The following is a 143,877-nucleotide window of genomic DNA, read 5'->3' as shown; positions in this document are numbered from 1 at the left end:
CTTCTGCGAGAGACTGTATGGCTACGAGACGAATCTGCGCGCCCACGTGCGGCAACGTCACCAGGTAGGGTTGCCATCCGTCCTCTTTTCCCCGGGATACTATCCTCTTTTTTAGGGCGTCCGGGGACGTCCGGGAGGATTTTTTGAAAGCGTCCGGGATCCTATCTCGCTTATAATCCGGGATAGGATTACAAGCGTCCGGGATTTCAAGAAATCTTCTAAATATTTTGTTTTGATTTCTCTCGCATTATTCCTCTGCATTACCGAATAGCACAGATATCACATAAAAGAATTAAAATTTTTTAATTTTAATACCTAATAAAACTTAAACTAAACCTATAATAAAACTTTTTATTTTAAATCAAAATAGTCTGTATTTATTTAATATTCAGTTCAAATTTCTCTTTGCTCCGAATGCTAATAAACAATTAGATGTGAAATAATGATTCATTTACTGTTCTGATCAATTTTATTAATTTAAGCATATTTTTGTCCGGGGTTGCAAATGTCCGAGGTTTTTGGCTTGTAAGTCCTAGTTTTGAAAATTTTAATATGGTAACCCTATCACCAGGGCATCAGGGTGCCGTGTCCGTTTTGCTCGCGAACGTTCACCAGGAACAACACCGTCAGGCGGCACATCGCGCGGGAGCACAAGACCGAGACGAGCCTGAAGGCCTTCCATGAGCAGTCCAACCATTCGGTTTCGGACACCGTGTCCCAGTAACAACGTCTTCGGCGTCGCTGTCGTCCTCGCCGTCGCCACCGCGGTCGCCGTCGCGGCCCGCGCGCAGTGGTACCGGAAGCAACGATCCCGGTGACCATTTCGCCAGAGCCGGCCGCGAGACCGAGCCGCGGTTAGAGCATACGAGACGAGAGGAGAGGCTGCAGTTAGGTACCTTCGTTTACCCTTCGTCGTCGTCAGCGAACGCCGTCCCGGTTCCTTGTCGCGCGAGGGCGATATCGCAACGCGTGCGCGCGCGCCTGGAATCGTCGAGAAATCGTAAGCACGAGGGGCACGACCATGAAGATTCGTACGGTGGAAGAGACATGGAAGATGACACAGAAGAGGCACGGAACACAACGATGCGCATGGCGCCTCGGGCCACGCTCGCGAAAACGCTGCGAATCACAAAGCTAGTCAATGAAAGTGCAACGGTCAAGTAAGAATTATTAACTAGGAGCTTTTTAAACGAGGCGAGAGATGTAGCGAGAACTCTGAGCGGCGAATGGCGCATAAACACGCGTACACGCAGTTGTAGCGCAAGCGACTGCGAGACGAGAGAACCAATGCAAACTCAGGTAAACACAAACCAATCGCGGCAAACACACACACACACACACACACACACACACACACACAGGGCGCCAAGAGAAGAACACTCTGCCTTTTGATAGTTCAACATTACCATTAAATCGGATTACTCGCCGTCGCATTTTAATCGTTAAACGCCGTTAACCGGTTTACCTATTTCTGGTACTACTTATCGCTATTGAGAAGTCGAGCCTACAGGACGCTCCGACGGGCGATATCCATCCAAAACGTTACATTACGCGCGCACCAGTGCCAAAGACAAGACGCTTTTCTACTCTGGAGTAATCACACACAGTCAATTTTCAGTTTCGCCTTTTTTCGTACACCCGCGCGTACACAACACGCACTCCACTATTTTATAATAATGATAAGAATAATAATAGTAATAATAATCGCGGTGGGACAGACACCATACATACACATACATACACATATCTGAAATCGCGCCGAGACGACACCCGACAAAGTACACATCTTTTATACAGTTACGATTTTATATAACGTTTACGAGATTATATTGCGATTCTACGGCGGATGACTGTCGTGCGATTTTGGCCGCGGAAGAGCTCGCAGCTTGCCCGCGCGCAAAAATACTTCTTGGCGAATGCGCGCACATAGAGAGAACAAGTAGAACAAGTCGACCGAGCAATAATCACGTTTATACACATCGTAAACGTCGACGGTCGATCTTTCCGAGAGGAAGAGAGAGAAGCGAGCGCATTCGCCACGGAAGTTCGACGCGGCGGCACGGCGGCGGCGTCACGCGGCGAAACTGAATCACTACCACTTTGTTACCTGTTTACAATGTTTAAAATGCGGACTTTTGTCCGGAGCAATAGTCGCGTACCGTGAATATATAGTATAGCCGTCGATCACACACGTGAGAAACAGTCGTGCGCGTGGATTTACGCGCGAAATAGTTGCTATCCCGGTTGTATGAGATGTGATCAATGCAATAGATTTATATTACACATTACCTATATGTATAGATATATAGAGATATACTCCTAGTCAGGATGGCACCCACGATATTACTTGTTACAGTATTTACACTTTGTACAGATTAATCTGCCTTATTTTTTTCCGTTTTTTTTTTTCTTTTTTATTTGTTCTCCCTTTCGTTTTTTTTTCGTTTTTTTTTTTTTTTTTTTTTTTTTTTGCAGAAAGTTTTAAACGGTTATTCTCACAACGATACCCGCCTACCGTAAGTTATCAGAGACAATAGAGACGATATAGAGAAATATTTAGTATTTAAAGCGCGTCGTGCGCGAGCACGGGATACAATAGTACACGGGATAGAGGCTGAGGGGGAATCCATTTCTTTTTTCTTTTCATTTTTCCTTTTGCTTTCCTTTCCTTCCTTTTTTTCGTTTTTCTTATCCTTAATACCATTTTAATACCGTCAACCAATGCCAAATACGTGAGCACTCGTCGCGCACGCGCGCGCATTAACTCTGCCAAAAGTATGACAGTACTACCTCATCGTTTTGCAATGCATTACACACACAGGGAACACAATTGCGATATATTATACAGTATAATAAAACCTGTACATTCCGTACAGCCGCTACTACTACTATTACTACTACTACTACTACTATTACTACTATTACTACTACTTTGTCCGGTTAATGTCGGAGCAGTACTCCTGCCATTGCAACCCTGTCGCAGGGTGACGCAAAAATCGTGGATCTCGGAGCTCGTAGAAACATTATCATTCAAAATTTTTTGTTATCGCTTCGTTCACATCGTAAATCCACACTAGTCCAGCATTCGAGAAATCCAGTATTTTTCCGCCGTAATCATTCCCGTTTGATCGGACGGGAGTTTATTCCCACGGGTGAGAAGCTCCGGGATTCTCGATTCACGCACGTGATGTCTATCTGTACGTAAAATAGATCCGTTTTTTTTTTCCGTTTTTTTCTGTCGCGAGGGCGCATTATTAAAATAGCAACATGTATGTACAACTATGAAGCCGTAAGTGAGTGAGCAAAGCGAGAGCGAGCGAGTGGCGTGCACATTTGCGTAAATAGCCGTAAATGCGTGTGCAAAGCGATTCGCGAGAGGGAGGAAGAACAATTATGCGTCGTGGTCCGTTGTCGAAATTGCGACGTAAAATCGTCCGGCGGTGTCTCGGACACGCCGCCGGGCGATCGCGATTGGTCGCACCGTTTTCGTCCCGGGGATGAAGTGAGAAAGAGAGAGAGAGAGAGAGAGAGAGAGAGAGAGAGAGAGAGAGAGAGTGATGAGAAAAAAAAGCGTATATAGATCGCTGAAGAAATCGGCGAGATCAGCGCCGATGCGCTGACGAACGCGGAAGAAAAAATTGTAGTGGAGGAGAGCGAAAATTATTTAGACGTAAGTGACATCGATTGTCTCGAGGGAGTGCAAAGAGAAATTAATTGGGGATGGGATTGATGATGCTGGACGACGGAGATTACATAGTCATAGGGAAGTTAATTCCCGGGGGAAAAGCCGCGGGAAAAGGATATTCAAAGATGTTATGTGTCGTTTACGTATGTGATGATAGGAACATACACACACGCGCACACACGTACATACATGTACACACAAAGGGAAGGGAAGAGAGAGGGGGAGAGTTATCGGAAAGACACGTACACACACGTGTACAGCACACAGACACTTGCTCGTGTAAATAGATACGATCGCGTATGCCAAGTTATATAATGTGAATCTTTTACTTAATATATATACAAAATATATATATTGTTTTCGGCTGTTCTGCTAAGCAGAGGCAAAGGCGGGAGGGGGGGAAAGGATACCTTTAAGTGGTACAATGAATTAGCGTTAAGTTTAAGTAGAGGGATCGAGTTATCGGAGCGGTGAAATTTGAAGGATTAGGAGTTAATAACGTCAGGCGGTGGAATTTCCGGGGGGAGGCGGTTAAACCCAGGGTTTAATTGTTTTGTCATACGTAAAGATTAGGAGTGCATACGTAGTAAAAGTATTTCACACCCAACACTCACATGAAACACACACGTACACACGTAGCAGATCGGAAGAGCGAGAGACAATGTCGATCGGAGCGAATTGCAAGAAAAAAGAAAAGAGAAACACAGAAAAAAGATAAAACACGTACCTTAAAGATAAACGACGTAGAATTTAAATGAAAATTTAGAATTAATTAATATCGTATATTATGGTGACGTCGGTCACGCGCGTAAGTGTATTCGGAACTGCCGGAAATCGGTAATTTGACTCAAATCGATTTTAAATCGTTGTTGGTTTCGTCGTATCGCTTTGCTCAAAAAAGTAATCGAACGATCTTCGAACGCGCTTTCGAACGAAATTACGATATTCTTACCGTTTTTACTCTCGATTCTCGCCGGTTTTGTTCTCGCCAGCCCCGAGAGTCTCCTTACTCAGGGGTGATACTCTAGATTCGCTGTTACGATCGATTTTCGTCAAGGTACGCGCAAAAGATCCGCGATTGGAAGTCGAAAGAGCGAAGCGATTACGCGCGCTTTCGTCCTCCAATTTCTGCGATCGTCGGATCCGCCGATATATCCGTAAGAATTATATTTGGTCTATATTATATATATATATATATATATGTACACGCCGTACACATACACACACACACACACACACACACACACACACACACACACAGCAGACAAAAGTACATAAACTACACACGTACACGACACTCGCGCGACGCGCGTACGCATTGCGCGCGTGCCACGCGCGCAAACGTACGCGTATGTATGTACCATTATTGTATCACGACGTAGGATAAAATGTTGCATGTTGTTTCTATAATATGTGTTTTACGGATTGAGAATCCTTTAATAGATGTCGTGTGTGACACAAGGCTTGACACGAGAGGCGTGGGAGATTCACACCGTGGCTCGCTCGTGCGCGCACGCTTTCGAGGGGCAAACGCGATCGCGCAAGAAAACTCACGCGCGATAAATCGGAAAACAAGAAATTCGGATATATTACATTTTTCAGAACGCTCGCTTCTAAATTCCAACCAATACCGACCAATCGACCAATACCTTCAAAATTGAGAAAAATGCGAAAAAATCCTATGATGGAAATCACGACTTTTGGCAAGCAATTTGGTGATGTTAAGAGTTGCATTGGTCTGCGTTAAATTAACAATATTATGCTAGAATGATTCGGCTGTAATGTAATTTCGAAGCTGCACGTTTCGAGCACGTCGAGGCGGACGATTGTCACGGTGTGAACGAGCTTTCCGCAATGGGATACCTTCGTTATCATTCACATCGCGCGGGCAGCGAGATACGGAATAGACGGAGGAAAAGGAAAATCGCGCGGCTGCCCGCGGGAGGGGAATGAGAGAACAAAATTGATGTCATCACTGCACCAACACCGCGCGCAGAGAATGCACTGGCAACTACTGTACCGTTTGCTCGTATAGTATATAATGGTATACTATACCGTAGTCGATAATTGATTACATAGTACATGTATCACGCACGCATAAGCATATTTAAAAGTCGAGTACGGAGCAAAGAAAGAAAAAAAAAAAAGAAAAAAAAGCAAGAAGAAGATACGGCAGAGGAAGACGGGTGGAGAAGATTTAAAGAAGATGAAGAAGACGGACGGAAGAAAACAGACGCACGGCGTAGCGATGTCGCAGAGCGGGACCTCGAACGTCCGGGGGACGAGCGGCTCGCGTTTTTCCGGCCGCGACTTATAGTACAAAGTAAACGTAATGTTTAAGGGTTAAACAAACAGGACAGGCAGAATGTGTGAATTTTGTAAACTTACTATACACTGTAAAAAAAAAAAAGAAAATCGTATAGGTACATATACATAGGGGAAGAAGAGAGAGCGAAAACCAAGCGTGCCGCGCGGCCGAACGCGTTGGTCACGAGGGCTCGTCGTCGAGGACCGTTCCGTACGATCGGCCACCGCTCACGGAGCCCAATCACGCGATCACGATGACGATTTTGCCGATATGATCCTTGTATAGCCCTCATCGACATGGGCCCGTCCGTAACGTCACGGTCGAGCTGAACGCACGTCTCGCCGCGACTCCGGAGAACCCCCCGTGTCACCACTCCCGAGGCGCGTCGCTCGCGCACGCCTCCCCTATCTCGCGCATCCCGTTCCTTATCTTATCAATAATAAGACTGATCTCTCATCGTGGCGAGAACACTGCCACAGGGGCCGGACCGGGACCTCCGCGAGCCTCGTCGCCGATCGCGTTCGAATAACTGCCCGCGGCCGCCGCAATAACGGATCACAATACTTCGTCACATACATAGTACAAATGCTACCTCACACACGACATACAGGGTGCGCACAGAATGAAGCTTACGAAAAAAAAAAAAAAAATATCTCTGTGTATAACACGATAGTTTGCAAGATCGGATAGGACCGTCGCGTCGCGCTGCGTCGCTGTCGCCGCCTTCGGTTCGTTTCCATTCGAGAGAAGAAGAAAAAAATAAAGAAAAGATAAGACAAGAGAGGCTGTTGATAATCGAAGCCATCTTCCTCTTCTGAAAAAAAAAAAAAAAAAAAAAAAAACGAGTCGAGGCGGTGCGCGGCGCGGCACGTCGCGAGTCCTTTTCTCTCAGGAATATGAAAACCAAGTACAAACTACAAAGTATAATAGTCGATAAGGTTCTTAATAAACATAAATCAATGAATCAAGCGATGCAATAGTCGGGTGTATAGTAGGGACTGTGTCGGGGTGTTCGTTCGTTAAAGACCTCTTCTCTCCGAGATTCTCGATCGCTCGCCACCGGAAATCACCATCGGGACACTTGCCGCCGATTTCTCTCTCGCGATTTTCCCGCACGACCGCCCATAATGAACATGAATCAACACATATATAGCGAGTCCACGCGCTTCTTTCGAGTTTTCTTTACGCGAATCCTCATCTCGCTATTATCCAATATATATTATCCAGTGATTACAAATTTTATTTTCCTTTCGTAGCAGCGGCACGTTGCCAATCGATCGTTTTGTTTGCCGGTTTCCTGTTTTGCCGGTACAATACAGCATATCGCTCATATCCCACCGAGTTTATGACGATTTTTTTTCCCTTTAATATATACGTAGGACATAATGCGGTTACTTTAAAAAAAATAATGTTAATAAAAGAGAATTCCGTTCAACATAGACGCAAATTAGGACTTTTACTTTCCGTTTTGCCTCGATTGACACGAGGGCATATCGCCTGTTGATGATGTCAGTAGAATTCTCTCCTTCTCTTACGTTTTTTTTTCCTGTCCATTTTCTTATTTTCACCGGTCGATGCCATATCGGCGGAAAAATGCGAGTTTTTGGTTGTTGGACGCAAGTTTATCTAGTACTCGGAAAATACAGATAGATCAGATTTCACCAACGCTCACATACACGCACACATAATGATACAACATATTAATAAGTATACGAAACCGCTTCTACCTCACAGACTCCGTATCTATATTTATATATATATATATATATATATATATATATAGATAGTTACGCGTTTACCTACGGTTCCTCCGGTTTCTCTGTTTCCGCGAAGTATTATTTTCGTTCTTCGTTTTCTCTATCACCGCCGCATATTTACGCCGAGATGAAGTAGGTATGCCGGCATCGCAGACGAATGAGATTTATACGTAAATATACACACACACACACATACATATATATATATATATATATAATATATATATATATATATATATACATACATATATATTTAAAGAGATAGAGAGAGAAAAAGAAAAAGAAATAGAGAAAGGAATATATATAATATATATCCATCGGACCTTCCACAATATCACATACCCTCCCCCTCCTTTATCCGAGTATATGTAAATACATCCATTTATATTTATTTATTTATGTTTCTATGCGCTGGACGCGTCTATGTTACACGCAATTACAAATTAATCGATAATCTATCTCTAGATTGATACGAGAGAGAGAAAGAGAGAGAGAGTACACTCATTTTTCAATATAAATATATATGAAAAAATATATATATAAATACATATAAATAGATAGTTATATCTAATATTAAGGAATACTTGTTTAGATCTTAAGCGATCCCCGTCGTGGTCCCGCGATGCGACTAACATTACTCTTCGAAAGCTAAAGCCAACTCTATCTATAGTAAAGCAAAAACGAAAATAAAAAAAGAAGACAAAGAGAAGAAGAAGAAAAAGAAGATGTAGCGTTAACGCATCCGATGGCGCGGTGCACGTTTGGCGAGCTTCTTTCGCGCGCCGGAAATGCCACGAAGGCCCGAAAAGTCACACGACTTCAGCACACTTCTCGGCGATGTTTCTCGCTGATCTGAGCTGACATAGTCGCGATCGAGCGCTGCCTTCCGGAGCCACGGAATCTCGCATTGAGCCGAGAGAGCGTAATCGGATTCACCGATTAAGTTACATTTAAAACCAAACCAGATCAACGTGAATCACCCCCGACTTCTCTCGACGCTCCTGGAACGCGTCGATAATGATCGTCGCTCGATCTACAGATTCTTTTCTCGTTCGGCCATGCGCCGAGTTGCTTCTGTTCGTATCACTTTTTATCCCCTCGCGCGGGGGGAAAAGTGTCGAGAAAGTTTCTTTTTTTCCGGGGCGGGCGGGAGGCTCGCGCGGTGTGCGCTGCGAATACGTGGTTACCAATTTTTTGTTTTAAGTTGAGAGATTAAGTTTACGTTACGTAATTATTGCTGTAAAATGGGGTGAAAGAGGGGAGGGGGGAGGGAGGGAATGCGAAGCGTCGAAATCGGGCACGAGCGAAGGGCGCATGGGCATAGTTGCGTTTACGAGAATACGAGACGACACTTCGCGGGTTATTACGAACTATTTTATTTATAAGAGGCGACACAAGTACGCGCGTGCGTGTAAGTGTGCGAGAATGTCTGCGAGGAAGGGAACAAATTAGAGATGAGAAAAGTGATCAACGTGAGGAGAAATAAATATGAATTTGTATGAGACGAGACAAAAAGGAAAATCGATAAAAAAAAAAAGAACACGAAGAAAAGAACGTATGTATACGTGCGTGCGTGTGTGCGTGCGTGCGTGTGTGTATGTGTGTGTTTGCGGATGCGTGAAAGAGAGGCAAGACGCGGAAGTGGAAGGAATGGGAAGAATGCCGAAACTCTGCCATCGCAAAATGATCCCGGACGGGAACTGGGGTGAAAGAAATTCTTCGAAGAGGGAGCGTGTAAAAAAAAAAATATAAGTTTCTTTTTTTTTTCTTCTTTATACTCCGAGCGCGGACAGGGTGGCAGGGATTCGTGGCTATGCCGTTGAGTGTAACTCACCCTTTTTGTTTGTATAAAAATTAATCGAAATTTAATTAGATTATTAATAACTGTTCAATTACTGTAAAACAAAAGAAAACTTTACCATTAATTATAAATTACAAAAAACTTGGAGCACCATGGATTTTTTTTTTTCATTTCCGAACTCTTCTTCTTTCCTATAGATAATTATAAACAAACCGTAAAATAATTATTCTTTTTAATCATATTTATTTATGTTACATGCAATAAATTAATCGTATCTTAATTAAACGCTCGATTTAAAATTATATCGGACGCACGTTCAGCCATCGCGATAAGAATCGAGTTCGGCGTGCCAGAAATTGGAGACGGCACTACGCTGGCATCCATTATTCTCAATCCACTCACGCCTTTTACCCTTTTTAGACAATGAAGTTGTTACAATTACTCTACTCAACCCCACGAAATATTCTATAATATAATATAAACTAAATTCTATAATATAATATAAACTAAATTCTATAATATAAACTAAATTACTCCACCGTTTACCTTAATTCTTCATTCACAACCGCGTCGTCATCCGTGCTTATCTTGCATGTGCCACATGGATGATGGCTCGTGAGTCCTGCCATTCTCATGACGCACTCCGAATAATCGACATCCCGATAATCCTGTCGCAAATGACGACACTCCTCGAAATCGGGAACGTGAACTTTCGCGCCGTATTCGCGAAAGAGTTTCGTGTTAAGAGTCTCCAGCGCCAAGTTTATAGCTTTACGGAAAACAAAATCGTTAAAAAATTAATTATTATTTTTAATTATTTATTCTCTCAATGAAAGTTTCTTCGGCATATGGAATCATCACGTTTACCTCGATGAGTGCACGTGACGTCATCGGGATCCTGGAGATACGCGGGGTTAATTTTTGGCGGGTCGTAGATGTTGCTCGATCTTAACGTTACGCTTCCACGACTCTTGGGTTGCAGACACGACACGAGATAGATAAATCCCTCGTGCATGCTGTCGTTATACGACGGAAATAGCGACCTATACGTCTAACGAATGAATATTAATTCTTCTGAATCGAATCATAATGATCATTGAATAATCATCGCTACGAACATTATAATGACGCGGGAAAAGCAACGCGGCTACGATACGTTATTTTAGTTAGAGTCCAAATATATAACTGCTGGCTGGTTCATTCACCTCGGTCTCGAAATTTGAGATGACCTTCAGCAATTTTTCCTCCGCGGACGCCACTCCGAAGAGGAGGAGGCCACTGTTATTAGCACGCCCCAATCCCATTACGCCGTTAGTGGCCAACCATCCTTTGACATGCAATGAAGAGAAAAAGGTATACAACAAGATTACAACGCCGATCGCACGAAATGTGTATACAGACATGGCAAATAAAGGAAGATTGCGTTGTCATCGTTATCGCATTTACCGGTTCCAAAGGCAAAATAATTGAACACCTCGGGTACAGTTTGCAGCTTCACAAGCGTGATACTGACTCGCTCTCGTAGATTCACGTAAATAGGTATGTTCATGTGATCGAACAGATTCCGGCCTACCCCCGGAAGATCTTGCACCATTGGTATCTATAGATCAAATCTTATCATTTTACTCAAAACTCGAAAAGTTTGACGGTGACATTTTAATTTACCACCTTGTGTTTCTTTAATTCGTTGGCGGGACCTATGCCGGAAATCAAAAGTAATTGCGGGGTATTGAAAGTGCCCACACAAAGGATCACCTCCTTCCTTACACCGATTCTCCCGACAGAGCCGTTTTTATATATCACTTTAACACCGTCGACTTTGCTATTTTTAAAAAGTATCTACAAAATATTGAAAATCAAAAATACAAAAATTATCTACATCTAGTCATATATCTATATGAACCAATTAAGGAATTAAAAATTATAAACATTATAAACATTATTTTTTAACGTAAATTTTCCAATATACGTTCAACGATTACTTCTTAATATAAAATGAGCGAAGTCTATTTTTGAAAAAAAAAACATGGTTTTTCGAAAAGTGATATATAAAATATAATAAAAATTATGAAGACCTTGGCGACAAGCGTATCCATCAGGATATGTAAATTCTTGCGATTCCAAGCTTTCCGCAAATACGCATGATAAGTACTCCATCTGGTTCCTTTTTTCGCGGTGTACATCGCTTTCCGCAAGGACACGTTATCCAGCTTTAATGATTCCTCAGCCAGGACGAAGGCCTTTGTTAAATACTCTTCCTCCGGCATCGGGATAACGTTCATAATATCGGACACTTTTTGAAAATAGGGAAGCAAGTCGGCGTGTGACCAACCTTTCGGCCATCTCTTGTAATCCTCGGGCCTCCCAAAGGAGTGAACAAGATAATTAATCTGTCCACTTCCTCCAAGTCCTTTTCCTCTTGGCACTTTTTGTCTCTAAATAAACGCGACTAATGAAAAGATTTACCAAAAATACGCCATGACAAAATACATTGGGAATATTCAAAGTGTTCGTTTTATTACATGAAAAAAAATAATAATAATAATAATGAGACGTGGCGATAATTTTTTTAGATTAACAAATTATAATTAATTCATCAATCATCGCGTAAAATTTTCGTGCCACATTTTTATACTTTTTATATTTTACGCAGAAAATTTTTACGGAAACCGTTCCCGCGTTCCTTCGCGCGGAACGAAGATTTTTTCGTCGAAAGATAGAGCTTTAATTACATAGCCGTGTAGCCCTCGGGACGAGAAGACTTGCGGTTCCGTTTGATAGGCCCAATCGACCTCGGTGCCTTGCATCATCGGTGCTAAGAGCGGCACAGTCGATAGCCATCCGAAGTATCCACCGGCCTCCACGAGCAAAACGGTCACGTTCGACATTTCCGAGAGCCGTGATGCAATCACGCATCCAGACGTACCAGCGCCGACTTGAACCCAGGAAACGAGAAACGCCATTTTTATTTTAGCTCACGTGTGCAAAACTCGTAAAACAGTTTTCTTTTTTTCACAATCATCCATGGATTAAGAAAGATGTTAACGATATTACGGTTTATTTTAAATTAAATTTTGCAGGTTTGCACTTTTAATTCAGAAATAGAAAACAAGCATTTCTAGAAGGTAAACGCAATTGGCAATTTTATATCTCAAGTTTTGTTTATAAAGAATACCCTCAAAAAATGGTTCGTTGGTCGTTAGAATTTTAAATGTCAACAGTTAAAATGTATTGCTATTTTTTGTAAAATTGCTGCCAGAAAATTGTCGCATGTAGAATTTATAGCAGCAACATCTAAGATGACAATATAGAAAATTTAGATCTCATAAATAAATCACACAGTCAGTTTTACAAGAAGTGTGAGTGAGGCTATTGTTTGATTGGGCACAGAGAGATTTTCTTGCTAAATTGACAAATTATTCAAATATAAATTCTATCTTCATCACCTATTTTGATTAGATACAAAACATATGTGATCACAGTACTTGCTAATTACTTATTTATTTTAACTAATTTTTCATATGTAAATAATTTCACTATGGTTGCAAAATCATTTTTCTCACATAGAAGAGAGACATATCGTAATTTTGACATTTTACACATATCGTAATTTTGATATTTTATTCTGATCAAACTAGGACGATTTATTCTGAAGTATCTAACATCTAGAAATCTAGTGCAATGTGATTTGCGCCAATCCGCTTTGATTAAAAATCGATGCTGCGTATCACGGAGCACTCAAAGCGGAGGAGGAAACGACGAAACGAAAGTGGCGGCGATCTGACACTCGCGAACTCAGGAAGCGAACTCACCGACGACATAGTCGTAATGCGTCTCGGGGTAAGTGATAACACTTGCCGGCTCGCTGAAGTGATAATGATAGAGCAACGACGCCAGTAGGATCACGATCGAGATCGATACGTGGGCCCACATGCCTCCTCTCGAAAATCGCGGGAGAAATCACGGGACGTCCAGCTGTTGGGACGTCGCACAATAACACTGAGACAACGTGCCAAGACAACGCGGAACTGCAGCGACTAGCGCGTTCGATCTCGATATTAAATTAGTAGCTCTTCGTTTGTAATCGATACTAGTCTATAAGTCGCACCGACGAAGCGACAACGACAACGACTGGTAGCGCGGCGTCAGGAATACATAATTGTTATATCGGCTAAAACGCGTTGACATATCGTTGGATTGATATATTTAAATATTGCTCCTGTGTAATTTATAATTTTAATTGTCTTATTAATATTCTTTTAGTAAATCAGTTCATACCGCGCGCGCGGGGCAAAACTTTTTAATAGCCTACGAGACAGTAACATTAGCGATCTATATTAAATTTGCGTTAGTACTTTGTTAGAAACGTAATTGATATGTTTATTTTATTTCAAGCTACTTATTTGTTCAATCTTTCTAACTATCTTCCTTATTAACTTAACTTATTAATATCCGATTTCATCAACGTAGATTAACTTTAATCTCGGTTCAACTTATTCTTCATCTTTTTCTAGTTCTAAAAATTAGAAAAAGATGAAAAGCAAGTTAAATCGAGATTTAAGTAAATCTACGTTGATGGAATCGGGCATAAATATAAAAAAAAAGATACAAACTTTTTTAACTCATTAAATATATAAATGCAATTTATTTTAAAAGACTTGTGTTTTATGATGGTAACAAATGTCTGCAATTAGTATTTTATTTTTAGAATTTTTATATAATACGCAGAGATCTAGTTCTACTAAGAATTACATTTCAAAAGAACTTCTAGCGAATATTGAATATGAAAAAAGGGAAGATCTGTAAATCTCTAGATGTCACTTTATACAAAATATATATAATGATTATTTATTTGGAATTAGAAAATTAGAAAATTTGTAATCCATGGAAAAAAAATGGAATTATTATTTCATTTTTTTTTTTTAAATTGTAGAGATGTATTCTACTTTACTTAAACTCTATAAATAAAAACAATATCTTTAAATCATTTTTATCATTTTTATCTTTTACTAATTTTTCTTTTACATATAAAATATGTGTATTATCTTTTTAGCAAAAATTTGGATAAAGTCTAATTAGTTTTCATTTCCTTCAATCATGTCTCCATTTCTTATTGTGGTGATCGTTATTATCAAATGCTGAAAACATTTGATTATCAAGGCAATATTTCTTTCTTTTTTTATACGTTTTTTATATGTTAATTATCTTAATCTAAATATTCGTAATACCCGTAACTTGATTTTAACTCTATTAACTCATGTGAAAATCCACGTATGAATTTATACACAATTTTATTTAGTCCATCGATAACGATCCTGTACCTCCATCTATTCGTTCATTCAAGAACATTGTGATAAACCACGTGCTCATCTTACGCATACCAAAATCTCTCCCAACTTCTCGCAACATGCGTATAGAGACGTGTTATTTCTGCTCGTCCCGGATATATCCGGGACATGGAATACAATTCGTGAGGAACGATTGTAAGGTAACAACAATACTTAATTTAATATTAAGAAATATAAATGATAAGTTCGTAGAATAAGTTTTTTTTATGTATGTATAGCATGTGTAGGGTAAAAGTAAGGTTATGTGTCTCATAACACTATGCCCAATATATATAAGCCCATATTCTGAATCCTCTTTTATCGTTAAAAATGCCTCTAAGAAAGGTTCATAGCCGATCGTAATGATTAAAAGCCATTTTTAGAAGTGTTTTTGTTGATAAAATAGGATTCAGAATCTGAGCCAAAGATTATAAACCATTTGTTATAATTAACCTCTTAGATTTCATAGAAAAATTAGATTCCTTTGAGCAAATTATCATTTTTTTATTTATTAAAATCACAAAGTTAATTATAATTTATGGCGATTATTTTTATTCATCGAAATAATGTATTGCACTTTGTAATCAATGTTATAGATATTCAAGTTTTGTCGATCAAAATGCCATGCTGCATTCAAAAAGAAAAAGAATCCCAGAAAAGTCAAGTGGACCAAAGTCTATAGAAAGACCGTTGGAAAAGAATTGGCAGTGGATCCATCGTTTGAGTTTGAAAAGACGAGAAATATACCTCTTAAATATAACAGAGAATTATGGGCGAAAACTATAGAAGCAATGAAGAAAGTAGAAGTTATCAAGCAAAAACGACAAAATCTACATATCATGCAGCGATTACGCAAGGGAAGAGAACTGGAACAGGAGAGAGATGTTAAGGAGGTGCAACGTGATTTGTCTCTAGTTCGCTTGCCTGCTGCTGGCCTCAAGGAAAGACAGAAACAAAAAGAGGCAGCCGAAGAGCACGAACAGATGCATGTGGATGAAAATTCCTCTCATGAACTTGAAGCCGAAGCATTGGAAGTTAATTAAATCATTGTATATATTTTTTTGTCACATCTAATTTTACTTTCGTATGTTGCAATTATTTTTTAATAAATTATTAGTTATAATATATATATATATAACGCTATAATTATTTAGATTATCTTACATAAATTCTCCTATTTATATAAATAAGAGGAAGAGAAAGATTTTCAAGATCCATACAAGAGTTGAATGTAAAAAAATAAAAAAATGTCTATATTTATTTAATTTGCTACATTTCAATGATAAATTAAATAAATTACAATGGTAAATTTAATAAAAAGTTATCTTTAATAATATATGCGTTTTCCGAATATTTTTTTTATCTGAAAATCCATGATTCGAAATTTCTAAGAGATTTCTATAGATGGAGTTACTAAGACTGATCATGGGCAGCAGACTGAAATCCAGCTGGTATGCAGGTTTCATGTGATTTATTTTTATCTTATGATCTTTATCTATCTATTAGATTTATTTTACATGCATTCATATATTTCGCAAAAGGTATGCTTGCTGTGCTACAATGTCATCGTCATAAACATTCTAATAAGAATAAATAATGTCCTATCATATCACACAATTGTACAATGAATAAGCGTTAAAACGGATCTGCGTCCCAAGCTTTCAATATCAATCGTTCAGCATTGTGTGCGAACATTGTATTTTTCTTCATATTTTACTACGTATTACATGCATAATTGTAAAACCGAGAATGTGATATCGCGTATCGCCTAAGTAACTCTGACAATAGGCAAGATTAATCGCGATAATAATGTAGATACCTTTTGTCAAATGAAAAAAAAAAAGAGAATTCATTGCGCAAAAATATTACAAGATGAATCATGAATTTTTAGGAATATTTTATCAAATAATAATATGAAATTTTTGAAATTTAAGAATGATTTTGATTCAAATTCCAATTAACTTAGTAAGTGATTAGCCATTACTATTTTAACAATATAGATGGAATTATTAATCTTTCGTTATTTGAGGAAAAAAAAGAAAAAGAAGAAAGATTCAAAAATAAATTATACAGCTAAAAAAAAATTTTACTTTTCAAAGCAATTTGCTTCGAGACGTGCCTCTTGACACGCCCACACATGCATTTTCTGTGTATATTAAAATCATTTTATCTTATCCATGTTAGGATAAAGTAAATGTGTCTAAGAGTTTCTCATAGAGAGGAAAGACGGAAAGTCTTCAAAATTTCTCAGCGGCTACATCACGGTCGCTTCTTACGTGACGGGCTTTCATAGGACCCGCACACCGCCGAAGTGTGACGGCGCCTCGATGACATTGTAAACACTCGCGAGGTGTTTCCAGCAATTACCAGGCAAACCACGGCGCGATGTTTGCCCGCGAGCGAAAAGCTTTGTAAGACGTACCCAAAAGGGAGCACCGCGACGGACTGGGAACCGCACTCGTGTTACGCGTACAAAAAAATATTTTCACGGGCGTGAGCTTGCAGATTCCGAGATGGATGGATGGATGGATCGCGTCGCGACCGATCCCTTCGACGAAATGATCCTTTTGAGCCTCGCCGACGACACGGACCCAACGTGAAATAACCGGATAACGCGACGCCGATGGGCTTCGGATCGATTGTAGATGACAAATATTTTTTCTTTTTTTTTTTTTTTACGTCGGAAATACGTGTGAATGTACGAGTGCGTGAAAAAAAAATGTCAGATTGTTCATCGAGATTACTCGTGCAAGGGAGATTTCGTTCTTTTAACAAATAAAAAAGTAAGATTTAATTGCACGATAAAATTAAATGTATAAAATATCAGAGAACTCTCGAAAATATCATAATAAAGAAATGTAAGGACAAAATAAACGTATGTATTTATTTCACATTAAAAGTGCATAATTGTTTGGTGTTTTTTTAATATGAATAAGTATGTAAAATTTTTGCGCAGACTCCTAGTTGCCATTCAATTTCTCTGTTGAAAAATTGAATGTTTAAAGATTAATCTCACCACGATGAAAGGAAGAACAGATCGCAATTTTTGGAATACGAAATACTTTTTACACAGTGGGTACGCTGTACGCGGGAATTAAACGCGTTACGTATGCACGGACCTTCAAGTGCACCTTTTCCGAGTGTCTCTCGAGGATCCCTCGATGGACCGCGCCGTGAGGATTTTACCGAGACGAAATTCGCGAGCGAAAAAAAGACGTGTATTCGGCCACACACGCGATGGTGCGCCGATGTTTGCTAACGAAACAGACAACACTGGAATACGTGAAACGCGTGTTACGAATGATACGTGATACGGCGGCTTGTGTGCGGTCAGGAAACAGAAAGAAAGGCTGTACGCGTCCATTGTAGCACCTACTTCAATCGATTGATCAATAGCCCTTCTTGCGAATAGTACATCTTGATAAAGCTATTCTCGTATCGAACAATAGCTTAGGAACGCTTTGTAGGAAAGGATCGCTTTATGCCACGTGAACAAGAGTTATTTCTCAGAGAGGAATATCCTTTTTAGTTAATTAGTGAAGCATCTTTCATCATCGCATCTTCTTGTAAAATATAATTTTTAACAAGCTTTTTTTATTTTCTAATATTGCAAGAAGTGGAAGGAATGTTCTATGAGAATTTTTTTTATTTTCGCGATAATGGATTTGTTATCACGGTGAGATTACTGCACAACTATCAATAATAATTACGAGATATATGTACCTTTTTATTGTGACTCCCTTGTCGTCTTGATGGCTGCGTCGCCCACGCAACTCCACATAGAAGGCACAAAAGAAGCGTTAAAGTCGGGTTGACAAAACCGACATTATCCAGGTCCTGCCAACGTTTATGTAATCATTGTATATCGTAGGAGAAGGTCCTTGTAATAACATCCTCCACCGAGGTCATGAAAGCAGTACAAATAAATAAGTCCGGCTGCGTTGCACGGCTCGGGAAATAGTTTGTCCGAATTCCCGCGTCTCCGGCATTCGGTTGAACAATATTATTTTATGGCGATCCCGAACGGTTTTCGGAATTTCTTTAGATTCCCATCGATACGCGGTCGTATTTACCGCGAGACTCGATTAATTAATACCCGGTGCAGCGCGCATTTACATGCTTAAGAGATAATAACGGAATGCCTTTTAACGGCAATATTTGTAGACGCAACATTTTTTTATCCGTCCATTAAGTCCGGTGTGAATCGCGTGGTTGCTTTTCCAGCGAACTGCATTGTTACCAAATCGTCTGGAATCATTAATCTTCCCTGTATGTTTTCTTAATGCGGATGTAGCTTCATTTTCTCGAGCTCGGTCGCGTGGAAAGCTATTAACGGTTTGAGCTCGTAAACATCACGGGCTAAAAGATACTAGGCTCTGTCGGACGGCGAGGCGCGTTTAATTAAATTTCGATGTTGCATCTTATCACAATGGGATTCAAAATGGAATGAATCTACCGATAAAGACCTAGCCTACGCCGCTTTCACTCATCGCTTTGATATTTCTCTTTCTTGTTCTTCTCCCTCCCCTCCCCCCTCTTTCTCTTTCTCTCTATCTCTCCATATATTTTACATAGAAATGATAAAAATCAGCCGATACATCGTAAAACTTAGGTTATTATTATTTGACCTACTTTGAAATATCGCGTTTGAGACTTAATGTTCTTTTGAAATTGAATTCCTTATGTGATTTTTGTAATCTTTAATCCACAATACGAATAGCTCTTCGTTCAATAAATATTATTCACTTTGTCGTGACTTTTTATCACAAAACACAGGACTTAATTTCCTTTACATTAAAGTGTCCCAAGTCCGAAGTTGCAGTTCCTCCCAAACTCCAAAGTAAATGCGAGAGATTCCGTTCACAGGCTCAGGAAGCCCACAATTAACCTGATCTCAGCGATACACTCGTGATTTGCGACAGGGGGAGTGGTTTGTCAGATAACAGTCGGCACGACGATTGTTATCTAACAAGCCAAACGGCTCGTCCGTTTCTCTTAATTTGGAACCGCGGCAAGCAGACAGACACATCATCTACTTCGAGATCAGTTGGTCCGATCAGGTCAGATAGCAGCAGCGCGATCACCTGGGCATTCACGACCGATAAAGGGGTAACATTTCGTTTCCGAAAGCAGCATACCTAATATTCTCTACCTACGGGAGAGAATACGACCTACCGGGAGATAGGTGAATGTTTGACATTCCTGTTGCAGCCTCTGTTGATGAAGCTTCTGGTTATTTAGACGATAGGGACGGATTAAAACGTAGACGAAAGAGCTAAATAATTGGCTGTAGTAACAGCAAGTATAAAAAGCAACATATATATTATATTACATTACGACAAATATATTTATTATATTTTTATTTATTTTTTGTTTAGAGTGTTATTTTATTTAGAGTGTTATTCTTATTTTTTACATCCTGCTTCGATATTAGAAGAGGCCACTTTTTTATACATCTCAATTGTCATTCCTTTCACGAGTGGAATTTTTATGTTTATTTTCTTAGTTATTTTGTCACAAAGCAGTTTTACATCGTAGGAGATTTAATGGATGTATTCTACCGTGTACGTGTGCGTTTTCGCTTGTATTCACCGGTGCATCGTCCTTTAATACGGCATCGCAACCGAGCGATGTCGCCGACGCTGTTTAACCGGATTAGATGGGATCTCCGGGACGATTGAGTTTCCTCGAACAAGCCAGCATGCGGATCGTCCGCGGTCAGCGAGCGTGGTGTCAAAGCGGATTCGCTTGTTTGCACATCGCCAACGTCGTTGTCTACCGTCTTGACGAACGCCAACGTCAGTTAATCAGTCATCTCAGATCCCGTACGAAATAAGACTCGCGATCTATACTGAACGCGATTGATTAAAAACTTTTGAACTTTTTTACCAAATAAATCTCGAAAGGAGATCAGATGTTCTTTAAACTCTCGATAAATCTTCACGTATTTGGTTTAAATAACTAATAGTAATTTTATAATGCTGTATCTAAAAATCTAAACAATTTTGAAAAAGTTGTATAATTGCTGTAGTTAGCCTAATTTCTGATCCGATTACTTGGATTTCATTTACCAAATTTTGTGAGCAATATTATATTTAATTCAGAATGCGAGAGAGAGAGAGAGAGAGAGAGAGAGAGAGAGAGAGAGAGAGAGAGAGAGAGAGAATGCGCGTGTTGATACATTAAACATGAAACATTGTTTTGACATCGCATACGTCGACGTAAGAGAGTGCACGCACTTCGGTGAATTGACGTTTTTATGTATCTCGCACGTGTGCTACCACAAAGAATGACTCCCGTCATTCTCAGATGTGATTCTCAGATCGGTGCATCGGGGTGCAGCTTTCTGTTGAACGCGTGTTTATGATGTGTGTGGGCCCACGCATCGTTCGTACGCGAGCCAAGCGCAGCGACCGAGTACATTTCCGAGTACATTTCGGCGAGTATTATTTCGGCGAATCCCCGAGAGACAAGGAGACTATCTGAGCGAATTTTTCGGTGATGTCGTAATAGAGTGACGTTGCCTTCATTGAGGAGCCGCGTTCATTTCATTGTTGCGTTGTATTAAATCTAGCGATTTTCACATTCGATAATCATTTCCTTGGGAAATAAATGCATGCATAAATTTTCCTTGCGAAGTCTCGATATTTATAGCATTGTTATAGCATTACGATCTATGTATTTGAGATAAGGTGTGATCTCATGACATCGTCGTCGTACAAGCGTGATGTATTAACAAATTGGCCAATCTTTATGTAGCTTAACACGCGGTATATGGCGACAACGTGTATTGCGCAAGCGGTCGTGAATTTGCATTATGTTTAATTTATGCAACTCGAGGTTAAAATGAAGGAAAAATGTGAAAGAAATTAGCCCATCTCTGATTTAATTATCGTCAAGCGACACAATTTATGGTACGGGAGAAGCCAGCTTTCTATACCTGCGTGAAAAGCTGCGGGATCAGCGGCTTAACCGAGCAAAGTAGAAACATGATGCATGTAGATACACGTACAGATATTTTATTTCGTTTTATGTAAAGACAGAGAGAGAAGGAGAGAGGGAGAGGGAGAAGCAAGTGATATCTAAAGTGGTCGTTAAACGTAGATATAATCTTACAAGACTCGCTACTAATTGCATCGTCGCCAAAATATATTGTCGTTATTAAGAGGATAATAATATGTAAGTCTACTATAATACGAGAATAAAAAGTAGCGGTACTACAAAAACCGCTCTCTAAATTCGTGCAATGGCGGCCCTGTCCATCTGATGGGGCAATCATTTTTTCATTTTAAGGTAAAAGTTCAGCCGAGAGGGAGATCTTAGCGTCTCGATAGATATTATATAATAATAGATTGTTGTCAGCCACACAGGGACTCGCTGTGAACCAACTGTTAACGCTGACGATACTCACGCCGGACGACGTACCTCGCGATGAACGTCAACGTAAGAGACCCTCGATCATGTTAAAGTCAAGAAACGCCGTACGTCGTCCTTCCTCCATCGAACGCAACGGCAACGAGCGACGTCTCAGCGTGATATTACACGGTCGTATTTCGTACATTCGTCCCGTTCCATTCTCACGAGTAGCCAGGGACACGGGATGGCCACGTGGCGATCGACGAGCGAAAGAAAAGCATACGTCGGAGCCGTGAAATTCACGGATTAAAAACTCGAGGAGGAAGCGTTTCAACGAAATTATAACGACGACAGACAAAACGTACAATTAAAATTTTTTTTCAAATATCAAGATAATAAATGACACTTCTCTTTGTGTCTAATAATTTCAAAAATAGGTTGTCTAAAAATTTTTTCGTTGAATTTATATTTTTGTAAATTCCGAACAATTGTTTATATCGCGAACGTATCGTTATTATTAATAAACTTCCAACGCAGCAGCTCAAAGCTATATTAATAATTCGATAATCAAATCTGAAAATCGATACACCCTTTCCCTCCCTTTACACAAGATTCTTGTTGCAAAAAATATTATACAGCCAGGAATCGAACCTGAGTCCCTCGCTAAAATTTTTTTATTAAACATACTCTAATTTCTCGTTCAGTATTAAAATTATCGTTTCCATATTGATACTTTGTAAACAAAGAAAAAAAAAAGTAACGTCAATAAAATACAAAGTTTCTATCGGCGAGTGGTCGTTCCCCTTCCTTCCTCATTACGCTTTTACGATCGGGACACGGTCGATGATGTACTAATGCGAGAACAGTAAAGTTTATAACGGCGGTAGCCGAGGCGAGATGGTCACCCCGTCACGATGTAGAATTATGTAAACTTATGTAGCCGCACGTAGCGACACGAACGTATTTAGCCGCGCGGCTCCCACGGGAGTCCGGGATTGGTAGCCGGCTCTCACGATTCATCCTTCGCACCTTTGTACCCCTCTCGAAGGGAAGGGAACACCTCGGTGAAAATCCACTTTGTCAAGACGCGAATCGTTTCGAGCCCGTGGTCGTCGAGAGAGAGAGAGAGAGAGAGAGAGAGAGAGAGAGAGAGAGAGAGAGAGGAGGCCTTTTTACAATCTGATACGTTATGGGGTACCGTGTACCATTAATTACCGGGACAAACAAACGCCGGCAAATTATACGTTCACGCGGCCACTTCACGGCATCTCTTATCCGGCATCTTATTGTGAACGCCGGTTTGTGAACGTGGTTTACAACGTCGTGGAAAGGGATATCGGGATGCTTTACGCATCCCCGGTCTTTTTTTTCTCGCTCCTTTTTCCTCGATCCCCGCGTAGATAGCTATCCGCGCTTCGTAAACACGTCGTCCGATATGATAGAAGACGGGTTTTAGCATAGGTGTAAACGATGCGTGACGTCATTTAAAAAGTTCCTCCGGGGAGGAGGAAAAAAATTTCTATTTGATAATGCGGATTATATGTTGTGCATATATCATAATTACCGATCTGGTCGTTCGCTATTAGTCACGCAAGCAGACATTTGCTCACGGGAGAGTGCTATAATTACACAGCGTTATAATATTATCTCGATGACAATCTTAATAGCGTAATTAGAGCGTTACTGTAACGATTACCGGCTCATACACGGCGGTATGTATCTTCGGCGGGGGTTAAAAAATTTCCTTTGAATCATCCGGCCTGACCACGATGGTTTTCCTCGACACCCACCCAGACGTTATTTTTCGCAACACTCTGAATCATCGGGGTGCTATGCGCACGAATGGCATGTTCTCAAGGAGTTCTCTTGCGGAATTCGTAAAGCGCGTTCGACGGCTTTTCGCGAAACGCCACGTCCTGGGGGCACCGCGTCATCGACACTCGTTAGAAAAAAATCTTGTTTTAAATGTCGGGCTCTCTTTCTCTACGAGACACGGTATTTCCGGTAATTAGATATCCGCGCATGACGATCTTTCGCACATATTTTTCTACAAACAACTCCCTAAATTTTTTTAAATCGCTCCCTGTGATTTGTTTTCTATTTCGTGCCCCGACCGCAATTTCCATTTAAATCAGGCTTTATCATCTGTAGCCGACGAACATCCGGTTGATCCGGAATATATGTACTCACAGTCTCTCTCTCTCTCTCTCTCTCTCTCTCTCTCTCTCTCTCTCTCGTTTTCTTTTTCTTTCTTTCTCACGCCACCGGGCGGAATCGTAAGTATGGAACGACCCGTTGTTGAGAACTTGGCGCTTGGCGAGAGGCTATCGGCCATCTCCGTGCAGAGAGAGACCCGACCGGTTACAGTTTCGTCCTAGGGGATACAGATGAGTAGGCGCGATGGATACACTGCACAGAACACGCTCGGTGCTAAACGCGTCCGCGTGTTCGGACTCGTATAAACAATTATTCATCCGGAGGTCCGACTCGCCTACTCCGTTTCTCGATTGGTCTGATATCCGCCAAAGTGGAAGGGGCCTGAGTCATTCCGCGTTGGTGTCCGACTTCCGGTCCTCCCAAGTCAAATGAGGAAGTATTTAGAGAGATACGCGCGCGCGTACTCGCTCTTCTTTTCGATGATTATAAATATTTATCGTGCTAAACATTCGAGAAAAGAATGTATTTGTGGTAACATCGAGCATGGGCGTATTCAGGATTTTTTTCGAAGAGGGAATTTTTATCAATTTTCGTTAACACATAAACAGCAATTTTTTGCATTAATAAATTGCTTTCTTGAACATTCTAATAAATGTCTTCTCGTTCCTGATTTTGAATGAGAAAAATATTAGGTCTTGTAAATCATATTTTAACTTTACTTTAACTTTTTTTTTAATTTCGTAGGGAAGATTTGATACTCTGATACGCCCATGATACCGAGCGTTCTGTTTCTCAAGACGAGGAAAGTAAATCTATTTAAAAGAACGGCGAAATGCGCTTTGGCGCTTTGGCACGTTGACAAATGGAGGATCGCCGAAAAGATTGATGGGTGACGGGCGTCGTATCGGCGCGGCATCGCACGTAGATCGTGTAGAACATACGCGAATGCGACAGGATACGTGGCGCGAATGCGATATTAAAAAGGATTTTTTACGGCGGTTTTATATCCGCGCATTGGGATTTCCGGCGCGCCACGAAGCAAATCTCGGTGATGTGAAAAGATTTTTTTCGGAGACGCGGCAAGATGTACGATCGACGTCGATATCGTACGAGTTGTGTGAAGCAAGACGCGACTACTCATGATTCCTCTAAATCAAAGCCGGGAAAATCGCCTGGGCGGTGGAGAGATGGGCAGAGGGCGGCGGTTCTCCCGTCTCTTATAATCCCTCTAATCTCCCCAATCGGGAGTTCAGTGTTACACGCGTGGCACGTACTACTAATTTATGTTCGTGCCTCGAAAGTGAATACGACGTCGAAACACGCCGCGGTCCCGGTCAACTTGTTGATGCCCTGAGAAAGGATAGATAATCGCTTGCCGATGCGTAGAAAAGCGCTCGACGAAATCACCTCAAGAAGGTAGTTATTCTGCTTTATAATTTCGAATCTTTGACCGCGGTATGCAGAATTGTTCTCTCCAAATCCAAAAAAGATTAAACGGAAACAATATTGATTTACATTCGCCATAAAGTTTGTCCGGCGTCTTTACCGTTTTTAGTTTGCATCAACTTTGTCGTTTGTTCGAAGTGGCGTCCGAAGAAAAATCGACGCCATTCAAGTCTGGCGCCGATCGTCTTCACCGTCTCGTATGTGAAAGAAGAGAAAGAAATTTTTTTTAATGTTGGTATTTGCATGTTTTTCTCGTTTTCCCAACAGCATCCAATCGAATCATAAGATGATTTCAATTCAACGCGGATTTTGAGCGTCGAAGTTATGCGCAACGCGTTGCGCCATATGGAAATGTCCAATCTCCACGTCGTGCGCTTCTTTTTTTCTACTTGGCAACCAGCCCTTTAACGGAAATCGCGAGATTATTGACCCCTCTTTTTCTCGTTCAGGCTGATCGTAATAAAAACGCGGAAGTTAATATGTATTGTAATGAGAGAGGATCGAGAGCTCGCTTAGGAGATGAAATGAAGCGTCAACGTAAAACTTGCATTCGCATAGGTAATCGCAATCAACCAACTGACCGTCACGGCGAAAGTGGATTCGAACGGAATTTTGAAAGTCGCAAATTGCGACAGGCATTATGCGAATTAGTCTTGCATCTCTAATTTTATTGTTGAAAATCAGATCGCCGGTCCGTTGACGCATCCAGCAAGGCGTCATGTCCACTCCGCAGACGGGTGCGGATATTCCGCTCCAGTACGCAGGCACACCCACGCGACGGGCGAATTATACGATTTACGAGCTGATAAAACGGAATGGATATATTTCAATACAATGCGAGAGAGAGAGAGAGAGAGAGAGAGAGAGAGAGAGAGAGACGGAGAGAGAAAAAAACTTCGTCCGTATCGTCACTAATCGACCGGATCGTAAAATTAACAACTACCGTTAACCTGCGCTGTCGGCGAAATATAGCGGTGTCCCTTTCGAGGATCGCCGAAGGTGAAGAAGAAGACGTTTCTCTTCGATTGCTCTTCGTAATTCACGATCAGCGCGACTTGAGAAAGAGGCAGTTAACCCGACGAGAGACCCGGCGGAAGAGAGAGGAAGCTTGTGACCGTGCGGCGATACAGATTTTTATGGGGCGTAAATCTCGGTGATGGCCGCAAGAAGCGACTTAGGAATCGTGAAAGGCGCGGCCAATTCCCTAATGATTCTGATTTATCGCCGACGGTCCGTTCCGGTGAGCCGTAACGTGTACCTGAACACTTACCGGGACCTCACAACGCGAAACAGAAATCGCAAACATGGTTTATGAGTTGAGACCTTCCGCTTCGTTTAGTTTCCTCAAGTGAAGAACCATACGAAATGATTTCAAATGAAACTTAAATCACGAAAAATCACGAGCACATTTCTACGCATTAATCATTATAATATATAATATATTATAATTTTTTCTAAAATTTAATAATTTTTTACCATTGAAAAATAAGGATTGTACTCGCATAAAAAATGTTTGATGTCAGCGACAAATGCTTAAAATATTCTGCAGCTGCATCGCGAGTTGGTATTCTATTTTATTACTAGACTTCCCTCTCGCGTTGTGAAAGTTTTTCGATTGGATAGCTGAATCCATCCTATAAATTCGGGCACACGGTGACGGTCCCACGAGGAGCGATCTCGTATCGGGTATCGGACGAGCGACAATGCGTCGGAGATGCTATCTGAAAGGTGCAGGTGTAAATCTTCAGTCGAGGCAACGGTGGTCCCGGGTTCTCGTTTTAACAGCGGCGGAGATCTGCATTAGCAGATGCTCCGGCTAATAATCTGTCACCGCCGCTCTTCGCTGACGGGCCATTAGGTGGGCGTTTAGTGGAGCCTTCACTACTTTCTACCGTATTATTGCCGAATAGCTCACAGTCGCTAATTTCCATCCCCTTCGTTCAGGGACTCCGGCCTGAACCGACCGATCGTGAGATTCAGTTTTACCAAATACCGCATTATATTTTATATTTTATTTTTAGAATCGTACAATACTTCGCGTACGACAAATTGGTTTTTAGATACCATTATGTATTTTTACAAAAATAAATCAATAATAAATTCGAGATTAATAGAGGAGATATCTCTCCCATGAAGTACCGAACAATGCCAAATTAAGCTTCCAAGTGGCGTGTCTCGCATGCTCGAGCGTGATGATTGCAACATCGTGAATTGAGTGTATCGTCTGCGATGCGAAGGATCAATCTGCATATTCGCCGGTATATGCGTCGGGACGCCACGAGACTAAATGAATTCACGCTGGCGACGATCGTTGTTTACCGCCGCCGCTAAATTTGCGGCATCCTTTCTATAACGCCGGCGCCACGCAAGTCGTCACGCGAACCGCCAGCTGAATTCCGTCTTCGTTCGCTCGCGATACGCCGCAGCTGAAGTTCGCCGTCTGCGAATGCGGAGCTCGACATTATTAACACAATTCCCTTGACTTCTATCTTTTCGGTGGCTCGGAGAAGAAAGGAAAGTAAGGAATTATGCGAATTTTTAATTAACGGAGGAACTGTCGAAAAAAAAGATTGCGGACATCGCGTTTAGCTAAAAATATAGGAATTGCAATACTTTCATATCAGTAATAAACAGAAAATTTTTTAATAACAGGATAATAGACGGCATTGCGGACAAAATCTTAGGTCTATCTTAATTTTTAATTGAATTTATGTCTATAAATTCGGAACAATTGTTTATATCGCGAATTATGTATTATCATTATTATTAACAAATTTTCAATGCAATAAAAGCTTAAAGTTATATTATAAATCAGTAATTAAATTTGAAACCTTTTTCCTATTTTTCAAAGAAAACTTTTAAAAGGTGAGATTTATATCGCAGCGGTCTTCTTGATTTTCATTTAAATTAAATCAGAAATATCGTTTATGCGATACTTTCTCCGTCATCGGAAAAAAAAAAAAAAAAAAGAAAGAACATTCGGATTATCTTTATTTATCATACGGAGACCAGCTAACGCGGCAAGGAGAACCGGGTATGGTGATGGGTGACGGGCAGGTCGCCCTCGGCGCCGTGGGCTGTTTAATTTTAGGGCATTACGCGCACAGGCGGCAGCCTGGCCGATGCTAAAGGGTTCCCCGGGTCGGTATTTGCCGAGATATTATCGCCGGGAGGAGATAGAGGAAAGGGGGGCGGCAGCCCCTCCGGGGTAACAAGGAGGGCGTGACTCTTTCTCGGAGCTTGGGAGAGAGAGGAAGAGAGGTAGAGAGATAGAGAGAGAAGCTCTATGATGCATCCGACACCGTTTCGCGAATTAGCCCCGGTGCTCTCATCATCGCCTCCATCGGAAGGCCAAGGAAATCGCTCGGCATCAGAGGCAATAATAAGTTGCTGTATCGCGTCCCGCGGAGAATACCGACCGCAAGATTGCAGTTGGAATAGGCAGGCGCCGCATGAGAGAACTACATACAATCGCGTGGCGATCGAACTCGAAACAACACGATAAGAACCTAAGCCTATAAGCGGAGAGAACAGTTGCTGGCGAATCTAAAAATTTGGCCAAATACAAATCTGAAAATAATTTTTTTAATAATTGTTTAAAATCTTTTAACAACCAACTTTATCATATATATATATATATAATAATTTTAAATAAAATTATTCTAAATTATTTAAATTTTTAATTTTTGTTAAATTATTCGTTTGCTATTTACGGGAAAATACAAAAATTTTTCACGACAATATTTGATAGCTAAATATTAAATAATAATTATAGTAAAATATAATCGTGTTAAGCAATAAAATTAAATTGACGAAGTTATATGTGGCATACTTTCAGGAATTATTTTCTCTTAAAAAAAAAAAGTTCCACATGCCTAAGGCTGATGGTATTTCAGCTGCCGTGGCAGTTAAAATCTTTAATTATGACGTCTGAAATATGCAACTGACATATATTTCTGTTCTGCCGCGAACGATCAGATTTCACGTTGTAAGCGTAACCTTTCATTGGCATATCAAAACGATCATCTCCGATTTTAATTTGCGCCTTGCGTGAATAGGGAGCAGGCAAGAGAGATCATCCACGCCAGTGAAGCCACAGTGAATTCCAGATGTATTAATATGCAACGAACGGCGCATTTTAATTTTTAGTACGACCAGCAATAATTAATGACATCGTCTTTTAGCTCGATATGTATACGAGCGCGTCTCTATTCGCTTATGAGCGAGAGAAATAGTCGTTTCCGTGAGAATTGCCGCGAGCGCAAAACTCAAGTCGATCACTCACCCTATATACGTAACCCATAAAAAAAAAGAGGAGGAATCTTATCGATGAAATTTCTTATGTTATAAATACGTTTCTTATCGTAGATAGAGCCTCGCGAATGCACTCACCTATCTGCAATGTGCGAGAGATATTTAATAATAATTGTAAATAATGTGGCGTGCGTGACGCGCGACGACGTACATCGATCGGCCGATTATTTCATCAGCACGTATTTGTTTACGTAAATTTTTATCCGAGACGCGATTCACGATCTCAGATTGGTTTATCGGCGTCCATCACGTGTGATGAATCGCTATCGGATTTTATCGCACCGCGAGAAGAGCGAACGAGATATTTCACGTTATCGTTCTCGCAAGTGTGTGTCTTGGCTAGGGAATAGAGCATCGTTATTTTTATCTAGTGCCTATTTAATATCGAAAAATAAATGAGATATCTAAACGTGGACAGCACCGCGAACAATAAACATCTCGAGTCCGGAGACGACGTGGCGCATGGGCATTGTCGTCGGCACGATGATTCGCTCTTCGCATGTGATGCACGAATGTTATATGCAGCCACCACGGTGTGTTTCGTGAATATTCATGATTTAAACGCTTTCGTGGACAACAGCGAAGGACCGAGAAACGAAAATTTCTACGCATGGTCACGTCAATATTCAACGTTAGGAGCGCGGTGCATATCAATGTGTGAGGACCAAACAACTCCACATAGTTGCTGACGTTTTTTCAAACTTTCATTGCAGATGCATGTGCATGAATAATGACTACTAATTTTGAATTTTTATATTAGTTCTCAATATTATATCTACAAATATTATTCGAATATATATTTTACATTCGATTCACCCTAAATTAAATAGTAAGCTGAATTAGAGTATAAAGTTGATAATTTTTTATCAAATTAGAATTAACGAAAAATTGATGCAATGTTCCATAAGTTGAGATCAATAGCTCAGGAGATGATTAGGGACTTAAAAACAATGCATTTTTGGATTTATGTTCATACCAACTTTATTCTTGTTTTTGGATCCCCAATCATCTCCCGAACAATTGACCTCCACTTTTGAAATACCCTGTATAAAAAAAGTGTCCGATATTAGCGCTTAGCTTCATGGATATATTGGAATTCATTTGAGATTTGGTCGCTTCATCTTCGATTCGCGCGTTTCGCAGACTGCGAGAGACTCAATTCGCGTACTTCGTTCAGTTTTACGTCAACGTGCGTGTTAAACGTTCGCGACTTCTCGTTGGCCGCGGTAGTTGGGCCAAGTAGTCGTGTACGTCATACATCGCGAAACATCCGGTGCTCTGGACGCGCCTCGCGAACTCAACGGCCCGTTGCGAACCCGGGACGCCGGAGTTCGCCGCCGTTTTCCGCCGAGAGGATGGAATATACACACGCCTCTCTCTCGCATGAGATATCCAATCACACCACGTTCGTGAGCAGTTGTGCCGGCCAGCGTATACTTATCGCGAGTCGCGCGGACTCACAGGTGTTAAGTGCATGCCTATCTACGCGGCTAAGTATACAGGCGGCACGCAAACCCTGCCAAATTAACACGCAAAAGTCACGAATCGCGGCTAGCCTCGCCTTCGATCCTCGAGCCGCTCTTTCGCACGAAGCGAGGAATAGATCCCTCGGTTTTGCCGAAGATTCCCGCGGGTTAAGCGCAGTAACGCAACTCTCATCGCACGCATTTAGATAGATAGTTACTCGATAATTGGAGGAAAGAAACTTATCTTTTGAACCGTCAATTTTTTTTTTTTTTTTATTATCGCGCTGAGAATTTATTGTCTTTTTTCCTTAAAATGAAACGGCGAATTTTTGTGATGTGATTGTGTGTGTGTGTGTCTTTGAGGCTCCGTTTGGGGCAAAAGCGCAGGAGTCAAATTGGCAGGATCCGTAAATTCCGCGGTGGACGTGCCCGTTCTTGGAACAAGAGCGTCGGTAATTGAAGCGGACGCAATCGGGAGAACTGAGGTGCCGAAACGGGTCTTAAACGGGTTCCAAAGATGAGATAAGGACCTCGTAATACCGGGCGAGATAGATCGCGCGCGAGCACACGTATAGGGAGGAAGCGCCTCGGGCCGTGTCATATTTTACGACTCATTTCGGTATGTCCTCTCTCGCACCATCGCGGCCTTAAATTCAAACGGATATATTTGGCGACGATGCTTTCAAAGATCGCTCAACATCATCCGCGCGTAACCTTTTGGTCCACGTTCACCCGCGGTAAAGAGCGTCATAATTCCGAAAGTAAGTGCGCGTAAATCAGTTTGTGCGTACCTCGGCGCGTCGTGTACTTTGACTTTCAACGAAAGTTTCTAACAACAAGTTTCGAGCGACGATGATAATTTTATAGATGCGCCAGCGAAGATTACGTCAATCTCCTACGGCCGTTCTACAGCAAAGTAGATAAGCGTGAATGAGCAACAACCAATCACTTTAATATCCTCGACATTTTACGAGTTACATGACTCTATTCATTTTGTAGACTTTGCCAATTTTAACATTTTTGTTTCATTGCCAATACCTGTATCGTTAAGCAAAGATAAAGACATATGCGAGAGAGAGTTCAATTACTTAACAATATCCTTTGACCACAGCCATTAAACGGCGCGTCCATGTTGTAGACAGACTTCTTGATAGTGAGCGGGTATCAGCTTTCGAGAGACGCGGACTAAACGTGGGTTGACTTTAACGAAAATTAAATCCCGCGTAATTTCGCCGCAATTAAGCGCAGACCGGTAATTTGCGTGCCTCTACGTAGCAATCTCTCGCGGTATTTTTAGTGCGAGAGCGCGAGCGAGCGAGCGAGCGAGCGAGATCTCGGTTTTAGGATCGAGATAAGCGGATCTCGTCGAGAAATAAGTAGTTTAAGACAGTTCGCGTGGCCGGAGATTGGTCTGACGCTGACGTCGTTCACCACCACGCCGAGAGTGGGGCGGTGTTTTATGCACGGGGCCCTGGGTGTTGTGCATCGCGGTACCCACAGGTGCATCCCGGCCGCTCGGTCGGAGCACATCGAACCTGACGGTTCCGCGCCGGATGGACATGAGAAAAATCGCGAGAGGTGTTGGAGTGCTGCTTGCGTGTGATTTACGTGTGACGAAATGTTATCGGCGCGATAAACGACGGATTCGAAGGCGCGAGGCGTGCCGATGTTATCGCGAATAATCGATGTGCGAAATTAATTCGGCGGCCCGGTGCGACGATCGACCGGTGTTTAAATTTACGGAATGAAAACGATGCGCGAAAATAAAGCTTCCCTGTTTGGAATCTTTCGGAACATTACATGAGACTTTCGGGAAGAAATCGCGGCGCGACTTTCTACAACGAGCACTCTCGACGTATCGGGTAGAAATAATAACGACGACGTGATCGCGTTAGCGAAGATTGACGATTGATGTACCTCGGAAATGTATTATCGTCGACAAGTGTACGTGTTTCACATTTCGCATTAATCGTGTGCTATTTGTATAAATGCTTTGAACGAGATGAAAAGATAGAGGAATATGATCTTACAGAAATTTATCGTTCCAATTCCGCTCGTCGATAAGTGATACTTCATGTAGACGCGCGAGCAGATAAAATATTCAGATTTCTATTTGTTTGAAAGTATTCGTAAGTCTGTAGTCTACAGACAGAAAAATATATAACGTCGTTTTAACACTTTACTTCACAACAAAGTGAACAAGATTTGCGATTTATCTAGAAATTCACATTTCATCGAATTATCATAACAAAAATTATGTAAAAAAATGTTACATAATCTATCGTTACATTTATTGAATTTCCGTAGTTATACAAATTATGAGTGATATTAACAATGTACGGCATGAATCCACGCCGTGCGGGAAGCCGCAGTTCGTTAATGAAGCGTCAGACTTCGGCGCGAGAAGCTGCTTCGGGACCGAAAGGGTAGACGCGGATCGCGGAGATCGGGCGAAAAAACTCGCTTGTTATTCGCGTGCCGGTGGGATCCCGTCGTCGGCACCGGGGATGTCGGGGCATCCCGACGCGATGGTGGGGCAGCACCTAGGTGCCAGTGGTGCGGGGAGAGCGGGAGCGGGCGACGTGCCGTGCTTTGGGGTTCCGTCTGGTGGTGGTACCGGCGATCCGTGAGAGGAACCGACCGATGCCGATGCGCTCGTGTCGCGCTGTGGCGAACCGGCGAGAGAAACACGGACAGAGCGCGCGCGGCCAGCGCACATCGCACTCGCAACGCGCGCAAGCCACAACACACTCGCTCAACGCTCACGCTCGCGCCGCGCCGCCAGTCAGCGTCGGTCGTCGCCGGTGCTTCCACGGCCGTCCCCGCCGTATGGCCATGCGTCACCCCGTCGACCTGGTCACGATCGCAGGAGTACACATCGTCGATCGCCGAGACGAGTCCACCCCGACGCGCGCGGGGACGTGCGACAAGCGCCGCGGCTCACCCCGAAGGGAACAGCGGGCGAGAACAGCACGCATCGCCGTACGTTGCGAGCGTAGCAATCGCGCCGGAGGATCGTCGCGTCGTGAGACCATCGGCGAACAGTCGCTTGCACGAGCCGCGAGATCACTCTCGCGACGAAGCTGATCGTATGCGTATTGGATTTTTTCTCGCTGGCTTTAAGGAAGATCTATCGCGCGTCTAAAAAACATCCCCGAGAGGACTACCTGCCCGAAGTAACTTTCACGCCCTACCGGCACTCGCATCCCCCGAAAGAAAGTCGTCGCTGCGCGCGGCACCCGCAGCGGGAGGACCTCGCCTATCGCCGCGTCGCTTCGGCTGAAGCGAGTCAGTGCTACTCCCGATTTCCGCGCGCGAGTGCCGCCACCGCCGCCGCTCTCGTTTCTCGCGTCGTCGAGGACGGGTTACAAACACGTATCGGTTTCCGATTTCACGACGTGTTAAATTCTGAATTGTTAATCCGCGCCGATTCGTCACTCCGAAGAAGCGCAGCAGTGATTTTCTGCCGAATGGGTTAAGAAAAAGAAAAAAAAAGATCCGTGAAAGTGATCGCGATTAAGTCAAGTGCCAAGGAAGGATAATCAAAGAGGTGTGGTGCGGAATCTCTCGCTTTCGGAATCTGTTCCGGGCGACGAATAACGTTCGTAAAATCTGTGAAGTGACACGCGTGTCGCGCGTATCGAGCTCCGTATGTCGCGATCGTTCGCGCTCGCGATACCAGCTTGACGCCTCGATCGCATGAGAGGAGACTCGATACCTCGAAACTACGACGACGAAGTCGTTTCCTGTGTGCATCGCGTTAACGCGTTCCGCTGCTACCGTTCGCTGCACATCGAATCGCGAGACCGCGCGAGGACGACACGCGGGTGCGAACGCTCCTTGGCACGGTTACGTAAACAGGCGCCGACGATCGTTGCGCGCCGGACTGACCAGGAGGTGGTTTTCTCGCGGGAGGAAGTGAGCAGAAACGCGCGCGGCCGGGGGTAAAAAGGGAAACACGCGAGAGAGCGCCGCGAGACACGTGTCCATTATCGGCAATTGCGCCGATCGAGAAAATCCTGTCCTGTCTCCGAAACGACGATCTCTCCGACGAGCTGCCTTCTCCGCGAGCGATCGACGGAACTACCGCGGGGAACGCTTTCGACACGACGATGATGACAACGATGACCGATGGAATATCATCGATCATCTCTCGGAGCGGTGTTCCGCCAATGATACGCCGGGCGTCAACGTAGCGTCGTCGCGCCATCGACAATCGCTATTTTATCGCCGAGAGCGCTCGAGATAGCTCGAGAGAACGCAACGGCGGTGCGATCACGATTCGTCATTCCCGCCGAGGGAAGGAATAATTACGGGAGGAGAGAGAACGCACTCGGGAGTCTCCGTTGTCGGGATCGGGGAACAGCAGCATCGAGACGCGATCGAGGAAGGAAATAACGTATAGCCCTCCTCTTGATCGGGATCATCGTATATCTCGTGGTGGTAAATGCGCGGAAATTATGCATCTCGCGTTTCTCCACGCAAAGAAACGGAAACTGCAGGCAGGAGCGAGCGAGAAACGCGTTTACATGCCGAGCTAATACGCCCGTTGCGCTTCCTTCTCATCTACGATCTTCGTCCCGCCTCTCGTTACCGCGGTGAGGAACCGTGTGCTTCGTGACGTCGATGCGGATTTTCAAAATCGCTCCGGTGTCCGAAAAGTGTTAACGTGTCTATTCACGAGACAAAGGTGTCCGTACCGTGTCGCCCGTGTTTGCGTAATACGTTACACGCGTTCTCGCGTGTGTTACAAGAGTGCCACTCCGCCGCGCCTCGTCTTTGAAAATTCGCTCGGGGGGAGGGGGCCCCCACCGGTCCTTCGTGACCCATGCGATTCGGGGAAGCTCGCGGACGACCATCTGTGATTTTCTCGGAAGCTCGGGAAGAACAGCCATGCGATAATTATGCGTTCCGACAAAGGATAACGTGTCGATGCAACGATGTGAGATAGAGAGAGAGAGAGAGAGAGAGAGACGCTTCGGACCTGACTTACGTCAAGAGTGAATGGAAGCCGTGCGAGATTTGAAAACGGCGAAAGTCATTCGGGGATTCAAGGCGAACGAATTTTTCGATCACGCTCGTCTGACGTAACGACGAGGAAGAGGATCGAGTGACACATCTCTCGGCGGAACACGCGAAACGTCCGGTACCGTTATTCGAGCTCGTACGCTCGAGAATCCATTTGCTTAGATCTCGAGAGCAAACCCACCGACAATAATATCTCGAGGAGTGTACACGTCGAGTAACTTGCGCGACGGCTCGCTCTTTTTTACTTCACACGAGCCGCTCGCAAATACCCTTAATCGTTGCGCCCGACCGGATCTTCCTTCAAGATCTTCGTCCGAGGATTCTGAAAAGAAAAATCATAGGACTCTCCGTGAGGATTCGTTAGACACCGTCGAGAAGAACACGTCCGTAGTGCCTGACGCCGCAGAAACTGGAAACCTCGATTGGTGGACTTAGAGCTACTGCTACGCAGAAATCCCTAAGTTGCCTCGTCCTGGTAAGTGTTCTTAAGAAATTACGCGTTTAAACGATTTAACGTTTCAAGCCCTACGACGTAAAACGTCGCAAACGTTTGCATATTTACTTTGAATACGTGACACATATCTGAACTCTATGTGAACTCAAAAGACGTAATATATTTCTCGTAATTGTCGTATAAATTACACGAACCGGAGTATCAACGTTGATCTGGATCTATTCTCACGGCTGAGTGAAAATATTTCGCATTAATTATTCACTCGCCGGATTTGTGGAATCGTTGACAGGATGATTTGTTGATTGACCGCCGTCGCCGACCACCGAGTCGCGCTGTTAATTTTTCGCGCCGCGTGTCGAAATTAACATAATCAAGTATTCGAGGTTAGGAACGAGGCACCGAGCTAACGAGTCTTGGATAGATAAGAAAAAAAGGGAGGCAAAAACGCGGGAAACGCGATATCCTTGCGGACGCGTGCGTGCGTGCGTACGTGCGTGCGTGAGAGGCTTTATCTTGACGTCATCGGCCGCATGCAACGCAAACAATTTGAGGGAGACGTTCAACCTTCTGAACGCGTGCGCATTTCGACGACGATTATCCATGTAATACCATTGCGAGAAATAATAAATGCGCGCATCGAACGAAAATGAAAGAGGCGCGAGACTGAGAGAGAAAATTCCAAAAGGTACGAGAGAGAAAGGGAAAAAGGGGGAGGAAGATACATAGCGATATACGAGGTGTATCCGGCATTTCTGCTCGATGATAGATCGTTAATAAAATTTTAAAAATAAATATTACTTCTCTGCCGGATAACTGGATCGTGGAATTTGTCATTTTTTCTCAAACGCTTACCGTTCTAATTTTTATATGATATTTTTTTAACGTTAGAAAAATGCGATTGGGTAAAGTCACTCTGTACAAACGACGCGAGCGTGAAACGTGAGATCGTAAATCGTGGTTGCACCGTTTCACGGGATACGCCCCGTTAACTCGCGGGTTAAACGGCGCAATCCGCCCATCTTTCGGGGTGAGCTCGGAGAGCTCTTCTTGTTTGCTCGTTACTTCTCTCCTCCCCCCCCTCTCCCCCCTCGGAATCGGTACGCAGAATCGGGGGAGGAGATCTTGCTTGACCTCTCGTCGATTTCCGATCGGGTTAAGCAAACATCGGTCGGTTCTCACCTCTATCTCTGTAATGGCTGTAATTTCGGCAGCTTCCCGGTCCTCCCCCTCCCCCTTTCTCCTCCGTGCCTCCTTTTTTCTTCTCGATTTCACGTACGCGTACGCGCAGATTGCAGAGGCCGATCGCGGCGGGTTTGATTGCACGGCGTGCGACCGTCGATTTATTAACGCTCTGAGCGCTTCGCTATCCCTCTCTTCCTGCCTGCACATCGATCTCACCAAGTGAAGTAAAATCACCTACCCTGAGGTGTAACATTCTTACGTCCTCTCTCGCGAAATATAGTCAACAAGGTACGCCACACGTTACTTCATGCCGCCACATTTCTTCGTATCGAGTCTTTTCAAGATCTTTTAGGGTGGATTTATCTTTCGACAAATCTTCACTTACTCTCATTCTTCCGCGTTCTTCTTTTTAGTCACAGCTAATTAAATTTACCGGAAAGTGGTCCTTAATCAAACGAAGTGTCCATATCGAATCCTGTAACTTAGCAAAGCGACGATGTATCAGCTACTCATCGACTTCTATGTTTCGCGAGGCCGGGATAGGACGATAGGGAGAGAGGGGAATTTATTAATCGCCGCTGTCTGTGATACAAATGACTAGCCATTAAATCGCATTTTATTATTGGTTTTGCGCGACGCCAGTCGTCTGCACGTGTTGCACGCGTGTCGATTAATCCCCCTTCTATATGCAAACACCTTGGGCGCGATGCCAGCGAGAGGAGACGGAGCGAATGGAGTTGCATGGAGGTGCAGCGAGGTGCACATCCGACATGCGCGCGAGCGCGCGTCTGAACGTCGACTTCGGTGAACATCATCCAGCGAGACTCATGATGAACGACGCATTTTCCGCGCAACATGTTATCACGTGTCAATAGCGGCTTTCAGGGATTTTTATCTGCTCGCGCGCGCGAGCAGTGACACGTCTCGCTCGTTCTCACTTTGGAACCGGTATTACCCCATTATATAAAGTAGATGCCGCGCGTACGCAGAACATGTAAGTTACATTGAAACGAGTCTAAGCGAATAAGTCACCGAGCTTCGCGAGCCGATTTACTCTCAGGTCTATCCGCTAATCCGTCGCTATTAATTACAATCGTTTAACGACGACACGACGACCATCCTCGATATCGGCGTAAAAGAGTGTTATCGGAGAGCGATCGCGTTTAAGTGCGAGAAAAGAGTGAAACTATATGTCTTAAGCTCAGGTTTATCTAAGCACTCGACAGATATACATATATATATACACACATATATATATCGCATTCACACAAATTTTTGAAGTAGCTCGCTCGGAATTGCGCGATATTGCCTCTAAACGCGAACGACATACATCTCCTCGCGGAGGAGAGGCACTTTCCAAGATAGGCGCGAAAAGTGTATATAAATATAATTGCACGTACGAAAAGATAACGAAGTCATCCGAGGCAATCAGCGCGCTTCGCGTTGCGCGAATTTCCACTCGATCACGCGTGATTAATAATCGACGTCTCGAGGTGCACGTCGCGCACTTTTTTATTTCTTCTCTTTCTTCTCTCTCTCTCTCTCTTTTTTTTTTTTAAACAACAAAGATTTTATTGTTGCAAGTCACAGAACGCCCCGGACGGGGCGTTATCCTGAACCGATGGCCTTCGTTAAGTGTGACAACGCAGATTCCGCGACGTTTTTTCGTCTCGGTGAAATTAATTATGATTTTTCCTTCGCCCTTGTGTCTCATCCTGCGATGAGGCGCAAAATTCGTCGACGTCAATCGGATCCCGCGAGGGATTCGAGGGAAGCACGGTACGGTTTGTTTAGCCACGTCCGTCCGCACGGCCGAAAACATGCAAGCGTATTAAACTCGCGGGATCCATCGCGAGGGTGGGGATTAGCTGTGAATGAAACTAACCACTACGCTCTGGCTGAATGGGCAACCGCCGCGGGGAGAGTGGAGTATATTTCCGTTCGTGTTTATAGGCGCGGATGTGGCCGGAGGTACCGTCGGGACATTTGAAATGTAGCAGATCCGCCGTGGCGGGTCTAAGGGTGGCTAGGGTAGTACGGCGTAAAACGCGAGAAAGAGGGTATCCTGCCCACCGACTGTCGTCGTACAAATAACGACGACTATTTTCAGCCACACTGTTCGCGACCGCGTTTTCGACTGCGATTCCTTCGCGAGGAAGGGGGGAGGGAGTGAGGGGGATCGTATCGTAGCGTGAAATTTATGTGCGACTGGACGACGCCAGGTTATTATCCGCTAAGTAGCCGATGGAAATTCTCGTTAACGTCGCTCACGCGGCCATTATCCGCGTGTCGTTAATTCTTTCGATGTCGCCGTCGCTCGCGGGGAACATCGATCTCGCGGACGCGATGACAAACGCCTCGATGGAGATATACGTCAAGCCCACGTCTCGTTCGCGTGTTCGCGCGCCTCCTCGTCGTTCCCATCGTGAAATCGACGATCCTACGCGAAGCTGCGGATAACGAACGGTGCTTTCAATAGAGACATCCTATCGAGACAGTCGCACCTGTATTCTTTCGCGACGCCCACGCGGGCGCCACGTCCTGTCAGGACGCAGAAGGAGGCCGGGAGAGGCGGAGAACGGCCGTCTCTCTTATCTGCTGGAATGTATACTCGATAACGGCTTGTCCGATAATATTTCTCGCGGAGTTCCGCGGAGACGAACGTGAACGACGAGATCGTAGAAAAACGAGTCTAGTGTCTTTCTCTCTTTTTCCTCCCCGCCGCACCCCACGGAAGATGTATGTATGTTGCGTTATCGAGGAGAGCGCGCGAAACGATCTCCTATCAATCGTCAGGAGATATCAGCTAGCGCGATTTTTAGCGCGACGTATCTGTAATGTTCTCGCGATTCTTGAAAATGTATTATCATCCGTTCGCGAGATTAGCAATCTTCTCCGGTATATTTCGCAGCGTGCGATTGTTGTTAATATTTTTACGGAGTAAACTTACGTTAACCGGAAATGAAGCGAGCGATCTCTCGATCGCGTTTGGTAAAACGAAGACTACATTTGACTACATTTATCGTTTTTCTCCTTTCCCATCGATTTCGACGTTCTTCCAATCTGGATATCATCGAGATGATAGAAGTGAGAAATCGCGACGTTGGCAGATCGATGTATTTCGCGATACGGACGAGTGAAAGTCGCGAGTGTGCGACACAATCGTGCATATTATATTCTCGCCAGCTCGTTCCTGACGAAACTGCCGACGATCGTCAAAAAGCCGATTATCGTCGGCGGAACCGGCCGGATCGGTCTTACGGTACCGTTCACCTACCGTTACCGGCACACGCCGTGGACCAATGGCGCGGTGCGAGCCCGTCGATTGGTCGATCGCGACGCAATTAACGAGATAAATTTACCTGCGAGGTGGAACGACCGGCCGCGGCCGCGCGGCGGAGACGCGATCAAAATCGCGCCGGCCGGCTTCTCTCGGCGATTCGCAACGACGGATTCGTCGCGGCCGCGATAATTTGCGAGCGTCGTCCCTAAGTAAGTCGATCACCGGCACCGGCACCGGCACCGATCGACCGAAATAGCCCTGTGTGTAGGGCTCGGGATTAATTAGTCATGCCGCGTGCCGCGCGTGACAGTCCGGCGGAGCTGTCCGTCTTTCCGTTTCGCGCGAAATCCCGTCGCGTTTTCGTCGCGGCTGCTTATCCGCTTTAACGTATTAACCCGACAAGCGTGCGCCCGACTACGAGGCATGCGGCGAATTTGCACGCTTCACCCCGAATGATCTCGCCCCGTGGATGAATCACGTTAGCTGAACGCGCCGGACGAGTCCTCCGTTTTAGACACGCGTTCATTAGAAATAATAAACTGCGTGATCCAATTCCACCGGCATTTCCATGGCATTTCTCGAAAAGCTGTCTTTAATAATCGGATCTCACATGATTCGTTCCACATGATTTTTTTTATTTTTCCTGCTTGAATCGATCAACAGAAAAAAATGAATTTGATCATCTGACACGTTTCGTGATTTGTCTTGTTTTTGTAAAATTTTATTTCAATTTTACACGTAGAAACACTGGCGTTCAACGCTTTTGCGTTTCGTTATTTCAAGAAGCAATATATCATTTCGTATCGTGTTTTGTCGCGCTTGAATTCCTACAATCTATTCGTCAACGATGCAATGTCTGAATCCGATCTCGACGTCAGAATAAATTATAATTACATGAATGAGAAATATGAAATATAATTTATATACTAATATTATAAATATAATATATAAAATATTATAAAATATTTGTTTGCTTGAATTAATTCACATACTTGCTCTAATTATTTCTGACATTTATGACATTCCGACACACATGATCCTCATTGTCGTCGACATCTATTCGCATTATTAACTCGCAAATAATTTTTATCAACCATAAACGAGTAATCAAATATGTGTTTTGGAGTACTTCAGTGCTTTGAGACGATATTATTGTGTTCCGTCAATTAGTAATTGACGTACGACATAATCGAGAATGATTCGCTAAGTACTCCGAGAAGTACGTCGAGAACGCCGGAAGGAGACAAGGGGTGCCGTTGTCACTTGAGTTGACAAAAGATATGAGCCACGTGCATCCTCGCCCTTCCGAGAACGAAAATATTCAAATGAAAAATAAACGACGAAGCATTCGCGACGACGTTGGTGTTACACGGTAGTGAAATACCGTGCTGAAGAAGCGCGCGCGTCTCCGAGTGACGGCGAAGCACTTCGATGACACGTCGGCATATTCAAATTTAAGTACGGCGTACTCGACGCGAGAAGACGGGTGACGTACAACACCGCGAGTATTATAATTCCCGTTTCTGTGGACACTTTCTCTTCACGACTTGTGTATCCCATCCGACGGGAAACCTCCCGCTCCGGGAATTATCCTCCGGGGAGAATTTCAAAGACGCGGCACGCTCGTGTACGGATAAAATTCGTGTCGAAATCGTCGTTACGAGAGGATTCAAATACGCCTTCGCATAGTTTAGCGTTAGATTCCGACGTGACATCTACGATTAAATTTCGAGACTTACGCACGAGCGCCGCTCGAATATTGGCCGATGTTCGTCAGACGAGCGTAAATGGGGTGGGGAATTTAAAACGGCATGCGCCACCTTGCATAGCAGTACGTTACGGATTTTTTTCTCATTAGGCACACGTATTTGTCTCATATGGAACATTCTATCTCTAAGATAACGCACATCGGGGCTCTGTTAACCGTCTTAACCGATCGATGACGCCCGTCCTCGATGCGTCCCGAGCATCGAAACCGCGACTCTCGTAGGCGTGACTTACGACGCGGATACTCGCTGAGAGACGTAGACATTATCATAACTTAGCGCGGCTAATTGGACACAGCGGGATGACGATCGCTCGAAGATATCATCAGCGATCATTACGGCGTCTCGCGCGGAAACGGAAACCCGCCTCTTTCGCAACTGTAATTTCGTCGATGTTATGTCACTCGGATGCAAATCGTGCTCATCTCGACGACGCGTATCGAGACGGTGTACAACACCAAACCGTTTACATCGTCTCGATCGCGAGACGAGAGATAAAGCGGTAAATGAATGAAGATTTGAATGTCCAACGTTTCCGTGAGATGTAATAATCAATCATTCGCTTAGTGGATTGCCCGCGTGACACGGTAGGTTTCTGCATGGCGGAGAGGGACACCTGAAGTAAATTTGCCGTTACTACCGTCAATGTATTCCAGGCGTATAGATGAATTATGCATTTCTGTAATTAAAGTTATCGTACATTGGTTACGCGCGTATCGTTAACCGCGCATAAGAATTGCGGTCACTCGGCACGCGAATACCGCGACCGTCTAGGGTTTAGCGTCGCGCGAGTGTCATAATTCATAACGGTCGCGTCGTACGGGAAGGGTCGTTATCGGGGAATTTTTGCAATATCATACTTTGGTTACGGTGAACGCGCCCGTGTGTTCGGCCGCGAACCGGCTACGAGAGTCGCCACGGCGATTTCCATCTTGAAATTTGCATTACCGTTGCATCGCGCGGCATTTCTTTGCACCCTCTCCGAAATGCAATACTGTAAAATCTCCTTATATACCTTTCGGCTAATTTAGCTTCATCTATGTCTCGCGACGCCTCGCGACGTTTTGCTCGTGCGCGAGCCACGTGACGTGTTTTTTTTTTTTTTTTTTTGTAACGCGAATCGTTCGCGGTTTAACGTGGCCGTTTTGCGGCAAACTTTGCCGTCGGCGAGTACCGTTGCGAGAGGTGCAAATTAAACGGCGATTAGCGGGTGAAATTCACGGCTCCCGTCTGCAAAGCGATTATTATAAAGACGTTTGCGATAAGTTTACGAGTGTCTTGGTCTCGGAAGGATTGCCATTACGCAGATAATATTTATTTCCGTCTGGCATATTATGCCATATAATACCCTCGGAGGATTACTTTACTGAAGAGTATCTTAGATAACATTTGGAGTCAGAAGGATACGGTTTCTGTATTCACGATATTATGTTATTTATCAATAGCTTCAATTTTGTAATATCAACCGTCTTGCTTATTTCAATACAATTAGGTTTTTTAATACTTTAATATTTTAATAATAGTAATAATTATTAATATATCCTGTACGTATCGTCATCAGTTTTTGATCTAAGTCAATTGCTAAGTAGCAATAATCAAATAGAGATTTACGTAATTTTTAAACACAATAATTATTACATTAATTAATATTTTAATTTAGCCATAGCGTAAAGCAGGTTTCTTGATTCGCTGCATTTCTTGCATTCTTGATGTACAGTTTAGCGAGAATTATGAATAGACATATTGTTAGAAAAACACAAAAAAATACTTTCGATTGGATTCTCGACGATCACGTACGACATTATATCGACATTATATTATAAGTGACATATAAATTCATGCATTTTATCGTTCATCATCCTTCGGTTTTTACTTCGGCACATTTTGATTGCTTTGCGATATAATTATATTCACATACACCCGCTCTTTACGATCTCTTTTTTCCCCATCGTCGCGTTTCCTTCCAAGTTTACTCCTCGGAATAGTTTTCTGTTTGTTTAACATGCACGATTATTTACGCTCACCTATAAAGCAGACCGATAAAGAGACACTTTTTACGACGTGGCTCTATGAAAAGCGCCACTTGACATTTTCCAGACACGTCGTTAGCGTGTCGATATTTTACGTTACGTATCTTCGGTTAAATACAAGAGTTCCTTTTATTAGACCACTGCGACTAGTTTTGAATGACTCGGTTTGACGCAATGATTCGGTTCGTCGAGAGGGATACACAAGACGATAATCGCGCGATCGTTAATCTCATTTCATGGAACTGATTTTGCCGTTCGAAATATATACAGCGAGATAATTTGACGACGACGAAGAACGATCCTTGAAGCAGGTCTACCTGGCCTGGCACATTTCATATTATTTCATTGTCGTTGCACTTTGTATTGTCTTGTCATCTCGAGTAAGTGATTGTTCAATTGTTTGTACGTGCGTTCAATAAATCGGACGGATCGTCGTGTCCGTAAACACGTCGTTGGAGACACTTATCGTCAGGGGACGCTTATCAAAATCATAAACGGCGCAGAATTAGTTGGCCAAGACGCGATCGGCATCTTATAGTCATTTATACGTCACTTACGATAAGTGGCGTCGTAAATGCGATTGAATGCAACGTGCGCGTTGCATTCACACAATACGGTGTGTTTCGGAGCACGCCTCGTTGGGAGCTCCCGCGATGAAGCCAATCGCGATCACGCGGAAGATTTGAGACACGGAGCGATGCGATATGTCGATTTATCGCGTTTGCGTTTCGCGTTTAAAAACATTTGAAAATACATTTGATAATCCTGTAAATAATAATCTTTTTAAAAGCGCGAGTGCGATTTACAGGAGGCATGATTGAGGGATTATCTAAAGCCTCGAGGATTACGTGAGGTAAGAATGCAGAATGTAGAATGTTACGAGCGATAAATCATAGGCCGGGATAGAATAAGAGCGAAAAAAGCTGGAGCTGAATATATACGACGCACACACGACGTGATTTCGCATTGCGCGCCAAAGTACGCGCGAGTGGTCTAACCGCCTTCGATTGGCATCGCTCTCTCTCTCTCTCTCTCTCTCTCAGCTTCTCGAGCCGCGCGGCCGTATCCGTCCGCGTTTATGAAAGCCTCGCCGCGTTTATCCCTTCGGCAACAACAAAGTTCGCTTTAACAATCCCGAAGGCGCGAGGGCGCCGCGACACTTCGCGACAACGTGTTCCGCGAATGACAATTGATTTTATAAGTAACGATGTCACTTTACGCCCACTTATGATATACGGGCCGCGCGCACGGGATTGTCCGCGGGTAACGGGGCGACAATAAAATTTTAACGCGGGCATAAAAGCGCCACCGCCTGCCCCCCCCCTCTCTCTCTCTCTCTCTCTCTCTCTCTCGATGCTCGGAGCGGACCCGAACGGATATTTGAGAATACGGTCCTCGCCGCAACGCGACGGCCGTAACAGCATAAATAACGGAAATCCAACGCGACCGTTTTGCAGCGTACGCGCGGCCGATGAATATTTACGCTGACATTTAGACTTCCATTACCCCCGTCTGCTGTATATGTGTGTACGTATGTTGCCCGCGGCAACGAGAGAACAATAGTGCAGTCGCCGTATAACCACCGCGAAGAATCAATCCCCGTGATTTATCGCCGGCCGCGGATAAATAAATAAGTAGCGACCTGGGAGGACCCGGGAAATGATCCCCATCGGGATCCAAAAATTCGCTCTCCCTCTCCCTCGTCAAAAATTTCACGTTACAACTTCACTACGGAGCTTGCGATTTCTCTCGAGCTCTCACCGCCGCCAGAGAGATATCCTTTATCCTTGCGAATCGATTTCTCTACAAATGTAAAGGCGTAAATCAAGGATTTACAGATCAAGGATTTGCAGTTACTCGATCATAACGCGGCGGATTTAATCCGACGGGCACGATCGCCCCGTGATCCCGTGCAAAAATCCCGATCGCCCAGGCACGATCCTTATTCGGCCCCGAGAAAAATTCTAATTACCAGCGCACGATCATTATCCGCGCGCGGAAAAGTCCTGACGATCGGCACACGATCGTTCCGTTTCCTCGAAAAAATTCTGATTACCGGGAAGAGCGAGCGAGGACAGCCGGCATTAATCGGCCGCTAATCGCGCCCGCGCGGGAAGTACCGTTCGATTAATGCCGAGAGCAGCCGGAGGAGAGCAGCGGGCATCTCGCCCGCGTGGATGATGGGCCTAATTTATACGATTATCGTATCCTCGCGAAATCCGCGCGATAATGCCCGTTCGCGAATGACTATGAGACTCATTAGCCACGCGCGTCACTAGCCGTCGTCCTTTTTTTTTTTTGCATGCGACGAGACGCGTTTTATTAGCGCGTATTCTAGCGTCTGCGAACTGCATCAATTAGATGCCGCGAATACATACGAGACTTGATAGACACGTAATTAGCAAATACCAGCCACTTATCCGATCCCCGTATCCGATGTTAAATTATGCGCGCACTTCCTATCTCTCCCCCCCGCTCCCCCCGCCCCCAATCGGAGATACGACAATTTATGTTTGGAACACCGTTTGGAACGCCGAGCTCTCGTTTATGTTATTTATTATCATTGATAGACGGAACGATCACATAATTTTTTTCGCCAGTTACCGCTCTTCGATATATTACGTGAAACTACGCTTTTTCCATCGCAGGTAAACATCGCAATAGTTTCTGAGAATATTCTCGCCATTCTCGCATTTCTGCGATAATCTATCTATTATCTAAGAACACTCTAGATCGCGTGAAAATGTAAAAATATACAATTGCCCTCGCTCGTTCTTGAAATTCTCGTAATCTGAATCTTTTTTTCGCCTCGTTTATTATGTTCACTTTCATACGGGGGTGGGACCACCTACGCCCACGTCGCCCACGTCGAACGTCGATTAGCAACCCGCAATAAGTCACCGAATGCCGTGGCTAGCGGCTATGTGCGTTCCAGCATTACCGGCTCATTTGATTCACACTGTCCGTAATTTTGGCCCTCGCGAAAGAATAATGGCGAAATACGCAGACTTTCACCCGGAGGGAGCCGAGTCTACGGCGCGGGAAGACGGTTCTCGTGGACGATGCACCTGCCGAATTTACATGACACTCGAACTTAAGTCTGTTTAGTTCGATCCACGCGAGACAGTGAACAGTCGCCTATTTTGTTTATTTTTTTTTACAATATCACGCATGTATATTGCAATATAATAACATAATAACATATGTCGACTGTCTATATGACTTAATCATCAAATATGAAACTATTAATGTGATAGATTATATTATAATATAATAATATAATATGATAGATTAAATAATTGTGTTTTTATCCCAAAATTAAATGAGAGAACAGAAGAGATAGAATGAGAGAGCTCGCTTATAATTTTATCTTCTTTATTTTATCAACAGCTGAAGTCCTTTAAAATAACAGAAGCTTCATTAGGCATTGTTTTACATTACAAAGTTGTTAATATTTATATAATAAATAATCGAATTAAATTTCGACAGTTTGTTCCGCATTATTTATAACCAACTGTACAACTTCCGTTTGAAGAAGAGATATATTGCTGATATATGCGGGTTTCTAATATGGCAGAGTAATCATCATAAATATCTAACGGTCGCGTTAAAGAATAAATCAATACGAAATCCTAATACTAAATCTCTGTCGATAAATACATCAATGAAAAATCAACTTCGTTTCCCAGGAATACGTTGGAACAGTATGTACAGTCTACCGATATGCAAATAATGATCGCGGTCGAAGGCTGCTGATTAATATCGCGACAGGTATTAAACTTAGCGTAACGTGAACAGTTGATCGACGCGGTTAAAAATTTTATTTCTCGGCGATAACGCGACGCCGAGTTGAGTGTTCCGAGATTTTGCAATCGTTTAATTTGAAAATCGTCGATTAGCATTTTTAACCTGGCGATCATTTCTCATAATATCAGATACGCGACGTGTGGAAGCCACCGATTTCTCTCTAATCTCGGCTTCACGCGAATGAAAACGCGAGTTGGAGAGGACAGACGCGGAAAAGGAACACGGACGATTTATGCGACGTCTCAACCACGTCGTGTTGTTGGCGATTTAGATTTAGGACTAAGGGGGAAATCCTGATAAATTCTTAGACAAAAAGTAGCGATTTCTCAACGTCCAAAGCCGAACGCGCGTCCGCAAATACGGTAATCACCTATAAATTTACGGATGGACATAAATTTCTTCGGAATTCCGCTTCGTTGATTATTTAAAACAAAACCGTCGGATATGTGATACGCGCAAGATTTCAACCGTAAAGCCGATTCGCATACTCAAAATCGTGACAATGTAAGCTGCAGAGTCGGTTATTAATCAAGCATTCGAGCGTATCCTTCCGCTCTAAATCCTCGCCAAGAAAAATTTTTGACGGAACTCATTGCGTCGCGAACCTAGTCTGCCGTTCTTATATATCTTTTCATTTGTCGCTCGACAGCGATATCGACACGAAACTGTAGATACTAGCGAAAGCGAACAATAGACTATGCCGATTATCAGTTGATTAAACAAGTTGTCTTATTGTACAATGATAATTACAAAATACTCGAAGTCATAAAATAGAGAAGGTAGAATCGTCACGTTTTTTTTTGTTTCAAAATATAAACAACGCGAGAAAATTCCTCGTGTTAATGTATTGCAATTGAAATCCTTTGAATCTTTTATTGTTTAAAATTCCTGTAAAATTTCCGTAAAATTTTGCAATTAAATATGAACTCGTAAAAGTCATACGGCTTTTTTTTAAAGAAAAAAAATCACGTTTTGCATCAAACTCATTTACGAATCATCGTATCTCGTGTAATATTATATTCCAATTGTTTGATTATTACAAAATTAAGTGTCACACACATTCCACGCAGGCTGTTAATTTTTTGTCACAGATACGACACGACGTTATGCGCCATTATTAGCCATTTGAAATAAATGCGTGACCGATATGAAGGTGTCGTTTTACAGCAGAAACGCGTGTGTAATCGATATCGTGATGTTGATTAAAGTATCGTATTCATTAACGCGTAAAATTGCACAGCGTATTTTCGTAATTGCCAAACTGCAAAGGCAATCATTAACATCTACGATATTTAAGTATTAATTGTTGTGACAAAGAACTTCGGGATAAAGGGCGTTAATTAATTATGCCAATTTTTATGAATTGTAATAAAAATCTTTTTTTCTAACAACAGGATAATAGATGATATTTTGTTCAGCAGAATGGGATGATCTTGGGTGTTTTATAATTTTTTATTTTTCTTAATTGAATTTTTCATATATAAATTCGAAACAATCGTTTATACCACTTACCATTATTATCAACAAACTTTCAACGCAGCCCGAAGTTATACTTTTAAATCGATAATCAATTCTGAAAATCGATTACCCCCTTCATTTCCTCTGTACGGAATTCTTTTTTTTTTTTTTAATTGTTAGAAACTGCATCAATGCAAAGTATCAATAGTTTAAAAAAAAAAAGTTGCATCGATCTGATATCAAACTCAAAGGTGCCTGATATTGGTTCAACAGTTCAACAAAGACAAATGACGAGATTAAAAATCGGTGGTTTAGATCGGCATTCCCTAAAGAAGCGTCGTTTGAATTATCGTTAGGCCGGCGCGTCAGATTACTAATTGAACGAATTGATTGTTTCGCCCTTATATCGGGCCAATCGATCGCCCGCCTGAAAGCTTCGGCCATATAATGGCCGCCACGGCCTGATTTACGAACTTTCATTCGATAAAGCGAGTTCCTAGATGCGACAAACCTCTCCGTTCCTCGAGCCGATAATCTCGGGTCGCTTACGTTTCGAAATAATTATGCATGTGACTAGGGACCCCACATCGTATCGCGTGCATTAGATAGATTAGACTTTATTCCGACAATCGTGAGAAAATGAATGGTCACTTAAAAATTATGTATCCATAAAAGCTTCAATGTTTATATTTCACCACGTTTACGGCACGACGTAAATTGACCAAGCTAAGAATAATTTACGTCGCGATTGATCGATCTTCATATATATTATCATTTATAAAATTAAATTAATTTAGTCGAGTCGATATTACTATTGATTATATTAAGTTGTTCCCTTCCAAGAAATTATTGGTTATAGCGAAGCAATAAACTCGTCCTCATTCTATCTGTTTAGATTGATTTCACCAGATTTGTTATTCTCTCTCCGTGAGCATGTGTACGCAATGATACGCAGCGTTTATTTCTGCTCCCCGACGCGATATCTCGCGGAAGTAAATGCATGGCGTTGCCGTTGCGATTACGACGTACGTTCGGTACGGGCAAAGACCGGAGAAATCGATGGATATTGTAATAGATCATTATCAGTCGCAATTTTAACTTGATTTTCTCATCGTGGAGAAACGTTAATCGTATCTCGCATTCGCGTGTTTACACGCTACGTCATTATAGTTCTTGAATCGTTACACGCATATATACCATTGATACATTGGCGAACACGATGTTTCGATTAATTGCGGCTCAAACGATCGATTAATCAGTTAAAAATTACGCAAGACGTACATTATTTTTCATTTAATAATTGTTAATATAATTTTTTTCATCAATACAATTTCTTGAGTTACGTGAGGTTTAATTTTTGTTTAATAGTCTCGGAAGAAAATGTTGAGAACTTTTATTACTTTCGTCGGCACGTTCTTCGACCTTAGTCAATTTGCTCGAATAAGAAATATATAATCGAATAGTCGTATGCACTATGTTATCTTTTTTCTATGATCTCCCTTCTCCTTTTTAGGAGTCTTCTCGGGGACGTACCCCTTTGTCGCCGAGCGTAGGATCTCTCAAAGTTGTTCTCTAATGTCCTCAGGGGAGCAAGCTCAGCAAACAAAGCGCATTAGTACAATTATCGGACCAGGCCTCTAGGACTGAGCTGTGAGAAAGTGTCCACTGTGTGTAACCTATCGATGCCAGACGTTTGTCTAATCAATTATTATCTCTATGCACGGACTGGATGTAAAGTCATGCCACTAGTCGACAATGATCTTTAAAACAATCGACAATGAAGCCTCATAATCTAGATACATCAACATTTGAAAAGTCACTTAAAGCAACATTGTTGTTTGTAGTCTCAATTCATACTATTAAATTACTTGCTCGTGGTTTACCTAAAATATCTATTCTTAAACGAGAGAACATGAAAATATAAATATAGATAAATATATTAAAAATAATAAACCTTCCGATAAAATTAAAAAAAATACCTTCCGCTTAAGATTAAGAAAAAAGTGAGATTATGTAGAAATAATAATCCGCTTAAACTCGAAAGAGAATGAATTGTTTGCCAACGCACATATTTTCTTTCTAGGTTCTTCGTAATTTACATTCAATGTACATCGTTGCTAAATTCTTTATTTTCCGCATCGTTATATTCGATCGCGCGAATGGAAGTCGGTGCTGTCATCATCTTCTATCTGGTTTATCGAGCGTTGACATTAGTGGCGACGATCAGTTTACGATCACTTCAGAAATCCCCAGGCCAATCGTTATCTCCCGCTCGATTGAAACCTCCGTCACGATTTTCCTCTCGCTCCTCGGGGAGACGCCTACTCCAAAGAGCATCGCGTAATGTGCGTTCCCCGCGAAGAAACGTCCAATGCAAACATTCGTGGGAAAGAGTTCTATGGACGGGATGATTGATGATTATGTTTGACACGGGAATGGGACCAGCGCGAAACAACTCTCGTCGAGGAACAAATCGTAAAACATGTTCGAGACAATCGCTAAACAGTGTTCCATCCGACCCCTTTGCCTTGTTTCGAGCATAGACGCACGTTTCGTATTATATAGTTCGACGGCATCATTATTGCCGCACGTCGCTTCGAGGCGATGAACAATGAAACATGGAAATAAGACTCGGAAGTTATGGAACAGTGCATTTAACTTGACCAGTCACGGTAGATGATTAAAGCGAAATTCGCTCAAAAATTGCGCGTTGAATAACCGAATAGCTTCACAATTCTTGTATTCTTGTATTTTTTATTATTATTGTTAGATAATAATAATTACTAGAATACAAGAATTGTAGTGTGAATAATAAGAATAATTCTATGTTTCCCGAACATTTTTAATAATAATGCATTATATATATTTGTGTGATAATTGTTAATATCTCGTCGTAATTGGGGCACGGGTAATTTGATAAATCATCACACATCATTGTCACGAAGTGTCACCGTGATTGTCGTACGTGGTCGAAAACGACTAATTACCTAGAGGAAGACTATTAAAAAAGAGAGAAGATTCAGCTGCGTCACTTTGAGCATCCGTACTTCGCAAAGAGGACGACGCGTCAAACAGGAATCACCATAAGAATCTGATAATATCCCGTTCGTCTGAAATCGCACATTTAAAGATAATAACGTGTCTAATCGACCGTCGTACATAATATACAAGGTGTCTAATTTAACACAAACACATATGCTAAAATTCAAAATATTTTTTATGTTTCCTTGCAAGTCACACGGATGTAATTTGAGATCCATGAAATACATAAAACGGTTCACAGAAAAATTCTTCTCACCGAGAAGAAGATGGTACGCGAGATATCCGGAATTAGATAGAATTTCGGTGTTAGGATGTAAAATATACACCACGTATTCGCCTACCGGGATCGATTCTAACGAGTCATCGGATATCTACGGGTTACATCGCCGTCGGGCCTCAAGACCGCGGTTCGATACGCATTTATCGATTGATACGCCACCGACTTGATAGCTATCTGAGTTAGAACCACGAGGCACCCTGGTTAGATAGTAGCCTGGAACGAGTAGCCGAGTAATTTGCTGGCGACCGTATCGAGAAATATCAAGCCAGGTTGACGGCTTCCAGCGGGAACGCGGACGCCGTGTGGGACGCGGACAATGTGTCTTCGAGGATATCGGAGATCAGGGTGACGTCGTGTCGCGACGATGCTTCCTACGATCGAGGATCGGGATCGATCCACGCTGATAAATGATGGCTCACGAAAGTGAAATGTCGAGCGATTTCGAGCGGATTTGCTCTTAGATTATATTTTAGTCTCGCGTTCATCAATCTCTCGTGGCATGGACGAAATTATAATTATGTTTTACCAAGACGGTCCCTCGAGAGACACGAGAGACATACATTAAATTAAAAAACTCCAGTCCCAAGATTTTTTTTTTTTATAACGTGGTCAACTTGAAAAGATGATTTTACATTTGTCACGCGTGAAGATATCACTTTCAAGGTCGCGTCGACCGTTCGAACGATTCCGTGTACTGTTTTATCCTTCTGACGATAGAATCTGCGGAAAGCTGGTTCTCCCTGTAGCGTTTTCCCGGTTTCCAAGCGTCCCGAGAGCAGAGGACTTCGCTAAAAAGGAAGAAAAAAGGTGCCCGAAGCGTTTCTCTTTCCCTCCCGTGGACCGAGCAGGTTTACGAGACATTTATTTCCGCTCGGTTGGCGATTCACGAGGCGTATCAGAGAAGCACAGCGGCAGAGTTTCCTCGTTCGCCGCGCGCTCGTAAATCTTTTGGTCAACGAGACCGGGGACGCATTTCGCGGATGAATTATCGGACGAGCTTAGCCGCTTCGAGGAAACCGTCGCTGCGCCGACAAATTGATCAAATTAGAATTCAGGTGCTGTGCTTTCTGCAACATCGCAATTGCGCAGGATGCGATGCACTGGAAGGGAACGGATGTACCGCAGCTAAATCAGCCGTGATTTCACTTCCTACGCACAATACGATACGTAATGATAATCTCGAGAGTTAAATCAAGATCTAGACAATCAGAAGTACAATATGTCTTTATTATTCGAAGACAGTTACGAGGTAAATCCTTGGTAGAAAATCTCTGATATATAAAATAGCCTCGCGTAGTTAAGTGGCGAGAATGAATATGTAAACGAAAGAGAAATGTTGTGTATAAGAAGTAACGAGTAATGATTTACGTTTATGATAATACGAGAGAACTTTTACAACTATGTAATTCTAGGTTTGCCATGTAAAATACGCATTATTTTGCGCAGACGACTCACTCAGAGAATGTCTCTTGCTTTTAAATAGTGTCTCTGTCCTACCGCTGACTCGTCGGTATTTGTGTAACTTTCTCAGCTTGAATTCCGAGAAAAGTAATCGTTACATCGACTTTCAAAGTGTCACTAAAACATAGCCGTGTCGATTGTGTTAACCCACGCAAGAGTGACCGGTAAGAGTTTACGAGTGAACGTTTCAAAAAGACTCCGAGACCTAAGTCTGATCTGAGGCGATATAAATGTAAAAAGTATTACTTTGCTGTCGATGGTTTAATCTATTTGGCCACCTTAGCACGAAGACGAAACATAATGACACGATGCAATACGGAATTTTTAAATGGAAACATCAGTTAATCTTATATTCTCATTTGTAACAAATACGAGCAAATAATTAATACAAATAAATATTACATATAAATATTTGACTCTCGAAAAATAAAAGGAGCCTTATTAAGCTGTAAGTAAAATCGAGATTTAATGAACGCAAAATAGAGGTGCCTGATTCTCCTCCCACGTAATTGAAGTTTCAGAGCCGCGTCGAAGGAGGGAGTCGTCGCGGGGACATCCGGAGTAGTCGGCATTATCTTGCATGAGTAGACATGTAGATGGGCTGCATAAGGGGGAGGGTGAACAACTCGGAACAACTCACTCAACCTGATCCGAAGCCGGCAGGCATCAACATGGTTTCTCCGTGCCGCATGTGCTGCGTCTGTCCGGTTTCGTTCCTTCATCCGTCTGTCCGGCCATCCGACCGTCCGTCCATCGGTTTCCTCGTCGGTCGCTGCCTGTCCGTCTGTTCCCGGGTCGGATGATCCTTAACGCGTGTTTTGACGCGATTAGTGGCCACGGTTCTGTGAACAACGCGGCCCGTTGTTCTCGCGGCGCGTGATCTCGCGTGTGAATCCATCTGTCTAGTCGTGGTCCTTGCCAAGGACACGGTTGGCCGACGAGAGTCGCGAGAAAGTGCGACTCTTCTGAAAGAAACTCCTGTTGAGGATCTCGAAAGTCCTTATCGCCTGACGACGACTCGACAACGATCGTCGCATGTGTCGATGTGTCTCGGCTTCTTCAGTGTTTTACTTTCTTCAGTGTAAGTACATAAATTATTGTGTTAAACTGGATCATTGAAAATTCTTTTTAACTAAAATGAGAGAGAGAGAGAGAGAGAGAGAGAGAGAGAGAGAGAGAGAGAGAGAGAGAGAGAGAGATGGACCAAATATTTCACTAAAGATTATTTCACCGTTTTCAACGTGAATTTTGTTCATTCATTTTATGTTTCACTGAAGTATCTAAAAATTTGACCGTTTACAAATATGAAAATAATTTTGCACCAAATCGGAATATTTATGTAGGACATTCAAATTTGTTACTAAAGTATAAACAATTTTTGCAGTATAATCATTATAATTAAATATCTTTAGAATTTTTTAAAAATCACGCTCATTGTTTTTTATTTTATTTTAGAATTTTTTAATTTTTTTTAGTTTGATTTCACTATAATACTATTTACAATACTATGCTCTTCATTATTTCTTAATGATAATACTGATTCTAAGAAATTACCAATTCATTGTTAAGCGAGTAATTATCCTTCAATATATTTTTGATACAAATACAATTTATATAGCATCTTGCCTAAATTTCCCTAGGATTGTTATGTATCTAAGCATAATGACATGTAAAGAAATCCGACAATCCGACCTGTCTTCATTTTTTTTTTTTACGTAATTTATCGTCACTTTCTTTTCATATACGCCTTACTTTTTCCTATATTAATTAAATATTAATTAACTAGCGGTGATCATTAAGGCTTGCCAAGCTCTTACCGCCCGGAATAAAATAATTGAAAGCATCAATTACCCTGTTACGAAGTATTGGTGCTATTATAACGAGAATATGCGAAGTATGAAATTAATGAAACGCGACGTTTTTCGCCGCAACATGTTTTGCTCGCCCGCAGCATGCTCGTTCGACGTAATGCTAAAATTCACGTTAGAAGATTAATCGAGTATGCCGTCGGTCTATTAACGGCATATTAATCGGCTATCGGTTATTGAACGTGCGTCTAAGTGAAATTGAAACCGCTGCATGGTCGGCGAACAGCCACTGTGTAATTTGCTACCGCGTTTTAATTGACCAACGATATTAAGCTCCCCCTTTGAAGAAATAAGAAACGATGCGTGACCAGGGGATTAAATTCAACGAATAGGATATCGGGGAATGACGGTAAAAAGGATTAATTTGTTATCCCGCTTTAATTACATCGGCATTTCTAAGAGACCTCGTAGAGATCGAGCATTCTCTTAGCGGGTATTGGTTCCTGCCGATAACAAAGCTATCGTGGCGCGTGTCACGCGGAATAATAATAATTATTATTCCGCTACGGAGACTCGGCTGCAAACGCACAGGATCACTTTCGAATTCCTGCTGCAGGCCATAATTTGCAATACCGACAGATAATATACGTCTCGACACGAGTCTCTCTCCCCCCCCCCCCTCTCTCTCTCTCTCTCTCTCTCTGTCCGTCTGTTTGTCCGTCTCTCTTTTTCTCCTTCTTTCTCTTGTTACCATAAACGCACGTTTGCCCGCGCGCGAGAACAGGTACCAACGATTAAACTCTTTTTCGTCGGCGTCAATTGACGATGATGGACGAACATTTGCAGGATTGCAAATGTTCGTCCATCATCGTTGAACTATCGTACCAATAAACTTTACTTTGCTTACAGACGTGATTTCACCATGATACGAAACAGGACAATTCGCAATCATTTTGCTTAATCCTTTTCTTTTCTGTCGATTCTCTCTAGGAAATCACTTGTGGAACGCGACTTCGGAATGTCGTGAACGTTTCTGAATTCGGAATACCCTGTATTTTATCCATCTCTATATTGTGAAGTGTGTCCGAGCTGTTCGTTTCTTTCGTTATCATCGACGGTGACAGCTGGTTGTGCCCAACCAGGCATATGGAAATTGAAAGACGCCCTTTTGCGGGCGCCGCGGTGGGCAACTTAAAGCTCGTAATCGACTCGCGTTCCTTCTGCGTTATTAATTTTCCGCGCCGTTAATCCCGATTTGCGTTCAGGTAGCTCGTATTATTCAACGATTATCCGGAGAGACCGTCGCCTCGTTACCTTCACGAGGCCACGAGATGCATTCGACCTCCTTTCGAAAATAAACGATGCCCAATAGATTCTGCTCGTTATTATACATGGAGAGAACAGTTGTTTTGTTAGACAGTTGTTTGTAGAAAATCTAAAAATTTGGGCAGTTACAAAAACTTGAAAATTATTTCGTTGGATCATCAAAATTATTATGATGCCTGAGCATCATAATGATACTGAAAAAATTTTCGATCTTCTGGCAATCAGTTTGAATATCATACATAATAATTTTGGATGCCCAAAATTATTTTCAGATCTATATCTGGCTAAATTTTTATATTTATCAGCAAAATTGATTGCTCGCCAATTTTCACGCACTCGTGGTATAGCTTGGGAATCATTTATTGTTAAATGCGAATATTATTTATTTTCATTATAAATATGTAAAATAATGGAGGAGTTCAAATGAACTTGCCGGACCGAAATATATCTCTAAAAATAATTCTGACCATGCGTTTGGTTACGGGGGCGTTCTAACGACTCCCGTTAGGCACGCTCGTTATCAAACTTTGGCTTTTTGCCTCAAACAATGGGCTTTTGAAGCCATCCATTTATTCCTAATATTTTGTCTACGGCGCCATTAGTCGTGTAAACGGTCGTGCCGCATAATGCGTAAATCACTGGGCTCGGGTGTGCGTATTGCATGCGTATTTACACACGGCACCCAACACCCCCTTACCTGCCAGCCGGGCACCTGTAACGTCGCGTAAAGCTGGTCCGCTGGCCGCAAAAAGCACTTCATAAATTGTATATCGGGATATTTATAGCACGGTCGCGGTCTGTTCTCGAGCTAATATCGAGCGAGAACAAGCTATGGATATGGAAGGCATTTGGCATAAGGAAGACGGGTGGGACCGATCGTAAACGCGCGATTTCCGCGCAGAAACGTCTGTTCTCGAGAACCGTATGTCGCTAATGTCATAAATGCGGCATGTTATTTGACGTCGATGGCGCGCCGACGGCATGTACTTATTTCTTTACGAAGGTATGCGCCTCGTCGTCGGATTATACGCGGATTACGAAAGCGCAAGCGATCACAATATCTCGCGGAATACCGTCAACCAACAAAGTTGGAGAACGCGCGGGACGACGCGACGGCCGCGTTCCTTCTAACGCGTCGTCGCGCCGACTGACAGGGGCGTTAATTAAGACGCGATTTCGTAGCGGTAATCCGACAGGCAAATTGCTTCGGTTACATGGAACCCGCCTCGTCCCTCCCGCCGATTGGCGACGCGTCGAGGCGATTATGCCGCCAAGTTTACACTTGTCCACTCGCCGCATTTGGCGCGGCTGGCCGCGCTCGATATCGGAAGATAACATTTTCGGTAAGAATCGTTCCTCGTTACGGCCAATGTCACTCGTTGCAGTTCGAGCGAGCGTAATCGGACGTATCCGGTACGAACGTTTTCTTTTTCTTGAATAACGACCGAATAAATAATAAACGCGTGTAAAAGGTAAATCGTCGATCGATCCATATATGGCCCGTTCCTGTTATTTTTTCTGAGATCCCTTCCGCGAGAAATCGTGCGCCGAACGAATTTTCGAGGCGAGCCGATTATTTTAGCCAACAAATTTCTCGGATCGCGTGACAAGTTTCTCTCATCCGCGCAGGTTTTTAATTACACCTAAGAGAGACGCGGGGTAGAGAAATAGTTTTAATTTGTCGAGACAGGCAAAACATGCCTGTGGGGGAATTGAGGAATGCGGCGTCTGACAAATTGAATTTATTTCGGCTCGATGGAAAAAGATCATCCTGTCGGAACACGACACGCCTCTCCTTACGCCCTCCTAACTCCTGAGGAAAATCAAAATCACGAGGGGTCTCCGTGTCGAGGCGCCAATAAACTCCCTATGTTATTGTGACACAACGATAAGAACGGCAGATGAAAAGAGTCTGCCGATGAAGGTTCTCGGCGCCTTGAAGACTGTTGCTCGAGTATTAATGTCGGTATCTGATCCCGTTTCGATACGTGTAACTGTTCTCGGTATCATTGTCACGGTATCTTCTATTCCAAATATCAGCCTAGACAGACATGTTGGCGGGTGTGTATAGATCACATTGAAATTTTTCGTGACAGCGATCCCTACGTTCGTATCTGAGTGAAAACGTATCAGGTTTACTCTAACGAGCACTCTAGAGATCGTAGAAATTCTATGATGTATTTACGGCTTGTAAATTACCGTGAGGTTTTCACTGTCGGGGGTCATTGCTTTCCAAGATTGTTTCGCAGAAATGTAATGAACACTTTGCTATTTAACGACTTTGTCTTAATGACGAGATTGTCATTGTCAGTGTCTCCTTTCTCATATTTTTTTTTTTTTTCCTTTTTTCCGTTTTGTATTCTGAGATATATTTTCGGAGAATTATGATGGTGCGAGCAGACATTTTTATTGATTAACAAGTTACAATGCCGTGTCGTAAAACTCGTTCCATACATACGACGAAAGAAAACACAGAGAGAGAGAGAGGCGTCTTGAAGCGACAGTGGCTCGCGAGATTTTTCAAATGTCTACATTTCAGCGGTAACAAATTAACATATTCGCCGCACACTTTACACGCACGGCAGGTATTTCCGAAGTACTTGTAATCGCACCATTCATGCACTTAAATGCTTTGCAATCGCAGAAGGGGGCTACTCAGACGCGTTTAAGCGATACAGCTACCGACGTAGACGAATCCTTATTATCCACTCAGACTACATCCTTGTCAAGGAAGAAAATCTTAACAAGCCGGATAAACGGCAGCGCGCTATTTGAAAGGAAAACGTTAAGCCGCGTGTGCACTTGAGCACGCACGTACCGAGCACGCATGAACACGCGAAAGGAAAAAAGAAAGTGATCTTTTTTTTAACGTGGAGCTCCTTTGCGAGACAAAAAAATTTCTACAAAAATTTATTCCCGAAAAAATTAACGCGAGCAGTAATAAATAATTAGATAAATGTTGAAAAAAATAATCGGTTAACGCTCTATGAAGATACCAAGATTAAACCAACGTCATGGCTTAATAGCGAGAAATATGTGAACGATTTGTCACTCGATACATGGAAACGTGAAATAGCGAGATACCGGGACGCGGTTTCGGTGTGAGGAATTTCGCTAACCTGGAGAGTAAACACACACGACCAGCCAAGTGGCTTTTGACTAGGCTGACCGTTTAATGGCGCCGGAAATACCACGCGAAACGGTCGCACTCTCGCGTATTTTTAACGCCGCTTCTCGCAGGTAGACACCAGGCATTTTATGCATGTGTCTGGAGAGAAAGGATATCCTAGTACACGCGCGGCATCCTCGAACATCGTCAAACGCCGAGACAAGATTCCGAGAAAGTTGGAAAGTATTGCTCGGATTTCAATGCTCGCGACAAGAATTTCGATTTACGCCCGAGAAAAATTTTGTTTTTTTGTTAAATCAATTTAATAATACTGGTTTAATAATAATACTGGTATACACCTGAAATCAATTTCCTGCTCTGTAAACGGTGCTCTATTTTGAAAAAAGTGTAATTCCAAGAAATGGAGATTACGAAATCTTAAAAAATAAATGACAGCGATGATATATACATTATTTGTTTCTTTTTTTACAAAAAATAAATTAAGTTAATATACAAAAGAGATATTAAAGAAATAAAAATCTGATAAATCAGCTGCGAAAGAATAAGTCGAAAAGTTATTTGTAAGAGAGAGTTAAAAAGAAACCTGCTTACAGCTAGAAGAAGGAAAGAGAGACGTAATCCAGAAAGAGGGAAAGGAATAGCGTCATTGATTAAATCTAATCGTTTAATAGGTTGCTGCGTCCGGCAACCTATTATATTGGTAACGCAAAGTTTTCACTTGATGGTGCTTCTTCTTGAACCGGTATCCTTGTCCAGAAGCAAGAGGATCGAGAGTCAAGGCGAGCACGCGATAAACGGATAGAATCAGGAGAAGCTCATTGATTGTCGCGCGATTTAACGACGTCGGGCCGCTGTGGACATTACGACGCTCTTTTCTTTCTCTTTGTCTCGGGACAAGCACACGAGTTACACAGCCGATATTACCGTCGGCAATTACCGGTAACATCTTCTTCTGCCCACGGAACGGATTATGAAGGACTGTCATTGTCGGAAATGATCGCGTCGATTTAAATCTATCCCGTTTGCCGTTCGTTTGCTATTATCGAGTCAGTTCGATAATGATCACCCTCCCAACCGGAGGACCAACTAGTCGTGGCAGAACTGGTTTATGTCTCTCTTTTTTTTTTTTTTTTTTAATTATCCCGTCGTAGTTAAACGCAGGCTAGTTGAATCCTATCGGGAAAAATACGCAACAAAGGTATTATTAAAAATTTGCGCGAGTGATAAAAAAAAATCACTGATTTAGAAATTTATCTTTGTAGAAGAATGAAAAATTCTTAGCGATACTCTTAGCTTGAAGTTTCAATTTTTTTCACAAGCCCCTCGTTCATTCAATTTTAGAGTTTTATCTCCAGCGTATCTCCGCAAATCTGTTATTAGCTTGTGTAGTCGCGTTTTGTAATCGCGTCGTATCCTGCAATTTGAAGATACGGTTCGCCAGAGCCGGTACTTCGCTGATATTATCATTACCTTTCTACACGATACCTCTCGTCTGATAAAGCGTAGCGTAGAGACACTACGCTTTATCAGTCCGCGGAAGTCCGCGTGTTTGTCTATCAATATTGATATCGATTACCGTCGTAGCGATTTGCATAATCGCTGTTACCGTTTATTAATAGCCTTCGTTTAACGCGTCACGCAAGTGACTTAGTTTGAGAGAGCAGTGCTTTGAAAGAGAGAGAGAACAGGAATTTTTGGCAAGATCGACATATCGTTCAACGCGAACGTACGCGTTATTCTCACATCAGTTTCTAGAAATTCCTATCGACTGCCCATATTCGCTTAACCAGTCACGCAAATTATCATTTAGCTCGAGAGAGCAGTGCACTTTGAGAATGATGATCTTTGAGAATTTTTTTCTTTGCGTTCCAAGGTAATTAAAATTTTTGGCAACTTTTAACGTATCGCCCAACGCGAACGATCGCGTTACTTTCGCATCAATTCTAGAAATTTCTATCAATCTGTCCATATTCGCTTAACATATCACGCAATTTATTCAGCTCTCGAGAGATCTTTGAGAATTCTTCGCGATCCGAGAGAACTGTAATTTTCGACAAGATCGACGTATCGGCGAACGAACGCACCAGTTACTCTCTCGCACCAGTTCTAGAAATTCCGATCGACTATTCGCCCATATTCGTTCGCACCTCTGGCGCGGAATGTCGTTAATCAAGTGCGTAAACGTCTCGCTGTTGAGCAGACTTGTCATTTCATGGCGCCAGGACGCCGATTTCGTTACATCGCGCGCATTATCGCGTGCGTGCATTGCTGCACCTAGCCGATCTCGCGAACGTTACCGGTCACGCATTGATTTATTCGCTCCGAATGGCGCCCGTGCGGATGACAGGTGACGGGTGATCAATAAAGACGCGTACTTCGCAATGAGCGTGAAAGGCTGGTTCGCCCGTCAACCCGGCGATGGACGGCGGTGTCGCCGTTGTATATTACAACATCATTAACCCACTTTTTCATTGTCCGCGACGATCGATGATCGCCGTTACCTTGGGACTACGCCACCTCGGGTTAGAATTTCGTGGAAACGCGGGCGAATGGTGAACACTCGTTGCGAAATGATTCCGGAGAATGTCCCTTCTGTATTAGAGAGCCGGCAATTGAGAAAACTCTAATCGGTTTATCGATCTTGATGATGGTCAACCACGACGATTCCAATCGAACCATCAAGTCCATAATAAGACGTTTTTTTTACTCGTTAGTCGACATTATTTATTACATTCCCGCGTCAGTCGAGTCTGTACCTTCGCATCGTGTAATAATCACATTTAATTATGAGCGCTGCTATGGACATCCTTCTCTCCAACATTTGAATTCATGAAGTGCATCGTTCTAACTACGTGTGCTAGGTGTGTTGCAATCGAGTCGTTCATCATTTCGTTCCCCGCAGCGTTTTGTCGTGTGCGTTTTCCGCGAGCTGACACACAAATTGTTTGTCACGTGTGCGCGAATCGGTCGAATCAGATTTATCGTCAAGCGGTACGATGTTCAAAGAGATGTTTCTTACTACGCGTGATGCATAACCTCCGTATGATCCGCTGCCCGCTTAGAAAATATGTTCTAGAAAATGCGGCACCTCGACCAGGAGTCAGGACCCGGAGTCAAGTTAAGACGTAAGGTAACAACCTCCCGCTGTGTGTATCTATCCTATCGTGATAGGTCAGCACTCTCTTGTTTGTTCCATGCACACGTGTTCCAGATGAATAAGAACGACAGAAAATCATACGAATTTCAATCCGAACGCAGTAAGATTTTCAAATAAGAACAAAAGATATCAATTGCAAAAAAATTAAAATAAACTAACTTTTGCATGCTTTGTTTATATAGAATTAAATAATATTAGATAAAATAAATTAAAATAAAAAAATAAATATATATATATATATATATAAAATAATGCAATAAATAGATGTAATAAATATATAATAAATAAACAAATAAAAATAAAGATATATTCTTTGTATACGAATGTATTTTTTAAGATGGCCGAGATGTGTTCGGATTTCAATCGCGTATTCTGATTGAGCGAATTGAATCCTCGTAATCCGATCCGCATCGCTTGGGACTCACGCAACGAAAGGGGAGTCTAAAAGAAAGTGGCGGGTTCGGTTGTTTAAACAACGAAAGCCTTAATCAATGCGAGCTCGTAAATCAAATTTTATCGAGCGTGTAATGCGAATGAGAGAGCTCTTGCCATTATTAAATTTCTCTGCTGCGGATCAACGATGACATAATTTTATTTGCCACGGTGAGGCCTTCCTCCGTTGTAGTTACACACATGTTATTCTGTTTAACCAAACACATTCAGAAGCTCACGAAGACGTGTAGTGTCTGTATTTCGAGTCGTAAAACAAATCCCGCATTCGTACGTTTTTTTTTTCTTCTTGCGCACGACTGATTTATACGCCGCAACACCCCGTTTCGTAATCCACGTAAGCTTCACATTTCTGTCGAGATTCAAGAACCAAGTGTTATTTCTTGCCGCTGATTTCTCGGGGAAAAGACTGGTGGTTATAATCTTAAAGGGTTGATTGTGAAGTGTCATCTGGCAATACTTTCACTCGGAAAAAACCTACGCGGACTTTCGTCGTAATAAAATATTGTTTTCACAGCTGAGATATATTTTCGTTGACAATTCGTTTTTTTTTTTTTTTTCCATTAACATTAATGTGAATTCTTTCAATAATTTACAGAATTATGTCGACTTTTAGTATTTTATGGAGATGTATTGACGCAAAATGGCACGCTCAAGCTAGCTCAATGCGTTTTAATACGGGATTTGTTTTTAATTCGAGAGAGCTAAGACGGAAGTTAGTAAATTGTTGGGATCTTTTCGGAGGGTCTATAAAGCCATGTTGTACCAAACATATGTATGAATACAGTCACATGGTAGTTATAATACTTAACATACATTTTCATAAATTAAGTTTTCGTTCTTCTTCTATCTTTCATTCTCTATACATACTTTTAACGAGGTTTATTGAAACCACCATAGGTGGCCGCTAGTTTTTTTCATTCGATTTCCGTCGTAGTTTCGAATAGGAATTATTGCCATCGAAAGCATTATATTATTAAATTTTAATGCACTATTTGTGAAACTCATGAAGCGTGGAATATCCAAGTATTTTTTATTACGGAAACATTTCTAATAAAATGTTCAAGTTATAATAATAATAAGAAGCTCCTGGTGTCACATATCTTTACATCTTGCGCAAGTCAAAGCCGGTATGGAGATATTAGCTCGTATTAATATCTATAATTTCTCCTCCCGCATCAAAGCGTGTCTTCGGCTCGCGTTCAAGATCGAAACATCTTCCTGATGTGTGATCAAAGCTAGTTTCCTCTGTGATTCCGAGAAACTCTCTTGGCACGACGATGTAACGTACGGAAGGCGCCAAGTCGAAACCTTCGTCATCGCACGAACCATCTTGGACATCGCGATAATAAACTTGTCGCGACATCGATGTCTAGAGAACCCGGTAGATCGACTTGGGGAAGCTATTTTAACACGTTACAATGGCCCCCGCGTTCACAATTAACGAATTTTGCAAGTTATATTTGAATGTATTTTTCAAATATTTTTCGAACATATAATTTTTGCTAGTCACAAGGCGAATGGCAATCAATTTGGACATCGGATAAAATGTACGACCAAATTTCAGTACGGCGTGCTAAATGTGTGGCACAATTCTGGAACGATTAGGGACGCTTCTCCTACGGTGTGGCGAAGGACGAGGAGCCAAAGGGTCCTCCCAAAGGGCCCTACTCTTTTTGTTTCTCGGCGAATCGCCAGAAGGAACCCCGAGCTTACCGCTCACAACCCCCCCCCCGGCAACTGTCAAAACTGTCAGTGTTTCGTGGGTGTGGTCGTGTTGCCTGGTTTTTATTTGTCATTTTGCATTTTTCGTTCACTCTTCTTCGCAATGGGTCCCACTTCCTCGACTTTTCTTCTGTTGTATATAGGGTATTCTGTAAGTTGAGATTAATTACTTGGGACTCAAAAGAGAACATTGTGAAAATTATAGGTATTTTATTTCAAAATATTCTAGTTTAAAATGTTTTACGTCGTATATTCTATGCGATTATTCCGTAGAAGCTTGTGAACGCCACCGGTGACAACGGTCAGACGGCGTTCGTTTAATGCATATTCAGGTCCAATCGTAGTTTGCGCGGTCCTTGTGACACACACGTGTCATACACGTTGTGCATTGGACGAATTGCAAGGATCCGGTGGTTCGTTAACGAGATAAAGCATCGTGCAGTATAAATCGTTGTCAGCCAGTTGTAGAAAGCAGTTGCCATCCGACATTCGTCGCGGTGTTATTCTCCTGAGTCACGCCAGTCGGAATTCTGAGATCGCTAGTTCGACGAATTTAAAAGAATATATATATATATATATATATATATATATATATATCAACATTATTAAATTACACATATTGGAAATTGCTACGCGAGACTACGCAAGGTGATTACGGAGGAAAGGTAATCTCTTCTTATCTGAAGAAACGAAACGACAACGCACATGATTCAAACACGTCTGTTTCTATAGTTGAAGTCTCTGGTGGAGTCGCTGGAGAGATTTGTGACGAGCTCTATTTCGGGATTAAGACGCGACCTAAGATTAAATGCCACGCGCTTATCCCTTTCGTTGTATAAAATATCGCGATATCGAGATTTAATCCCTTCTATTTCTACGGTCGTCAGGCGGGTCCGCAACATTTCCGTCGCGTGTGTGTACCGTTGTTGGATACATTTTTCGAGACGCGTACGACAATCTTTAATTGCGTATCGGCCTTCGTAAGGCGGACTGTATCTTTCCGGCTTTTATCGCGCTACTTCGGCGACCGGGTCCCCGTAATGCCGCAAATGAGGTCCGGTCTCTCGGGTTCGCGGCAACAGCTACGTAATCACGCCGGCTATCACGAAATGGCTCGCTTAATGCCGGATTTGAGGTAGCCAGTTTCATTAAGTGTCCTACATCCGCCTCCGCACCAGTTCTTAACTCGCTCCCGATGCTATCTGATCGCGTTCCTCCCCCCCCCCCCCCGGTTTTTTAAGTAAACGGTCTCGCCCGGTAATCATCGCTTCAATCATTCGTTTACAAAGTTATCCCAAGTGAGAGACGAAGACCACACGATGTCGTTTAATTCCTCCTAAAGATATTTCTCGCTCTTCCCCCCCCCCCCCCTTCCCTTGTTTTAATTATATTGAAGTTATTTATAAGGATGGCGGGCCACAACGCGCGTTAACACAAGTGGGATGACTTGTTAATGCATATTTAACTCAAATTCCTTCGTTTTCAACGTAACAACGCAAACAATAAGTAGCTTCCAGGAACCGTCCTCGCTAATTTATCGCAAACAATAGTTCGTTTTTTCCCGTATGGAATTCCTCGAAATGAGGTGGCAGTTTCGAGAGCTTCAAAGGCGCCACAAGTCAATGAAAGGTTTTCCTTAGCGGAAAACGAAGGTATGCTTTGAAAACGGATTTTCGGCACGGGTTTCTCGGGCAGCTCGTGCTAATCTAGGACGTCGTTGCGACGGGGAAGATCGTGAGATCCCGAAAACAAACACGTAGCGAAGGCTGCCTCTCTCCTATCTGTGGTGTGTGGACTCTGTTTGTCCTCTCTCGCTCGCCCGTCTAAAATCCACATAATTACTGTGAGAACCGAGCGCGGAGGGCCACCGCTGCTGTAGCGCTGCGCGAGGCTGGTGAGAAAGGGAGAAAAAGATTCGAGGGCCATGTCCTCGAAGGGATACGTTTGCTTAGGTGGTGGTCGATCTTTTGTTTCTGTATCTTGTCTCTCGGCGCGAGAGAAGGGTTGCCATCTTCCCTCCCGTTGGAGTGGAGCCACTCGGAATGGGAGCCTCGTCGACTCCGTCGTCGCCCGGGAGCTCTGTGTGAACGGAATGTAACTCTTCTCCTTGCGGCACGTCGCGGGGCGGCGGTGGTCAAATATTGAGGAACATGTGAACGGTAAATAATCGGGAGGCCTTAGCGGGAGTTAAACCCGACGATTCCCATCCGCCCGCCCGCTGTTTGCCTCAATTTAACGGGGGGAGTCCATACACGGAGAATTTGTTTCCACGAACGGACGATCGTCGCGCGGATGCATTTCTATTTCTACCGCTCGTAAATGAAGCGTTCAATGAGAACGCACGTTGCACGTCGGATGAGTCCATGCTCCGCTGGAACCTCCTTTCTTAACCCTTGGCGGACCATAGGGATTAAGCGCCGCAACTCATCTCTCGCGTTTTATCGTCTCGCACACGACCCGGAATGGTGCGTACACGTGACATTCAACAGACGTGAGCTATTCTCGCTTTTTTACCGTATGATCCGTCCCGAATGATGGAGCTTGTCATCGACTGCCGCAAATGTTATGGGGTGTCGAGAGTCGGATGATAATCTAAGACGTCTGTGCTGTGGTAATCTAAAAGTCTGTGTTAACGCCAGCGGTCTATTCGCGGCTGACTATCGATCTATGTGAAACCGTAATATGCTGGGATAAAACATGAAGTAAAGTAAAACATCATAATAGAATTGCGTCTCGTAAAACTGTCACTTCAGTCATCACCAAAGTCAGCGGGAGATTGCTATTTTCTTTAGCGAAGCCATTTTACGCTCATTGATAATGCAAAGTTCCATCAGAGAAATCTATTTCTTTTTCTGAGAGATAAATGTCCTAATAAAGAGTTGTCAAATAAAATTGAGCAAGCCATATAATTAATATTTTAAGAAAATTTAATATTTTTCATGGTAATAGATTATATTTTGAAATATTATACGTTTCTTTATACCGTTTTTGTTTAAAATTATTTTGCATATTTATATATAACACAGATATTATCGATAGGAAATATATCCGAGCGATAAAATTGGCTCTGGTCGAATTATTTCTACTTTCGCTAATTGGAGAATGCGGTCAAAGCTCTAAAAGTATATACTATTATACGACTATTTTCGGACTCAGTCTAATTATCTATTAATCTCCGAAAGGTCTAATGGGCAATTCCGTTCCGATTTTTGCATTGTAAAATTTGTGTCACGGATCTGCTTATTGTATTTCTCCACGCTTGCCTGAACGAATGGACTTGCATTAATAAAGAAAAAAAAAAAAAGAAAGAACTCGCCTTTGAACGTGTCGATCGGAGCCCCCGGCCGCCCCCGGATTTTATTGTCCGCGCTGTCGTGTCGGGCAACAACAAGACTGTTAACAACAAATACTTATTATTTACCGCTGGCGCATCGATTTATCTCGAGAGACAAGTCGCCGGTAATGCATCATCAGCGTCGAGCGTATATCGGTGCGGATGCAAATACACCGTGCGGCATATGACATATTCGATCAGAGCCGGTTCACGACTCGCCCCCCCCCCCCCACCTCCTCCTCCCCCGGTGTATTAATGTATTTGCCATTCGATGCGCTCTCTCGGAGCGCCGGAGCTGTTGATAAAGCAGCAACCCGTTTGTAACCCGGGCTTACACGACCGTAGACGACTTTACGGTATGGTAATGGTCCCCGTACTCGTACCGCACGTGACATACTATTGTAACACGCTCGTAAAACGGATGCAAATGTACAAGCGTTGCTAAATACCCTCAATCATACGTTACAACAGTGGAACCTGCGCCGGGACGAGATTCCAATCGCGTTTGTATATGCGAAAAACACACCGGCTTCTGTTGAGGGCTGTTGTGCAAGATAAAATACGCCGTAGATCGATAGATCGGCGGAGACGGATTACGTAACGGGCCTCGAATATGAGAGCGATCCGATAAAAGTGGCGTGATATCAGGGGGGGGCTCGCGGAATATTTGAGATTTCCAGCCGCGCTAACAGAGTTACGTACTATTGATAGGGAGGAGAATTATTGCCCGTTAGCGGCAACAGTTGCAACTGCTACCAACAAGGTGCGATTTGTGTGTCGCCAATACGGGTTCTCGGATGCCCGCCCACAACCATTTCTCCGCGATGGTAGGCCGTAGTTAGATACTTATCTACGAGTCAATTCGTAGGCTGTTTCTTGTCTGCGACATGCACCTAGGGAACTGGCCGATTATGCACCACCGGATAAATGTTGCTGCTTATTTGCGACTCGAGGTTGAACAATAGGATAGCTCTTGTTGTCAAATTGTTTTCTCATCGAAGATAAAATAGAATTCCGACTACAATGCGTTTATTGCCGAAGAATGCTGCGTTAATCTGTCCGTCTGTCCAATTTATCGTTCTGTATAATCTGTTCTTAAATATATATATATCTGCGTTTAGTATTAGATGCGTTCGGAAAGCGTCTCGTAAATATTATGAACGTACGTTCATAATATTTCGAATTTATACGAAAATAAGTATTTCAGCCGCGTGTTATTGATTAGAATTTTCAAACGTAATTCAAGCGATATAAGAGAAACCATTAATGCATTAAGCCGAGGTGGCGAGAAGGTGAATGAGAATAAACGAAGTGAGAAATATTTCGAAGGAGCGGCCCCTTTGCATTGAAACCCACTCTCGGCATTTATCATCACTGTAGCCGCTCTAATCCCTCGATTAAGCCTCAACGCGCGATGAAACTGGATTGCCGAGGTATATTTACTGGAATTTCTGCCTTCTCGCCGATTTAATCTACGTTGCGTTACATCTATTGCGATGTAAAGCAAGAAGCGATTGACGGTCCCCCCCTCCCTAAAAAAAAAAAGACGCGATGAAATTAATCACTTGTCAGATTATCGCAGACTTGGAGCGCAAACGCGATTTCACGACGTTATGTAACGTCCTTTACGCGAGCCGATTGTAAAAATTATGCGATGACATGTATTCGAGTAGCTCCTCTGACAAATTGAGTGCGTACGACGATTTCGTGTGTGATGTATTTCTTCGTAAACGATTTTGTTACTGTATTACGAAGCATCCACCTATATTTCGCGAGGAAGGCATGTTTAATGACTATAATTAATATTTATTTTAATTATATCGCTCGCGTCCTCATGCGCAATTACGCGGTAAAGAATTCTCATTTTATGATACCACGAAACAGGTTCACGGGTATGGCGTTTCACTTACGATAATTGCGAATAATAATAAATAATACGGTGGCGAGTTAATATCACGTAGCATAAGCGATTTTCCTCATATCGCGCCACCATGGACGCGACGTACTTAATGATATGGTAAAAGCTTAACGATAGCTCGCGTGATAAGATTGCCAAGATACCAATCTTTATGAAATCGCGCGAGGCACGTAGAATTAAAGTTCCTTCTATCGTCTTGTGTCGCGTATGACCCCGTGATTTTTTTTTAAGTCGCGCTTGTCGATCAAAGGTCTCCTTTGAATGGCTAAAGCAACGTCAGAATATAGGCATTACAGTGATTGTAGGAAAAGCGACGAATGGTGCGCATTATCGTTCCTCGTTAAATGATTATTTACACACACACACACACACACACACACACACACACACACACACACACACCACACTTGATGCAATTTTCTTCTGTCGCATCGGTCCTACGTTTAAATTTTTATTCGGTCCTTATTCGCTTAAAATTTATTTTCGCCTCTTAGATGTAGCTTTGGCAAGCGGCTCTTTTATTTCTACGAGCTATCGAACGCTAATGGAGAAGTGCCGATATAAAAATGTAAATAACTCTCGAGTGAAATCATGGCGAGGCTATTTTCACGAGGCGTTCCATTACATGGCCGAAATAACAAATCGCCGTGATAAAAAGGCATGAAATCAATTGGAGACACGGCGCAGAAATAACACGAGTGCCCGCTGCTAATGCACGCGGGCTCGTAGAGGGATCCCAATGACCATCGCGATTTATCATCTGTAAAACGGGCCAATGAGTGTTAGCTGTCAGGTCGGTCGACCGCCGATTTGTCAACCTGGCTCTGCGCGCTCTGCGAGCTTTGACTAACTTTGTCGCGATGAATCACGGTGGCCGGCCAATGTCGGTAGCGATGGCATCTCTGACTTCGGTGCTAATGCGACCGTCAGAATGACACGCTCGAGAGTGCATAAAAGCGCAGATCGTACATCAAAGAAAGGGTCACCCCTCCGTCTTAATCCTTTAGCTCGTGCCGATCTTAGGCGCACTTTCGCACGAGCGTCTCAAAAGAATTCCCAGCTATTTCTATGATGTCTGCTCGCGTAATAAGAATTAATATTATTTATGATCCTTTGAAGAAAAAAGACAATACATGGCATATTCATACGCGATTAAAGTAAATTTTAATTATTTTTTTTTTATAAATAATATTACTTAGATGAAAAATGAAGTTTCTTGTGTGATAACAATTTGATAACGTTGAGGCAATGCAATCACGGTGACAGTTACATGTGCGAAATGATACTTCTCGAATAAAGATGTAAAGGCAGAAGATTTTAATTGATTCTAATGGAAGAAACGTTAATTAGTTGCTTCTATTAAAGGCGAAATACTTCGAGTTATTTATAGCCAAGATTCAATTTACTCTTTACCGTGAGCGGCGCGACATACAGACTGAAGGAATTTATTACTAAAATTTTATGTGACCATTTAGATTACAAGCGGCGTATGATGGCGTGTGTAGATCGATTTAATTACTTCATAATATTCATTGACTCGGTACCTCCTATTACAAGTATTTTGCGAAATGAAACGCCAAGCTCAGTTATAACTCACGCAACTGATATTAAGTCCCTTCGCCGTTTTGCCTTGGACTCGTCATATTTCATCCGCGTGAGATGTCATAAATTATCAGCCATATTTTTAAGTCATATTATTGTATCCCTATGATAGAATGGATCACATTTATGTGTCTTCCACGTAACCATAACCGTAATGCATAAATTGTAACTGACAAAAATGCGTTACAATCAGACACGTGAGCTTTTACTAATTGATAAATCGCCGCGACATTTAGGTTTACAACGATAAATAAAATGCCATTTATAAACGCGAAATCTTACGTACGTTTTTCTCTCAATGCACCATCACCGTCATCGTGAAAAAAAATTACGATCATTACGGTAAACCCGTAAAGGCGGGAGCCTTTTGCATTCCGGTGACTGGTTGGTATGCCGGCGACGTCGTCCCTCGCAAATTCGCAGTCTCTTTACCGCGTAATGACATTACGCCGTTACGGCATCCTCGTGTTTTCACCCTGCTTTATGCATTTATGCACGAAGGGGAGGAGGAGGAGGAGGCGGACGGCGAGAAGGAGAAGAGGCGGAGGTGAGAGACGCGTCTCCCGAGGAAACGGGCAGGTAGGGATAATGAGAGGGCGGCCGATGGTGCCGGTTTAATCATCTCGCGAAACACCTAACGGCTGTTACTCACGACGTCGTTGACCACGACCGCCGTCGCTGCCGCCGTGAGGAGTCGTGTATCCCTTGGCATGAGCCTGCTCAATGAAGAATGTCTCCCGGCATGAATCACCCTCGGCTCGTAAGTTACTTACTCGGCCGCGCGATCTTTCGAGCCGATCACGATCGGCAGCCTCGGGCGAGTTCGCATGCAGTAAAAACTCAGAAAGTGGTTCAATCTTTAGCCGGGGATAATATACTGAGACTTTGGATCTATTCATCTTTTTCTTATTCTCCCTTTCTCCCTTCCTTCGTTTAATATCTAATTTCACAATGGCCAACGTGGTGACACGACGATGATGAAGATTACGTAATGATTGCGTGAGAAAACGTAAGCGAAATGATACACCGAGACCAGCTGAAAACGTGTTATCGAAACGTTTATCGCGAGACTGTTGAGGTGAGAAAAATGCGAACATTCGTGTTTTGCGAGAGGAATATCTTTATTAAGCTGGAACCATCGTCAAATCGACTTCGCACCCATTAAGAAATTTAGTGCTGTTTATACGCTAATTTGTTGTAGTCCGAACTTTGTATTCCAGTTGAGTCATTAAAAATGATAATTGTGCTAAGTTGAGAAAGTTAGCACAGTCAGAGAAAAAAGCAAAAATTTAAAAAACAAATACATATTTTTGCAGTGCTATTTTTTTGCTAATTGGTTGCTCTATTTTCAATTCTTTTGTATTTTTACTTGTAAATTTGATTGCGGTAATATTATTTCATAAAAATATAGAATTTTTGATGCTTTGACAGAGCAATAAATTAGCAATAAATTCTGTATTTGTTTTTTTGACACGATATGCCTATATATATTTTTTTTTTCGTTATGGGGGAGTTCAGCATAATGGTGAATTGCCCCTCCACAACTTTGAACATGATTTCTTTTGCTAAACGACGACGGAGCAACATAAATAGCACTAAATTTTTTGATGAGTGCGAATTCGATTTGCGATGATGGAGATTCCAGCTTAACAGAGGTGAGAAAAATGAACTCCAATCTGGTAATCTTTAATGATCGACGATTACACTTATATTGTACAGTAATTACACCTTGCGCGTATAGTGATACACGGGAGGACAACGTGTCGCCGACAACACGTGCGCGTTTTAATCTCATTCATAAAACCCATTCAACGGCGCCGCTGTAATTACGGGGTCACATGATATATACAAGTACAATCGTCGTTCTGGTATCGATTTCTGATTGCTATCGGTGCACGAAATCGTCGTCGACGCCCTCTTGTTACTTTTGTAAAAATTCAGCGACCATCCGATCTTGCCGTCTGATCTCGCTCGCTCCTTAAAGAGAAGGAGAGAGGGAGAGAGAGAGAGAGAGAGAGAGAGAGAGAGAGAGAGAGAGAGAGAGAGAGATAGACAAGGAGATCGAGTCTCGAGACACTCTCTCGGAAGCCGCGATTAGGCGCGGGTCGAATTAGCCGTAAAAGGAGCGCGACCTCAGGCTCGCGCACGATGTATGGTAAATTATCAAACGACAAGCGGCGAGATGAGATCTGACACAACATTTTTACGCTCGTCCGACAGCGCATACGAGACCCCATTACTTATTCGTAATGGGATTAAGGGCACATCGCGGTGATGCAATCCGCTACGACGAGTCCAAAGCGGACCGCGCGCGGCGAAAAGTGATAAAACAGAGTTCTTCGAGAATTGTGCCGCGTGTCGCTTTACGGGGCGTTAGGCCATGAAATTGTAATTTAATTGCCTCTCCCGCAAGTCGTTTCTGTGGCAGTGATTGCGGTCGGTCCGGTCGGTCGCAATTTGCATCCTAAATTAAAAATCCTCTCCCGAATGGGGATCCGGGATCCGCCGCGAATCGAGCCGTGCGATAAGTTTGCATGCCGAGGCGTTGTTCGTTAATTATGCATGAGCGCGTTCCTATTATAATATTCGGTCGATGTTCAGGCAAACAATATGCGAAATCATCCAATTATGCCACTGCGTGTGGCCGCGTTGCGTTTCGGAAGACATTACGATTCGCTTGGGCTAACGAGCCGGATCACACGAGTCGGCGTCGACGCGGCTTTAATTCAAATAACGTTTCTTTCGGAGAAAGAAACACGCAAAATCGAAATGGGAAATATTAATGTTCGTGTGTTCGCATCACTTTTTTCCTACAGCTAATTAAAGTGTTGATTTACACTCTCCGGGTCACCAAGCTCTGAATGAATTAATTATTCGCGGCGGATTATTATTTTGCTCGTAAAAGCGACCAATTAAAAGGCTGCGCCTTGCACCTTGCTCGCTTTTACGACTTCTCGCAAAAAGTTGTTCGCGAAGAATATTTACGTTATTTATTGCACAAGTGTACACCTTAAGTAACTCGATTACAGTCGAATTTACATAGTCGGGTTAAGAGTGCTTGAACCGGCTTGTAAATCTTAAATATCGGAGGTAAATGGTTTCCTACTCTCATTAAAATACCAAAAGCCTCATCTTCCTTATAGATATTCGTGTGATATTAAAACCTCCGAAAAATTAGTAGAAACACGCGGATAAATACGTGAGAATGTTAAACCTTGTATAAACATATCTCTCGATGTCAAACAACACAGAAGTAATAAGAGGCGATAGCAATGACAGAAACTAACTGCTAACAGGATCTAGCTTTTCGATGGATGACTATATTATAAATCATAATTTATCGGTTTGTCAATTTGTCTCACACGTGAATCACCCTCGCAAGATAAACATGTAGAACGCTGACTCGTGGCTCGCAAAGATTCATCATTCCGCTTCATATCCTTTTCCCATCCCTGCTCATCTCTTTCTCTCATCTCTTCGCGCGCGATTTGTCTTCCTTCGAGTTCGCCACGACGGCCTGTCACTTCGCCTAACACCGAGATCACCGCTCGATTGTGTTTTTTTTGCGATATTCGGGCTACGATAATGGGAAGAGCTAGTTTGCCGTTTCGCCTATAGAATGCCGGGTGAAATTTGCATAAACATTAGTCACGTTCCCTTTCTTACATTCCGATACGTATCGCGGCGTGCAAAGTAGATTACGATGCCAGCCGCCGCGGCGTGACGAGGAAACGTCAACAATTTGCAAAAAACCAAGCGGTCGATAATAACGCGAAACAATCGTCTTATTAGTAAAATTACAATTTCAAATAGCCGTTATGACTCAGTCAATGTCGATTATCATTCAAATCGAAACGTTTCATTATAAACGGCCGCACAACGCCGTCTCGTACATCGATAACAGCGCCGTGAGAACTCACCGGGGAAGGTAAAATCTCAATGCGAGAGCCATACAACGTAACGAAAGAAAAAAAAAAAAAAGGAAAAGAGATAAGGAAAATAAAACGAACGCCTCCAGATACGGCCGAAACGGCCTCTGTTTGCCTTTGAAGTTTACCGAGACGTTGACATCGATGCGACTATAGTGATGCAAATGAGATCTCTCCCTGGGGCTCCTTTGGGAGCCCTCCACGCTCGCGGCATTAAGGAACATAAACGAGCTTAACGTCAGTTTAAACATTACATAATATTCTATAAAATCGCGGCCGTATTTGATGGCGATGTACAGGATTACAAAAATATCATTAGCGTGCCGGCTATTTTAGATTGCCACTTTATTATAAACAGCCTCTGAGCGAAAGCAGTAGTGTCCACTCCGAGATGACGCAAGGAGCCGTGACGTTTACGTGCTGATATTAGCGCGATTTTTACGACAGCCTCCCCGGTATTCCAAACAATCTGCGAGTTCTAATGTTTATGGCGCGTCTGGTAACTTTTACTATTATGCTCTTCCGGTGCGTGATTTCGGCGGTAACGCGATTGCCAGGTATATGTATGTGTATGTAACGTGAAGCTAAGTATATCCGCGTAACGTTGCCCTCTTTTTCTTCCCCCCCCTCCCCCCTTCCTCTCTCTCTCTCTCTCTCTCTCTCTCTCTCTCTCTCTCTCTCTCTCTCTCTCTTCCTTCGGATCGGATAAAAGTTACGAGGCACGAAAGATTCTTAATGAAGTCCACGGGGAAACCTGCATCTTTCTCCAAAAATACCGTCAGAGTTGTTAATCTTTTACCATCTGAACTTTTTTAACGAGCTCAAGTAAATTGAAACAGTTAACAGTTCTTAGGTTCTTCGCGGGATTACATCCTAACGGATTCGCTTTCTCTCGTGTGTGCCCTCTTTGGCTCTGAAGTATATCGCGGTATAAATGTAGCCATTAAATCTAGATTCAAGGTTAACGGCACGTGAAACTCGGCCACTTGGCAGTACTCATGTCTGCCAAAAAAAAAAAAAAATTACAAAGGCGAAAGGTGAAAAAAATAATATGGAGTTATGAAGGTTTGCGCAGACGAAGACAATCGTAGAGTGTTTTTGAAATTCTTATCGATTATGTTCCGATTATGATATTTGTTCTACAATAATTAAATTTAATTTTGAAGGAATAAATTAAAAGTTTGTATATAAGAATATATTACATCTATTTTCATTTCTATATTTAATTTGGAAAAATGAAAAAATTATGAAAAACTCTTATTAAAGATTATTTTAAATCGTACTTAAAAAGAATTTATTAAATAGTTTAACGGCGATTTAAAACTTAGATCAAAAGTTATTTAAATAAATAGATAGAAGATACTCTAGAAATAAACAAAAATCTCAATTTTTTTTACTTAAGTATTCAAGATTATTTATATAAAATTTAATTGTAATGCTGAGATTAGTTGTTCTGTAAAAATTCAACTTTATTTGTACCACCATTCGTTTTTTGTTTGTATTCTTAAAAAAAAAATTGAAATTTTTGTTATTATTTCTTAATTACATTTTTATCAAAAAACATTTTTACTTAAATAATTTTTGACCGAAGTTTAAACCGCGGTAAAATTTTTTGTATTACTTTGCGATTTAGAATAATTTATCATTTTTTCATTATAAATAAAAATACATGTCTTTAAGGACGTGGCTTTTTCCATTAAATTCGTAAAAACCGGTACAGTCAAATCGTATGAGGTCGGAATTCAATTTGTTTAACAATCGTGAAAAAGCTGTCGCGACATTCGGCGGCGCTCGATGAAATATTTCCGATCACACCATTAACATTAGGGTACTTATTCACTCAAATCGCTTATCCGAATCGAATTAATAAAACATGAGCACGATTGTGCGGTGGCGCGCGGAAAATGATCGACCTCCCAAAAGCGAGGGAAAAGCCGATCTCGCGCGTCACGCGCTATTAAGCTCGCGTCGTTCGCGCGAAACGTCGAAAAAAAAATGTTTACACGATTGTAAATATGTCGTTGCGGTCGCCTGCATGACCATTCTCGCTCGCGGTTTGCGCGGTTCCAAGATTTACGTAGCCGGCGCTAAATGAAGGAAGAAAGGGGGAAAAGAGAGAAAGAGACAGGCAGAGTCCGTTCCTCTCGTCGCGACGAAGTGCCGTGGTTAATATACCAGACATAATGCGCACTCTCGGTGTTATGGAGGCATGAATGAATCATCGTAATCGCGATAAAACAATGGAAGTTGATTGTTTGATATAGCTCTTTGTGCTCGTGAGATCTTCAAGATTGGCATTACGCTATCAACCTAAAGATTAAGTCCATAATTCGTTTTACATTGCAAATCTCTCACCCACGTGATTATACGATTTTCTATCTGTTTATTTCGCGGTTTATTTCTAAAACTATATAAGCATTTTAGGTACACACTTTTATTATGTAACATGATTTATATTTCCGGGTTATAAAGCTGATTGTAAATGACAAGAAAGCGGGAATGCGTGAGAACGCATTAGGAAAGTATGTATATTGCGCAAAACGATCTGCAATTGTACAGGGTGTTCTATAAGTCGGGGTCAATCACTTGGGAAATGAATGCGACCCAAAAAAACAGAAAAAAAATTGATATGAATATAGAAAAAACATTGTTTTCGAGTTATCGTCATTTTCACGTTGAAATTTCAAATTGCTTTGCTTTCGAATTTTTTTGTCAATATTAGAAGAAGAAATGATCTTTATAACATAATTAAAATCAAATAAAAGTTACAGGTTTTAGCATTATTCAGCATATATAATTGTGGAGATCTCTGCTAAGAAATGCTAAGCTGTATCTCTACATGATGTAATGTTAAAGCAACACGCCACTTTTGTTTAACTTTAATTATATTATAAAACTCATAAAAATCTTTTTCAATTTTGACAAAAAAATTCGAAAGTAAGGCAATTTGAAATTTTAATATAAATGTGACGATAACTCGAATTCCGAATCTATATTCATATTAATTTTTCTTCTTGCTTTTGGATCCTCCAATCTCAAGCAATCGATTTTCACTTTTGAAACATTCCGTATATCGTGATGCTCGCGTCTCTTTATTTACCTTAAAGTGGCTTTAAGAGCACATGCTCCAAAATGTATTTCAGGCACAGCCGCCGCGTAACGGATCGGGAAACCTGGGTCCTAAAATTGATTTATCTAAGAGGGCAGCCGAGAGCGTCGTAAAACGCGCGGATGCTATTCGCTGATCGAAGGTGGCGACTAGAGTTACCGCGCGATGGCGAAGTGAGAAAAAGATCTTTACGACGAAATTGCAATTAACCGTGCCTATTTCGTCGCGCGTCCTCCCGATCTTTGTGGCTCGGTGCGCCCGAGGCTGCCGGACGCGGGAAATCCACGGCGATGTGCGCTCATCGCGAACTCCCGCAATAAAAGTGCAATAAATTCATGCAATTTAGATGCGTCTGACTGGCGACTTAATCTGCTTCTGGTTCTGCCGCGCGCTCATTGGCCGAACGACGATAAACTCGTCCGTCGTCCTACGTAAGTCTTATCTCGCGGCTCTAACGCGATTTTTTCACCGCTGTAAACCGCTGAATATCGTTCCATCTAAATGCCATGACACATCGGTATAATTGAAAAAAATACAAATTTTACAGGGATGACCGAGTCGCTGAAAATACACCAGGATCCCAATCACGAGGGGTTGACTCGCGATACCACAACGCCATTGATCGATTGCGGCCTGTGATTGCGTAATACGGCAGATTGCAATTTACGGTAATCCGCTTCATTGTTCCGGCTCATTATTGCCGGAGATCGCGTTTGCATCATTGCACTCGTTGGGTTTTATTCGTTGATCTCTAACCAGATTTCAATCGCCGCGGGCGACACTTCATATATCGCGATAATGAAGGCAATCCATTTGCTTATTCACCATGTCACTCTCGTGGGAGTAAGACATTAGTGTCTGGCAGCGAGCACTCGTCCTCCGTGCGACAGTGGACGTAGGACGCCTCTTTTCCACGACGCGCATCCATCCGCGGTCCAAGTTTCAGATCCGCAGTCGCGCATTTTCCGAACGGATTGCGAGCGACCGATTCACACGTGAGGGAGAAAATTTTCTAATCGAAATCATCGGACGTGCATGACAAAGAAAAATAAAATAAAATTTCATGCTCGTGTCATAAATACTCGCGCTATTTCTTTTTATAGCTTTTATAAGTTGTCTTAATATATTTTAATGCTATTCGCCGCTGAAATATCTCAACATCTTCGAAGTTAATGCCGAGATGAAGGGTCTTAAATCAGGGGGTAACGATGAAATATGTACACCGATCGCTCGCGATCATCAAGATCGCTGCGTCGTCACGGAAACACGAATTTCAGGTTTTCGTCAAAAAAATCCACAATTGCTTAAATACATAATAAATACGGAGCATCGGCTTTGTCGGTGTCACTTTAATTGGCGACTGGTCCCGGGGAAACCAGTCTTCTCATCGGGCTCGCGTCACCCAGTGATACCTCAGTCGGGGCAAGATCCTTGAGGGTCATTCACAAATAATATCATGAATGAGCCACGTTTCGTTCTGAATAAAACCTCTTCGCAAATCTCTCGGCCGCGGAATATCTGATGATCCGTCGCGCTTATAATATCATAGAGCCGGTTTTGAAGGCGAGTCGGCCTATTTGCGAGTATCCGGTGAAAATGAACTTCGACTTTTAAAAGCGGGATTTATTTTTATCATTACCATTCAATTATATTTACCGTCGGCCCGATATCTAAAATCATTTATTTTATTTATTAGCGAACGGTCGTCATTACACAACAGTTATGTCACCTAAATATAACGTATAATGGTCGAAAGTTAAATTTAAACTCGCTCTCGCGGTGGTCCCGGCTGCTTCTCGTAAACACGATGAAACTGTAATTATGTAGAATTGTCGCGTGGATTTTACGCGACGATCTCGGACGAGGCGTATTTATTAATTATGCGATAGCCACGAGGGAAATTCAATTCTCAAGAGACACGCTCGAGTATGTAAGTCACGAGTGATAGGCGCTTAATGATTAACAACCGCGTTAGTCTCGCTTTACAATTCTCCTCGTGGGCGTTTACACCCGGTAGTTGTCAAACCGCCACCTACTACTTCTTATGCGGTCGATTAAATGCATTGGTCATCTGACCTCTGCTGTCTAAGTCGGGACGAATTTGTTCACAAGCAAATTCGATTAATGGCTACATCGGAATATATATTTTTCCCTTTCAAGTATCGTATCAAATTTTTCAGTTCTTCAGAAAAAGTTACTTTATAATAAAAGATATCATATTTGCTCCTATATTCAGATAATATCAGATAATTATTCATCAAATTGTCTTCCGCGATCTTCTTACGTAACAAATTTTACATAAATCTTACTTATAATTTCATGTATTTTAATGTATTCCCATGCGTAATCAACGATAGCCGCAAATATAATAAAACCGTGCGGAATATCGCTATATTTTATCGTATCGGCACAGGCATATGAATTGCAGTGCAAATGAGTCTTGTTTTCATAATTAATCATATATATCTGTATATACATATATGTTGTATATTATATATAAGTTAGCTGTATAAGCCAGTTCCATTCACCAGATTTTTGTCTAAAGACTTTTGAGATCGAATACGAACGGATAAGTATTTCTATATCAATTTGAAATTGATCTGGGCAATTTATTAAAGTTACATCGGAATATATTAAATAATATTTACTACTTTTAGAAAATTTATTTTCTAAAAGTGGTACATCAGCGGAATGTTAAAAAATATATTGATAATTTATGCTTTATATAAGTATTTCGATGAATGTAGCTTGTGCTCATGCTTTTTGCTATCACGATGAATTTTTTGTAATTAAATATTTATGAGAAACGGAAAGAACCAAGGCAGAATTGTAAAATTTCACAGCCATAATTTTTCGTTGATTCGAAGGACTGCAATAAAAGAAGTAACGGGAATAATTTTTTCGAGCCATGTGCAAGAAAAGGATATTACAGTGTAATTTACAAATGATTAGAAACACGCTTTTTTGCTCTTTGTTCTCGGAGAGAGTGATGCACACATAAAGATTTATGAAAAAGATATTAAACTGTCTTGTAAATTATATTAAATTATAGGGACGTAAATAAAAGTGATTATTTTTTTTTATAAATCAGATAAATCTCGGCAACTTTTTCGCGATCTTATGATGCATACATTTCTGGATATTATATTTTAAAATTACCAGTTGTAATGAGTATGATAAAGAAAAAAAATTCTTGCGATCATACGATATGTAAATTTCCGGATATCAAATTTTACAATCATTAACCAGTTGTAATGAGCATGATAAAGACAATTATTGCAAAGAAAAAAATAATAGAAAACCGATTTAACATTAGAAATTAAGAATGAGATCGCAAATTGCGCCAGCCAAGAAATTAAAGCGCCAGTAAAGAAATTAAAAATCACGCGCAACAATATTTTCTCACGCGAAAAAAATATCGCAAAATTAATAGACGAACTTTTTAACGAGTGCACGTCGGCGTGACGTTATTTATCTTAGAAACGCGGTCTGTCGGTGTAAATTAAAGATTCGCGGATTCGTTAAGGCGGATTCGTCGCGTGGGCGGAAAGAATGGTAACGTCAAGGGGCTCGTAAAGAGAATATATCATCGTCACGTCGCACGTCGCGAAATGTCGCGTACATTACATTGAACTTTTGTTAAACTCTCGTAAAATTAATCTCGCGGATTTAGTTGTTTTTTTTTTTTTTTTTTTTTTTTTTTAATCAATCACGTTTACGACATATCGCCATGGCAACTGCATAAATAATTAAGAACACGAACCTATCTTTCGAAAGGCTAGTCTCTGTTTTTCTCTTTCTCCTTCTTTCTGCAATTTGATTTGCTCATGTTTATGATAGGCATTCTCCTCGCCAAGGGCTCGACGCATGTAGTAATTATCGCGAAAGTTAACGGCAATAAACTAATGACAGTTCGCGAGATAGAAGGCGCCGGCTAACTAGGCTTAACGCATTCCCCGATGTTTTTATCGCGATGTAGCTAGGCGCCGCCGCCGATAAGTGACTCAATGCAAACCCTGACGGCGGCGGCAGCTCCGCCTCTGTTAAATGCCAATGAGATTCTATGTACTTCGTACTTATCGATGCGTTACGTGGCAATTTCGTGATAATACAAAGTCGCGATCACACATCGCGCGTGTCCGCTCGAGCGAAATTTTCCCGACGGTGCGAAAAATTCGAATTATGTACGCTTATCGCGTCGGTTGAAATTCCATACGGCCGGTGGCGTCTTTTTGCAAAATCCTATCTCGAGTTCGATTCTTATGTCACTACGTACTTTACTCAAGGTACGTACTTATCTCTCTCGTCGTACTTATCGATCAAGAAAGAAAAAAAACGGCGCGGCCGTTACATTACACGCGAGTTTACTCGCGTTTAAGTATCGACCGGAATAGAATAATCGCTCGGTTTGTTCTGCTCGAAGAGATATATTGATGCTCAGCAGCGATTCAGACTGGGATAATCTCGCGATAACCAGCAATAAGCTATCGAGAATACTCATGCAGGCCAAATTACCGGGATCGCAAGTCACCGCGCAAGAATTATGCGCCTCGTTCATTAAACTCGTAAACGATGCCGTAATTAAACCGCAAGCCTCCGCCTGTGCCTGTGTCTTCGAGAGCAGGCCGATTGACTGTTTATCTTGCGGCATCGTTAATACGTCGATCGGATGGAGATTGCGCACTGTAATCCGGCTCGACGGGGTCCTCCATTTGACGTTGGACCTTGAATCGCATGCTCGGAAGAACGAAAAGAGCGAAATGAAAGATAGCGCAAAAACGGAGGGCGAGAGAAAGTCGGCGTTGTTTTCACGTAGGTGGACGACGTGATATCAGATATAGTTCTCGGGGAATTGGTCACGCTTTCTAATAAAAATTCACTTCCCGACGCGACCAACGTCCACCGTCGCGCGACATTGATCTTCAGGTCAGCTTCCTGATAGAAAACCCGTTTGATAATCATCGAACGAACTATCGCGACAATTACGATTATTGTGCCGTATTATCATAGAACTGGTATTACGGAGGATTTGTTCGGACGATTTATCGAGGATCTAGAGGATTACAGCTACTTCTCTTCTTTTGTACAGATCCTTAATGCCAGTGCTGCTTATGAAATTTTAACTGCACTTTCGAATCTGATATTATTCATTCAATTGCCACATTGTTACTTATCGACTATCGACTAATAAGATTTTTTGATCAGGCAATATAATCAGCAATATAATCAAATTTTTATAGTTCGAACTTATTTTATTATCTTCTTTTAGTTACGGAGAAAGTTTTAATAAAATAATAAAAATTATATACCACACAATACAATTATGAAGCATTAACTTGTTATAAATATAATACGGATATATAAATATCCGTATATAATGATATATTTCTCTCTCCTCACTCTCACCATGATTATCTGTCCGTAAAGCTGCTTCAGGCTTTGAATAAATGCTTTACTATATAATAATATTATCATTATCCTTATTATATCTTTATACTCATGGCTTTAAGAATGTTCTAACTCGTGCATAAAATTATGGCTGGTCAATGGGACGGTCGTATTCGTCGATAGCTTAACAGCAATCGGCCGTAAATCCGCGAGCAGTATGCGTTGCCTGAACGGTAGCGCATGATAACGGCACGCTAACGGCACTCTATTTGGTTATCGTTAATCGGCGCAAAATCGGCTGCACGTGTGTCGTCACACATTCCGGTCTATTCACAGGTACACGCACGAGTGCGATGCGCGAATCGCGAAGGAATGCAAACCGACCGAATTCCACGTATCTACCGATACCGTTTGCGATAATGCATTTGGTGACGAAACAAGAGTTACGTCCCTTTATCGCGTTCCTTTGCTCTCCTCCTCCTCCTCCTCCTCCTCCTCCTCCTCCTCCTCCTCCTCCTCCTCCTCTTCCTCCTATTCCCGATTAGGAAGGAACACCGTGATATGGAATGGTGACACGTTTCGCCAACTGGTATCCGAGCGTCTTATCAAAATTCCACTCCATGACTCATTGGGAATGATACTTAGATCATACGGTGTGCGTTACATCTCCACGGTGCTGTGTCGGCGCGATAATCCGAAATTATAACCGTAATCTGCTTACGATTACGCATCACGCCGACCGCTTTCATCGATCCCCGACCTGGAAGTAAGCGAATCGAATGGATGCTAGTATTTAGATGATCAACGGAAGGAGGTTTGCCAATGATTTCATGACGAGCTCGCGATGATGGGAACACCCGGATCGATCGGCTCGCCATGGAACATCCACATCGTTGAGTCGTCGACTCATAATTATTCGTAATTATCTTCGATACGTACGTCTTGTTCCGCTCATAGTAGATCTTCTAATAATATAACTTCTAATAATATAAATGTAATAAAAAAATTCTATAGCTTATACATAATTTTTTAAATTAGTTTCACGCGAGTAAGTAACCAGTTTTACCTCTTTAAAATCATTGCGGAAAAAGAGAACATTAGAATTACGTTTCACTTGGAATTATTAAATACTCAACTTTACTTCACTCAGAACTTTTCGTACTTTGGCATATTAATGCAAACGACTTTGTCTCAACATTCTTTACACGCCACTTTGCATACGTGCTGAGTGCGTTTGGTTGATACAGCCTCGCGCGATTAATCAGGGATTAAATATCGATGAAGCACCACCTTTTCCCAGGTTAATCTTCTCTCCATGTGTCTCTCAGAAATCACGACTAGCCCGACCTTCGGCATTTCGCTCGGAATTAATTCGCGACGAGTGAGGAAACGTGCGATCGCGGACGAACACCTCGTTTCTAGCCGAGTCACCGAGTCCGAGATCGCTCGCGGGGCCCGACATGACTCCACGGGCCCCGCAGTCGATGCCCAAGACTTTCCTCCGTATCTCATCGAATCGGTTAGCACAGTTTCGTTCGTTCGGAACAGCGCTAAACGCGCGCACGCGTGAAGTCCCGTCCATTACGGCACGTTGAGAAGGCGTGTTTCCACCGTGTGAGAGGCGTCGCGACTTCCAGACGGGGACCAATCGATGATTTCTCGAGAGTCATTAACTCACATAACGAATGATGCCAGGAGAATGTCGACGCCAATACCGCCATACTGCTATGCATGGCGCCTGTATTCCTCATTTTTATCAGTCAGAATTACGCGATTGCGGGATTATCACTAAACTAGGTAGGATTCCTATCGCCTCACCTCACAATTTATTGCTGTATAATCGACAGTTGTGATAGTTCAAGTCTGGGCGTACAAGTGATTAAGATAAAGAATGACGTGTAGATATATCGAAGGAAAAAAAGTTTGTTGGGTTTTTCATAAGGGAAACCGGTGTTCCTCTCCGGTAGGTCAGTAACACTCGTAAGCGATGTAATCACCGACGGAATCATCGGAAAGTGGACATGAGATAAGATATCCGATTCGCAGCATCGAGTGACGAAACATTGACGACGCCCGCACCTTGCATATTTGCACGAAATGCCGGCGTTCAGCCTCGTTAACTTTATCGGCAAATCTCGAATATCGGGTCCAGTTTGTTGTAACACATCGTGGCGAACGCGTCGTCCTCTCGAATCGATTCACGCGGTTCGCGACTCGTCGTGTCGTTCGTGCGAATTAATTCGCGATTTTTGCTCGTGATTTTGGAGAAAAATTTTATCGAAAAGTCGAATATCGTTTCTGTCACGATATATGAAAACTTTGCGCATTTAGAATCGATCGCCTTGAACAGACTCGAAGTGACTTTTGTTTTAGAATTTTGTTGATTTCTGCAACGTAGATAAGGTAGAGTATAAATGTATAAATATATGTTGCACGTTTATATTCATGATTAAGACGTTTTTATATTTATTATTTTAAATATAGGATAATTTTATTTAATAATAATTTTATAGATCAATTTAGCAATCTACTACTATTTGACTAAATCAGTTTGACTGTTAAGGCTCATAAATATAAGTAAATGATGGCACGCGATGCCCACGTGAGTACGAAATGAAAATGATCGAATTGATAATAATTCGGACGAGGCGATGATTTGACGATGATTATCTCATCGCGATTGAAGCGACGTAAAGAGCCAAGTAATATTCACATGCGTTACGTGCTGCAACTCGGTATTCGAGAATCTTTTTTGATAATCTATTATTGATAACTGATAAGTAAAATATTTTTTTGATACTAAATAGTTTTAAACATTCTTTCCTTTTTTCCTTTCCTTTCAACAAACAAACATTCTGATAAATCTGCATTCTGTAACTGATTACGAGATTTATTACTAGTTCTAACCAAATAAATTATCACAATACATATTGATAAATTATCACAAGACGATAGTACATAAAAACATGATGATTGAAGGTTTTCTAAAAGGAAGATAACGTGAGAATTTGAGAAATATTATATATATATATCGCCTATTTCGTCTTGAACGAAGATCCGTCTTGCACACAAAAGTTAACTCTCGAAGCAGAAACATCTCATTCACTCGTCAAGTGTATCGTGTTTAAAAATAAAAGTTCAAGCTCAAGACAATTTTTCTTTTGATTTTACTCCTTAATATTACGTCGCACGTAAGAATGCACATTTATTGACATTCTGTCGACAGATCGGCGGTGCGGTAGCCATGTCATCGCCGGATCGGCACGGCGGATCATCACGAGAAATCGGCGTGAAGCCGGGAGAGAGTCATCATCATCATCATCATCATCATCATCATTATTATCATCGGCCCGGTATATTTAGGACGACTGAGTGACGCCGACAGCCGAGGAATCGGTAATCGAAGGATCGATACGAGCGGATCGATCCAGCAGCTTGTAACCTACGGCCTCCTCGCTGGCCTGGCCAGCTACTATGCGAATTGAAGCTCTCAGCACCCTCGTCGCGGTAAGTCCTAATAAGATAAACGTTTAGCGGATTGTCACTTTTGCCTGCAAAGCTGCATCCGATGGATAAATCGTGCAAAGATACGAGTAATTTGGAAATTAAAAAAGAAAAATTTAAGGAACAATAGAATGTCGAAATTTGCTGTATCAATTTGAGATTGTACAATTGTCTCGCTAAATTCTTTTTCGGAGAGGATAAATCAAAACTTTCTTGACACTTGGAGTGTTAACAGTAGCTTCTTCACGGATACCTCTTATAATAAAATCCCTTACCGTATGCCTGTTGCGTGGCGGAGTGCATGAGGTCTCTCGTAATTATAATTGCGCACGAGCCCCCCCCCCCGTACGATTGACGCAACAATCGAGGAGCGTGCACGTCCCTGGCGTTGCATTGTGCTGGACGAAGCGAGCAGCGAAACAATAATTACAGTGTCCAGCAACGACGTAACGATCGTAAAGTACCGCCCGCCGCGTGCTTTATTAGCATATTATCGAGGTAGCGCGCGCGCGCGCGCACACACACACACACACACACACACACACACACACACACACACACACACACACACACACACACACCACACCACACACACACACACACACACACACACACACACACACACACACACACACACACACACGTGGATCGCCGATAGAGCTGTGGATGTCTCACGTTTTCCCTCTCTCAACCGCTGTCACGAATACGCCGATAAACTCTTAGGATTACGACGCGAATCGCGCGCTTCATGTCTCTCCTCCATTGCCTTCGTCTTCCACCCGCGGTTCGTTCACAGCCGGACGTCTTCATCGCGTTTTCCCACACAGCTAACACAGTATTTCAGAATAATTTCAGAATAAACTTCCCTTAAACGCATCATTCATCGCGCTGGAATTTTTTCAATAATATTCAAAGAGAGATATGAAGTTTTTCGAGCACAAATTTTTGGAGCGCGGATTTTTGCTGTGGAATTCGCTGTTGATAATTTCTTGATTGAGATGGCACGAATTTGTAAAAGTCATAATCCGCTTCAACAAGTTTAAGCGGTAAAATATGTTCCTCGTTTGATTACATCGATCGTCGCGACTATATAGCGATCGTAAGACCGCACGCAGACCGAGGACCGGCTGGCGGATTCTGCAATATGTCGGGAGGAGAGAGAGAGAGCGAGAGAGAGAGAGAGAGAGAGAGAGAGAGAGAGAGAGAGAGAGAGAGAGAGAGAGAGAGAGAGAGAGAGAGAGAGAGCGCAGCATCCCTATCACCGATCGATGTTGCGCGCATACCGGTGTTATCTACATAACATTACATGCTGACGACGTATAGATACACGAGACCGGCGGCGATCTCGCGACGTTGCTACGCCCGTGATATTGATAAATGATAATCATCGGCGCGGCCGCTGCACCGATAATTTAATAATGGTTAGATTAGTGGCGTACGCACATGTACGCGTGTAAAACCGGCACGCAGCGGCTCACGGGCCAGCCTCTCACGGCGGCATTACTATGCTAATCGGTCCGCATCGGCGCCGATGCCTCCAATAAATAATCCTCTTAACGCGACGTTAAACGGGGATGCTGCGCGGAGGCGCATCTCGGCGCATCGCGACGACGTGGCATCGACGACGAGTCTGCCGATTTGTGCGAATGCCGGATGCTGCCGGCACGCGATGAAGATACCGTCGTGATTTTTCAGAGAGCGTCTTCAACGTATCCCCGATTGCCTCGGATCATCGTAAATATCACGTCGCCGTCGGCGCGTCGGCGTGAGACGGCGGTGCTTCAAGAGCACGTTTAAATTCGTCGCAAAAGTGCGTCGCTTATTATAGTCCAATCTGTTCTACAAGAAGACGAGAAAAACCTAAGGAGCAAGAAATTCTCGCGTTTTCGATTGCTCGCCATGTATATTGCCTTAAAACAAAGCACAGCGCAACGCGAGACTTTATTCCCTAACACAATGTCACTTTGCACGCAAAATTATCTATGATGGAGTCATCACCGCAATTAATCGAAGAATGATTGTATGGAAACAATTCTTTGTTCGATCGATACGCGACTCTATGGTTTAATTTCCAACGAGATCAAATGTCAACCGCGATTGGCATTGGTATCGATTTCAAAGCTGTTAATCAGTCTCTTTCATTGAAACATTCACGGCTGCTGTTAGCAATTAGCTATTTTAAAAGAACGATATTTCACTTTTGCTTTGTAACTGATAACAATTAGTAAATGATTGGCAGTGAATCAAACCCGAAACAATTTTGTCGCGTCTCATCTGATTCTTACACAATGCTAATATTTTAATTACTATGTTAAAACAATTCGTAAATGCACTAAAGACAAATAGATTGATATAATCAATTGGTATAAGAGTTGGCGATGAATTTGATATAATATTTATCGGAATGATTTTTCGAATTATTCATAAGAAATTATAGTTCGTCTCTATTTTCGTACATATTTTTGATAAAGAAGCACAATGATAAAAAGGGAGAACTACAATGTTTATTTGCGTTGCGTTTGCATAAGCTGCTCACTAATTCGGCGCAATGCTTCGGGGGCCGATAAGCGCCTTGCAAGAAGATATTGTCGAATGGACGCCTTCTCTTATTATCGCGTGGGTATCATCGTAGTCTGTAATTTAAAATAATTTGGAAATAACATATTACGAAACGTAGTTAGGCATATAATATAAAGGAGGGTGGATCTCTAAAAACCGTATGGCTCGCCCCGTGCTCTCGCGCGAATGATTTAGTGAATCGTCGTGGGTGTATATTTCGCCGTCGGGGCGCGTTGTCTTTCAATAGTTCCTTTTTTCTAACTCGATACTCTGCACGATCGGCGAAGAAGAAGAAGAGACGTACCAACGAGACGGACGTTAACCGCGAATAGAGCCGCGATGTTCGTTAGGTGCGGCCACCACGCACGCGGGAACCACATAAAAAGAAGCACCCCGTTTCCCCAATTAACATTCTATCCATCCCGACGAGCTAAATAATCGTGAACGTCGCGTTGCCATGCCGAGGACAGGTGTCTTGCGATGGGACACTCGTAGGCACACTTATTTTACGGAAACCGTCGTTGCGTCTCTCGAACTCCCGCTTTAATGGCGACTTTGCGACGAACTCGCGCGGGTAGTACGCGTTGGAAAAAAATTTATGACGCTTCCCTCCCTCCTCTCAGACCGATTCCGCTCCGATCTGTCGGCTAACGCTCGGCTGATGGCCATCTGTGAAACCTCACGTGGCGCGCGTATATAACGAGCGGGTTGTCATTAATTTGCCGCGTCAAGGAGTAAGAGAGAAGTGTCCTCCCGCGGTCTCACGCGAGCGCGCGCACGTAACCCGTATACGATTTACGCATCGTGCACGCCTCACGTGTATTCACGCGAGCGCGCGCACGTAAGGCACGAAACGGCAAAGGCGACTAACCAAATATTTATACACGTCAATCATAACACATGGCGAAGCATTCGCTGTCTAAACAGCCCCAGTGGTACCCTCCCGTTGCGAGCCACTTTGCCACGTTGACCGTTTATTGTGCCGGCGGCATGCTGGAGGACCTTTCATTGCTCCTTTACCTATCTCTAGCGGGCACTCGATAGTTGCCGTTTGTCATACGCTCCACGATGTTTGTCTTTCCACGAGGGGAAAAAGAAAAAAAAAGTCACATCGCGTTCGCTCGACTCGCGGCCGTACATCGCGCGCGCCGATATGTACGCTATTGTGAACGTTCCTGCTTTTTCCCTTCATTCAATGACTGAAGTTAGAAAGCTGAATTGCGTGTAGTTACGAGATTCAAATCGTTACCGCTTCGAGAATGACAAAGTGACACTTGCCGGTAACACCCGAGCAATCATCAGCAGGTAGGCAAAGAGTCGGTATGTGAGATACGGTTAGCAAACGTGGATCTATACATGGTATTCCACAGTTAATTATTCAGAAGATGAGGAATGAGGGACGAAAAACAAGAAAAAAGTTGATATGAACATAAGTCCGAAAATGCATCGTTTTCGAGTCATCGTTATTTTTATATTAAAATTTGAAATTTCTTTGTTTTCGAATATAATATTTTTTTTGTCAAAATTGAAAGAAAAGATAATCTTTATGAATTTTATAATTAAAATCAAATAAAAGTTGCTTCTTTAGCAGTAGACATTCAAGATGCACAACTATGGAGTCCTGATCTCTGTCAAGAGATGCTAAGTGGTTTGCTTAAAAGCAAACATTTTTATTTAATTTTAATTATGTTATAAAATAATATTCATAATTCATAAAGACAATCTCTTCTTTCAATTTTGACAAAAAAGACTCAAAAACAAAGTACTTGGAAATGTCAACAATAAAAATAACGATAACTCGAAAACAATGCATTTTCGGATCTATGTTAATATTAACTTTTTTTCTTGTTTTTAGATCCCTGGGCAATTGACCTCTACTTTTGAAATAAAATCAAATGTTATCATAACGTAAAACGTCGTGTAAAATATACGGAGTTTGCATGCCAAAGCCACGTAATGAAACGCAATGGAATCGGAAAAAAATCGAGTGGACACGGGCGAGGGTCGAGTGACTCTCACGAAACGATTCGATAAATGGCGGGACGCCGGTGTTGAAATCACCTTTGGCACTTTGCAATAAGCCGGGAGTGCCTCTGGTCCTTATAAACGCACAAAGACTATGCTAATGATACGAGCGTTGCATTGACGGCTGGGTAAACACGAGCCACTGCCACGAGTCCTGCCGCGAGTTTATCGTGTAAACTGCCGTTAATGATTGCCAGCAAAGACGAACTCCGTTTCAGCGCGCTGCTATTTTAGTGGCCCGAGCTTAATTTAGCGTTGCCGCTAACTATTCTATACTAACTAATCTAACTAATCTAACTATTTAAATTATCCGGAAGCATAGATAATTATCGGATTGATCGTCTACGCACGTGGAGATCCTTTAAAGAATCATTGGCATCGATTTGCCTCTCAACAGGAATGACAGGTATTCGTCGCGACTAATCGCGGATTAACGAAGGTAATTTAATTTTTTTTGCTAAGTATCTCAAGATTTTCGTTTTTTTTTTTTTTTCCTGAAGAGCAGGACGTGCGGGAATAAATATCGAAATGTTCCTTGAATTTGTTCAAAGCGTAAAATATATTCGCAACGCGCGATGTTCGTAACGTTTAACGTTCTTCGAACATGCAATAAAATCTTGTCGGAATGCGATCCGTGGATCGTAACGAGTGCGTAAAAGTCGAAAACATGGCGTGTACTAAGAAGTATCTTCTTCGGACATACTAATCTGAATGAACAGAATAGTAAAACAGAATAGTAAAATCGTGAAAGATTTCTTGCGCGATGAATCAATTATATACATATGAAGTCATTTTAAGTCAAATCCTTCACAACAGAGAATAAGAATCAATTTTCTTTTTTTTTTATTTTGGAAAATATTTTTTTTTTATCAAACTGGCAATTTTTAAAAAGAATTATATAGAGAATTATATTTTTTAAATTTTTATAGCATTTTTAACTTAATTTTCAACACATATATTATATACATACATATATTATATACATACATGTACGTACTTTATACATATTTATTCTTATTTTTATATATATTATACATATATATTTTTATTCTTTTCTGAAATTAAATTATCATTCATTATTATTCACAAAAGTGTGATTGTATTAGAAGACTATGGATGTGTGGATGTAGGTGTCCGCGTGAGTGTTGATTCAGGTTTACGAGTTCGCCAAACCCACATGACTGTGTAAATCAATTATCCCTGCGGGAGCATTTAGCGATACTCTTTCAATCGTTAAAATACGTCACGTGTACAATATCTAAGCTACCCGCGCCTTTTATTGCGGAGTCCTACGTAATACGGAGCGCGATTAAAGGCACAAGTGGGACGAAATATTTTTCCATGCATTTCAAAGGAGAGGCTTTCGTCATTCGTCACGGCGCGGGATTGATATCCAATGATTGTGATGGCTTATTAACGATACAATATCTCATTACTTATGAATGGAGCGGAACATCGGGGGACGCAGGCGGCGAGCGTTTGTGCGGGCGCACAATGTAACGGCACAGTTTCTGCGAACGAGAAACCGCGCACTCGAGCACTCGAGGAGGCCCATAAATTATTGCCACGCGTTTCCTCCAATCGCTGCACTCGCGGATCCGCGATGAAAAATCCCGTGGCCAATGGCGGGAGAGAGAATGCTCGGTGGATTATGTTTGCACGTGTAACTGCTGCCTCCAATCGCCTAAGCGCACGGTAGAAGGATTGAGAATTTTTTTATTGGGGTCCCGCGCGTTCACCACCAATTCGTGCCAATATCGTTTTTTTTACCATGCGTTCTACGATTCGCTAGCCTCGTATTTCTGGCGCGCGCGCACACACATCTTTTAAATATAATAACACCTTTGCTTAGATCTTTCCCCGATGTGTGTACCCTGTAAATGTACCCTGTAAGTGTTCCCTGCCGTTCTCGATGGTAGTGATAAATAACGCGCACCGATTACACGCGACCATTGAGACCTAAAATGTCGGGATTTTAATTAACTGTTTATCCGCGTTTCGTTGCGGGGATTAGTAATCTCGCGCGGTAAACAAGCCGATAAATTCTCGGAGAAAGTTCCCTTTTTAAACGTCTTTAAACAACGAGAAATGAAAGAAACACAGCACAAAAGGAAAAAAAAAAAACACATGAGATTATGAGGTTGAAATGTAATACAAAGAAATGTAATACATCCTTAAATTCTCGTTATCAAAATTTCGATCGAAATTCGATGCCACTGATGCAATTTTATGTACGACACGTTTCTTCAACGCATCTTCTTCCAAGAGTCTTATGGACTCCTAAACACCTTTGAGAGTCAAAATGATTCATTGATATCGCTAAGTAACTCACACGTGTGTGCACGCGCATGCGAGATCGATCCTCTGAATTGATTTTTCGAACTGGTGACTCGCGACAGAAAAGGAGAGATTGGGACAGGCGTCACCCACGTGGCGCGCGAGGAGACATAAACACGTCGGCCGATAAGCCGCGTCCTCGCGCGACGTCGGGGTTCCTTCTCGGGGTTCCTCGAATCTTATCGGTATACCCGGGGTATATCGTAGGTACGGATATATCGCAACGCGGGGCCCCAAGTGCATTCCGGGAGGCGATGAGATACGAAGCGGAGGACTATATAGTCGCGCGCCCCGGTGTGTAGCGTCATCGCCGATGCGTTATGGGACTCTAATTGCGTCACAAATTATTTTCCGCCGCTTCCACGTGGGAGGGACGGTATTTTCCCCTCCTCCGTTGAGAGATACACCGTGACGGCGAAGATAACCGGAATAAGAGAGGAGAAAAGTGAATGTTACTTTATCGCTACTTTGAATAAATTTTAAGTAACTTTTGGAATTAAAATGTTGTTGGTTTAATTGACATTATCAGCTTTACGATATTATTAATGCGACTATTACACCAACGATATGGGTAGCGTAACGCATCTTTAGCAATTATTATACGATTGGTCTTTTCTGTAACTTATTAAACATTTTGACGATCGTAAGTGCGAGGAAAGTAGAATCTTATTAATAATTTTTACTAAACGATAAATAACAAATGAAAATTGTCTTTAGATAAGGAATATATATGTTGGCTTATTTCGAGTGCAAAAAAGGAAAGAATAAAAGTTATACATAAAGTACGTTTACTCAAACGAGAAAGATGGAATTCAGAAAACGTAAAGAAGTCATAAATACGTCATCTTCTTAATTTCACCGTCACGCGGTGACTTATAATGGATCGTCGTACTTCCGTCCGGCGATCAATGTGCGAATCTTCTATATGTGTGACGTAAGCACACATACCCACAACGTAGAACGAGTTTGCAATCCAAGTGCCGTAGCTCACGCGGCTCTTACGCGGCGCGGACAGCCGCGGCGGTAAATCTTTATCCACCGAGGATTGATAATGATCAGGGTAGATACTTGGCGTAGCGGCAAAGTGTCGGGCTGTCATTAGTTAAAAATTGCTAAGACGAACGATGATTGCTCGGGACTGAAGCGAACGGGATTACAAAAGCGTGCGCGGCTCGGGCACCGCCGCCGAAATATATATCCGGGATTACCTCGTGCTCTCTCGAGACTCTCGAGAGGGACCGACCGGCTAATTTCGACTTTCGCGAAAGTGCCTCTCTCGCTTGTTTCGGTCGTTTCATTATCGCGAGTGGAAAGGGAGAGAGAGAGAGAGAGGAATCCACGGCGCTAATTGACGTTTTCTTGGCCCGGGCGCAACCGCGAGGCTTAACTTAATGTTTCTTTAGGAGCGTCAAAACCGTGAAATCTCGCGACTGTATTCGTGTGCGAGAGATAATTTCCACCGTGCATTAGTATGAAGTTTATTACACGTGCTGGGTCACTTATCCAATCTTATAATACAAATGTTAATAACCGGATCCTCTTACTGGCGCTCGCCGGTACGACCGGATAATTTCGGCCGCATTCGCGCAATAATCGTTTGATATTTCGATTTAGCGAGCAATTAACGCTAAGTGTCATTAAGTTATGCCGCAATGTCCGCCACCGCGCCAACGGCTACATCTCTATACGATTAAAGTCGCGTTGCCAGCGAGAGAATTCCTTCCCCGTTCGGCTGATGCAAGAATCCGATAAGGATCGCGGTGAGCGCGATGTGTGGTCTCGCGTGTGTGAATATCCGTTTAATTCCAACGCGCGGTCTTTTGCCCAATACGAGTTCCTCGAGTATGGGAGGCGCCGCCGCTTAGTTAACCGTTCACCCGAACCAGGAACGATGGCTTAATTAAACGTTGGCGATGCCAGCTATATCGCGTTGTCTCGCTATATCACATAGGCCTTCTCTCGCGAAGCTTTCGCTTGACCTTTCGACGGCGTTTTCCTAATTATGCGAAAGAAAAGTATCGTGTATCGATAATAACGCATAAGCTCACTTTACAAAACTACTACAAAATTAAAAAATCAGATCTGCGGATAATAGGAGGCATTTTTTTTTTTTCGCTTAAGTTTAAACTGCGAAATCCGATCGTTTGTATCTTCCTTCGGATCGTCTCGTATTTTCTTCATCAATACCACTTTTTTCGCGAATCGCAATAAATAACCGTAAATATTACTTCTTATGTGCATCTCGGGGATCTTTGTATTCCGAAAAAAAGAGGTTTAGCGAAGCTAACCGTTGAATGAAGCAAGCCGGTTCCGCGTGCTTTCTGTGTGGTGACGAGTTGTACGGCGCAATTAAATCGAAAGTGTGGTGTACCAGGCGAGGAGGCACGCTCGTATTAACAAGCAGCGAGCGGCGGCGGCGGCGGCGGCGCCGTGAGGCCTGTTTTGCATAAAAATTATAAGCCGAATTAATGTTTTCACCTTCACGTAAGCTCACATGTATACCGCGCTCGCTCAGATTCGAGCGATGCGTGACTAACGCCCGTGCTTTATTGCACGTTCATGCACGCCTCTCCAACGTCCTGTCCGGTATTTTCTCACGCGCGATCCCTCGCTACGAAATTATTATTGATGCAATTCTAATCTGACAATTCTGACAATTCGCGAAACGTACTGTAAAGTTATTTACAGCATTAGTCAGTTTATATCGCGCCACGTCAAAATAGCACACTCGTGGCATTAAGAGATATATTAAGTACCTGTTGCAATAGAAATTCATCTACTCGATTGCTATCAAATACAAATACAACTTGTCAATTTTTACGAAATAACACGAAATAAAAATTTAACAATCTTTTTTTTTTGTGTTAGATGCAATCGAGTCTTAATTACAATGATCGTCGGAAAGTTTTCGTGAAAAATTTTCTTAATGTGAAAAATTCAATCGAAAAAGATATTAAATTAAATTTAAATAAAATTATTAATAAATTTATATAAATTATTAATAAATTAATAATTTTATTTTAATTTAAATAAAATTTAAATTAAAATAAAATTATTTTTAACTCGTGATTTTAATGTAAAAAGATTGACGTGCAAATAGTTTATGTAGTCTCGTAATTTTCGTTGCAGGTGGTTTGGCTGACCGCAGTCCTGTGCCCGCGGCTTATTGCCGCCAACAATTTGAGTTCATCCCACTCTTCTCGAAGGCCCAAGGATCATCCCTATAGAGGACATATCTCTCACTGGTGAGCAAAAATTTCTGAATAAAACACGAAGGAATAATAATAGGTTTATTCGCGTTGCTTGCATTTTCCTCTGCTCGCGCTTCTCGTTTCTTCCTCCAACGCTCTCCAACATACGTTCATTTTACTTTTAGTGTAAAAATACTAGGAAGTACGAGCAACACGAGCAAATCTAATGCGAGAAAATATTATCAGGTTTACCTTACCAGTTTATATAAAAATTAATCTCTTTTAATATTTTAAGATCGAAACTATGTATTAAGGTGTACAATTAACCTTGTATTACGTTGTTTTCGATAATCATGGCTCATTTAATATTCGTGAACGATTGCTTTAAAACATGGTGCGCGTTTCATTCGCTTTATTAATCGCGAGAAGTTCGCTATCTTAATTATTATCACTGGTGTGCATAAAATGCTAATAATGTATACGAAACGAAGTAAAATATCATGTTCCGCGGAACTTTTTTAAACTGCTACAACATTCTACCACGTAATTTAGATACGAGTTACTAACGCAGTCGGCATGGGAGGAATATCGACGTTTCCCTCGATGGCGAGCAGAATCCGATTTAAATTCAACGGGGCACGTTGCGGCGTAGAAGTGTGCTTTATTATTTTTTACATATATTTTCCATTAAGTCGCCTGTTAACACGGCGATCGTACGTGTGATTAGATGACGATTAGAATTTTATCCCAAATTTCTGTTTTGAATAACACCTGCCTGCGCTCTCTCGAATAAAAATTAGTCGAACGAAAATGCATTTGATTAGGAAATGGTGTCGATTAAAAATGGGAACTATTTAAGTTAATAGAAATATTCGCCGTTGCAATTCGCAGGGCAGAGGAGACGACGAACTACAAGCGGATGACATATCGGAAGATGCAGACGATTCTACGTGAGGAAGGGGGTGAGGACGGCCTCCCGGTCGACTGCTGTCCCACGGTGGAGGAAATGGTGGAACCGGTCGGCGGTCGAAATCGACAAGACATGTACGTCGAGCTCTATCGGAGCGGCAAGGATGCTCAGAGATTCTTCGAGTACTCCTGTAAGGAAGACGTCGTCGACAAGCCGTGCAGGTTCGTCGACTGGAAGTTCAGGAACCAGTCCAGATGCGTGCAAAAGTTCTCGTACGTGTACGCTATCATCGAGAGTCCTGAGAGAGTAAATACTGAACCAAATACTGCACCACCAGAGGTATGGTCGAAACACCGAGTTTCCGTCATCAAAAAACGAATTTTTTTTTTTTTTTTTTCAAGAAAATTATATGTCAATATTTTTTCAATTGTACTGTATACTTTTGCAATTATCAATTTATTTGAAAAATTTTTATGTAGTTACTAGAAAATTTTGAGATCTGTGACTGGACTTCAAAATTATTGAGAAATATTGATTATATTGGAATCTGTCGTTCAGATTGAAGTAGAGGAGCACAGAAGGCATCACCATAGGGAACACCATCACTTTCCCTCGCCTCTCAACATCGTGAACGGGACGGGATGGACGTTGGATTATATCAGGGTGCGAAGCGGCTGCAGCTGCGAGATCGTGCCGAAGCCGAAGAAGAGGAAGATCACAGCGATCAAGGCGAAGAAGACGAAGAGCAAACAACATCAACCAAAGGACCAAGGACCGGACTTTGACACGTGAAAGTGTCGATTTGCGTTCTAATGACAGTAATTGTGCCGTGTAATTGTGTTGCGACAGAAGAATGACACGTGCGAATGCGAGATTACGTACAGGACGTGAGAATGTGTGCGTAAAGAGTATTCCTAATCGCCGGATTGCAGATGCAATGAAAACGTTACCAACGATCATATCATCGATTTTTCTGATAACAATTACATAACAATAATTTATTAGACATTATCGCGGGCATAAAAATACGTTGTTTCGCGAACGACGCGTTTGCTGTGGATCAATCGATTCGTACTCCTTGGTGCTTCATTTACAAATATTCTTCTTAGTTACATTTTAAATATCTTTATTTATTATCATTTATTTTTCAATAGGAAATTTTTGCTAAATGTAAATACAATTTGTTAAATTTCGTCAAACTATTTACCGATTTTGAAATTACGATCTTTGAAATTACAAAATAGCAAATTGGTTGTCAACAATCACTAAATTGATATAATTTTCGTAAATATACAAATATAATAGTTGTAGACTGATGTCACGATTCGAGAACGATATTTCAAAGTAATAATATATTCAGATCATTTCATTAATTTTTAATAAAGTAGGCATATATCTCAATGCGCGTTAATTTAATGCTTTAGTTTAATTAAATCTAATTTTCACTTTATTAGCGGCCAGTTTTCATTCTGTACTTTTTTTCTGTATATTATAAATTTGTATATATCCGACGATATAACAAGAGAATTTATATAAAATATATGGTGTTTCAATTAATTAGAATCTGATTCACAGCATCTATGTACAGATCTGCGAGGCACGTTGTTATATCGATAACGAAGATGCAACACAAAGAATTATAGTATTACTAAAATCTATTTAATTAAATTGGTAATAAAGTATAATTTTACTTAAACACTTAAAATGTTTAAGAAGAGCATTGATTAGATGACGTGCCAACAGCCATGACAATTATCAATAAATCTGATTACTATAAGAAATGCGAAAAATTAATTATATGAAATTGTTAAGATTAAGTCTTTTGCGTAAATTTTCATTGCGCGTCGACACGATGCGTATAAGTTAAAAATATGTATATTATACTAAAAATTAAAAAATGCTTTTATTTTTCTCTTGTAAATACTTATATCGCACATTGATAATCTTGATCACTCCTGGCATTACTACGATGTGCAATGCAAATTCATGAATATTTGCAGTTTTAATTTACATTTACTTGCAAAATAACTCTATCTTAGCGTATTAATTCTGAAACATCTTTAATACACAGTTGTATATATTTTTGCGAGAAATAAACAATTTGCTGTTTTATGTCTATGTATGTTTCATAGTAATAACATGTTTTTTAATTACTTTTAATATATACATCTTCATTATACTGCCGTATTGATACTTTAAGTGACTTCTAGTTGATAATATTTGTTGTATTATAAATATAACATGATAAACATGCAAACATGTTTTCCGTATCGCCGTGTAAACATTGTAAATAAATTAATATACTTGTTATAAAATGATAAATTGATTCGATAGTATATTTTTCTTTCTATTAAGTGATCCCTTTAAAGTGATATAAAATACTGAAAATACATATAGAGATAATGTATTCAACATAAATATTTACGAAACGTAAAATGGAGAAGATTCGTCTTTATCTCATGTCTCTACGGCTATTTTTTAAGAAGTTACAGCTCTTTAAAAATCCTTAAAAATCAGGTGCGCGGATTTGAAAAAATCGTGAAAAAAATGCTATAAGTATTTTTTGTTTGGATGTTCACACTTTTCTGCCTTCCCAAGAAAGGGTGAAAACACGTGTCGTACGAGCGCTTTGATAGTATGCCATCACCGTAAAAACGTATGTCTGCGCCATCTATTGGATAGATTAATATTGTCAATATCTTCATCAGAGAGATTTCTCTCTGATTGTGTAAGCAGCATGGACACACACCAGAATGGGATTTTATCGACAATGTCAAAAAATGGAAGTGACTACTTAATTCCAATATACTAAAATGGGGGTGCTAGTATACAGCGGTTTTTGACGGTCCCATGAAAAAGATCGGAATGAGGCTCTTAAGCTTCACTCTGATACGAGTAATTTTTTACAGGTCTCAGTCCTGATCTTGGATTCTGATCCTATGAAAAAAATCGACATTGCTTTTTAATAAAGTTAAATTCAAAATATTGCAATGAATATGAAAGATGATAATAAGATGAATCGTTCAGGACGGAAAGCGTAATCATCAGAGCAAGCGATCACTTGACGATTGAGTATTAACGAGATATCCCGTCAGTCGTCAGTGTCGCTCGCGAAGATTTACCCCTTCCCCTCGTTTTTCTCACGCGCGCTTCTGCAAAGTGGACGGTCGAGGAACGGGCTGCGGCGAGGAGCACGGTAGAATGTCGTCGTAGACCGCTATAGGCTACAGTCGCAACGCGTCGTCGTCATTCGTGCGTCCTTTGACATATTCGTTCACGCGCCTCGGTGGGGGTCGTGAAGATCCGGATCTCGAAGGAGAGAATCGCGATCGGCGGCAGTTTGCGACACGGTGAAACCGCGCCCGCCGAAGCGCTGCTCCGCCGCCGCACGCGTTGGCGCGAAGCGACGCGACGCGATTAAATGAGACGGGGCAGTATCTCGATAAGTATTACGTCTGGTGCGCGAACATGTCTGCGGAGACCGCCTTGAACGACGTGCCGAACGTCGCGGCGAGGCTGCAGAGCCTGCGACTGACGGCACACGGCGAGGACGAGCGCGACATGGCCGAGAACGCGGCGGCTGGCGGCTCGACGACGACGACGATGACGACGACGGCCAGCGGCAGCGCCGACGGCGGCGGGTCGTCGTCGTCGCGGGAACCACTGCGAAATATCACCCTCTCCGGGGCACGGCGTGCGCTTAACTTCGTCGGCGACGAGGACCAGCCACTGAGCTCGGCGTCCGCCGCGCGAAGTGAGACCTCGCTCTCGAACGGCGATAAGTAAGTACCTTTATTCCGCCATCACCCCATGTCATCAAATAATATGCCATCAAATAATATTGTTGAGTTGATATCGTTTACTCAAAGTTTCTCTCCAAATGTTAATTCGAAACGTTAACTTTACTTCGGCGAAATTGTTAATATTTGTTATCTGATATAGCTCTACTCGGTGCTTTCAGTCGGCCACCCACTAATGCAGCAAATACATCGTATTTGGATGGGCGAACGCAGAATAATGCTACTTTGGAAAACTCTTCCACGCAGAATCAACCTGCAGTTATGTACAATTGGCAAGGTACAAAGGCAACGATGCGCGAAAGAATTGTATTCCTATTTAACAATGAGATACTGTCGGATGTGACTTTCCTGGTGGGAAGAGGAGCGCAACAACAACGTATACCAGCTCATAAACTAGTCCTGTCCTGTGGAAGCGCTGTATTTGACGCAATGTTTAATGGAACGCTTGCGACAGCTTCTTCGGAAATAGAAGTACCTGATGTAGAGCCTGTTGCATTTTTGGCAGTGCTACTTTTTCTATACACTGATGAAATACAGATAGATCCTGAAACTGTGATGACAACGTTATACACTGCTAAGAAATATGCGGTGGCTGCTTTAGAGAAGCATTGCGTTGATTTTTTAAAAAATAATTTAACAAGTGATAATGCTTTCTTGCTGTTGACGCAAGCCCGCCTGTTTGATGAACCACAATTAGCCTCGGTATGTTTGGATACCATTGACAGATTTACAACTGAGGCCTTCAATGCAGATGGATTTACAGATATTGATATTGACACATTGATGATAGTCTTAGAAAGGGATACTCTTCGTGTTAGGGAATCTAAACTATTTCAGGCAGTCCTAAGGTACATTGCAACACAATTGTAGATGAAATATTTATACTATATCTTACGCTATACACATTGTATATTATATAATTTTCTATTTTTGAATATTCTATTCTTGAATAGGTGGTCTGAGGCTGAATGTGTAAGGCAGCAATTACCGGTTACTCCAGAAAATCAACGTTTGGTTCTAGGCGATGCTTTGTCTTTGGTTCGTTTTCCACTTATGTCAAAAGAAGAATTCACGGCAGGTCCAGCGCAATCTGGCTTGTTAAATTATTCAGAGGCTAGTAATGCAATATTCTTTGGATATATACATCTTATATTACAAATTATTATATTTGAACTAAAGAGTTTATACTTTGAATATTATTCACAAGAGCTATCATGTAACATTTAACAATTAAATTTTATAGGTCTTATCTTTATTTTCATATTTTATATTGAATCCCAAACCTTCAGTGGGATTTCAAACAATGCCACGATGTTGCATGACGGGCAAGGAACAGACTGTATGCAGGTTTCAACATACTAAAAGTAGATGGGGATATTTTGGAACCAGCGATCGTATTCGGTAAAACATAATCTGTATTCTATGCATATGATTAAATTAATGATGAAAATGTCCGATATCATAAAGTATTCTAATTCTTGCAGATTTAGCGTGGATAGACGAATCTTTCTGATCGGTTATGGAGTTTACGGTAGTACACAAGAGCCAGCAATATATGAAGTGACAGTCGAATTAATCCACACTGCATCGGGAAAAGTGATAGCTACAAATGCAACAAGTTTTAGCTGTGATGGATCAAAGTACACATACCGTCTAATGTTCAAAGAATTAGCGGAAATCTTACCAAATACAATTTATACGGCATCAGCAACTTTCAAGGTTGTTATATGTTGTATTTCGCCAATTTATAAATAAATAAATAAAAAATATATAGTATAGAATTATAAATTACATGTTTATTTTTCAGGGGCCATATTCATATTATGGCACAAAAGGAATGAAAACGGTGTTGGTCGATTGTGATTCAGGAAATGGGAAAGTGAAATTTAAATTTAGCAGCGAATTGGGAGATAATAATGGCACATCTACTGAAGAAGGTCAAATACCCGAGCTTATCTTTTACACGTAATATCATTCGCGTACAATAACATTCCTGACTTGACTGAACATCAGATTACAAATTATGTAAAAAGTATGCCGAATTTTGTCAATTATATATATCTTGTGATTTGATTTAAGTGATCATCTATGGGCATGCCAAAGGAGTTAACCCAAGATTTTTTCATAATTTTATAGATAATATCTCTTAATTTCATTAAATAGTATGTTTGATAAATTCATCAGTTAGAAATATGCAAATCTTATGACAGTATTTGTATATATATCAATAATGTTATATACATTCTGATCTTTCACAGAAGATATTACGGAATATATTTGTCTTTTAAAAATTTAAGTATTAAAATTGTTTTTGGATTTTCAGCTATAGTTAATACGTTAATTATTAATTAATTATACAAGTAAGCTTGATGTTTAGAATTGGAGATGTACAATCTATTTTTCTATCGTTTTAATTGACATCATTGTAAACCAAAAATATAGTTGTATAACAATGTTAAAAAAAGATGGAAATAAGTACAAGAAGGAGTTTAATCGTACATACATTCTGATTTTGCCTAAAATATTTCTCATTCGGAATATCTATATCAATATAATTTGAAACCGTAAGTAGTTTAATATATAGCACTTCTCAATGCAAAAATAATTAATGCAATAAAAGCCTAAAGCATGTGGAATATTTTTTAGTAAAAGTTAGTATTTTAATAGTTGTCACTTACACAATGCGTAAAGCAATGTAGAATTTGAAAAAATCTTGTTACTAATGCGAAAAGTAGTATCAAACGAAAGTAACATAAAACACCATTTTTTATTCTCTAATAAAATAAGATTATCATCTATTTCGACAATTTATTTAAATGCTAACAGTATTTAATGTATTTCTTTAACACGCGATTTAAGAAAATACATTTGAAGTTTGACTTTTATTAATAATGAATGGTGCTAGCTAATGAGATAACATTGTTATCCTTAGCATTTATAGAAATAAGCATAGATGTATAAGTTTGTATTGTTTTTCTTGAGAGTTAGCGCGATATATGATTTCATTTGTGATTATATCTTAATTATAAATGGAAAAGATGTACGTGTAATGTTAAATAACTAAATAGATTTATTCAGCAAAATATTTTTTGTAACATTAATATCACCCTCCTTTAACGCAACTTATTCGTTCAAAATTATTAAAAATTTAAAATTATTAAAAAATGTTAAGTTAACTTTTCAAAGAGAAAATTTTTTATTATCGAGAGTATATCGATTGTATATTGGGAATATAAAAAATTCTCATGACTTAACAAATTTTTTATAGACTAAATTTTCCTGTATAAAAATGTTGCAATTGAAATATTTATGTACCTCATTGTTTAAATTTCTTTGGACTGTCCACTACGCAGATTTGCAACATCTAAAATATTGGTGCGTTCCGAAACTCACCCAGGAAGCCTTTCGATTCTTTCCGCAAATGTAGTAAGTCTGTAACTGGCGTCGGTTCGTAATTAAGCGAATTTTTATTATATTTTAAACGATATTTATCTACCGGTACGTGAGGAGTACTTGATCGCTGTAGATCTTGGTGACTCGACCATTTAAAATAATCGCCCGCTGTACAAGATGCGTGCGTTCATGATGTGCGATTGTCGAACCCTTTTATATTGAATCCTAACCTATTGCTCCAATGATTTATGAGCTTTGATGTTTGGCAGTACTTTATGGCGCGTGCTGAGACAAATCGTTACATTCTTTCCTTCTGGATTCGTTAATCTGACTTATTTGCAAGTAAGATCCGCAATCTGCGAAAATGTTGGGGTCATGAGAATTACCACATTGCTTCCAGTAGCTTATATCTCATCTCTATGGCTAAAGGAGGAAAAATAAGAGGTTCTGACGCCAATAATAAGGTACTGCATATATGATTTATGTGAATGGCTTTAGCAGATGTGTTTTTTTTCTTTTTCAATTGATGTGATATCCTTTGCAATTAGATAGCAGCATCAAATGCAGCATTTAAAAATGGAGAAACATATACATCAGAATTTGAGATCAATGAGACACCACCTAGTGCCAGAACCTTACTTACCAAGGGCTACACACAGGATGAAATTAATTCGTATTCAGGTAAATTTTTATTTTGTTTTGATCCATACTGTATAGTTTTTATATAAATGTATTGATGTTATGTATTATGTATTAATTCATAGGAGCAACTGTATCGACACGAGGGCGTTTTATGACAGAACAAGAAAAGTTGCGTTGCCCAAATGAAAGACCATTGTATCTTTATATACAAGGACATACGAAACATAATGTTGATTGTATGTATTACATTATTTTTTGTCTTTGATATTAATAGATTTATATATTTAATAAATATTTTATTTTACAGTGGCAATACAGAAAATTAATGAAATTATCAAAACGGAACATCAGAGTTTTTTAAACAGACCAAGCAGATTTACGAATGCTCCACCACCTCTTATGAGCTTGCATTCTGGAGTTACAAGCGTAGTAAATAATCCTTTTTCATATTTTACTTACAATTGCAACGAGCTTTCTTATGTGCTATATTGATTGATATTTACAATTTACTAGGAAAAGATTTGCGTTGGTATTGAGAATGCACCACAAGGTTTTGACTTACGTGGGCGAATATTAGGTATTGGCGATGCAAATTTAGTTTATATCAAAGGCGAAACTGGAGCGAATGTAACTTTAAGAGGTAGAGGGTCTCAGTTTATTGACCCAGTTTTGGGAGCAGAATCTCCAGAACCGCTTCATTTGTATATAGAGTAAGAATGAGATGTTGCATAATAATTACAATTATAACCAGATAAACAACAATTTATAAAATACCGGTTTTTTTTTAGACATCCAAAGCCAGAAGCACTACAAAATGCTAAGCAGTTAGCTATTAATTTAATACAAACGATACAGTCCGAATTGCAAACTTATATTCAGCAACAACCGCCACCGGTACAACCACAGCAAGTTATAGAACAATCACAAATACCACAAAGTGTGTATTTATTGCCGTTAATTTTAAAATTAAGATAGGCAGTGTAACATGACATTTTTCCATTTACAGCCCAATTCCAAACCATGAACATTGGTACTTTAGGCCAGCCAAATGTGGTCGCAATACAGCATCAAGGTAGAATATTAATAGAGAAGATAATAAATGATTATAAAGATATTCATTTCCTTAAAAATGGACATGTTTTAGATATTATACAACATCCACAAAGTAATGTTGTAACATTACCTGCAACAATTCTTACGGCTACTGTAGCTGGTACTCCAGGTCCTAGTGTGTCAGTTCCTCCTCCAGGAGTACATATACCGCCTCATACTGGACCCTTAGTTCCACCTCCGCAAGCTCAGGTATATGATTAGGTTGAAATTTTGTGATATCATATAAAGCTGCTTGATAAAGATAAATTTTATAATACAAATGAATATTTTTATTGAAGGAAATACAAACTTTTATGCCGCCACCACCACCTGTTGGACAAGTACAATTAATCGGTCCTCCGTCAACAGTAAGTCAAGTGCAATATCAGATACATCCTGGCCAGCCATTACAAATCCAAGGTATTCAACCAGGATCTCAGTCCTCGCCACAACCTGTAGCGCAAATGTATGTTATGAGTCAACCACCGCCGCAGAGTGCTCCACAATCGAGTTTCATGACAAGCAGCAATGCGCCCGTGAGCGGAGCAGTGTCGTATGTGTATACGCAGCCTAATGTACAGAGGCCTGCTACGCCATCCCAAGGAATTATCGAGACTGTTAATGTCAATTTGCAACAACCTCCACCCGCGGCGCCGCTCAATATAACACAACAACCGCCACCGCCATTGCTACATCTTCATTTCCCACCGCCAAATTTCCCTCCAAATCAACCGCCTCCTCCCGTTCCACAAACCTACCAGATACAATATCAGCAGGTGCAGGCACCCGCGACACAGTCGCAAACGCAGTTTGTTTTGCAACCTGGTGAGCATATCGTTCCGCCTCAGTTACAACAGAATCATGAGCAATCTCAAGCTGTCCAACATATAATATCTCCGCAATTCGAAGGTCATGCACCGCCATTCCATTTACAAGTACCTCCACCGCCGCCCGCGCAAACTTTTCTAGTATCTAATGCTCAATCTCCCCAACATCATCCACAACCACCGCTTCCACCTGGCAATGAGATTCAGCATCAACAAGAGGGTCCAGTGGAGCAGGGACCGTTGCCGCAACCAGTACCACCTCCACAAATAGTGCCGCCGCCGTCAATCAATCAGATGTCGAATTCTATGAATATTCTTACCAGTGTACCACCACCGACGCAGCCGCCTCCACCGCAGAATGCTCCGTGGCTGTATCAAGCTCAGCAGCCACAGCAAATGCCACAATCACAAGGACAATTGCAGGTAATAACATTAAACATTTTTGTTTTTTTATTATGCGAAATATATCTTTCTTAATTACTTAGATGCAAATGCCATCACAAAATATACCTCTTCATAACATACCTCCACCGCAAGTTCAAGCTCAAATACAATATCATCCTCAACATATACAATATCAGAATGGTCATATACCGACGCAAGTACATTATGCGATGCAACCACCGCATCAACAATTTGAGCAAAAGCCCGATTCGCCGGAACAGCAAAAATCACATGGAGTAAAGAGAAGGTTTTCAGATGTTGAGGGAGGTCAGGTAAGGCGCTATTGGCAAATGTTTGTACATCAAATTGAAATATTCGATGAAAATTAAACAGTATTCGTGTAAATCGTGTAAATCTTTTTTAAAATATATAATACAGGAACCACCACCTCCACCATATCAATGTGCTCCGTTACCTGCGCAACGACACGGCACAGGGTAAGTGGAAAAAAACAAAAAATATTATTTTTATCTATAGATAGTTATATATATATATAATGTATATGTTAATGTAATTTTGATAAAATCACATTATATATTCCTTGTATAAAATAATAAACAATCGCACATTGTGTACTGATGTACATACTATATAGAAGGAATATATAAATTAATGTAACTCTGGTGGTATAATTTTATATATTTAGCTTGCTATACCTTGGTAGGTTGGATGGAAAAGTATTTATGTGCTTGAATAAAGTTGCTCTACCAAGTGTAAAGTTCTAAAATAAATACTACTAAAGAAGAGTTGATAATTTTCAGAATTATAGGATATTATAGCATAAACGTGCAAAGAATTTAATCAAGGATTAAAAACTCTATCAATATGAAGAAAGAAATCAATAAAGAAACAACTGCTTCAAATCGCTTATGCTTCACTTGTAGGAAATACAAATTTGTAAATTATTAGAATTACATGAAGAAAATGTAAGTTGTTGTTGTTGTTGTCGTTTTCTTACAGAAACCTGCTTTCGCATTATGAGGCGTTGCAATAATATTAAAAGTGAAGAAAATAAAAATTTAAATATTCTTTATGAGATTTTTGTAATAGATATTTTTTATTCACAGATATGTCATTGTTATATTCTCTAAAATCTAATAACTTTAATATATATATATATATATATATATATATATATATATATATTATATAAGCAAGAATTATTATAAGATCCAGATATATCCATGTTAAGATACAAATTATTTTTGAGCTTATAAAATAAGCTTTCAAAAATAAATTATTTTGATAGAAAATTTAAACTTTATTCACTATTATTCACAAATGTTTACTATGGATCTATCTATAATTGTATACTATGGATATATCTTGCTCTTTCACACAATATTATTTCTTTTTTTGATTGCATGATTGTATAGACTGTCTTCAATATGAAGCAATTTTATTATCTTTGCAAAAATAGTGCAAAGATAATAATATACTTGCATTTTCCTCATGTTATACATAATTCTATAAAATTAGAATCACTAAATACAGCTTTTGCCAGAATCACCAATTATATATTTTCTTAGTATATGTAATGAGTCAAAATAAATGGAATGTGCGACGATATAGTTTGTAGAATACAAATTAAAATCTAATTACATACAAATTATTTAAACGTACATTGTAATGCGTTGTGACATTACAGTTACGTTTTTAAGAACATTCTAAATGTAAGCTCATCATTAACTGTGATCTGGTAAAACCAGGTATTTTCCATATTTCAGAAGTAGTTCCGAGGGTGTGCATCAGGTGATTTTTGTCTTAATGCTTGAAACGTTTCTGTACAATCGTTATTTTGGAATTAATAATTCGCACCTGCATTGTTTAAGCAGAGAAGGTGATCGACAACATCAAGTCTTACATGGTCCATCATCCATACCTGCGGGTCTGCAACACGGAGATCGAAAGCCACACCAACACACAGGTCTGTAACTAAGAGTATTTAGTCTGAAAAAATGCTGGATATCTTTTGGAAATCAAAGATGCAATACAGGATATAAAATGCCATGTCAGTAAAAAGATTGTATTTTTGAAGGGCGTTTGACTTTAATTGCTTAATCAACTTTGGATACCTTCTTGAATACAACTTTGTTATTGGCAATTATAATTATTATCTGACATATAATCATATAACTTAAAAATCTCTTTTCCTCTCTCTCTCAAAAATAATTTTGGAAAATAACATATGTTTCAGATAGGTATCTAGCATTGTTTTCTTAATACTCTTAGACCATAGTATATTATTAATGTAAATAATATTTTGCGGTAAGCATATTACGAAAACTTTCCTTAATCTTTTAATTTACATCTTAGCGAATTGCTTTTTGTGCATTTATTGAAAATATCTGCAGAGATGGACATCCGGAAATGGATTACTGCAATCTCACACTGCATAAAACGCTTTGATTATAGTTATCTTTAAATTTATTTCTTATTATTATTTTAGATTAGACAAAAAAGCACTGCACGTATTATACAGTTACGAAGATGTCTCATGTATATTAATTTCAATGCTTTTTTTATAGTGCTCTTTTTATTAAATAAATTTGCATTTTCAGATACAAGTGTAACACCTGTCAATTTCTACTTCAGTGTTTGTTTATCCAGTATTAACTATATTTAATATTATTAGGATTATGTTAAGGCATATTATATATATATTTTTGATATTACCATTTTAAGTTTGATATCTTGGACTTGGACTTTTATATTCCTTAGGTTTACCGTATCTTCGGCTGAGATTATTACCAAGGAAGGATATATATATATATATATATATATATATATATATATATATATGTATATATATATATAGATGACTACAGAGTTTAAATAGATGTTTATTGTTATAGATTATTATATAACATTAATGGGAAGTAACACATGGGGAGTAACACATTATTTATGCAAATCATATATTATTTAAATGATATCATCTTTGTTGCAGTGCTCTGAGCAGTGATCAATATTGGAAAAGTTTGGAAGAAATTTGAAAAATATATAATTTTAATGATTATATTTTCTTTGTATCCAGATAGCAAATAACTGTATGGCTTCAAATTTTTAGTGATTGATGAACGGTAACCTAATATATACAAGAATGTAAAAATTGCATTGCTTGCTTTCAGACTCTAATAGCGATTGCCAAATCGCTCTGCTAATTTGGCAATGGTTAATGGCGTGAAATATTGTCCTAATATTTAACTTAGATAAGATTAAACTCGAATTTAGAGAATTAAATTTTTTTTCATTGCTACAGTGATACATCTCAAGCAGAAGATAAAAACCGGCAGCAGTCTTCTTGTAATACAATAGAATACAATTCTAGCAATTGTCTCGTAATTAGATTTGCATTCAAATTCAGAAAAAAAAAACGTTTAATTTTCCATTTGTGAACATTTGTTCATTGGACCTGTCAAGATTATTTATAATCGTATTCGCGCGTTTCGTTGGACATAGCGAGAAAATTTTCCCATTATTACATTACAATATTTCATCGCATAATTTGCCATATTAAATACGATGTTATATTATGTATAATTAAGAATGTATTGTATTTTTCTTTTTATATCATGTATCTTAATCATTTAGGTGAGAAACGGAACCTCGAACAAAAGCCTGCAGGATTATCTTCAGGTACGGCATATACATATATCGTATATCAAGAAATACTTGTTATGCAATTGTAAATTGTATGATATATTTTGTAAATAGGAAATGAGCAGAATGTGATGGCAGAATCTGGAAATATTCATGTGGGAAACGGGCCACCTTTACCACCTCCATCTTCGCCGCAAGCGCCATGGCAAAGTCACCATGTCAGAGTTCCTTGGGGTAGACCGCCACCGATTCCAAGGGAAGGGGAACCTCCCGCAATCTGTCCTGGATTGCCTCCTATTAACATGCCTCCACCTCAGATCAGGTCACGAGGTAATTTGATTTATTTGATTTATTTATTATGTCAAAATATTTTAAAATAATTAATTCTTGAATTTTAAACGCGTTATATATTTTTCATTGAAATTCTTTATAGCTATATTCATTTTTCCATATAAATAATAAAAATTAAAAATAAAAAAATTTATATATTATCGTGATTCTTTTATGTAAAATATATGACAATTTCAAAAACTTCAAGGACGTAGTGGTGCTGTCTTTAGGTCCCGCTGACGGTAATCGCTCTCCCACTCAGAATGCCGCGTTAGAGCAGCCGTTGAATGTCGAGTATAATCAAATGCCGCCCTACACGACGAAACCGCCACCTTACAATCCTCTGATGCAGTCGATCTGCAATCCGCCGCCGCCACCACCACCGCATCATCAACAATCGCGGTCGCAGCATCCTTCACAAACAGTACAGCATTATCAGGTGCCAATCTCACAGACATATCAGCCGCCAACGTCCTGCCCACCGTGGATGAACTGAAAGTCATAAAACTACAGGCAACGTTCTTCCTTACTCCGGTATCTTGACGATGATCTTAAGCGATGTCGTTTCAATGGATAGTGTAATGATAGTGACAATGAAACAACGAGATTCAAACTGCAAGAGTCCGATGTAAAGGCGAATAATTGAAACTACATCATGTTACGATCTTATAATATTTAATAAGGGAGAAGAATATTGAATGCATCATGTAAAAATTTGTAAAAATGTTAAAAATTATTTATAATATACAATTTAAATTCTATATATTAAGAGGATAAGAGAAAGAGAGGTAGAGATAGAAGAAGATGTGTAATGTGAGATTACAAATGAAAATAACGCCACGTTGGCGAGTTACTTATTCATTGCAAAGCTCATCTTGGTACGCATACCGCGTGATTTTTGTATGTACAACTTATGTATACATATAATCTAGTGAGAAAGGATAAGTGTTATTATTTTGATCGAGACGCGTTCGAAAATCACTTGTTTTGCATTCGCAAGCAAATAATCACGTTATGCGTTTCCTCTCGACGAAATTACATCATCTCTCCATTTATCTTTAAGTATGTAACTCATATAACGATGTATGTGATTTTTTTTATGAAAAAAATCAATAATAAATCGTTATTGCCAATTAAATAGACACTTTTATGTCAATAAAGCCTTTGCCTATCGTTGCGTCTCTCGTATGCGGAATGATCTAACGTTTTCCGCATCGACGTCATTTGGCAAACAGCGGTAAAACCGCACCGTTTCCATTTGCAGCAAGCGATCGTCGCAATTAGCCCTGTTAAATGCCGCCAGGTTGATGGGAGGAAGGGTAGCAGCAGCAGTGCAGCAGCACATACAACGATGATCAAATTCTGACCCTGAGCGTCCCTGTTCCAGGATAGATGAGGAATGACAGAGAGCAAAATTCCGCTCGATACAAATTCGATAAAGCCGCAGAACTGGCTCGTTATTCGAATCCGGCAGTCTGTTAGCCGCTACGTCAGAAAACTTGCGGCTCTCGTCGAGTTACGCGGCCACGTTTCCGATACTTTGGGGAAGTTTAATTTGCTGGACAGCGGGACGCACTGTATAGCCGTCATCGTGGTGAATTCCTTCTCCGGAAGTGAAAGATCGAGAGGGAATTTTTGCGGCGCAGCTCAAAACGCCGCTATTAATTTTCAAGGAGTTCAATGCCCCGCTTGAAACTCGGGAGATGATAAAGAGAACGGTATCAATTTAAAATTTGATGCATATTTTATATTAAATATAATATTTTTAATTTATATATAATTTTTAAATAGTAATATTTAAATAGTATTAATTATTTCGAGATAAAAATCTCAAATGTTCGCATCAAAACATCTCGCATAGAGAAATGAACTTTAAACGTCGTCATGTGGATTGGGCGAAGCTAACGCGAACGACGGTACTACGCGCGTATGAATTGACAAATTACACGCGTCAATTGGGATATTGATCGGTAACCTTTCTCCACGCGTGAAATATTTCGTGCTTCGTTGGGCAACAGGCTGCGGAGGCTGTATCTCGACTATTCCGAATTTCCAGAATCGATCGTAATCAGGGTCACCGCCTGAACCGGTTACCACATCACAGGGATGCTCGTAGCGACCATAATCGCTTTTCGGTAATGTCGCTTTGTCCGTCGTCGTCTCATCAGCTTGTCGCAGCGGCGATCGCTTTTCGACGTGCCCGCCGCAAATTTCCGAAGGACTTCGGCCTCGAGAGCACCGTTGAACGTGCATCCCTCAATACAAAGGTTTATACGCAGATGCATCCACGGTGAAGGAAAGGCTGATTATTTTTTTTTTTTTTTTTTGTAGACATACATAATGGTGTGATAAAAAAAAAAAAAAATTAATGACGTTTTAAGGTGTCCTTAAACTTGTCGTAGACCGGATTCCGTTTCCTTCCGAGTTCGCGTCATGATTTCACGTCGGCTGTATCGAGAACGATTTATTAACGCTTCTGACGGATGCGCCTTTCCAGAGCACGCAGGAAACCGCGACGTGCCGCGAAGGGCTCATCAATCAAGCGAGATCGAGCTCCACGCTGAACGTGAAACGGGCGTGCAACTTGAGATCTAATCACGTTTGTCCGACGAGTGTGCGGAATCGCGATTATGAGCGTTCCTGGAGCAAGGAGAGCTCGATCAGCTGCAGTTGCTGTCGGACACGAAACATCGGCGAGGACATATCGGAGCTGCGGAACGAGTGCAGCGGCGGAGATGCGGTCGATACCGTGCCGAGCAGAGAGTGCGAGGAGTCCACGTCATCAGATGCCGATCATAAAAACGGATTTGCAAAACCGGTCGAGCCGGACAGGTTTTCCTCCGCTACTTCTCGCTTTCATGATTCTCTTCGGCAATCGGATTAAAAATCCTATTTATCATACGTGCGTATTATAAAAGAATACGCTTCGAGAATAATCCTTATTGGATCGAAGAAGACGGATGTTTTATCTCTTAAAATTTTGCTTGAAAAGGCGAAGCGCTATAACATGTTTCACATTTCGTACCGCGGAAAGATCTCTAATAATTCATATTGGATCTTTAGTTCAGATTGTTCAATGTTTTTATAAAAAGAAACAATCATAGAAAGAATAACTTTACTGAAAGATTAAAAAAAATTTAAATATAGATCTGAAAATCATTTTGTTGAGCCATCAAAATTATTATCTGGGATGTTTATCTGGGATAATAACGATTAAACGTTGCAAAGTTTTTTGATACTCTATCAACCAACCCAATTTGAATATCCCACATTATTTCAATTAGCTAAACTTTTTGATACTTTAGTAAAACTATTGTTTCCATGCATATTTCTCCAAATTATCATGTACAATGTAATTTTGGTATCAGGAGTCATTGATGAGTTTAGGGGCATAGATGAAGTTATATAAAATCGAAGCGACGCTATGGGACGCATGCTTGCGTAAAATAATTTCTTTTCGTGAATGCAGGTGCGATGTAAGCTCGAGAATGACGGAGGACGGCGAAGCGATCAAAACGACAGAACGGATCCCGCAATCCGCGCGATCAACATTCTATCATCATTGTAAGGAGCGCTGCCAGTCGAGACCGCGCACGAATGTAGATCCCGTAAATCGTCTGTGCGATTCTGTACCTCACGAGAGGCATGACAAGGTCGCGTGCGGCGACTTTACGGGAGATAGAGGCAAGGATTTCGAATCGAGCTGTCATGGAACACCCATCGATCTTGACGTCAACGCGAAGGAGGGTCTCGTTACCAGCGACACTCCGGGCCATGGTCCGGCTGTCGAAGACACGTGGATGAGGGCGAGTACCTCGGCGACTCATCGGAAAATCGTGGATTCGATCTGGCGATGTCGGTGCGAGTGTCATCCACGGGAAGACTCCATTTCGAATCCATCGAGTTTGTCGTGCGATCGTTGCAATAGGTGCCATCATCACCGCCATAATTACCACTGCGATTACCACGATTGCGTCTATCGACATTGCTGCTGGGAGCAACGTGACAATTCGTACATAAGTGCAAAGAGGTAATAACAGATCTTTTTAATATCATAGTCATAATAGTCAAGAGGAATTTTTATGCATGAAGCATTGGTCATTGCGTTTCACATATTTTTGATAAATTTTATAAAATATTCTTATTATAAAAAAGAAATCGAGGAAGAGAGAGAGAGAGAGAGAGAGAGAGAGAGAGAGAGAGAGAGAGAGAGAGAGAGAGAGAGAGAGAGAGAGAGAGAGAGAAGTTATGTGATTGAGAAGAACAGTCCGCAGTTGCAATCTCAATTTAATTCACTCTTTTCGCATCATTCATATTGCAGGTGCGAGATGCGCGGAAATGGCATCTCCGGCGAGAAAGCTCAGCACAAAAGCTCGCGCGATCAGATGCGAGGTGAGAATGGTCGATTGTACGCGCAGCGGTGTTACTTGAAGGAGTATTCTGGAATAATACCCGCTTCTCGTGAGCGGAACGACGAGGGAGAAGAACGACGCAGGGAAAAGGGTGGTGACGACAACGACGGTGACGAGGACGACGACAAGGACGACGACGAGGACGAGGACGGCGATGTTGCTGTTATCAATCACAAGGACTCTATGTGCATTCTCGCTGAAAAATATAAAGCCGGCAGGAAGTGGCGCGGCGGAAGGTGCTGGGACAGGATGCAATCGGGCGACAGAGACAAGGAGGGGGACAAGGACGAGCGTAACAAATCGTTGACTTCGGAAATCATCGATCAGCCGGCGTCGCCGCTCGAGAGCGTAAACGCGATTCCGCACGAAGGGCCGAGCGTGAAACACATTTGCCAAGCCGCGCATCGCGAGAGCTGCGGGACCGCCGCGATTGCGAGGACGTGCGGACGTGGATGTAGCCGACACGAGCCGCCGGAGGGTGAATTCGACCGATTGAAGTCTCCTTTGAACGAGACGGCTGCCGCCACCCGCTGCTGCTCGACCCGAGCGCAGACTTGTAGACATGTCTTCTAATCCATTTTCGGTCCCGTGAATGGACCTTCTACGTCCGCTTTACTATTTTCTAATTATTTTCCGCATAAAAAATGTCGGTCGCGTGCCGGAAATCGGATCGGAATAAAAAAAGCAATGTAAAATGAACTCGTATTTCTTTATCTATATTTTAATTGGCGGTGATAAGTACCATATGAAAAGAACGACATATCTGGAAAATTTAAGCAAAATCGTCGCTCCTTTGCGCCTTTACAATTCCAACTATATTGAATTTTTTTCTAACTTCTTAAAACACTTATCCCCGCCGTGCACTAATGTAGCGGAAATAATGTAACGGAATATTAAAACGCTAAACGTCGAGAATAAAAATTATGCAAATCGGACTTTGGATGAAGGTTTAGCTCATATCGCCTGAATTAAATTAATGTTACACAGACGGGACAGTTAACTCTTAACTCATTTTACTTGTAATACGCAGTGTCAGAGAGCCCGTTTCTGTCCAGGGGAATTTTAAACTCACTACGGAAGAGCGGCACGTTAATGGAATTATCGAACGTAAGCATGTGCATTAAAAGCCAACGGTGTGTCTCCTACATTCGGCAGCCTCCGGAGGCAGCTTTTCGCTTGCTGAACTCTTTGTGTTCGTTGCATGCTCGCGTTGTCTTGTTTCCTTTCTCGCGCTACTCGCCCGCAGCTTTCATGTTAATTGGCTCATCCGCCGCTGGCCTCCTGAAAGGACTTCACAGTATCACAATGTTTTTCTCTCTTCCTTCCCCCGCCCCCGCTGGAAAGTCCTGTTTCTTAATCTTGCACGCTATGTATGCTTTGTTTTTTCGTCACGTTCCAGGTCCTTTTTGTTTTCGCGATCTTTTTTCCAATTTTCTAACATGTCGATCGTGTACATGCTTTCGTCTATCAGCTTTTCAAGTAATTCGTTGGGTTTTTCTATGCGAGCGAGAGCCTCTTCGTCGTATTCTGTTCGCATATCGAGATGATATAGATGATATAGATTCGTATTTTCCTTTTAATGAGAAGAAAAAAGAAGAAAGAGAGGAAAAAGAGTGGGGAAATTTTGTTTCTTTTCCGAATTTTTAGGATATTATTTTAATTTTCTGTAATGTGTTTAAACTAAATGTTACTTTGTAAAATAAAAGTCACCATCTTCCTTCATCATGCGAGCACGCGTCAATCGATCTCTAGAAGTATGCTGAAGTTCCTCCGTTGAAGTTCCAGCTTTCGTCAAGTCCTCTCGACTACGGAATTCCACGGGAATATCCGCACGGGTTATGACTTCATTAAAAACCTTCTGATGTAAATTTTTAAGAACAGCCATTGATCTCTCTTCTTCCGCCATTGATCTCTCTAATTTTATCCATAGGATAACGCCACTTTTTTTCAGACGATACTGTCTGTAAGCTTTCTTTATAACATTCGTAGCAATTAATTGCTCCGTAGAAATTTGATGAAATAATCAAGAATTTTACATACAATGCAAAATAATTTCTTTATTTACTTGTATAATGGAAGCAGCTTTGTTTGCTGTTATCGGCATCAGTTTTAAGTCTTTATACGTCATATCCAGCCAGGCTTGAGTGATTTCTTCAGGCTTTATCATGTCTGCCTCGCTTGTCTCTTTCTCTGGCGGTAGTGCAGCCGCTGTGCAAAGGGCCGTGACGATTTTAAGTATTGTTTTGTAATTTGAAGCGCGTAATCTGAAGTGACCATACCCATTTTCATTTTTAGATTTTTCCTCGTATAATATCCGCGATAAGTAGCCTGTATCAGAATGGCGGCTTTCGACGCCTCCGCTCGCGAAGCTCCCGCCTTTCTCAGAATCTCGAGGGTCCTCGTTGCCGCTCGTTGCCATTGAATCATGCCCCGAGACTCGTTTAACAGCATCCTCTCGTAATGCCCACGGAAAGCGGCCTGATCAATAACGTCGGGAATGACTCAAAGAACCGCGACGGAGGGAGAGAGAGAGACCTCGCGTATAAGTAATTAGCGCATACTTGTATTATCGTGGCATACTTCTCCGCCTGTTCCAGCGAGACCCCGCTCGCTCGCAGAATACTCTCCAGGGATACCTTGGATCTTTCGTCGCAAGTGGCGTCTGCGGTCGAAAGGGAGGAATTTCTCTCACGTACTTTTTGTGCCCGTTTGCGCTTTACAGCAATGCCGCGCGCGTGGGGCGGGTCTACCCGCCGCAAAATTGTTTTTCTACATAATTCACCGTGTAATTACCGTCGTACACCTGGGCCGCTCGCATGTCTACCGAGTCCAAGTACGCGCGGAACGCCGTCTAAACAAAGGAGGAAGAAGAGAGAGAGAGAGAGAGAGAGAGATGGTCTGAAATATTATTTAACTGCACCCTGGATCCTTATCCGACACGCGACAGTAAATTTTTATACCTGAATCCTGGGCGCGGCGCGGGCGATCTGCTGTAGACTCAAACCGCTCCGGTGAAGAATATCCACGACGGTCTGGCTCTCCGATAAAATATTGTTCACGACTTTCACCGCGACTGAAATTGCAATTGCAATTGCAATATGCAAGAAGAACGCGATGCTCGATTATACAGATTTATAATTGTCGCGCGTAATTTTACAGCACGGATGACGCAGTCATTCTCTACAGCCTTTGAATTTGCATTTACATAATGATGAATCGTGGGTCACAAACTAGAGTTTCCCGGTGCGTATGTATCAACAAACATCAGTAATTAATTAATTTAACGTTTTCAATTAGCGTCTGTTTGCAATTGAATCAAGACATCGAAATGTTGCGAAATTGTTGTAAACGATGCGGTACCTTTTGTATTTTCCCGTGTGATCAAAAGCGCTTCTACGTAATCGGCAATGAAGCAATAAATGTTTCTCGGTTGCGAGCGTAGAACCTGTACGGATCAGATAATAATTTAATCGTCCTTTGACGTGACGGCGGTAAAAGGTAAGTCAAATAACGATTTCATAGAGCGAACAACCTCGCGTGCGATGTCGGTGCATAGTTCGCGTAATCCTTCCGGGACCTTATATATATGTTTGGCTCCATGTTTCTGTAGTAAAACGTTCATTTTCGTGATTATTGCTTCAGCCGAGTTGCTTGAATTTATCGACTCTTGCTCTTATCGCGAGTAATACGGTGCGCGAAAGTTGCCAACTTTCAGTAGAGTAACGAGCACATTGATGAAACTATATGTATATACATATCACATCGATCAACCTATATATAAACCATATATACCAAAACATAAAATGCAAGTAGACCAAGCCGCATGCTGGCCCCTGGATAAAATCACGCGGAGACAAAATCATTAAGAGTGCAAGCGCGAAGAACTCGCGGTTGCATCGTTTTATCAATCGTTTTATTAAACGTCATTAAATTGTGTTTTTTTACGTATGAGATAATACGTGACCCGTGAGTCACACATTTCTCGATATAACGCGCGTTCACAATATTATTTATACAATTGTATTGAAATCAGTTCTCACGAACGAGCTTCCAGAAACGTCATTGATCATTGATGGTATCATTCACGAAATCTTTCCCTGGTACGGTGCCACTTAGCGCCGTCTAAACAAGAGAAATGATCTCTACGTTATCGTGGGGCATTCCGCGTGCTGACTAGATCTGACGCGTCGGACTCACGGTCAGTTCGTCGTCGACTATGAGCGGCGATCGCCATGCCGGTTAGGAACGTATGCGTCGCAGCATTCTCGGTGGCTCTATCATTGCTGATCCTACTGCCGTCGCGTGAGTAACTTACATAATGTTTGGGATCCGCACCTCCTGCCTGCTTGTTCCCGACGCGACGCGGTGTCTTCCCGCTCCCGCGGAGTTCCGTGCGAAGAACAGCCGCGAGAAAGTTCGCGCAGTGAGATTTAATTGCGAGATTAAGCATCGCGTTCTCTCATCCGACACACGCTTCCGCGCGTGCTCGCGGAATAACCGGTTAGGTCGGCGGGCAAACAACAGTGAGATTAATCTAGCGTGGATGAAAATGATGCGCCGGCTAAAATCCGACCCAAATAATTATAAATATTATGTGCTGTACGGTGCGTGTTACAAACGCGGCACGTAGTATCGCGAATATTAACGCGATACATCGCGGTGTTTCTGGGAAGTTCTTTTCTGTACTTGAAATCAGAATAGAAATGTGAAACGGGAAACCAAGCGCAATATTTGCTCGCTGGATGATGATTGAATATTTATAAACTGACTAGCGTGACTACGAATTCTCGCACAAGTTTACATTGACAGGTTTTTGCGGCTTAAAGATCGGAGCAATCGCGTATTATTCCTCGCGTATTTCTGAGAAGCCTTGAAAGTGATTTAGAATTCATTACCGCCTCCCGTGCGTGTGTTTATCTCTTTTTTATTCACGACACAATCAGTTTAATATCAGATTACTGATTGATTTTTCTTGCTAATCACAAGGCGAGAATCTTAGTAGGAATTAATTAATAAAATTAACTTACTCCTGTTTCATATTATCTATGTATTAAAGAAAATTCTTCAATAATCAATGTGAGAACATTTACACGCAGAAATAATTATGCACTTTTAGTGTCCATACAGGATGCTGCGCAGACTTGGAATAGTTCTTCTGATCAATACTCGGCTGCCGCGAATGGCCCACCAGGCCACTCTAAGTGGGGCGGAAACAATGATTTTTCCGGACCACCGGGTCATAATAAATGGGGGGGTAGTAATGGCAGAGGGCCACCAGGTGGCCGCGGTCCTCCCGGTTTAATGGGCGGTGGTCCTCCAGGATTAAACAAACGTCCTTCGGGCTGGAACCAAGAAAATACCGAAAGTTCGATCGAAGGTGAAAATCATCCAAATCCAAATAACGGGTTTGGATCGACTCAAAAACCTCATTCCAATAATAATAGAGAAGGTTCTTATGAATCGACTCAAAGACCTCATTCCAATAACGGAGAAGGTCCTTACGGTCCAAATAATCGTATACCCGATCGAACTGAATCTCCACAAAAAAGTCAACAGTGCAGGTACATTCAATTGCTTTAATAGAAAATAAATTTTTTTATTAATGTAATGTATAACAGAATATATTTATTGTTCACATTAGATTAAATACTAACAAACAATTTTAATAATTTTAAAGAGATAATGAATTTCATTGTGGAAGTAACGAGTGCCTGCCAAAAAGCGTCAGATGCAATGAGAAAGTTGACTGTTTCGATGCTAGCGACGAACAATATTGTATTGAGTAAGCAAAACGTTTTTTAATTTTGTTTAAATAATTTTCCATTCAAATGCCATTCAATTATTTTTTAATTTATAATATAATATATTATAAACAAATTCTATAATAATAATAATTATATTTATTTCAGAATTTTCCTTTTTTTCTTTGCTTTTTTTAATTTCTCTGTTTGTTTTAAAAAAAAACTCTCTTTGGCTTTAAATATAAGAATCATATTGCATATTCGTGAAATTACAGAAATAGGAATCAGGAGGATGGCTGCATTTTGCCTGAGCAACCGGAAGGTGGACGTTACGTGTTGGGCGGTTGCGATCACCATTGTACTAAACATCCTGGTGATACAGTTCCCAAAAACAGCATACTCAATTTTACTTGTAAAAGCAATTACGTACTGAGCGGAAACACTATTTCTGTTTGTGTCGACAATCAGTGGTATCAGCCGCCTTCGTGTCTCAGTAAGTCTACTTCGACGGTGTATTTATCCTCAGAGGACGTTTAATGTCTTTGCTAGAAGCAAAGACATTCTTCTTATTTAACGGTATGTCGTGTGATATAAAATTTATTGTTTACCTTCCCCGTTGATTATCTTCGTAGAAGTCTGCCCACCGTTAAACAGCACCACCGTAGACATTTCCTGCAGCTACCAAGGGGAAACGGTGTCCTGTAGCGAGCGTATAATGCCTGGTACACGGGCTACACTCGCTTGTAAATCATCTTATAAATTACCTTTAACGAACGATCCGGCTTACAGGGAGATCACGTGTCTCGACGATGGTTTATGGGACCGTCGTGTTTTTCGCTGTCTACCAGGTACTCGTCATTTGCATGTTTCCCGAGGAACCAAAGTGAAAAAGTCTCGACAAATTAAACTAGTCATCTTTGCATGCTCGATGCTGCCGTCCATTAGCAGCGGGCCGTGCAATGTTTTTCTTCAATAATTGCCATCTAAGATTGCAATTCCGAGACTTTTTCCGGTTTGTGATTTACGATCCGGTGATTTACGTACTCATCTTACCATCATATCGTAAAACACTACGAAATACTACGAAAATATTAATGATATTCCGCTTAATTAGAATGCGGGACGTCCGTCGCACGTGGCAACACCTTAATCGTAAACGGATTCCAAGCCAAAGTGGGGGTATTTCCCTGGCACGTTGGTATCTACGCCAAGAAACGCACGGACGAGTACGAGCAGATATGCGGTGGCACTTTAATTAGCAACAATCTCGTCGTGTCAGGTAAATTATCGCGAAGGGCGAATCGCTTTATTCTTTACTCTCTTCGTGTGTACCCGTAGCGGCTCACTGTTTCTACGATGAGGTTTACAACCGACTCCATGACGCGTCCAAGTACGCCGTGGCCGCCGGTAAGCACGCTCGCGATTGGGACGCCAGAGAGAAATACGCGCAGAAATCCTGGGTAGAGAGCATCCAAGCGGGCGGTAGATACCAGGGGGCGAGGGGTAATTTCGCCGACGACATAGCTTTGCTAAAACTGAAAACGCCCTTCGAGCTGACTACCCTGGTGAGGCCCGTTTGCATAGACTGGGACAACGAGTACGAGAGGGAGCAGCTGCAAGTGGGACACTCCGGCAAGGTAACACTGGCCAAGTATCAATCGTGAGAAACCGAACTAATTGGCCGCCTTAGCGCAGTTCAATTAATTACGAGGGCGCTTTGTAGTGTCCGAGCGAAAGTACATTCGGCGAACTAATAGTTGTAAACTGCATTAACGCAGCATGGTTTCGAACTAAACTTTGGCCGCGTGCGCGCTGGGCAACATTGTTACATCGTGTCCACGCTAATTGCCGCAAATACACGCAGAGGGGTAGTTTCCGTCGGATCTCCGATCGCGTATGGGCTCTATCTATCTCTAATTTTGATAGAGCACGCTCGCCTCGCTCGTTGCTCGCGGAAGGAAGAGCGAAATATAAAGAGAGAAAATGAAATGGACACACGTGAGCTCACTTCGTGATTTCAGGTGGTCGGCTGGGGTAAAGACATCAAAGGCGAATCCACCCAGACCTTACAGGAAGTCGACATGCCGTTCGTGCCGTACGATCAGTGTTTGTCCACGGTTCCGGTAGATTTTCGAGGATTCCTCACGTCCGACAAGTTCTGCGCCGGCCACTTGAACGGTGAGTTTATGTCCGCGGATGATTGCGAGATTTATTTACGTTGCTCATAGAGAATTTCCACGAGAGATTATTACATAATAGTGAATGAGTATAATGATAATGAGTAGCGATTGATTGATGAAGTAACTTTGTAAGTAATTGTATCTTTGTTGCACACGTAAATCTCGATAAAAATATGCGCATGCGTTTTTCGCTGATGTTTCGTAATCTTGCGTAATGAAAGTAATTGCATATGATTATCAGGCTCCAGTGTCTGCGACGGAGACAGCGGCGGCGGCTTGTGCTTCGAGAAGGATGGCATTTGGTATCTTCGCGGCATTGTGAGCGTAAGCCCGGAAAATAGAGGCACTTGCGATTACAATTCGTACGTTGGTTTCACCTCCGTCGGTCACTTTCGCGAATGGATTCGCGAAGCCTACGTCAGCACCTAAACGTGAGACGTGAATTGCGGATGCACGAAATGTATTGCCGGCATCATCGAGTCTGCAGTAAGACGTCAGACGTGACGTAAAAAAGATACTAATAATAAAATATTATGGATTGACAGTCATCAAATCTCCTTCACGATTGAGTGGCGGAAGGCGCAAGAATGGGATTTAAAAATTTACAACCGATTTAAAACCGATTGTGTAGATAATATAGTTGTCGGAAGACACTATCGAATACGATATATTAAAAGTGTGTGATTGTGTACGATAATCTTTTAATAAAATGCTTTATAATTATACCACGCAGTGATGACGTGCATTTAGGAAAAAGTCGATAAGGAAGTCATTATCGCTAATCGTTTCTGCGTCGTCGCATAATTGTCCCCACTTCGATCGCCCATGGCCATATAGATAAACATCATCGTACACATAATGACGCAATACTAATACGAAACTGACAGTATTTTCATATGAATAATAATCCTGTTGCCATAATCGCGGCGTTTGCCGCGCTCTCATGTTTCCGCACGTTGTTGCACACTTTTAGTTAGATAGACGGTCGAGTGCAGATCGAGTCGTATCGAAACGCAATCGAACGACGAGCACTGATGACGTCCTGCAGGTCGGTCTTATCTGACAGAGATCTAAATTAGTAACGCGCCATTTTATTTACAGCGGCGTCGCGTCACCCGTAACGCAAAGCACGGTGTCGTCGTGAATGTCTTTTTTTTTTTCCCGTTGTTGTTCCAGAGTACAGCGTGTTTCCCGCAGGAATTTCCCAGCGGTATCGAGATTATCTTCGATGGCATTGGTACCCACATAGACTTTGTTTTGCGAGCTTACTGTCTCCTCGATAAATTGAGTTCCGGAGTTTGATGACGCATCCAGTTCGGACGGCATTCGGAGCTATTTGAGGTTCATATTTTCCACGAATTCCTATGCGTTCCTACTGTGATTATACGCGGTGAACGCACGTGGAGCATAATTAACATATTTATCCACTGTCGTTGGAAATAATGATTTCGCGTATTTGTATATAAACGAGTTAATATTTCAGAATATCCTACGGAGTAGTATATCCACGGAGTAGCGATTGTTTCAGCAGGGAAGCGCATATATCTTCCGAGTTTCGCGATATAGACGACATACCTAACTCATTAGCCATTAATTATTTAATTAGAGCCACCGTACCTTAGAGCCCATGATACGCGCTGCGCGGATATATGTATTCAGCGGTGTCAGGTACACACGCGGATACGCATGTGTTTGTACCTGGGAAACCCGCGTTTACTCCCTGCAAGATTCATACATTAACAGGATGTGTTCGTTTGTTCATCGGTAAACCGTAGTATGATCATTACACTAAGAATGGAGGCGGATAATAGAACGCGCACACGCGAATCAGCCCGATAAGGCTCGATCGATACGGCAAGGAAATTCAGTTTGAGACAAAGCAATTTTCGAAACTTGCGAAAATGCGATCTGGGTGGGGTTTCGCCAATTACCTCGAAACTTCAAAGTCATACAAAGTTATACCCGCAGTTAATATTTCGTCTCGTTACCGTCCTCAGTTTTATTCCAAGAAGCGAAATTATACCGTGCAAACGGTATATCGACAATTGCGTCCGTTTAATACGATCATTTTACTTTCCTACGAGATTGTACTCTTGTATAAAATTCCCGAGCCGATTCTTCAGCAGTTACTTTGCTGAATATCTACAGAATACGGACGTGACCAGGGGACGGCCGGGTGTCGAGATAATTGAAACAGGGCGAACTTATTAGTCGACTCGTTTCCATTCTTTCCTTCGTCGTCACCGTCGTCGGCGCGACGCTTTTGTGCATTAACACCGAACGGGTGTTTTAGCACGGCCCTTATCCCGCTCGTGCCACCACCCTGGATCCTGCGCAAATGTATTTTTCTTTGGGCTTTTAATTAGTCCGGTCATTAATTAAACACATTTCTCCTTCGGGCATCCGCCCGTCGACGCCCGCGTCCTCTCCTACCGCTCGTGCACCTCTCTGTCCCCATCCCCTTTCCTCTCGCGGCTAGCCGCTCTCCGGCACTGTTCTTCCGCCTCTTTCTACCGGGAGCTACCTCGCAACACTTCAGGAATTTTAATTTCGCCCTAACGTGTAAACACACCGGCGCCAATTTATTTCACCACGGAGAGCGTTTTAAAAGGGAATTCGGAGGCCTGGTCGACCTCAGTTTCTCCCACTTGCCTGTTTGCCCTTAACTTTAATTCTCTTTCTCTCTCTCTCTTTCTCTCTCTCTCTCTCTCTCTCTCTCTCTCTCCCTCCCTCTTTCTCTCCCATTCTCTCTGGCAACTAGATGCGATTTCGCGATTTACGATACTGCGAAATAGCCGCGAGCCTTGATACGAAGGAAATTGAAGGCCATAGAGTACCGGTAAATGCATCAGCGAACGATAGTTGAGGAATATTGGTGGATAATACGAGTCTTTGTCAAATGAAAATATTATCGCAAAATATATAATTTTTCTAGTATTTCATGTCTTTATTTGAAAAGAAAAATAAAAATATAATAGAAGTAAGAAAGATAAGACGACGATCTTAAGGTTCGTCAATTTTTTTAATATTCATGATTTTTCTTTAATATTTATGATGATAAAAATAATGATCATTTTTTTTCGATTAGATAAAGCTTATCATCTACAAAGACTGAAAAGTTTATAAATAAATTAGAACTTTATATAATTTAGATTTTTTTGAGGAAGTATCAGTTTCATCATTTTGTCTATATGTGGATAAAGTTAAAACTGTTTAATATTATTAATTTTTCCATAAATAAAAATCTTTTTTATATTTTTCTGTTATTATTATGCTTGAATAACACAATAAAATACAAATAAATAGTATTTATAAACGAAAAATATCATTTATAATAACTTTAAGAAAATAAAATCTGGCTAAGAATAAAAATAACAATTATTCATAATTACATAACTTAAAATAAAATAAAATTAGAATCAAAAGAAAAATAATTATTTACGATCGTATAATTTTTGACATAATATTTATTATCTTTTCTCACGGTCACTATATTTATTTATCCATTTAAAAAATATTGCAATATAAACAAATGGAGAATAATAATATGTTATATTATATGCACTTTTAAATATATGGTAATTCTACAGAGAAAGTAAAAATATATTTACTATAATCATTCTACCCACTTTCTCCTTGTTCCACTGTCCACTGTCTCTCTGTTGTTTTATATGACCACGGAAATAATCAATCCGATCGTTCGTCAGCGGATAGAAATTCGCTGAACTTATTCTGTTACTGGAGAACGTACGTTTTCTGCTCATAGCGGATAAACGGAATTCGCTTCACATCGGATGATTAGTGTCGAGCTTAACAGGATGGAATAATGCCTGGGATTACGATAATTAAAGAGTGTGATTAGTTTTATTGGCCGGCCGGTCGTAATAAAATGAACGGGGAAAGTCTCCAGCGGACGAGGAAAATTCCGTTTTCAGCTTATAAACGTCTTTTCGTATTTTATTCGCGACTCGTTTCCTCCGGCTCTTGCTGAATGAAATTTCCTGCGAGACGATGTGTATTATAGTTTCCGATAATCATTATAAATCGCGTCCGTCGCCGCTTAATCGCGACGTGATGGGATAACCTGTTTAATGCTCTTATTTAGCGACATTATATGCGGCTAAAACGGGGCTCCTCGGGTATTCAGGTCAAAAGGCTGCGCTCCTTTCAGCTCCAGCGGTGCTGGCGTAGAAAATGGAACAAACACACTCCGCGATAATTTAACTCGAGTTCCGGGCGGAATCTTCCCCCCCTCCTCGTGGGTCTTATCCTTTGAAATCCTTTAATGGGAATTCTTTGCGACTACTGCGAGATGACTTAACTCAGTGATAATATTATTGTACTTGGCCTGAAACTTGGGAAGGACTCTTGATACGCGAGAGAAACGAGAGTTGAGCTGTTTCGCGAAAGGGGAAAACGGTCAACGGACGACTTTTCCAGCGGCGCGACGAGCGCCTGGAAATTAATCAGCTGAAGATACCTCGGTTAGACCTCAATGTGCTTTCAAACTAGTTCCGTTATTTTTAATAGCGCGTTTCCCAAGTGGAGACTTTACAATTAACGTCGAAATGTAGTTTCGAGCGCTGCTACGCGAATCCAATTTTGCCAGAATGAATCTACTCTTGTTCCCGTTGCTTGCGTTGATGTCATCAGTTTCGCGAGGCGACAATCGCTTGTTCGATATCTATAGAGGATAATGTTACTATCGGTAATCTTATTATGATTCTCGATTCCCTCTGATTTATTGTTGTACTTGGTGAATTCGCACGGTCGCTGAACTCGAATATGCAGCTCGCTGCATCGATCCAACTAGTCGAGCTCGAGAACGAGGAAGAAAGAGAAATATATATAGAGAGAGAGAGAGAGAAAAAGAGAGAGAGAGAGAGAGAGAGAGAGAAAAGGAGAGGAAAATAATTGTAAAAAAGAGCACGGGAAAGGAAGGAAGAAATCGCGAGGAGAAAAAGGATCATACCTGGCGGAACCTGTTTCGCGCGGGAAGCGCGGGTGGAAGCACGAACGAAAGGTAAGATAATGGAAAGTCGGCAAGAGCGCGAGCCACCGGAGACAGGTGGAGAGATGTGGAACGGCAATACTTCAAATTCATTTGCGCGACAATCTCCGGTTCCTTTCGCTTCGCGGCTCCTGCGCGCAACCCGCCGTACCAATAAAATCAAAAGTTCGTCTCGTTGGGAACGACGTTGGTGGCTCGAGAGAAATGGCGAGAGCGCGAGACGCGATAACTATAATATGCACACCATAAAAGAAAGAAGAACGAGAGGAAGAAGCTGAAAGGAACATTTTGCTATGATTCTGGAGCAGCGAAATGGGCCGAATACGGTGAATATTGTCTGGAGTGTCGATAGCGCGTACTATATATATATTCATGGGCCGATCGTATAATTGAGTTCTCTTTGTCGTTTCTTCGCGAAGAAAAGACGGACGACGACCGGAAGGGAAACTTGAAATCGCGTCACTTCGGCAAATTGCCGGGCGAAATTCGTCGGGCGCGACAGACGGGAAATGAGCCGCGTTCGCTGTCTTTCGATGGCCGCCCCCGCGCACTCGCCGCCTTTTTGTCCCGCCTTTCCGCTTCCGTCGACGGGGTGTTGCGACGACTAGGATAACCCTCGGTAGCGACGGCGAGCGAACGGCCTCTCCCCCCCGATAAGTTATCGCCTAATTATGAAGCCCGGGGGACGCGACGTCTGCACGTAACCCCGGTAACTATAAAGCGCACGTTACAGCCGTTTTTCACAGTTGAAAAATCTCCGCGGGGTATGAGCCTTAAAATGGAAGCAGGCAGCCGAGCGTGCACGTGGCGGCCCTTGATACGCTAAGCAAATTTGACGATGAAGCTCGTTTATACGCGCGAAAACCGCCGTCGCGGAATGTCCCATTTCGGATTGACTTGCCGAGGGCGTACAACGCGATATCGAGAATTAAATGGAGAGGGTAGTCGATGAGATGAAGGGGCCCCTAAAAAATTTCTTACCGTTTATGATCCAATTCATTTTTTTCACTACGATAACGGAAGGTATCGTCATCCTCGATATCGATAAAGCGACGGTGCAAATGGCCCTCGACTACCTCAACGACGTAGCCATTTTTACGCATCACGAACGAGAACGAGAGAGAGGAATGACAAAGTGGATCGATCAAAGCGCATTAGACGCGGCGATTAATCGCCGCCGTTATTTCCCGCTTTTTCGCCACTTCGCGTCGCGGCTCGATCCGACACGGATGCGCACCGTTGGTCACGTTAGCCCTTTTATATTTTCATTAACCGTCATTATTCCGCCTACGCTTTGCGACGGTCATCCGCGTGCGCGACATTCTCCCGCGTGCAAAGCGGAAGTGGACGATATACACGATGCGCGGGCGGCAGCGGTCGTTACAAAGGCGGATCAAATTACAACCGGCGCGGGGATTAAAGCCAGAGGAAAAAAAAGAGGTAGCGTTTGCGTTGCCACGCAAAAAAAAAAGACACATCCGCGAATCCGCCTCTCATCGGTCCGCTTTATGTGCGTGGGTTTTCTCTCTCTCTCTCTCTCTCTCTCTCTCTCTCTCTCTCCCTCTCTTTCTCTTGAGAGTCCTCTCTTTTCGCCGTTTCCCTTTCGTAGTTCCCACCACCTGCACCGGTTACCACCCGTTTCCCGTCTTCTCGTTCTTCTTCCTCCCCGTTCGCCATTTCGCCCAACGATTCCCTCTCGTCCTATCCGCCCGAGCTCTTCGGCACGAATTAACGTCCCGCCCATGAATCCGCTAATAAATCTCGCGAACCGCTATTACCGCCGTCGGTCCGTTCGAAGGAAGCTAAATCTTCGGATAAGAGTAAAATGGCCGCGAACCGGTCATCAGTTGACGAATTTATACGGCTCTCGAAGTGCATGGCGAGAGGAAGAGCCGCATGATTTCGGCGAGAGCGACGCCGAGGCGCGGCTTTGCGGGGGTGAGGCACGACGGGAGCACGGCCCGCGAATCCGTGGTGATAATATTGATTTTTGCGATTACGCAGCACGCGGCGCGGCGCGAGTTTGCCTACACGCGCGAATACATATGCATCGAAAGTATTATTTATTTTATAAACATACGCGCACATACACACACACACACGCACATACACACACACACACACACACACACACACACACACACACACACACACACACACACACACACATATATATATATATATATATAAAATATCACGTATATATCACGCATATATATATATATATATATATATATATAACCGCGCGCGCGCGTGCACTCCGCGCGGGCATTCCACGTCGCTTCATGCCGCGAGCGGTAATCTCGCGTTAACGCTTTGCTTCATTAATATGTTTATAATCGTAATGACGCATCACTGGTTGTTAAAGCATTCTATTGTGCGCGTTCGTTTTAAATCATTATTACGCGATAATATCAAGAGAATTATTAATTAATTATGCTGCGTGATATCGATAACGAGCCGATATTATATCGGCGATACCAAAGCCGTATTTGTTGCTCGCGTTGTCGCTGTAACAAGCGTCCATTGTTTTTAAAATAAAAGAGACCAGGGTGATACAACGCCACACCACAATGAAAACTCGACGTATGATCGAAAGGCTATGCCCCGATCGCGAATAATAGCCGAGGACGCGTTGTAAAATTCACGACGGTTTTTCCTTGCCCGAAACTGAATTTTCGTCGAAATGATACCGTCGAAAACCTTCGATAGAATGACAACGGAAGACGACGTTCAATTACGAAGTACAAAGGATCGGTCGACATCGGTCCGTTATTCCCGGTTGCCCGTACATTTGTTTGTCCTCCATAAGACTGTCTGGGATGGATGACCATTGTTCTTACAGATTGGGACTTTCGCGAGGATTAATGAGAATGGCTCCGCCGTCCATCGAAATCCGATTGGGACGTCCACTCAGACCGTTTAATATCGTGTTTTTTCCTCACATCCGGAGGGTGTGCCCGTGACAACTAATGCTCAAGAAAACGAAATGATATTGGATACACGTGTAAATAAATATATATAAAAATAGAGTAACGAGGGTAGCATTCGTACAAAATTTTCGAACAGTCCACGTGGAAATAATCGCGAGGGAGATTGACATCTTTTTTCCAACGGACGAATCGAGTTTAAAGGGATTCGATTCTTTTTCGTCTCGACGTAAGCTGCTATTTATACGGCTGATACGATTGAGAAATATCGCTGTTGAAATTCTTCCGAGGCGCAATTGGCGAAAGACGGTCGTTTCTTTCCGCCCCCGGTCTCTCAACGGAACTAAAGTTTCCGGTTACGGAGTGGACGTTGGTCACGACTTTTACGTTCCCGCAACTCTTTTATCACTACTTTACGCGACGCTACACCCGAAAACGTCGGCGCCCACCTGGCCACCTAAGGGTTTTGTGCGATATCTCGTGTTTCGAGCACACCCGCAACTTTTGCTCCAAGCGAAACGGTGCACTTAGACGAAATAGGTAGATAGGTGGGCGCATGTGTGTGTGTGTGTGTGTGTGTGTGTGTGTGTGTGTGTGTGTGTGTGTGTGTGTGTACTCTCTCTGCGAAATAACGGAGATACAACGGAGTGCGCGAGGAGTGTGTCTGCGGTTCAGTGAAAACCGAAATTACGGGGTTAATGGAAGCCCGAGCATGTTCGGTCGCGTACTAAAGAAGAGAACGAAAGATCTCACCTCGTAGGTCGTGCCGAAAAAAAGAATAGCCCTTTCGCTTCTCTTGTCATTAAAAACAAAATGTATTCTCATCGTCTGTCGTTATCGAGCAGAACAATGAATCTGTGAACTCGGGAGGGTCTTTTAGTCCGTGTCGGTCTTACGTCATCCGAGTTTCAACACGAATGCTGAAAAAAGTTACCCCTTTGCTTCTTCCCGATAGGAAATTGTGAGCTAAAAGAATCTTTTATATAATTAAATTAAATAATAACGAGGAAAAAATTATTAACGAGCGGATTAACTTTATCAAATTACAATAGCGTGGAATTACAATCACTATGTGAAATTTATCATAAGATAATATTTTTCAACGAATATTCAGGTCGGATCTCGAAGGACGCGGTGCTACCGTCGTTGAACGGTAAAGATACGCATCCATCTAGAACAAGGCCAGCATTAAAGCCCATCGACTTGATTTTGATTCTGCAGCACATTCGTCTATCCGAAATGAGTTGTGGCCAATGTAAACCGTAGGCTCTCTCATATATCACATATGCCATTCTTCTGTCTTCTGTAACGCAAACATTCAGGTTAATCGCAGCTTATAATATTTTTGTTAGATCAGTTTGTCATGATTTATTCGAAAAACGCTGAAATTTTGTAGTTCGTTACCTGGTGAGAACAAAAGGTTATCGTGATATCTGTGCAACACTTTGCTGGTTTCTTTTTCATCGAGTTCCCTGCCAATTGTCATGGCCGCGAGCGTTTGAACGGTTTCGGCAGTTTGAACATTCATTGTCCGGAACCAAAATCCAGAGCCTGAACCTGTGCAGACGCAGACACCCGAGGAACGGATCATGAATTGCTCCTCTTCGTCGACCTGAATGTCCAGTATGATCGCCCTCGCCGCCAAAAATTCGGCCATGAACACCTGAAAGCGCGTGACGAGTGTTATCGATCGGCACCGGCGTAGAAACACTTTACGTCAGATGTAACCTCGTTTAATGCCAGCCAAGGTAAAACTCTCCGGCGGGGCTGCAGGGCATCCGCTATTTTCCTCTGAGTGGATCTCATGAGTGCGCTGCAAAGATTTCATTTGTTTAGCGCGCGCCTTTGGAGAGACGTCGCGAAACGCGAAAGGAATTAATGGGGCGAGAGCAAGTGAAGAGAAGGAGAGGCTGCACAAGGGCGTAATAGAATATCAAGTGTGCGACAGTTAAATTGTTTCCCGTTGGCGATGTCGAATTAAATTTAATCGCCGAATTAGTTCTTTTTCGAGAGAGAGAGAGAGAGAGAGAGAGAGAGAGAGAGAGAGAGAGAGAGAGAGAGAGAGAGAGTTTCTCAATATGATTAATCGAGAGGTACCTTAAGGACTCCACCGCATTGCGTCGCGTCACCTCCGTAAAATTCACGCGCGAATTCAGAAGTTACGGCCTCCTTGCGCAACGTCGTAACTGCGCCGGGCCTTGTAATTTACAAGTTATAACTACCGAAGTTATAACACGCGTAAGTTCGGAAACTTCGGTTTGCGAAAGGACCGGGCCGGGCAATGAAGACGCACTGCGACGTCCTCGCGAAGCTGCGTCGGCGATACCCGCTGCTTGTTTCAACTTTAGACACCGCGCCGTGGGAGTAGCCGGTAAATAAAAGTTTTAGCGCAAGACATCGTTCTCGCGAAAGATGCTTTAATATTTCTCTATCTAACGCGGGCTAACGAAATTATTACGGTACATTTCTCGGGCCGGTTCGCCACGCGCGGCAGCGAATGCGTGCGCTTCTTTCCCTTGTCAACCTTATTATTTCTCGTTTCACGTCATGCAGCTGCGCTTGCGAAACCATTCTCCGGCTATCAAAAAGCATTTCAACTCTTATCTTTTTGTGTTAGGTTAATGTCGCCTCGAAGAAACTTCCTCTTCAGACATTCGCGAATAAAGGAGAAAGACGCCTGTCGCGCTTCGTAAGTTCTTTCTCTTCCTATTCGACCTTATTCGCTTTGGCATGCCTGATTTATTAATACTATTATTCTATAACGTACTCCCAGGCTGCTTTCACGGCGCAAGTGAAAATGACAATTGCATTTCTGAGAGGAATAGCGCAGCAATTTTGTAGATAAAATGTAAAGTACAATCTTGCATAAAAATAGCGAGGCAAATAACGATGTGACATAGATTTCCTTTTAAGAGAGAAATTTTTTCCGACGCGGGTTTTTTTTTTTTTAATAAAATACGCTAAACAATGGAAAATTTACGGTTAATCGTTTGTCTACTAAAAAAAAAAAATTAATTACAAGCTAATGTACTCACTCGACTCTTTTCTCGCCTTGCATGCGGCTCTTTTTGTGCACGTGAAAGGTCTGCTCGTAAAGCCCTTCTCCGGTCATTATCGTATGTATGCGACTTCTCATCAAGATGGTGTAATCCCCTGCACGCAATCTCTCGAATATTGTCTCGATGTCTCCGTTACACTCGATCGGCAGGGTAAAGGTATTGTTACCTCCGGGATGCGGATTAATGCCGAGTATTGGCGTTTTGTTGTTCGTTATCAGCTTCGAGGCTAAGAGAAAGGTGCCGTTCCTGCCGATCGCGATTACCAAGTCTGCCCAATCTACGCATCTACTGATCATCGTGTTATCTATTCTGTTTCACGATCACAGAAAAAAATCATCTCTGAATTTAATTAATTAATAAAATTATTTTGCAGCTTCCATCGCAAACTGGAGTACCGACCTCCAGAGAAATTATGCCGCGGATTTTCTACTTCATGGAGAAAAAGCCCCGCAGTAACGACAGGTTCGTTAACTTACAAAGTAACTCGTTCGTAAAGCACATTACCTTTTCATAATCCGATAACTGACGTCGAGATTACGTAGAACCCGCGCAAGTTCTTTCTCACAGGCAAGCTGCCGATGATGCTCCGCGAGAATCTCGACAGGGTCTATACCTTGCTTTCTCAACCGACTCAACAGCTGGTTATTCGATAAATCAGGATGCGTGGTTTTCAGAAACTCGAAAGCGGATAATTTCGAGATGCCGAGCACACGTTGCGGCCAATGCCGATTAACTAAACAATTTAACAGTCTCATCTTTAATCCGATACGATAATCTCCATGTTAATTTTACACTGTCCAACGTTAAGTTAATTGTTGTCCAACATTGTTGTCCAATGTTAGATTAATTCAATTTACATTAGGTTATGATAATTGTCATTATTCTGAAGAAAACATTGACAGTTTGCGGCGAACGAGCGAAAATTGGAGGAAGTTATAATCAAGGTAAATTGCTCGCCTTCGGAAGCAATAAATTCCCTAATTACGTTGGAGAAATTGCTTTATTTATTAATTTCTTGAATATGCAGCGAGCGTGGAATCTTTTAAAGCGGCGAATCATTAGCAACATCCTCCGCAGCTCGGATTTCCAACGCCGCAGCATTCCAAACCGATGTTTCTCGGCAAGCAACCCCGTTCTGCTACCAGAACTTGCGCAACTATATACGTTCTTTCCACACGATTGCCTGCGGTATCTTCCGCAAAAAAGATTTTTCTAGGTCGAGTATTTACGTTCGATGTATTATCAAATATTAAATTTTAAATGTGATAAATTGTAACATTATTTATTAACAAAAGTAAACAAATAAATAAAGAAATTTATTCTACTCTCAGATAATATTCAAAAACAAACTATTGGGTAGTGAATTGGGTAGTGAAATTTATCGTTAATTAGCATAATTATAAAATATTAAAGTTAATATGAATATTAATCGCGGCATCCCCGCAAAAGACACTTTTTTAGGTCGAATATTAAATACAAACATTAAATTTTTTAATTGTATACAATATAACACTGTAATTCTTTTGTGTGCATTACAAAGACAAATAAATAAATAAAAAATTTATTCTGGCTGAGATAATATTCAGGAAAAAAATAATTGGATAATAAAATTTTAATAAATCTAATTAACAAATAGATAGCATAATAAATTGATATAATTACGAAATATTAAAGTTAATATGTACGAGAAGAAAATATGATTCAACAATGGATGCAACATTATTAAATGTTTAATCAAAACCGAACAAAGTTATATTATGATTATACTATGAACAGTTATAAAATAATAATATTCCACTGTATATCGTAAGAATAAAATTGTAAAATCGTACAACTCACCACGGGAAATTTCTCTATTAAACTTCACACTAACAATCCGTGTTTAACTTTAATCAAATTAATAAAGAGCCCTTTCACCGTCATTGACGCAGTCTCGTCTTTCACTGCAAATCACGCGTATTCTACGCGAATAGCACGAGGCTATCGAACACGGAGCTGCCTGGAACACGGAGCTAGTTCTTGGTCGAAATTGGACGGCCCAAAGACGTTGAACACGGAGACGTGTCGTACAACGGCGGCGGCGGACAGGCCGCTGGACAGACCAGTGATTTACACGGGGACGGTTTACATGAGGGTGGTTTACACGGTGGAGGATTACACGGCGGCAGATTGCACGGAGGTGGGTCAGACCAGAGGTGGATGCCACCATTGCGAGCTGGTGGACGATGGAATACGATACACAGACACAACGGTAACAACAACAACAACCACAACAACAACAACAACAACAATAACAACAACAACAGGCAGTATGAGAACTGCGGGGTGGTGGAGGGAGACGCCCTTGTTGTCGCCCGTGTTTAATCAACTTAGCGTGATAAGGCGGCGGATAGAGACGTCGAGGGGCATTATGGGATCCTTCGCACCCTCTTCTAGTTTCGTACACACCGGGATCTCTCCTATCGAGGAAGTATGCCTCCACGGTCTTCACGGCGAAGCCTGACGTTACAAAGTTTCCTCGCTGTTACTTCGCGCGATCCAGTCCCGCGCGGTTGCAGCCCCCGCTAGTCCTCGCTACCCACGTTGTCATTATCGTCGCCCGTAGAGCAACTTCGTTCCGGCAACCTCTAGCGTTGTCGACGACATCAGCGTTCCCTCGAATGTGGTACTTAACGTGAAAGGCAACGAGCGCACGGTGCGTCGTTCTGTCGGGAAGGATATCGTACTTCCTCCGCTTCGCGAAGTTTCGTACCGTACGATATCGAAGTTGAATAGTAAATCTTCCGACGCCGCCTGTCTGATGCATCCACCAGGATGACGTTAAGTCTTGCCACTGCATAAAGCAAGTTACCCGTTATACGACCAGGCCGCTTGTGACACCGGCAAGCATGTCCTAATATCGCTCGCGTGGTTCACTGCACTTGTACCTTGAGTGGTCTCGATCTTCCTCTTATATCGGTTATCCAAGGAATTCGCCGAGCGGACTGCCACGAACTTTGACGAAGTATTCGTTTCGATGTGCCTCGAGTACAAAGGCAGTTTAAAATGCGAAGTCTTCTTGCGAAGCACTGTTTGTATGCCGAATACATCATGGGATGATTATACGATGAAACTACGAATAACAAAAATACAATTGATAAAAATAATTAGATATCATTTTGTGAATTTTGTGAAGAATAAGATTTATATTTTAAGATTTTATATAACAGAGAATGAAGGAGACAACTGCTTAGTGAACTCAAATCTGATAAATTTTTTTTTTTATTGAATTTATATACATATAAATTTGGAATTAATTGCTTATATTGCGAACTACGTGTCATTAATTAAATTTAACAGACTTACGACAGCAGTAGCTTAAAGCTTTTTTAATAAATTGATAATCAAATTTGAAATCGATTGACTCTTCCTTTTTCCCCTATAGGAAATTCTTCTTTGGAAAAAATATCACAACCTCAAACCAGGAATCAAGCTTGGATCATCCGATAATAAAATTTTAAAAATTAAAAATGTTGTTATCATTCATTTTCCTTTATTTTCTATCGCCAAATTAATTTTTATTGAAAAAAAATGGAAAAATATATTAGCATGTACCTTTTCGACGTGTGAATATTCGATAACATAAATATGCCACAGATATGCTCTCCGCTTTCCTAGATTTCCGGCTATTGCATTCGGCTACCAAGGAACTTCGCAACGAACTTCCGGAAGGTTCCTTTCGCCGCAATCGCCAACCACGAAGGCCGCTTAAGGATACGAAGACGTCTCCGCCGGGACCCGTTGATGCAAAGTTCCCCGGCAGCCCGCAAGTTCTTTTCGACACTGTTCGACGTTTCGGCGTTTCTTGCGGGAACAAGACGCGGGTTCCCTCGCGTCTACTGCAGTTTTTTCTTGTCCGTGAATATTTCCCGAATAGCTAAGTAACTTCACGAGCGGATGAAAAAAACGAGCGGATGATTTCCGTCATTGTTTCGGTCGTTTTGCGGTCGTTTGGCAATCTTTCCGCTTTCTTACGATGGTATTTCTTTTTTAATTCCAGTTGTTTCCCGAAATGCAAATTAAATTACTGTCGTTGAATGAATCATCGTCACAATGCGTAACATAAACTGCCGCGTAATCACTTTGTCTGCATTAATATGATACGTTGTCTTGCCGAATATCAATGGGTCGACTGTCGCACGTATATCGCAACTATATTTAGCGCGTTATTAATTTTAATTATTAATATGCCCGCACATTGGACAGAACGTAAAACTTTATGGCTATTCGCATATACAGGTTAATAACTAAAATTAGTATGTAGTGTGCAGTATAATTAGGATTGACGCACGTCACGGGCCGCGGTACAGATTACGTCACGTATTTATCCATTTTAATTTGCTCAATTCCCATCGCAACGTTGTTTGAAACCGACCTTATGTCGCACATAAATCTCCTAATAAAAAATTATACATAAGCAATAAAGAGCGGCATGTTAATATTACATCTCCGATACGATTGACACGAATTATTCAGCCAAGTTTAATAAATCGCATGTTGCCATTGTCAATATCAATTATATCACAACAAATGCCCCGGCGACTATGGGTGCATAAAATATAAATTTCCCTTTGTGCAGTAATGTGAGTGATCCCTTTCACAGCGTTGATTGTTGTTCCACACTGGGAAACTGTCACTGCAATGATGATATCCTATTCGAATGTTGTCAGCATTATTTAAATGCGGATAACATTTTCCGCCGCTCTTACAATGTGTATTGATACACAATGAATTTTCAAATGTTGCTCTATGTTTTGCGCAGTTTGCATTTACGTTACAATATCTTGGCGCGACCAGCGAATGACAGTTGACATGTTGATATTCGGTTGTACATAAATCTTGCAGGAAATAGTAATTAACATGGCTTAAAGTATCATTCTGTATAGCTTCAGTCTGCTGCGAGGTAAAGTATGGGAAAATCCAAGTATTGCAATATTTGGGTATTTCGTGACAGATGTTGTACGCTATTAAATCTTCGCAACATCTAATTGGCTGCAAAATTCTTAGCAATCTTTGATCATCTTGGCGCATTTCCGTTGTTGATTTGTCGGTATAATTAAAAAATGTAGATCTTCTTATCGCTTCAAAAGAAGAATGAAATGTGTATGTCGAGATCTTATCACAGCTCTTGACTGTGTATATTTTTCTGGCCTGTGGCATTTTTTCTACTTTGTATTTACTGCAAGTATCGGAAATACTAAAATGCGTACACGAAGTATCAATGCGATATTTAGCTCGATATTTGGGTTTTTTATATTTGCATGGCATACATTCTTGTGAAGCATTCTCTGTCACTTGTATGGGTTTTTCCTCTGGTTGTAAATAAATTTTCGTTAGTAATGCTTCCTTTTCTTCTTTTGCTCTTTGTTTCTTGCTGTCTTGTATAGCGACAGGAATAAGTGCAGTCTGAAAATCTTTTTTCGAACACTCGACTGATTTATCAAAACATGTCGGAGGACGTGAGACCTGCACAAAAAAATGTTTAAAAAAGAGAACGTCAGTACTTATGTATTTCCGTGAGCGTTTCTGGCTACATTATAATTACCCTAGAGGTTAATCTCGTT

The 143,877-nt window shown here is 41.7% G+C and overlaps 11 protein-coding genes and 1 pseudogene across 25 annotated transcripts in view; 8 read left to right on the top strand and 4 right to left on the bottom strand.

Moving 5' to 3' along the window:
- The window catches only part of chinmo (Chronologically inappropriate morphogenesis), a 54,698-nt gene extending 45,000 nt beyond the window's left edge, over positions 1-9,698 (top strand). For all 6 annotated transcript variants that reach the window (XM_089085577.1, XM_089085579.1, XM_089085576.1 and 3 more), the window contains 2 exons: positions 1-64; positions 572-9,698. The exon at positions 1-64 is cut by the window's left edge and continues 19 nt beyond it. In XM_089085577.1, the coding sequence (XP_088941703.1) occupies positions 1-64; positions 572-724 (217 nt within the window). In that variant the 3' untranslated portion in view covers positions 725-9,698. The remainder of the gene's footprint in view (positions 65-571) is intronic.
- A 68-nt stretch (positions 9,699-9,766) lies between these two features.
- On the bottom strand, positions 9,767-13,807 carry LOC105432543 (neither inactivation nor afterpotential protein G). 2 transcript variants are annotated; one of them, XM_011647397.2, is made up of 9 exons: positions 13,364-13,807; positions 12,284-12,486; positions 11,627-11,986; positions 11,220-11,390; positions 10,998-11,151; positions 10,757-10,878; positions 10,419-10,602; positions 10,098-10,320; positions 9,767-10,016 (listed from the first exon to the last, which is right to left on the bottom strand). In XM_011647397.2, the coding sequence occupies exons 1-9, from the start codon at positions 13,482-13,484 to the stop codon at positions 9,995-9,997; spliced, it is 1,560 nt and encodes a 519-aa protein (XP_011645699.2). In that variant the 5' UTR covers positions 13,485-13,807; the 3' UTR covers positions 9,767-9,994. The 2 variants fall into 2 exon arrangements, with proteins under 2 accessions (XP_011645699.2, XP_011645698.2); XM_011647396.3 differs by having other exon boundaries at positions 9,767-9,963.
- A 1,075-nt stretch (positions 13,808-14,882) lies between these two features.
- Positions 14,883-16,005, top strand: RpL24-like (ribosomal protein L24-like). Its single transcript, XM_011647398.3, has 2 exons — positions 14,883-15,039; positions 15,475-16,005. Exons 1-2 carry the CDS (start codon positions 14,959-14,961, stop codon positions 15,919-15,921), a joined length of 528 nt encoding a protein of 175 aa, XP_011645700.1. The 5' UTR covers positions 14,883-14,958; the 3' UTR covers positions 15,922-16,005.
- A 17,118-nt stretch (positions 16,006-33,123) lies between these two features.
- LOC105432546 (uncharacterized) lies at positions 33,124-103,136 on the top strand. Of its 5 annotated transcripts, none has more exons than XM_011647399.3 (5): positions 33,124-37,120; positions 89,511-89,791; positions 99,839-99,954; positions 100,792-101,149; positions 101,369-103,136. In XM_011647399.3, the coding sequence occupies exons 2-5, from the start codon at positions 89,759-89,761 to the stop codon at positions 101,600-101,602; spliced, it is 741 nt and encodes a 246-aa protein (XP_011645701.1). In that variant the 5' UTR covers positions 33,124-37,120; positions 89,511-89,758; the 3' UTR covers positions 101,603-103,136. The 5 variants fall into 5 exon arrangements, with proteins under 5 accessions (XP_011645701.1, XP_088941671.1, XP_011645702.1 ...); XM_089085545.1 differs by lacking the exon at positions 33,124-37,120 and adding an exon at positions 67,649-67,669; XM_011647400.3 differs by lacking the exon at positions 33,124-37,120 and adding an exon at positions 81,400-81,564.
- Positions 103,137-103,944: 808 nt separating this feature from the next.
- On the top strand, positions 103,945-107,693 carry LOC105432547 (BTB/POZ domain-containing protein 1). Its single transcript, XM_011647403.3, has 6 exons — positions 103,945-104,592; positions 104,772-105,458; positions 105,564-105,723; positions 105,854-106,011; positions 106,095-106,329; positions 106,418-107,693. The coding sequence occupies exons 1-6, from the start codon at positions 104,279-104,281 to the stop codon at positions 106,577-106,579; spliced, it is 1,716 nt and encodes a 571-aa protein (XP_011645705.2). The 5' UTR covers positions 103,945-104,278; the 3' UTR covers positions 106,580-107,693.
- A 317-nt stretch (positions 107,694-108,010) lies between these two features.
- LOC105432624 (uncharacterized) lies at positions 108,011-116,079 on the top strand. Of its 4 annotated transcripts, XM_089085532.1 has the most exons (16): positions 108,011-108,467; positions 108,552-108,684; positions 108,768-108,881; positions 108,953-109,074; positions 109,159-109,355; positions 109,434-109,582; positions 109,652-109,717; positions 109,790-109,947; positions 110,037-110,562; positions 110,647-110,987; positions 111,050-111,280; positions 111,387-111,445; positions 112,844-112,935; positions 114,603-114,647; positions 114,726-114,941; positions 115,157-116,079. In XM_089085532.1, exons 1-16 carry the CDS (start codon positions 108,423-108,425, stop codon positions 115,435-115,437), a joined length of 2,775 nt encoding a protein of 924 aa, XP_088941658.1. In that variant the 5' UTR covers positions 108,011-108,422; the 3' UTR covers positions 115,438-116,079. The 4 variants fall into 4 exon arrangements, with proteins under 4 accessions (XP_088941658.1, XP_088941656.1, XP_088941659.1 ...); XM_089085530.1 differs by having other exon boundaries at positions 110,037-110,987; XM_089085533.1 differs by having other exon boundaries at positions 110,037-110,987; positions 115,150-115,315.
- A 662-nt stretch (positions 116,080-116,741) lies between these two features.
- Positions 116,742-121,075, top strand: LOC105432548 (uncharacterized). 2 transcript variants are annotated; one of them, XM_089085543.1, is made up of 3 exons: positions 116,742-117,773; positions 118,411-118,971; positions 119,263-121,075. In XM_089085543.1, the coding sequence occupies exons 2-3, from the start codon at positions 118,430-118,432 to the stop codon at positions 119,924-119,926; spliced, it is 1,206 nt and encodes a 401-aa protein (XP_088941669.1). In that variant the 5' UTR covers positions 116,742-117,773; positions 118,411-118,429; the 3' UTR covers positions 119,927-121,075. The 2 variants fall into 2 exon arrangements, with proteins under 2 accessions (XP_088941669.1, XP_011645706.2); XM_011647404.2 differs by having other exon boundaries at positions 116,742-117,843.
- Positions 120,720-122,186, bottom strand: LOC105432549 (Radial spoke binding protein 15). The gene is made up of 6 exons (XM_011647405.2): positions 122,147-122,186; positions 121,915-122,015; positions 121,633-121,831; positions 121,419-121,561; positions 121,064-121,325; positions 120,720-120,880 (listed from the first exon to the last, which is right to left on the bottom strand). Exons 1-6 carry the CDS (start codon positions 122,169-122,171, stop codon positions 120,720-120,722), a joined length of 891 nt encoding a protein of 296 aa, XP_011645707.2. The 5' UTR covers positions 122,172-122,186.
- Positions 122,187-123,510: 1,324 nt separating this feature from the next.
- LOC105432625 (modular serine protease-like) lies at positions 123,511-127,999 on the top strand. Its single transcript, XM_089085542.1, has 9 exons — positions 123,511-123,655; positions 124,470-124,914; positions 125,031-125,135; positions 125,370-125,587; positions 125,727-125,942; positions 126,209-126,373; positions 126,433-126,731; positions 127,116-127,272; positions 127,516-127,999. Exons 1-9 carry the CDS (start codon positions 123,586-123,588, stop codon positions 127,701-127,703), a joined length of 1,863 nt encoding a protein of 620 aa, XP_088941668.1. The 5' UTR covers positions 123,511-123,585; the 3' UTR covers positions 127,704-127,999.
- Positions 128,000-134,745: 6,746 nt separating this feature from the next.
- LOC105432626 (NAD kinase 2, mitochondrial) lies at positions 134,746-139,055 on the bottom strand. Its single transcript, XM_089070308.1, has 5 exons — positions 138,779-139,055; positions 138,251-138,583; positions 136,944-137,028; positions 136,620-136,878; positions 134,746-136,518 (listed from the first exon to the last, which is right to left on the bottom strand). The coding sequence occupies exons 1-5, from the start codon at positions 139,027-139,029 to the stop codon at positions 136,298-136,300; spliced, it is 1,149 nt and encodes a 382-aa protein (XP_088926434.1). The 5' UTR covers positions 139,030-139,055; the 3' UTR covers positions 134,746-136,297.
- LOC148937894 (uncharacterized) lies at positions 136,871-140,777 on the top strand (annotated as a pseudogene).
- On the bottom strand, positions 139,952-142,189 carry LOC148937893 (uncharacterized). Its single transcript, XM_089070307.1, has 3 exons — positions 141,869-142,189; positions 141,202-141,386; positions 139,952-141,107 (listed from the first exon to the last, which is right to left on the bottom strand). Exons 2-3 carry the CDS (start codon positions 141,364-141,366, stop codon positions 140,799-140,801), a joined length of 474 nt encoding a protein of 157 aa, XP_088926433.1. The 5' UTR covers positions 141,367-141,386; positions 141,869-142,189; the 3' UTR covers positions 139,952-140,798.
- Between the last annotated feature and the right edge of the window lie 1,688 nt (positions 142,190-143,877).

The sequence above is a fragment of the Pogonomyrmex barbatus genome, unplaced genomic scaffold, assembly GCF_055798465.1.
Source record: "Pogonomyrmex barbatus isolate J1 unplaced genomic scaffold, ASM5579846v1 scaffold10, whole genome shotgun sequence".
Lineage (NCBI taxonomy): Eukaryota > Metazoa > Arthropoda > Insecta > Hymenoptera > Formicidae > Pogonomyrmex > Pogonomyrmex barbatus.
The sequence above is the reverse complement of the archived record's forward strand: the minus strand, read 5'-3'. Positions and strand labels throughout refer to the sequence as shown.

Coding starts and splice junctions, on each gene's coding strand:
- LOC105432543 (XM_011647396.3), bottom strand. CDS start 13,484: ATGTGGGCCCACGTATCGATCTCGATCGTGATCCTACTGGCGTCGTTG. Junction 11,987..12,283: donor CCCGAGGGCTACACGGCTAT/GTAATTAAAGCT, acceptor GCGTTTATTTAG/AGACAAAAAGTGCCAAGAGG. Junction 10,321..10,418: donor CGTCACGTGCACTCATCGAG/GTAAACGTGATG, acceptor TTTTCCGTAAAG/CTATAAACTTGGCGCTGGAG.
- RpL24-like (XM_011647398.3), top strand. CDS start 14,959: ATGCGTATAGAGACGTGTTATTTCTGCTCGTCCCGGATATATCCGGGA. Junction 15,040..15,474: donor TCGTGAGGAACGATTGTAAG/GTAACAACAATA, acceptor TCAATGTTATAG/ATATTCAAGTTTTGTCGATC.
- LOC105432546 (XM_011647399.3), top strand. CDS start 89,759: ATGCGAATTGAAGCTCTCAGCACCCTCGTCGCG. Junction 89,792..99,838: donor CTCTCAGCACCCTCGTCGCG/GTAAGTCCTAAT, acceptor TTTTCGTTGCAG/GTGGTTTGGCTGACCGCAGT. Junction 99,955..100,791: donor AGAGGACATATCTCTCACTG/GTGAGCAAAAAT, acceptor TGCAATTCGCAG/GGCAGAGGAGACGACGAACT.
- LOC105432547 (XM_011647403.3), top strand. CDS start 104,279: ATGTCTGCGGAGACCGCCTTGAACGACGTGCCGAACGTCGCGGCGAGG. Junction 105,724..105,853: donor GCTTGTTAAATTATTCAGAG/GCTAGTAATGCA, acceptor TAAATTTTATAG/GTCTTATCTTTATTTTCATA. Junction 106,012..106,094: donor GGAACCAGCGATCGTATTCG/GTAAAACATAAT, acceptor TAATTCTTGCAG/ATTTAGCGTGGATAGACGAA.
- LOC105432624 (XM_089085530.1), top strand. CDS start 108,423: ATGGCTAAAGGAGGAAAAATAAGAGGTTCTGACGCCAATAATAAG. Junction 109,583..109,651: donor ACAATCACAAATACCACAAA/GTGTGTATTTAT, acceptor TTCCATTTACAG/CCCAATTCCAAACCATGAAC. Junction 109,718..109,789: donor GGTCGCAATACAGCATCAAG/GTAGAATATTAA, acceptor GACATGTTTTAG/ATATTATACAACATCCACAA.
- LOC105432548 (XM_011647404.2), top strand. CDS start 117,572: ATGAGCGTTCCTGGAGCAAGGAGAGCTCGATCAGCTGCAGTTGCTGTC. Junction 117,844..118,410: donor AAAAATCCTATTTATCATAC/GTGCGTATTATA, acceptor TCGTGAATGCAG/GTGCGATGTAAGCTCGAGAA. Junction 118,972..119,262: donor TCGTACATAAGTGCAAAGAG/GTAATAACAGAT, acceptor TTCATATTGCAG/GTGCGAGATGCGCGGAAATG.
- LOC105432549 (XM_011647405.2), bottom strand. CDS start 122,171: ATGCGAGCGGCCCAGGTGTACGACG. Junction 122,016..122,146: donor AGCGGCCCAGGTGTACGACG/GTAATTACACGG, acceptor TTTCGACCGCAG/ACGCCACTTGCGACGAAAGA. Junction 121,832..121,914: donor AGTATGCCACGATAATACAA/GTATGCGCTAAT, acceptor GTTATTGATCAG/GCCGCTTTCCGTGGGCATTA.
- LOC105432625 (XM_089085542.1), top strand. CDS start 123,586: ATGCCGGTTAGGAACGTATGCGTCGCAGCATTCTCGGTGGCTCTATCA. Junction 124,915..125,030: donor CAAAAAAGTCAACAGTGCAG/GTACATTCAATT, acceptor ATAATTTTAAAG/AGATAATGAATTTCATTGTG. Junction 126,732..127,115: donor AAGTGGGACACTCCGGCAAG/GTAACACTGGCC, acceptor TCGTGATTTCAG/GTGGTCGGCTGGGGTAAAGA.
- LOC105432626 (XM_089070308.1), bottom strand. CDS start 139,029: ATGAGACTGTTAAATTGTTTAGTTAATCGGCATTGGCCGCAACGTGTG. Junction 138,584..138,778: donor AGTTATCGGATTATGAAAAG/GTAATGTGCTTT, acceptor ATCGTGAAACAG/AATAGATAACACGATGATCA. Junction 137,029..138,250: donor CAAGGCGAGAAAAGAGTCGA/GTGAGTACATTA, acceptor AAATCTTTGCAG/CGCACTCATGAGATCCACTC.
- LOC148937893 (XM_089070307.1), bottom strand. CDS start 141,366: ATGATGTATTCGGCATACAAACAGTGCTTCGCAAGAAGACTTCGCATT. Junction 141,108..141,201: donor GAAGATCGAGACCACTCAAG/GTACAAGTGCAG, acceptor TGCTTTATGCAG/TGGCAAGACTTAACGTCATC.